At 42.5% G+C, this 144,179-nt stretch overlaps 1 protein-coding gene across 3 annotated transcripts; it reads right to left on the bottom strand.

Annotated features, from left to right (window-relative positions):
* Window positions 1-36,133: 36,133 nt before the first annotated feature.
* Window positions 36,134-127,898, bottom strand: WT1 (WT1 transcription factor). 3 transcript variants are annotated; one of them, XM_030200660.1, is made up of 9 exons: window positions 127,487-127,898; window positions 91,604-91,726; window positions 88,346-88,448; window positions 62,956-63,033; window positions 55,434-55,536; window positions 47,927-48,077; window positions 43,429-43,518; window positions 39,422-39,514; window positions 36,134-37,158 (listed from the first exon to the last, which is right to left on the bottom strand). In XM_030200660.1, the coding sequence occupies exons 1-9, from the start codon at window positions 127,857-127,859 to the stop codon at window positions 37,037-37,039; spliced, it is 1,236 nt and encodes a 411-aa protein (XP_030056520.1). In that variant the 5' UTR covers window positions 127,860-127,898; the 3' UTR covers window positions 36,134-37,036. The 3 variants fall into 3 exon arrangements, with proteins under 3 accessions (XP_030056520.1, XP_030056521.1, XP_030056522.1); XM_030200661.1 differs by having other exon boundaries at window positions 39,431-39,514; XM_030200662.1 differs by lacking the exon at window positions 62,956-63,033.
* Between the last annotated feature and the right edge of the window lie 16,281 nt (window positions 127,899-144,179).

Raw genomic sequence — 144,179 nt, 5'->3', positions numbered from 1 at the left:
TTACTAGTTCGATTTTTGGCAGACTTCCAGCCATGCTGAATCCTGTTTAAGTAGCTCGATATTTGGCAGACTTCCAACCATGCTGAACCCTGAGTTACTAGCTCGATTTTTGACAGAGTTCCAGCCATGCTGAGTCCTGCGTAACTAGCTAAATATTTGGCAGACTTCCAGCCATGCTGAATCCTGAGTAAATAGCTTGATATTTTGCATGCACACTCTCTGCTTTGTAGCCACTTTAGAGAGTTGACCTCATTCTGCAGAAACTCTGAGCATTTTTATCAGGGGATTTCTTTAGGTAATAGGCTGCATTTGTTTGACAAATATTTGACTTGGATAATTATATTATATCAGCATTTTAAAAAAGTTATTTACCATCTTCTATTTTTACTTAATAAACCTTTATCACTTGGATGCACTTTGCATTATTCCCCTCTTAACCCTTCTCTACGGTGTTCATCATTCAAGGCGCAGTTATCTATGTCTGGAGACAAATATGTTCCTCTTATGCAGGCCTAAATTCTTGAATTATATTCAAACTGATAGTAAAATTCCCTGGGGATAATTCCTGGACTTGAACACGAGTTGCTCTGATTTATTTGACTCTGGGCTTCTTTCTGCAAGATTCACGTTCCTTGCTCTGACCTGTGTTACTTCTATAGATGAACACTAGAGGGTGGGAGTTTGACTGAAGTAGTTTCTTAATCTTTGGAATGGGAAGACTTAGCTGCTAAATGTATGGTTAAAAAATATTTGAAATAGCAGGTATGTCAAATACAAAATTAACAATTATTCCATTTCCAGTATAGCAAATTTCAGTTTAAAAAAAAACAGGCAATAGAGAGGGGTGGGAATCTGGGGTGTTTTGATTTGTATTTTTCTTTCAATTAACAAAAAGACAGGATTAATTCTTTTTGTAAAATAGAGTATCTGATTGGTGCTTGTTTGCTGCAATGGATCTGTACTTAATGTTTATTGTTTGAAGTTGTCTGTTTGTTGATTTATTTAATAAAGCTTCCTGCTTAAAAAAAACAGGCAATAGATTTCAGAAAAAGAGGATGAAGTGACTTGCCCAAGGTCAGAAAGAGTATCAGTGGGGAAAAGCAGGATTTGAACCCTCATCTTTCTAATCACGAAGGTACTCCTCTATTCAACTATTTTATAATCTAATCTGTTCTTAGTGGGACCCAGTGATTCAAAACTTTAAAATACAGAACCATAGTAGTGCCTATTGCCTATATGCAGATTGCACAGTTCTCCTGGTCAGACCATCTTACAGTTCTTTTTGATGTACATTAATTCCCCTATAGGACAATCAGGACCGCCAAAACTGCAAACCCAGAGCCCCTGCCCAAATTCTTCAAAAACAGACCTTCAGTCCACGTCGAACAATTGCCGCCCTGCAACTGAGAGCTCAGAACAGGAAGATTGGAAAACTTTAACCTGTGCTGTGGTTCATACCAGAACTGAACAAAAGGAGCGCAATTTGAAGAACGTAACTGATGGAAATCAGCACTGAAGTCAGTTAAAAATGACAGCAAATGACATCAAAAATTCCTAATATCGTTAGAACGCAAAGCATAGATAATGTCACTTTATTTACTATTAAAGACCTCAGTCGTTCAACTTGATGGATCAGTTTCGTTCCATCAAGAATTAAGCACATTCATCGTCACTGGTCTTTTTTTTATTTTATTTTATTTTATTTATTGCATTTGTACCCCACATTATCCCACCTTTTTGCAGGCTCAATGTGGCTTACAGAGTAAGGTTATGATAAAGTCAGTACATGATTTAAATACAGTTGGTCATAAGCTGAGGTAAGAGAGGTGATAGATGGGCTGATGTTGGGTAGGTTGTTTGAGAAATGTTTTAGGTGTGTTTGGGTGACTTGGGGGATGAATTGTATCATTGAGGGTGATTATTGTAAGTTTTGTTAAAGAGGTGTGTTTTCAGAGCTTTGTGGAAGCTGGTTAGATTGTTCATGGTTTTCAGGGTTTTGGGTAGCGCATTCCAAAACTGTGTGCTTTTGTATGCAAAGGTTGTAGCATGAGCTTGTTTTTCCAACTAAGATGACACATATATATTTATTTATTTAATTGCATTTGTATCCCACATTTTCCCACCTATTTGCAGGCTCAGTGTGGCTTACAATACATTGTAAATAATGGAAATACAATTTGTTACAATTCAGTTATGGATTACATTGTGAGAAGTTATGCGAAGACAGAGTCAAGGTATCATTAGGGAATGGGACAAGGAAAAGAACAATGGGACAATAGGAAGAGACAATGGGCAAATAATGGGGTAATAGAACCTTGGCAAAAAGAACATTTGGTATAACATTTTCTGTGAGTGAAGGTTTAAGTGTGATAAAAATTACGGGGGATGTCTCAAAACTGTTTAATTATTAATAAATGATATAGCACTTATCTTTGTCGGCTCAGGGGCAAAATTGTCGGACATAATTCATGTTTCGCAAACTGCTGTATCAAGGACGAACCTTCTCTTTCTTAGCCAAACACATCTTGCTGACATATTTTACTCTGTCGAGCAAGAAGATCGAGTTTATCTGATTCCTTCATAGCCCAATAAGATTGACATCATCTCACAAAGTCTTGAGGCAAATACCCACATCCACAGAGAGCTATTTCAAACTGTAAATAATCTGCCCTCCCAATCCACTTCCATGCCATAAGAGGCATAATTTGATATAGAATAAAATCTATTCTTTGAAAAGATTGCACACATCCAGACAGAAATGCAGTCTGCAACTGAGATAGAAATCTTTAGTTCATTGTATCATGGTGGTGGAAAAGCAGACAGAACATAGGAATTATTTGGAAAGGGATGGTTAATAAAACAGAGTATCATAATGTCTCTGCAGTGAGCCATGGTGTAATAGCATCTTGCTTAGTTGTCAAAGTTCTGCTGACCCCATTTCAAAAAAGATATAGTGGAACTAGATAAAACTGCAGAGAAGGGAACCAATACGATTAAGGGGACTGAATAGCTTTCTATGAATAAATGCTAAGCTGGTTAGGCCTCTTTAGCCTGGAGAACAGAAAATATGAGAAGGGGGTATGAGAGAGACCTATAAAACCATCAATGGGGCAGAAGAAAGAAATAGAGGCCAGTTGTTTACTCTTTCAACTAAGACGAGTGGCACGCCATGAAAATAAAAGGTAGGACATTCAAAACAAAACAGAGAAGCATATCTTCAATCAATGTAAAATTAAACTGTGGAATTTATTGTCAGAGGATTTGGGCAAGGCAGTTTGCTTAACCGGGTTTGAGAAGGGTTTAGACGAGTTCCTGGAAGAAAGGTCCAGAAACCATTTTGAGCTATGTAGACCTGAGAAAAGCTACTTCTTATCTCTAGATGTGAGCAATAATGAATGAATGTATTATTGCTCACATCTAGAGATAAGAAGAGACAGGATGCTGGGTGTGGTGGACCCTGTATAGCACATTCCTATGAACCATCACAACCTGAAATGCTCCTCTTAGGGATAAGCCATTATCCACAACTGGTGAAAGTACCTGATTCATCACATACCAAGTGCACCGTGCAGTGTTTACCAGCACGAAACGAAAAGAAGACATGGGAGATTGACCACAGCACCCAGAGACTGCAGGGACATAAACTTGAGTAAAAAACTATTTATTAATAAAAGACTCGACACAACATTGTGTTTCGGCCACTAGACCTGCTTCAGGAGTCTAAACACAAATATACATTTGTAAGTCACAACACAAAGATATATAAAATAATACATAAAAATATATTTAAAAAGCATATAATGCAATTTATACCTTTGTAAGGCCATATAATACAAATTATACCTTTGTAAATAACATTTTAAAAAACAACAAAATTAAGTGTATATATATATACCAGTCGTAAAACATGGAAAAGATATAATTTAATAAATAATGACTGAGACAGTAAATATAACTTGAAACAAAGTATATGTAATGAAATTATACATAAAAGTTGTATAAAGAGAATCTGATGACTATTGGGCTCATTTTCGAAAGAGAAGGACGCCCATCTTTCGACACAAATCGGGAGAAGGGCGTCATTCTCCCAGAGTTGCCCAAATTGGCATAATCGAAAGCCGATTTTGGGCACCCTCAGCTGCTTTCCATCGTGGGGACGACCAAACTTCCCGGGGGCGTGTCAGAAGCATAGCGAAGGCGGGCCTGGGGCGTACTTAACACATGGGCGTCCTTGGTTGATAATGGAAAAAAGAAGGGCGTCCCTGACGAGCACTTGGCCGACTTTACTTGGTCCATTTTTTCTTGCGACCAAGCCATAAAAAGGTGCCTGAACTGACCAGATGACCAGCGGAGGGAATCGGGAATGACCTCCCCTTACTCCCCCAGTGGTCACTAACCCCCTCCCACCCTAAAAAAAAACTTTAAAAATATTCTTTGCCAAGCCTCTATGCCAGCCTCAAATGTCATACCCAGTTCCATGACAGCAGTATGCAGGTCCCTGGAGCAGTTTTAGTGGGTGCAGTGCACTTCAGGCAGGCGGACCCAGGCCCATCCACCCCACCTGTTACACTTGTGGTGGTAAATGTGAGCCCTCCAAAACCCACCTGAAACCCACTGTACCCACATGTAGGTGCCCCCCTTCACCCCTTAGGGCTATGGTAGTGTTGTACAGTTGTGGGTAGTGGGTTTTGGGGGGCTCAGCACACAAGGTAAGAGAGATATGCACCTGGGAGCAATTTGTGAAGTCTACTGCAGTGTCTCCTAGGGTGCCCGGTTGGTGTCCTGGCATGTAAGAGGGACCAGTGCACTACGAATGCTGGCTCCTCCCACGACCAAATGGCTTGGATTTAGTCATTTCTGAGATGGGTGTCCTCGGTTTCCATTATTGCTGAAAACCGGGGATGACCATCTCTAATGACAACCATCTCTAAGGTCGACCTAAATGTTGAGATTTGGGCGTCCCTGACCGTATTATCGAAACGACAGATGGACGCCCATCTTGTTTCGATAATACGGGTTTCCCCGCCCCTTCGCCGGGACGTCCTGCGAGGACGTCCTCAGGAAATCTTGGGTGCCCCGTTCGATTCTGCCTCTCCACGTATAAACAACTGAAGAAACTAACCTGTATAGAAAGATGGATGTGTGAACATCAATTATCCTGGTATGGTTGAATGCAAAACAGTCTGTAAAATTATATGGGATGAGTGTACATGCATACAGGTTAGTTTCTTCTTTCATGTTTTATGACTGGTATATATATATATACACTTAATTTCGTTGTTTTTTTAAGTGTTATTTACAAAGGTATAATTTGTATTATATGGCCTTTAAAGGTATAAATTACATTATATGTTTTTAAATATATTTTTCTTATGTATTATTTTATATATCTTTGTGTTGTTACTTACAAATATATATTTGTTTTTAGACTCCTGAAGCAGGCCTAACAGCCAAAACACAACATTGTGTCGAGTCTTTTATTAATAAACGTTTTTTTACTCAAGTTTATGTCCATCCAGTCTCTGGTTGCTGTGGTCAATCTCCCACTTCTTTTCATTTTGGACTGCTCCGTGGGACCTTTGAGTTCTCCGCGTTTGCGGATTCTCATGTTTAGTAGCACACCATGGACATATCAGGGACCACCACTCTCCCACATTCCATCTGGACAGGCTTTGTGGGGAGCAGAGTACCCAATACATGGAAACTCATTCAGCAGTGACAGAAAAGATAACTTTCAATTAAATCCAATGAACTACTGTGGTCTCTGGGTTAGTCCACTTACCTGCACAGATATATGAGCAGCAAAACAAGTTGTACATGAGATCTATCCTATCGGACTAACTCAGGGGGTTTCGAACCAGTCCTCGGGACACACCCAACCAGTCAGGCTTTCGGGATATCCACAATGAATATGCATGAGATAGATATACATGCAATGCAGGTAGTGCATGCAAATTTATCTCACGTATATTCTGGATATCCCAAATATCTAGACTATACATGAGATAAATTTGCATGCACTAATTGCATTGTATGTAGATTTATCTCATGCAAATTCATTGTGGATATCCTGAAATCCTGACTGGCTGGGTGTGTCCTGAGGACTGGGTTGAGAACCTCTGGACTAAATACATCTGAGAAGAACTACCTGGCTTGTAGAAAGCTAATCATATCTTTCTGAAGCTCATTTGTTTGTTGGTTCTTGCCTCTATGTAGTTGAAGCTAGTTTTTGAGTTGCTAAAAATGAAATGTCTCCTTAAAGTCACAGCTACAGGTTACTTTTATATTTTTGAATATGAAATATCTTATGCTGTTACTTCCTACAGTGCTTGAGTTAAATACAAGATACATTTCAGAGTCATATTTCTGATACCCGCTCAGCAAAATAATAATCATCAAACCTAAAGTCTGGCAGCTGAAAATTAAATGGAAAACGCTCAACTACTTTTCAAAGCAATATGGACAAGATAACGTCTGCCTTTAAAAAGAGAGACAGAAAAAGAAAGAAGAAGAAGAGAGAGAGAGAGACAGACAGACAGACAGACACGGAGACATGGAAAGAGTCCTTTTTATCAAACTGTCAGTACAAGAAGGATAAGTTTCAGAGAGAGGTCAGAGTGAAACATGGTTCATTAGGCACCGTGAGAGAAAGGATTCAGGGTACAGGCCTGGGTTATTATTCTTCCCCATTAATCTTAGTAGAATTGATATCTGGACTTAGTGACTGATGAAGTAAAGTTTAAGGAGACACAAACACATGCACACTCTCACTTTCTTGAGCTGAAGAAACAAGGAGAGTAATAATAATCAATCCAAAATTTAGTCTAAGAAATTTAAAAATTGCATACAATCAGTAGAAAAAGAACATATTTGTAAGAAAAAGAACGCCACTTCACTTCAGTAACAGAACTTGAAAAATGCATATGATAGGGTGGGGAGAACATGTGCTGGTAAATCAATCTTCATGTAAAAAAATGAGATCTTATTCTGATAAAAGTTAGTGTAGCCAATTATCCTAGAAATAGGAAAACTACGTCTAGAATTCAGGTTTTTAGGAATACTCAATCAACTATGGTGTGTATTGAAAAGGAAATTTAGAGTACTTCTAAATATATTATTTTTCTTTGTATTCTTCAGATATGAACCTAAATCTTTTAGAAGAGAACGATTTCTTTTAGAGGTCAAAATACCCAATTCTATCTTTAAAAGATAGAGAGTGGATAGATTCTGCCATTATTGATTTGGATATAATTGCTGTTATTTAAAAAAAAAAAGTGCCTATTTGTAAATCCCCTGGTCCTGATGGGATAACAGCCAAATTGTATAAGACATTCTTCAAATTTTTACCTCCTAAATTTAAATGTATATATCAGGAATGTATGAATGATAGTAAGCCAAAGAGTAATTTCACTGGGGTTTTAAGTGTGCTCCTAGTCAAATTTGGAAAGAACCACACCAGGGTAATAACTACAGATCAGTCTCTCCAATTTAATATAAACACTAAGATCTTTGCAAAAATACTAGAGCTTACTCTAGTAAAAGTTATTAGAACATAAGAAGATAATAACATAAGTGTTGCCATACTGAAGGAATGGATCCTCAGAAGCTTAGCCGAGATTGGGAGGCGGGGCTGGAGTTTGGGTGGTGGGGCTAGTTCTGGGCAAGACTTCTACTGTCTGTGTCCTGAAAATGGCAGATACAAATCAAGGTAAGGTATACACAAGAAGTAGACCTTACCTTGATTTGTATCTGCCATGATCAGTATTCTCAATGGAGAAGGGTAGTTAGTGGGGTTCCCCAGAGGTCTGTGCTGGGACCACTGCTTTTTAACATATTTATAAATGATCTAGAGATGGGAGTAAATAGTGAGGTAATTAAATTTGCTGATGACACAAAGTTATTCAAAGTTGTTAAATCGCAAGAGGATTTTGAAAAATTACAAGAGGACCTTATGAGACTGGGAGACTGGGCATGTAAACACGATTCGTGTCGAGTCCATTTTTTTGAATAATAAACTCTTGCTGTGAACTTTTCTTGAGTCCAGTAGAAGTTTGATTGGCATCATCTATTTTGTCGCCTTCACTGTGCCCTTCTCTACTTACAAATTTTGCCCCGAATTTATTTTATTTAGATTTTGCTCACGTCTTTTCATTGATAGTTGAAGGTGAGTTACATTCAGGTAGAGGAGGTATTTATTTATTTGGATTTAGTTTGGATTTTGCTCGCACCTTTTTCAGTAGTAGCTCAAGGTGAGTTACATTCGGGTACAGGAGGTGTTTGTTTATTTATTTGGATTTAGTTTAGGTCTTTTTTATTGAATTTAGTTTACACTTTTTTTTCATTGATAGTTCAAGATGAGATGCATTCAGGTACAATAGGTATTTCCCTGTCCCCAGAGAGCTTACAATTGAAGGTTGTACCTGAGGCCATGGAGGATTAAGTGACTTGCCCAAGGTCACAAGAAAGTGTCAGTGGTATTTGAATCCTGGTGTCTTTGGCGCTAAGCCAGCTGCTCTTCAATTCTGGCAAATCACGTCAATTAATGTATTTTCTGCCAGTTGGGATTTCATAACAGGCCATTTACGCACATATGTGGCCACAGACATACTAAAATGACTTCATAAACTTACCCCCATGGTGGTAATTCTTTAAGAAGGTATAAACACTGACATACTAATTAATGTGTATATGATTAGAATTCCAGAATATACATGTGTATATCTACAGATACTGATGTTAATGCTGAAAATCTTTTTAAGGGCTATTCTGTAGATATGTGCAGATCTTACATACAGGTTACAAGTGGGCTCAGTCTGGGTGAAGCATGGATGGGTCTCACACGTATAACATGTAGAAAACTCTAGGTTAGGGGTGTATCTCTGGCATATAGTTTTAAGGACTTTTGAGCAGTCAAGGAGTAGCTTAGTGGTTAATGCAGCGGACTTTGATCCTGGGGAACTGTGTTTGATTCCCACTGCAGCTCCTTGTGACTCTGGGCAAGTCACTCAACCAGGGGCATAGCCAGACTTTGGCGGGAGGGGGGTCCAGAGCCTGAGGTGAGGGGGCACATTTTAGCCCTACCCTGGTGCCGCTGACCCCCCCCCCCCCCCGCCATTGCTGACCCCCCACCACCCACCATTGCCAATGCCGCCACCGCCGCCACCACCAACTTTGCCCCCCACTGCCGATGACCCTCTCGACCCCCTTCCCGCCGTCAACCTGTCCTCGCCTACCTTTGCTGGCGTACAACGTGCAGGACGTCAGAAACAGAAGGAAGCCTTTTACGAGAAGAAGAGGACCTCGGCTGGCGGGGGTTGGGGTCCCCCACCAGCAAAGGCAGACGACGGCGATGGTGGGTTGGCGGCAGGAGGGGGGTCAAGAGGGTCATTGGCAGGGGGGTCCAGGGCCAAATCTGTGGGGGCCCAGGCCCCCCTGGCGCCACGTAGCTACGCCACTGCACTCAACCCTCCATTACCCCAAGTACAAAATAAGTCCCTGTATATAATATGTAAACCACTTCAGATGTAACCACAGAAAGGCAGCATATCAAGTCCCATTCCCCTTTTCTCCCCTATGATCAGCATTAGTGCTCAGGCCTAAATTATAGGTATGTATTTCACCAGTTACCCCAGTTTTCCTAAAATAGGTGCCTGGTTATAATGCTGCCCTGCACCTGCCACTGGAAAGATGATGGGATTCCTGCTGCTCAGTTCTGGGGCTATACTGTTTGTATTAGTCTATAAATATGGATGTGTTGCTGCTGAAAGTAGAATTGAGGAAAACATGGAGACTGGCCAAGGTTTATTTACACTTGTAATAACCTGAGCTTGACATGTGTTAAATACCAGGGAACACTGTTGTTTTATATGTTCTAATGCCTGTATTGTATAAACCCTAATAAAACAAGAAACAGTTTTTCAGAAGATTCAGTCACAGCTCCAGTGCATTCAGATATTACAGGTTCCTTCAGTGTCCCAACTACTATAAAAAGTTGGCTTACATTTGTCTGCCTTTTAGAAGTTACCACAACAGAAGCAGGAGCGTTCAGAGATCACATGTCCTCAGGGAAGGGCTGTGTTATCTTGTACATGTTTGTTTTTAGCTGTCAGGGTGGTTTATTGTTAGGGAAGTGTAGGGTTGCCTGCCTCTTCCTCCTCATCAAAGCTTTTCATTAAACTTGCAAGCCATCTTTTATCAAGGTAACATACAAAAATCCCATCTGCTTTCTGTTATTTTTCTAGCCATAAATGTATCAAATGGTTGCAATAACCTTCTCCATCTAAGAACCCCCCCCCCCCCCCCATTTCATTAAATCAGAGAAAGCAAGTTACAAATTCCCTGTGCCACTTCTTTTAAAGACCTTTATCTGAGACTGGTTGTACAGTGATGGGCCAAGGTCTTACAAGAACCAGGAGATTGTGAAGTATGGAAAAAAATGATTTTATGTCCCCAGAGCTACTAACAGCTGACTGTATGTCGGTACACATCTTCCTGCTGACTTGGGACCGTGTTCTTCTAATCATGAAGAAAATAAGCAGCACAAACCCAGAATCTTCCATGTGGAAATGCCGACACTTTTCCACATGGAAGGAGGCTTCCACAAATTCTGTTGTAAGTGGTATCATTTCCATATGTAGCCAGCCCATTTTACAAACCCACATGTACATGCTGCCAATTAAGTACCGAACCTGTAATGTTTATTTATTTATTTAATTTTAGAGGTCAATTAGGGATTGGGTGATTGTGGAGAGTGACTCTCTTAATACTTCATTTAAAGCCCTGCCTGAAAAAAGTACTTTTGAAAAATCTGTATGTGCCTTACAGTGGGTACAAGATCCAATGAGGAATTTTTCCCCCCATATATGTGTATTTCCACTGTAAAATGGGAACACATTTAGATTTGGTGTGGTCATGCCACACACAAATCACACCTCCACCCCATCTTACAATGTTTCCACCACACCCCACAATGCCACCACTGCCCCCACCACATCCCTCCATGCCTCCACCACATCCCCACCATGCTACCACCATACCCCACCACACCCCACCATTCCTCCGCCACACCTCACCATGCCCCCTTCACAGCTACCACACCTCCATCACACCTCACTACACCTCCTTGAAATCTCGAGGTTCAAGGTTACGTTTATTTGATTGTCCACTTAGGGTCAAACCATCAAAGCGGATTACATACAATAATATTACATAGAAAAAAAGTTACAATCTGATAGAAGTAACAGAAAATATAAAACACCAGTAAACTACTGCGTTCCAATAGATCCCTGGATCCGAAGCAATCCACTTCCCTAGTTAGTCCTTGATCATATAGTAAAAGTTGAGTGAAATAGATGGGTCTTCCACATAGCTTTAAATCTAGAAAGAATACCCTCTGTACGTAATGATATAGGAAGGGCATTCCACAATGTAGGCCCTGCTACACTGAATATCAATGTTCAATATGTACTTACAGGCACATCTCAAACTGCGGATATAGTCAATAGGTGTTGTTGGCTGGAGCGCAAGGCCCTTGGTGGGACATAGGTTAAGAGGTAAGAAAACAAAAATGAAGGAGAACTGAAATACAAGATCTATACACAATTCGATGTTCCACTGGAAGCCAATATTCAAGTTGCAACAGTGGAGTCACATGATCAAACGTTTTGGCATTATGAAGCAGTTTAACAGCAATATTTTGTATAATCTGTAGCCATCTGATCTCTCTCTGACCGACACCCTTCAGAAGCAAGTGACAATAATCTATACATGTGATGACAAATGCATGGATGAGAATGCATAATGCGACTCAGTCGAACAGAACTGACCTACTTCGTCTTAAATGAAAAAACATGTCTTAACAATAGATAAAAACACACTTTGGATATCAAATACTCTCCAAGATACCCATAAATCCAGAGAAAAAAACATATCTCAATGTGCTGGTTAATGCCCTTCAGTAATACTGCACTGTGCAGTTATAGACTTATGCATAGTCACTTATATACTCAAATCATCATCGATACAATAACCGCCACTGTCCTAAACACTTTTTTGTTATTAAATCGATGTTTTTAGAAATAAATGGCTTAATGAACTGCTTTATGTTACTTTATACTACTTAGTACTCATCTTTTAGACGTAACATTTGATACAGTCAGCTTAGGGACACTGTTCTCTGACACGGCACGTGTTTCGTTGGAATGACTTTTCAAGGATGTTCCCTACAAATCAAAGGGTAAACGATCAAAAAAACCCTTCTCTTACCCCATATTCAAAATATAAACTTTATAACTTAATGAGACCTCACCTAATATCTGCCACCGATCATCCTGCCAACACTCGCTAAACACAGTCAAGATGGCGGCAGCGTGCTCCCTATGTTCTTTTATAATGACAGCTGACAGATTTCCCACCAATCACAGGGCTACTAGGTTAAACTAATATCATCCATTCGATCTGCACATTCAGCCCACTCGGGGTCACTGCTTGTAACAAAAAAAATCCATTCCCGCTCCTTATAATTGAGTAAATGTTCGTAATTATCACCTCCCACCCGATGGTAACTTGATCGATAACCCGCCAATTAAGATGACACATGCGTTTTGAAGGAAAGATTAGAGTCCAATATGATTCCTAAGACCTTAATGGTATCACTAACCTGCAGAGTAGCATTTCTAGAATTAAAATTTAACAGTAAAGGGGACTGTTGGGCTCTACTAAATGTTTGAAGACACATCTTCTGAATGTTAAACTGCAATTTGTTTGTCTTAAGCCAGGTCTCTAACTGAAGCAATTTAGCTCCAACCACCGCCAGTGAGGAAGCATCTACAGGCTCTCTAAGGACACTAAAATCAGTATATCATTGATGTAAATGATAGGATAACTGCTCCCTTATGGAGAATTGATACTGATTTTTAGTTGAAGTGATTGTTTTAGTTTTGTTCTAAGTTGTTTTAGTTTATATTGTCTTACTCTATTTTAAATGATCATGTATGTATATGTTGTAACCTGCCAAGAAATTTAGAATGAGAGGAATGTTTTGGTGCAGTTAGATGAATACTTTTAAAATAAATAAAAGTTATCCACTTCAACTTTTCTTACATCACGTATCATTCTGCTGTTCCCTCAGTAGCACCCATTCTTTGTATCATCTACAAAGAGACAAACTTTTCCCAATGTCTTATCCTTTGTGCCAAATAAAATTGTTGTAACAGATATACAGTCAAAAAAGTATTCATTACTTATTTCCAAGACACTCAAAAAATGAAATGCAAGAAAATGATTATTTGTAAGACTGGATCTGAAAATTCTCAGCTGGCACACTAGCGTGTTATGGAGAACTTTCCAATTTTTTACTCATCTCACACTTTGAACTTAAAAGAATTAAATTCATATAATGACCATGGAATAACTTCAACACTTTCAAATAAAGGGGCACTGAACGAACAAACACTTCCTTTTCTTATCTGCATGATGGACGGACATGCCGCACTGTAACGTGCCCCACAACTGCTGCCTCTCTCTTACAACTTTTAACTTTTGCTGTTTTCAATGGCGTTGCTGGAACAGCCCCTTCTCAACATAGACTGCTTCCTCTGTACCTCCCTCCATCACAAAGCTACCTCTGGGAGCTAACAAGGGGGCCGATGCTCAAAAGTGGTCGTTAATTGAAATATGCATTTATAGCCATGGCTGAACTTACCCAATGAGGAATAGTGGTGGATCCTCAAAGGAAAATTGCATGCTAATGAGATGCATGTAAAGGCTGTGTGCAGTTCAGTAGGGAAAGCGCCTGGCACATGCTCAGAACAATTTCACAGTAAGCATTGATATTCTGCACATGCCCTGGCTTGAAAAATGGCAACAACTGCGCTTTGGACCTTGCCATAAAGGCATCTATCATAGGCGTACGTCCTGTGCACACGTTCATGGACTATTCATGTTGGCTACCTTTTTTTAAATCTTTTTTTTTATTCTTATATTTTGTGTATGGCAAGCAGAACATTTTTATTTTTTGAGGTTGCACTACTGTTTCGGTCACACACACGCATAAGATACACACTGCATGTGAAAAGTGCTACAGACCACTCCACCAAACAACTGCCCTTTCACATGCAACCCCACCTTAGACCTGCTAGAAAATTTTAAACACTTCCTTCTGTGCATTGCATGGAAACGTCTGTGCATTGCACGCAATGCTCATTTTAATACTAATGAGCTCATTTTTATACATTTGCATCAAGTTTTCAGCTGCTGCTTTCAGAACAGTAAAAGCCTTTTCTTAAATTCAGAAATCAATATTAGCTTAAAAAAACACTTGCTGACACAATGGGAAAATGCAGATTAAAATGATGAGTCCAAAGTGACCCCAAGGATTTTTAAGACGAACTGGGTGAAATATTAGTACCAGCATGTATGATGGACCCAGCTAGGGGCAGGATGTCATTCCTAGAAAAAAGTTTCTTATTGAGATTAGAAAAATCCTGAGGAATTAAAGGACTGAATATCATCAGCAAAAATGAATGGTGTTAATCCTAATGATTATATCAAGGTGGCCAAAGGAGACATAAACACATTGAAGAGAAAAGGGCCAATAGAGACCCCTGAGGGATCCACAGGTGAAGGAATAAGGATCAGAGGCTTTTTCTTCTATAAGTCCTGTTGGATAGATAGGATAGAAACCAGTCCAGGACCAAACCCGATATCTCAATCTCAGATAGCCTATGTAAAAGAAGAGAATGATCAATCAAATCAAAAGTGGCCAAGAGATCAAAGGAGAGAAGAAAAACTCTGTCACTCTGGTCTAGAGATGCAGGAATAAATGTAGTTAAGCTTATCAAGGCCATCTCAGTACTGTAAAATTTGGTTGGGATGTGACATTTGTTTGCTCCAGAAAATCACATAACTGATCAGCCGCCAAGGACTCTGTGACTTTAGATACGAAGGGCATATGGGCAACGAGATGATATTTTCATACTGTGCCATTACTAATACTGAAGTGTGCTGCCAACTTGAGCCTACTCTGGCAGCACAGGCAGGACTCGTGCAGGAGGCTTGGCATCCCCACTAGCAAAGGTTTAATATAGTGGTGGTGGTACGGGGGGGGGGGTGAGGGGAGGGAGAAAGAGGAGAGAAGACCTAGCCCCCTCAGTCCACCTTTGGGACCCTCCTAAAAATGCACACATATGCACATAAATGTCATTATTCTACATATTGTAACCAGGTGCCCCTAGGTGCAGCCAAGGATAGAACAATTTCCTCCAGCCACAGGCTCCCGGCACAATGAAGAAATAGATGTCCACCAGTAACTTCAATCTTAAGGACTTTTATTCCATGCAGGTTTCTAGTATACAGTTCCAACAGCAGCATAGCACATACCAGGATTCAATACAGGCTTACAGGCTCCAGTCTGGGCTCTTTATCCAATGCACAATAAACAGTAATTCAATTCCCAAGACAAAAAGTTCTTTCAGTTCATCATCACAGTTCAGTCACCAAGCAGCATTTTCTACCTTCTATCCTCTTTACCTTCAGGAGAGTTCAATATTTTAGGGACTCCTTCTACACAAGGGTTTTCCCCTGCATCAGCTTCACAGTGAATTCAATACTTTTGGGACATCTTCTCACCCAAGGAATTTCAGCCCGCTTCAGTACTTTAGGGACCTCCCTGCCCAAGGGTTTTCAGCCTGCAACTGCTTCTCTCCTTCTGCTTCTCTCTCCTGAACTAAACTCTACTCCTGGGACTCCTTCCCACCTGCCTAATCAATCTCTGGCTTCAGCTACCACCACCAATCATTCTCCTTACATTAGCTTCCCCACACCCTTACCAGCTGAGTTGAGCATTAAACTAATGAGACCAATGATGAGCTCCTGCACACAAGGTTTCCTAACTCTCTTTCCGCCTAGTGGCAGCCACTCTACACAACCTGCCAGCCTACACCCATGTCTTCCCCGATTGCAGCTAGGAGTCCAGTCCAGGTTCTTCATCTCACCCTCTGGCTCCTTGCCTGCACTGCCTTCTGGGACTTGTATTTCAGACTGAAACTGCCTTAACCCAACCATTCTGGAGGTGACTTTATCACAATATTTATCAGCCTAATTGGTGTTCATCAACCACTTATGGTACCAAATTGCCCCCCTCCCCACATAATGCCACTGAATATAGGAATAATTTCAAACATCTAGATTTTTCCAATTATTCCCAAGACACATTTTACTGAAAATTGACCAATATCTATATAAAAATAAGCTGGGTTAGGGGTAGAGCAGAGGAAGTACCAGAAATGATTCATTTAGGAAGGAGGTTATCAATGTGCTATCTACTAAGATGTGTTATTGTCCCACTAACTCGTGCTTTTTTATCACGTCCCATTTCATGCAATGAGACCTAATTACTAATAACTGGAGTTAACAGTAAAATAACACGTCTTTAGCCCATTTTGATAACTTCCCTCTTAATTAAAGAAAATAGAAATGCCTCTAGAAATTACAATCACTGTTATATGTAATAAAAATGAGCCAAGTATAGGACAATCAAGCCATTGTGACACCACTGATGAGGATGGCTCTTATTGGTGGAATGAGGCATTATAACATCACAATATCAGCTCTGGTTACCAGAGACTAAAACTCTTCACACTAAGGGGGGAAGTTATTAATGTGGACTAGTGTTTAGATGTGTTATTTTATCACTAACTCGTGCTATTTTAATACAGATCCCATCCTATACAATGAGACCCAATTACTAATAACCGGGTTAATACTATAATAAGGGAAAGGGGATAGTGTTGTGCGTCTGGTAGCGCTATACAAATACTACTACTAATAATAATATACTGCCTTTCTGTGGTTAAAATCAAAGCAGTTTACATATTATATACAGGTACTTATTTTGTATCTGGTTAAGTGGCTTGCCCAGACTCACAAGGAACTGCGGTGAGAATTGAACTCGGTTAATCTGGGTCCAGTGGCGATCCTTGGTCGGCTGCTACCTGGGGTGGATCGCCGTTGCACACCCCCCCTCCCCCACCAGGTGCAGCGGTGTCCGTTCCCCCGGGTGCAGCACACCACCCTCCCAGCGCATCAACACCCCCACAGCGTATCACCCCCCCAGGCGTATCACCCAAGCCCCCCCCCCCCCCGGGTGCATTCTTGCCTGCTGGTTTCCACTGGCTCCCTGCTCCCTCTGCCTCAGGACATGAAGTAACCTGTTCCAGGGCAGAGGGAGCAGGAAACCAGTGGAGCCGACAGCCGCATGGTTGCTCTCTGCACCCCTCCAGCAGCGTGCATCTGGGGCGGACCGCCCCTACCGCCCCGCCCTCGGTACGCCACTGTCTGGGATCCCAGGCTTCTCCTCCACTAATAACCTATCTTAAGAGTAGCCCATATTGATCACTTTCCCCTCTATAAAGATTGTATAAAGTTTTGTAAAAAAGCATCTATCTGGAGCCTACTTTCCTTTAGGGAATACTAGCATAGCTGGATAAATACAGTACATGTGCATGATTTAGGCACAACCAGTTACACCTGGTGCAAATGTTTGCACTCATATTGCTAAGAAACCTGTGTAAATTATAATACTCTATAACTGTGTGCCTTGCCCATTCCATGACCACAAATATGCCCACCGTCGCATTTAGACATCATCTTATAGAACAGAGCATAGCCAGAACAGCAACATTTACATGTGCACGTGACAGTTTTTTGCTCATTTACTTGTGTTCATGCCACCCTGCTTTAGAATTCTCTCCATAGAGACTGAACATTGCTGCTATATGTACCTGCTCTGACTGCTGCTACACGTGATATTCAACACCCATCCCCCACCTATCCATACAGCAGTCTGGAACATACAGATTTTTCATGATGCCATAGCTGCATTAGAAATGCTCACCTGCACCACTGAATACTGAATCATTTCTTTACAATTGCCTTTCTCTCAGCCATTGTTTTCTATCACCAGGTCTTGGCACCCAAATCTTGCAAGTTCTTTGCAGATACATAATTGGTTTAACGTACCTGCTGGAATTTGGTTTTCAGGACTCCTATAAACCCACATTCTGGCAAGGGAAATGAAAAGGGAAAGAGCAGATGCAGCGGGTCTACTAAATGCATTTCTTTTCAGTCATGTCAGAGCCTGGTACACCCTGGTGCAGAAGGAGCAGTTCAGAGGCTGGAAATAATGTAAAGAAATGTTCCCAGATTTAAAAGTCTGTTGGAAAAGGTTCTTTCTGTTTGCTGTGTTGGTTGTTTCAGGGAATGATTCACTTAAATTCCACAAACCATAAAGTTAAAAAAGTATGTGTGGCATTTTACAGTAATGAAACCGTAGAAGTTTATATTAAAGTAGAAAATATTTAATGATCCAATTAACTTTCATGCAATTTATAAAATATGACATGATATAATATTTTCTTTAAAAAAGCTAAAACAAAACCAGATTCAGTTACACTACCACATTGCACAAAATGGGACCGTCAGTAAAATCATGTTCATTAATGCTGTTAGTGCCTGTAAATCCTTTAGCTGAAATTGGAAGATTCATCTATTAAAAATATATACCATAACCAAAATAGACGCATGTGTTTCTAAAAAATGAATCAAGTCCTGGAGTAGGGATGAACCAAGTAGACGCTTTCAGCCAGATGGGTAGAATATAAATCTTTATTAAGCACCGCTTATACTCAAGACCCAACATGGGGTCATATTTCAACAGCAACCACCCATCTGCCTCAGGGGTCACATACTCAAAAGAGAATATCTTATGGAAGTTGGTGCAAAACCAACACTGTAGAATACTGGAACTTCTGAGGTCCACAGTATGCAACAAGACGCCGTCACAAGCCGCCAAGCTCAATACTAAAAAATGAGGTCATTATTCAAAGAACGTTCAGCTCCTAAATGTAAGGCAACTAAGGGGCCCTTTTACTAAAGCCCTTATCTAGAAAATGAATTTGTGGATGGTCCAGGAATGAATCAGCAATTACAGGTTAAGTGCCGATATTTAGCACTTCATCACCTAGGTTAACCGGACAAATAGGACCTCATAAACTCAGTCCTATCCTTATCCGGTTTCACTTAGGCAGTTTACTGAATAAAGGATAGTCAGCCTCATACAACCAGATATTCAATGTATAATTAGCATTGTAACTGAATATTCAATGCCAGTCTTGTATATGACCCAGCACTGAACATCTAATATTTACCCTATGTTGACAAATATAGGCCTGCCTTTCATTTGCCCTGATTAAGACCCAATTGAGGTACCTAGTGCTGAAAATTAGTGCTGAGCTCCTAGCTTTTCTTCCCCTGTCCTAAATCCACCCTATTGCCATCTATGTTTCAGGCTCCTAAATTTAGGAGCTTGGTGAATCTAGGAACATAAATTTAGGCAAATTTTCAAAGACATCAACTGATGAGTTTAGCTCTCAAAATGTTAGGAGCCTAAAGCCGTTGCTTATTGGCCCCAGTATAGTCTAAGGTGATTTATTTATTTATTTGTTGATTTATTTTTACAAATAGCAGACAGAAGTCATGCTGCATTCATAGTGGTTTTCTTGCAGTTTTGGACTTCCTCCTGCAAATAATAGAAATAAGAGAATGCAACTGCTCTAATTTCCTCTTGAGCAGGTGAGAATTCTGACCTTTCTCTCTGTCAATCCCTCAAAGAAAACTAATTTATATCAATTAATACAATGCCTCCTTCACCTCTGAAGGGTAGAAGAGAAATGAAAACACCCATGATTTGGGCTTCTGGAGATGAAAGGTGGTCTGAAAGCTTTTTTTTTTTTTTTTTACCTGAGACTGCTCTCTGCTACTGATCTTTCACTTTCCAGACGAGTTTCTTGTATGATGTCACAGTGCCTGTAAGAATTCTGTCAAGAAGAAAAGTGAATGGCCACATCTTAAACTGTCTCATACTTCATATTTTGACAAATTAACCAGCAGCTCATAATGCAAAACCTACTTTTCTATTGTTAGGCTATTTGGGGAGGGGGCATAGGTCAGGGGTTCCCAAAAGTTTTCGGTTCACGGCACCCCTCCATTCCAGCCACATGGGTCTCCGTGGCACCCCCCTGGTCACATGGGTCTCCACACCCTCCCGTCCACATGGGTCTCCCTTTCCCTGCAGCCCCTCCCTCTCACACCAGCACACCTCTGCCTCCCTGCAGCCCCCTCCTCTCATACCAGCACACCTCTGCCTTCCCTAAATCCAGCATCACTCGCTACCTTCCTTTCTGCAGGTCCAGGATCGCTGCTGCTTCCTTCTCCTTCCCCTGCCACTGCTGCAGTGCTTGCAGCTTACATTTTTGGGCTGTCCACGATTTACACAGGCACTCTGGGGCCTTCCCAGTCTGCCTCGTCCGTCTCTCTCTGATGCAACTTCCTGTTGTGAGGGCCGGACACAGCAAGCACTGCAGTGGTGGTGGTGGAAGAAGCAGGAAGCGACAAATGCCAAACCTGAGGGAGGGGAAAGTAGGGAGTGATGCGCCGCGGTATCCCTAAGAGGCCGCTGTGCTGCACCGGAGTGCCGTGGCACACAATTTGGGAACCACTGGCTTAGGTGCTATCCAGTTAATACAGATAAAATATATTCCAAACATGTTTGGTAACTCAACAATAAACTAAACACCAGCAAATCTGAAGCCTGGCAACCATTTGGCAACTTACAAAAAGCATTGATAGGCAAATCATTTTATGGTTGCCAGTAACCATGGAATTTCTAGAACAGTGCTGCTGAACTTTATTCCCCCAATTCTATATACAGTGCTCAAAACTGCATGTGTAAATTTGGGCATGCAATTTAATTACTTAACGAGCCAATTAGCACCAATAATTGGGCTTTAATTATCGGCAGTAATTGGCATTTACACATACATCTTTAGTCGCTATTCTGTAAAGATGTGGAAGTAAAGTTTTCCACGTGGATCCAAAAAGGGGGGGTGGCCATGGAAGGAGATTTGCTCACAGTGTTATAGAATTCGGGGGATCTGCGCCTAATTTAAGCTCAGGGATTTCAGTTGATGGAAATCTTCATGCCCAAAATTGAGTGCAGAACCCGGTGCTAAGCGTCATTCTAGAAATGGCATTCAAAGAGCACCACTGTTTATAGAAAGGGAAAGGGAAATGGGACTTGATATACAGTACCACCTTTCTGTAGTTTTTCCAAATACATTCAAAGTGGTTTACATAGTATATACAGGTACTATGTGGAGGAGTGGCCTAGTGGTTAGGGTGGTGGACTTGGTCCTGAGGAACTGAGTTTGATTCCCAGCACTGGCAGCTCCTTGTGACTCTGAGCAAGTCACTTAACCCTCCATTGCCCGCCGCATTAAGCCTGCCAGAGTGGGAAAGCACGGGGTACAAATGTAACAAAAATAAATAAAAATACTTATTTCCACCTGGGGCAATAGAGGGTTAAGTGACTTGCCCAGATTCACAAGGAGCTGCAGTGGGAATTGAGCCCAGTTCTCTAGGATCAAAGGCCACTGCACTAATCACTAGGCTACTCTGCTTAGTGTACATTTTTTCCATGCCCAAAAGTTTTAACTCGCTCTACCATGTCCTTTCCTAGCCCCACCACCCAACCATAGCCCCATCCAAGCCCCATCCCACTTTAGCCTCTAGCCTCCTCAAACATCTGAGTCAACCAGCACCTCTGGTCCTTCTCATCTCAACAGTTGAGTAATACAGCCATGTTGCAGCCTCTTCTCCCTCTGATTCTCAGTGTCATTGCTTCCAATTTGAAATCTCAGTCCACATCCCTGATTTCCACCTTTGTTTTGGTCTCCAAAGTCAAAGCGCCCTAAATGAAAATAAGGGATAATGAAATTATCATATCGTATGGCAACAAACCCAGCTTCACCTGATGAAAGGTGAGAGAGGATGAAATAAATGTCCACAGAGCAGCAGACATCGGATTCACAGGCAAGACAGATGTTCACTGGGCTGGTGACCAGCCGGCTAATTTGTGTCTGGCTTTACTGCAGAACTCTGAATAAGTTCAGAAACCAGGATCATTCTGGCTGAACTATAGGACGGAGGCAGGCCAAATTCTAATCAACCATATCCTCAAATATATTTCTGGGGAGAGTTTCCAATTCTGTTTATGCAGCTTTAATTATTTTTAGCATAAGGCAGGACTGTTCTCTGCATTTTCTCTTACCAGTAAATGAACATAAAGCTGAAACTATTTGCTACAATTAAATGGGTTTGAAATGGATTGCTCAGACAAAACCAAACTGATATGTAAAAGTATTTCCATGCCAAATCCTATTACAAAAATATGTAAACAAGGTTTGGCTATGAGCTGCAATTCTGGTCTCCGAGAGTTAAAAGATTCAAAGCTTTTGATTCTGGCCTGGATTCCTCCATACAGCAATATCCTGCTGGTGTATTTGGACAGAGAATTTAAAAGTATGCGCTAATCTGAAAGACCCATTGCAGCAGTGACCTACTATATCTCACAGCAAGGCAGCCCCAGTCAAAGCAGGTCTAATCCTTTAATGGCCATGGGTGTCTCCCCATCCCAAAGCAGTTCCACAGCACTCGGACACACTGTGATGCTTCTTCACCCCTCTTATCTTATCAGTTACTTAATTCCCACAAATTATCATGCAGTTCAAGTAAAAATGAAATTGCCGTTAAATTATAAATTTGTCACAGTTCTGACAGCTGTTAAATCAATATAATCTTGATGAAGTGGGGATTAGTCGCTGGATTTAACAATTAAGGCCTGTAAGCATGTTTGACCCTCTGCCAAAGAAATGTTTATTGATTTTTTTAAAAGTAGTTTATTATACAGGTTTGAAGATGTTCGTTTTTAAGTGGAGGGTAATCCTTTCTGTGGTTTATTAGGACATATCACACATTACCTCTTAGCTTAGCAGGTTAGAGCAGAAGGAGGGTAACCAGAACTAGGATGACTGTGGGTTACGAAGGCTCGATTCGCCCTGGAAGTAGGGAGTAGCTATGCACATACACTCTTTTTCTTTTGTTTCTGGGTGAATTCTCGAAGTTTGTTTTGTTTGATGTTTTACACATTTTTCTTTTAATCAAAGCCTATTTTTTATTGCACATTATTTACAAATCACACATGCATAATGTAAACAAAAAAATTGCTTTTTGTTTAGTTTTGAAACAAGGTGAGACAAAGGACGCTGAATTTTCTATTTTGTTTCAGAATAAATGCATATCCCTACCTGGCAGAGGACAGGAGTGAAACCACAGGGAAACCAATGCAGCTAGTTCTGTTTTTATAGACCATTCACTTGCTACCCACCAAAAAGCAGCTGGAAGTTGAACAGTCAAGAAGTGAAGACAATGATTCAATCTGTGATCAGGGGCTCTGTGAGAAGCCAAAGAGAGGAAAACAGACAAAAAAATAGGTATTTACTGAAACATTGCTAAATGCCATAGAATATACTACATTAGCTGCCTCATTTCCTTATTCTGTTTCAGACATGCAGTCATCAGGTGATGTCACTTCCTACAGAAAAACGGATACTATACAGAGCATGTTTGCGCTATGATGCCAATACAATCTAAACTCAAGAAACCAAAAATGACTGCCTGCACTTCAATCCCCACACAGCCTTAGTAGAAAACTAACACTTATTCACCCCAGTTCCAAAGGAATCAGTGGAGAAAAGAGCAGTACTCACATGCACAGGAAAAAAAAAACCCCAAAACACTTATTATTGTCCGAAAAATAACCATTTGGAGTAATTGCTGGCATGCAATGTGATATGTGAAATGTGAAAAAAAAACAGTAGCTACACGCCTTTCTTGTTTTATGCTATCCTAAACGCTTGCATTACTTTAATGGCCTCATTGTCTCACAGATCCCTTTTACACAATCCAACAAGGCTAGGGACACCAACTACTGGAACTTTATCTGTTCCACATAATGGTTCCCATATTGCATCACTGACTCTATATCTTCTGCATGCTTACCATAATACTTGACATGTTGCCTTCATACCATCTACATTTCTCTACAACACAGCCATCATAACTATTGGCTGGCATAATGTCTTATGGACTATAACGCCCTATCCTAATACCAATCTTGTGAACAGTGAAGATTACTAATACTCATTGGCACAACCATGCCATGTACAGCTGTTGCCACACACCCTTCTTTTCCCTTCTGTAAAAGCTGCTATTTTATAATCGCAAAGAGCAGAGGATGCCTCTCTGCAGTTCCTAGGCAGACCTGAGCCCTTTTAATGCTAGCAATACACTGCCCCAGTAATGGTATGGGACCCAGTATAAAAGTAGCAACATTACACGTTCATACACATCAAGAGTGTAGCCAGACCTGCCATTTTGGGTGGGCCCCGAATTAACCTGGATGAGCCCTTCCCACTGCCCCTGCTATCATCTTCCCCCACCCAGCATCTGCTCCTCTCTCCCCCCTCCCCCCACCACCTGCATCTGCTCCTCTCTCTCTCCTTGGTCTAACTCCAAGCTGTCGCTGGCAGCAATTCCAGTAAACAACCTGCGCAAGCCCTCTACCGTGTCCCTGACTCCTCGCCAGTAAAGAAACAGGAAGTGATGTCATCAAGGGTGGAATGTGGTAGAGGGAAGCCTGCAGGGCTGGTGCAGATTGCTTACAGGAATCATTGCTGGCAATGGCTCAAAGGTAGACAGGGGTGGGGGTAGAGAGGGTTTCAAAGAGAGACGGGCAGCTGCTGTGAGACAGAGGGAGAGAGAGGAGTGAGGCACTGCCAATGAGGTGCTTTGGGGGCCACTAGACTGGGTGGGTCTGAGGCAAGAATGGATGGGCCTGTGCCCACCCAGGCCCACCTGTAGCTGCGCCACTGATACACATTGCCTAACTCAGAAACAATAGCGTCAAAGACCAAACCCTCTGCTACCTCCAGCTGCTGCTCACCTGCATGTCAGCACTTGGCCCTCAGGACCAATACAGGGATTCATTCAATTTAACTTGAGCATTCCTTCAAAAAGGCAGTAAATAAATCCTAATAAATAAATAAATATATATATGTGCACTCTACTTTACTATATTCAGTTCAAAGATGGATTACAATAACTTGACCAATTACATTAAATCTAAGGGGCCTTTTTACTACAGCTTAGTGTGCATTAATGGAATTAGCATGCACTAAATGCTAAGAAGCCCATAGGTATAAAATGGGCTTCTTAATATTTAGCACAAGCTAATTCTGTTAGTGTGTGATAGCATTAGTGAAAGCATTAGTATGCATCCCAATCTTTATATAAGTCCAATTAATAATAGTCACTTTATTAAAAACAATTTTCAAATAACATTACCACAGGCCGGAGATTCAACAGTCAGAAAAAACATTATGGGGTCCTTTTACTAAGGTACGCCAAAAAATGGCCTGCGCTGTTGTAGATGCATGTATTAGACACGCGCGGGTTCATTTTTCAGCGCACCTACCAAAAAGGCCCCTTTTTTTGGCCGAAAATGGATGTGTGGCAAAATAAAAATTGACATGCGTCCATTTTAGACCTGAGACCTTACCGCCACCCATTAACTTAGCAGCATAGCCGCCGAGAGCGGGGGAAGGAGGGGACAAAATTCCACAGGCCAGGGCCTACAGGGGGGGGCCTGGCGCCGCAGTCCCACCCGCCCTCCGTCGTCGACCGTCTGCCACCGGGCCGGGCCCCTGCATTGAAATCACAGTGCCTCTCACCTCCATGTGAAAGCGCTGCAGGCAGCAGGGCAGCAGATCGCCTCCCTTCGGCCCTCCTTCCCTCCTTGTGTCCTGCCCTCACGCAAGTTACGTCAGACAAGGGCGGGACACAGGGAAGGAAGGAGGCCAGAAGGGAGGTGATCTGCTGCCCTGCTGCCTGCAGCGCTTTCACACGGAGGTGAGAGGCGCTGTGATTTCAATGCAGGGGGCCCGGCCCGGTGGCGGACAGAGGGGGGCAGGTGGAGGGGGGAGCGGCAGTGACCTCGGGGGGTGGAGGGGGGAGTGGCGGCGGTGGTGGCGACCTCGGGGGGGTGGAGGGTGGAGCAGCTAAAGTGGCGACCTCGGGGAGGTGGAGGGGGAGTCCCTGCTTAGCAATAAGGTCTCACGCGTTAACCAGGCGGTAATCGTCAGAGCGCATACACTGCCGATTACTGCCCAGTTAGCACCACATGGTAGAAAATAAAAAATATTTTCTGCCACATGTATCGTACATGCATAAAAAATGGAATTATGGCCAGGGGCTCGCAGTAGCTGGGCAATAGTTCCAAATTGACGTGCACTGGACATGCATAGGCGCCTACGCACCTTAGTAAATGGGCCCCTATGGCTAGAAATAGGCTTAAGCATGCGGGAAAGACCCATGTAAGGGTGCATTAAGTTCATTTACTAGCGCAGCTTAGTAAAAGCGCCGCTAAGAGTTAAGGTTGCTGTTCTCAGATGGTGTTCAGAAAACCTAAAGCATCTTTCAACTTTAGACATTCGTAAAGATAAAAAGCTGTAAAATTGGAATGGAATGAGCAGAAGTGCCAACTGAAGGGTTAAAGGAACAACCACGAAGAGACAGGGTAGCAAATGGAGTTACGATAAACAGGTGATAAAAGGGGATGAAAAAGCTATGAAAATAAAAACACTGTTCTAAAGATTTATAGGCAAGCTAAAAGAAAGCTAAATAAATGATAACGACCAACGATGGAGAAAAGAAACGAGGCCTCGGCCATGTACACATGCAGGATCTCCAGCGCCTCCGTGTTGCCATGACACAGCTTCGTTTACTCTCCGAGTGACCTTTTGCTCTCCGAGAAGTATATTAAGCATCTTGGTTTCTTTGTGTTGCTTTAGTCATCAAGAGAAACCGTGTGCTGGACGGATTCTGATGAATGGCATTTCAGAAAGCCGACTTATCCTTGACTGGATACAGATGGCCAAGTGAAAAATGAATCCTGCCAGCAGACTTTGTCTTTATCAGTTGTAAAAGTTCAACAGGGACTAAACTTCCTCATGGCTGGCTGGAGAAAGTCAGCCCTTCTGTTTCAGCACCATATCACATATTGTGCTAATGAATTCTAGTAACACACTGCAGCTCAGATAAATACACTTATATTAATGGCTTCTGGCAGAGCGGGGCATGCTACAGAACTTGCAAATGTGTTTCCGTTCTGTGTGGAGTATACAGCAGGGATGTAAGTATCTAAACATTATATTGTTCTGCTGCTGGTAGCTCAAGAGCTTTCGCACTCATTGTCACCTGCAGCTCCCAAACAGTAGTTCAGTTCGCAGAACTGAGTTTGTGTGAAGAAAGTGCAGCATATGGGGTAGATATCGGTCCTAGCAGGAAGGGGTTAACTGCCTACGTCTCAGGAATGTTAAAAGTCATGTGGCCTCACTTAGCTAAATACCAATTCACCTGGTTAAAGAAGTGAGCTATCAGAGATGGTGGTCCACTCAGATGGGTAGAAGGGACATTCCATTGGGTATGCTTAGGTTGGGGGTTGTTAAATATATGTAACCCCCTCCTCCTTTGCAAACACTCCATGAAAAGGCAAACACCCCATCTTCAAAGGGTGTAGAGCAAAGGAAATCTGTGGGCTGCAAGGTCTGAGCTCCAGTTTAGGGCTCTGGAACCCCCATTCAATGGTATCACACTAAAACAACCCAGGAAATGTTTACTGACAGAAAGGGCTTTTCTGCTGTCATCTACTATGTAAGATTCAGCAAAAACAATATAAACAAGTTGAGAAAACTACAGGGGAAGAAATCTGTACATTGCACTGCCTCCGTTTTCCTGCAGTTGCACAGTTCTAAAAGAGAAGCATCCAACTGTCCCTTCTCAAGAGTCTGGAGCACAATGGCAGCTGCCAGTGCTACTCCTCTTCTGGTGTTCTTAGGGGGGGGGAGTCCTCTGCCTCCGCTGGAACTGGTAGAAGTCCTCCTCTCCCGTTTTCAAAGGAAAAGATCACAGCCAATATACCTTGATGAACACTTCAGCAAGGACAAAGTTCCTGTCCCTGACACCTGGATAGATCCACACTCCTGGGCTCAGCTCAGTAAAGTTTCTCCTGCTCTCCTTCCAATTGCTGTGAGAAAAGCAACCCAGTCTCCTAATGCCTTGAAAAAGCCATGGATCACCCCTCCCTTGAGCACTGGAGGGCTCATTCCCCTGCTGCCTCCCACCTGCTCCTTGGTCAACAGTACCCCCACAAGGACTCACTGGGTCTCTTATGTGTGTTGCCCGTCCAAGTTTCCCAAGTTTTATTTTTATTTACTACCCCGCACTTTGGCAGCCTTTGGGGTGGGTTACAATCTAAAATACATAAATAGAAAACATTGAACAGTTCTTTGCTGGAGACAATGATAGGACATGACCACAAGGGTAGGGGAAGAAATCCATTAATGATAGTGCAGTGGGGGGGGGGGGGGGGGCAGAACAAAATGGTGGCTAATATATTCCAGTGGATGATATGCATCTTTAAACAGATGCGTTTTAACATCTGTCTTGAATTTAGTCAGTGAGGTTTCCAATCTTAATGAGGGTGGGAGATCATTCCATGAACGGGGAGCTTGGACAGAGAAGATAACGTGTCTAGAACACGATAGCTGGGAACTACTAGTTGATTTTGTTGTGCAGACCTAAATGATCTAGGAGGGCAATACAGAATTATGTGAGAAGAGAAATATAGAGGTTCTCCTGAATTTAATATTTTATAAGTAAATAGTAGGAGTTTATATGTGATGCGATGAGTGACTGGTAACCAGTGAGCCTCTTTCAGATGAGGTGTAATATGGTTGTATTTTCTTCTATGTGTTATTAGACAAATAACAGTATTTTGAATAATCTGGAGTCATTTAATGTCTTTCATTCTAAGTCCTTGATAGAGAGAATTGCAATAGTCCAATTGGGAAATAAACAGGGAGTGAACTAGGATGTTGAGAGCTGATGGGTGAATGAGTGAGCAAATAGACCGTATTAGATGGAGTTTATAAAAACAACCGCAGATGACTTTTCGCAATCTGTGCTTTAAATGAAAGTTCAGAATCCAAGAAAACACCGAGAATGCAGACAGAGTCCATTCATGTAACCGGGACATTGGAAAGACAAATAGGTATTGGTAGTGTGATCTACGCAGCAATAGAAAAAAGAACAAGCTATGATTTCTCAGGATTAAGAATAAAGTGGTTTTCTTGAAGCCAGTTGGTGATAGTAGAGAGTTTAAAGTTTAGTTTTATAATATCAACTGGTGTACAAGTATCTAAAGTGTAGAGTACCTGGATATCATTGATTGGGCTAGTTCTAGAAATCAGGGGCGTAGCCAGACAGCCAATTTTGGGTGGGCCTGAGCCCAAAATGGATGGTCATGCAATTCAGCCCCTCCTGCCCCTCTGCTCTGCTCTCTCCTCTCCACATTCTGCCTGGTAAAAGCTGAGCATGTGCAAACGGGCTGGTGTGTGGTGCCAGCTCCCGTTTGGAAGAGCACTGGCTGCCTGAGGAGAAGGAAATCATCAGCTGGTGGGATTTGGGGATACCCACCAGCCACAGCAAGAGTGCCACAATTTTGAGTGGGCCTGAGTACAAATTGGGTGGGCCACAGCCCACCCAGGCCCACCTGTAGCTATGCTACTGGAAGGGGTGCCAGGAAAATATTGAAAAGGGAAGGTGATAGAGTAGAACCTTGTGGTAGACCTGTACCTAGATGGAATTGAGCTGAGGTTGATCCATTAAAAAGAACTGCATAAGATCGGTCCGTAAGATAAGAAGTAAACCATTTTAAGACATAAGTACATAAGTACATAAGTAGTGCCATACTGGGAAAGACCAAAGGTCCATCTAGCCCAGCATCCTGTCACCGACAGTGGCCAATCCAGGTCAAGGGCACCTGGCACGCTCCCCAAACGTAAAAACATTCCAGACAAGTTATACCTAAAAATGCGGAATTTTTCCAAGTCCATTTAATAGCGGTCTATGGACTTGTCCTTTAGGAATCTATCTAACCCCTTTTTAAACTCCGTCAAGCTAACCGCCCGTACCACGTTCTCCGTGGTTGATACCAATAGATCGAAGACGAAGAAGGAGAAGAGAATGATTTACTGTGTCAAACACTGCCGAAAGATCAAGTGATAAAAGAAGGACAGATTTAGCCTGGTCAGGGATTCAGTAGATGTAGGGCGTAATACCTAATAACGTGGTTTCAGTACTATGATGTTTCCTAAATGCCATTTGATTAGAATGCAGCATACAGGTCTTAGTTATAAATTCAGTAAGTTGATTGTGAACTATGGGATGGACAGCACATCCCTTACTATCACTTCACACTCCAGGGACTCTCCCATTTCAGGAAACTTTCCTGTTAGTGACGCAGTCATTAACAATCACAGTGGAGTCCTGGGGGGGGGGGGGGTATCCTAAATACATGTCCTATTTTACCCTCCCTCCCTCCCTCTAGTCCCTCTACCTCCCTCCCAAGAATGGTGTGAAGTGTGAATTTAGGGTCAGTACTTTACACTAGTTAGTTTCATAGGATGATTACCCAGAACATTAGTGTAACATGGTGCAAGGGTGTGCATACATTCCGGTGTTTGCACCACTCAAGATCTGTCCCACAGGACTTGTACTTCATGTGGTCACTCTGCAGGGAACAAGGTCTATTGCCTCGCTTGACTATATGAAGACCTAATTCTGTAAAACATAGGCAGATACTGAGTAATTGAATTATGATCTAATGTTGATTTCAGCGACTCAAGGGAAAATTCCTAAAAGTCGATAGACCCAATTTTCAGCAGCAGAGACAGGTGTTTTAATTAAAACACAGGGTTCAGTGCCACCATACATAGATTCAGCAGCGCTAAACATACCTACAATGTGGTCACCACTCAGGAGGTCTAAACTAAATATATAGCTTATCTGAACAGCAGCTAAAGGTTCCCACTATCTAGATACATTTCCACAGCTCACCCTCACTCCACTCCCTTTCTGCCCCTTTGCTATACACATGATAGTAGGAACATAGTAATAACATAGTAGTTGATGGCAGATAATGACCTACATGACCCATCCAGTATGCACAATAAGATAAACTCATAGCATATGGTATGATGTGATACTACATATGCATACTTGGTCTTGACCTGTCCTTGCCATTTCAGGGTACAGACCAGAGAAGTCTGCCCAGCCCTGGACATTCTCCCCATGTACTGGAGTTGCTGTCAAAGTACACTCCCGCCCATCCAGATGTGTCTAGCTATAATCAGGGCACAGACTGTAGAAGTCTGCCCTTATTTCCCAATTACTGGAGTTAGCATCTAAGCACCGCTAAGGAATCCGTTGTGTTTATCGCACAAAAATTTGGAATACAAGATAAAATGATTTAACATGCATTAATTGACATAATGCACATTACTTCATAGATTAAATCAATTTAATGTGCACTAAGGGACCGTTTAATTAGAGTACAGTAAAATCTGGACTTAGCGCATTCTAACACGAGACATTCCCATGCGCTAAGCCTAGATATATCACGGCATTTTTGTCAGGTTTAAAAAAAAATCTTTTTTGCAGGTCATGTGCTAATGTTCACTTTAGTACTCAGTACCTGCAAAGAATTAATGTGGGAGCACTTACCACCTATTTGATTTACATGTTTGTAGCATTACCCCTGATGCAGCCTTTGGGCAAAATATGGCCACATTGGGTTAACTTTTAATAAATTATTGCTGTTTGACCTTCATCTCTGATCCATTCTGTCTTCTGGTTCATAATTAATTTACAGCTCCTTACCACCCCTTGGGGTATGTTTACTAGGGTGCGTTAGCATTTTTAACGCACCTTTAAAGTTAAGCCATGTTAAACGCTAACACGCCTATACATTTCTATGGGTGTGTTAGCGTTTAATGTGCGTAAACCATTAACGCACGTTAAAACCGCTAATGCACCTATAGTGCACCTTAGTAAACATAGGCGCTTGTTTTGGGCTTGAACACACACTCTTCATGACACCCCCCCCCTCCTAAAAAGATTTTTTTTTTAAAAACAGCCTTATTATTGTGAGCGACCTGTGCATTAAAGGCTTGAGGCCCTTTAGAAAAAGGGCTCCTACATTTTAAGGCTCACAAATGAAGTGAGAATCTCTAGTACTTGCCTTGGCTTTAGGATTTTGTGACTTTGCACAGCACTGGTGGCCATCACAGTAATACTTAAGGGAAAGAGAAGGGCAAGGGGATGGGATTTGGTACACTGCCTTTCTGTGGTCACAATCAAAGTGGTTTACATATTATATACAGGTACTTATTTTGTACCTTAAAGTAAGAACTGGTACTGTCACAGAGTAGATTCAGTTGTGGTCAGCGTGCATATGTTAGATGATTTTCTGTACCAAAGCTGACCTTTAGCTTGAGGGTGATTGAAAAAAAATCTCTCTCTGGAGAGTTCAAGCATTTGCTGTAAATATTTCTTGCTGCTGATCGGCTACTCCGGAGACACGAGCTTTTTTGGCAGCACAAGTACCACTGGCTTACAAATGAGGCACAGTAACCCCAGAGCAATTATCAGGAAAGGAATGTCATGTGACGCACAGGGCTTGTAAAATTGGTAATTTCTCGGTTTTCAACAAGTTCAAATTGTCCATCTACTGAACAGTTTTGATAAAAGCGGTCAGGCTTGTCTCCGTGCTATTCAGGATTTGCTTTACTTGCTAGTGAAAATTAGCAAGTCAAACCATGCAAAAGCAGCAGATCAAAAACTTCCCATGCTGGCCAACCTGCCCCCTGGATGCAAGCAAATATATAAACAGATAATATCTGAACAACACTTCAGATATTATCTGTTTATATATTTGCTTGATTCTTTAAACTTGGATTTAGCTGAAAGCAGGTTGCATTCAGATATTTTAATTTATTTCATGTAATATACCGCCCTTCAGCATAATCAGAGCGGTGTACAAGTATTCAACAATCAAGTTGAAAGAACGCCACAAAATGTTCAAAGAAAAGAAGAGAAGAAGGAATAGAGTAGAATTAAATCTTCTAGGGCAGGCATCAATGCATCAAGCCTTTTTATAAGTTCACAAAGGTAAGGGCATTTCCACAATAAGTCATTTATATTTACACGTCAATCGTGCGCCTAATGTAGAGAAGTCATTTGGGTACCTAAGTGGTTTGCAAAGGGGAGTTCAGGTGACTGGAGTATGGGCAGGCCATAGGTTGGGGTAGACATTTAGATGGGTAACTTATACAATATTGTCAGTCGCCCACATGCCTGCTCGATTTTGAACCCCCCCCCCCCCCTATTTATGCCAGGTCTATGGCAGGTGTGAAGGGGGCACCTAAATGTACACTAGTAAGGACTCTTGGATATGGACCTCATTCCGCATTTCCCAGGCACCTAAACTGAGGCTCTATGATGTAGAATTGCCCCCATAGTGGCTGAATATATATGGAATAAAAGAAATTACAGGGCTGAACCCTGAGGCACACCTTGCTTTATTGCAGGGGTTCCAAACCTGTCCTGGGAGATCCATGGCCAGTCAGGTTTTCAGGATATCCAGAAGGAATATTTCATTTTGATATCTTTGTTTCATAGTTGCATTGTGCATAGCTTGATGTACTCAGATTTTTTCCATAGACACAAAGGGGGCAATTCTCTATCTGGGAACCATGATTTAGGGGCCTGGATGCAGCCCACTGAGTGCTAATTGTATAATGCCATCTGTGCACCCAGTTTCCTTTCTAGAATACTAGCATTAGTCAGCATGTATTTACCTCCATTTAAGATGTGCCCACTTAAGCAATGTCAAGAGCAAATGTGCATGCCTAAATGTAGCTTACAGTATTCTGTCACGCCCAGCCTCATCCCCTCTGAACGCCCCTCTTGCATTTACACACTACGCGAGTTGTGTGCATGATTTATAGAATAGCGCTGAGCAGTCACCAGGATGTGCACAAGTGTAAAAAGGTATTTTAAAAGGTTTGGACAAGTTCTTGGAGGAAAAGTCCATAGCCTGTTATAGAAGCTCATATGTACTGTTTCTTTCACATCTTTGGAGGGTAGGATGGGGTCAGTGACCACTGGGGGAGTAAGGAGGTCATGCCTTAATCCATCCAGTGGTCATCTGGTCATTTTGAGCACCTTTTGTGACTTAGTTGTGATTGAAACAGGTCTAGACCAAAACATCTAACTTTTAGCCCTGGACATTTTAACTTTGTTCCATTATGGCAGAAAAACATCCATGTTTTGGGAACACCCATATCCTTCCCCCAGCATGCCCCCTTCTGATTATATATGCACTGCAGAGAAAAACATCTCAAATCCAAGTTTTGAGAATTGCGGTTTGGACGTTTTTCGGAGAAAAACATCCAAATGCCACTGTATGCCGTTTTTGAGATGTTTTTCTCATTTGAAAATAAGCCCCTTAGTCTCCTTCTGAAATGGAGAACAAATGTCCATGAACTTGCCATGTCCTTGTCCCACCCAAGGTATACCCAGACCACGCCCCCTTTCCATTTGTACGCACTCGGTTTGATACATGCATATCCCAGCTTTGTAAAATAGGGACTTAGACATTTATGCAAGACATTAAGTGCCTGGTTTATGCACATCTCAAATGTTACTAGAACTTGCAAAATGTGGCCATAGGTAGTGAGTTACTAGAGAGCGTCATCCAAAAGTTTGATTTTCTTTCAAAGGAAGTAGTTTTGAACGTCAGGAAGGTGAGCACATTTCCCCTCCCACAACCACTGAGGTAAAAAAAAAAAAGAAGTTAGCTGGGAGTTATGCGTTAATCCAAGCAGGTATAAATGTCAATGGATAAAACTTCCAAAGTGTTCATGTTTTGCTATTGTAAAATATGGTATAGCTAGACAGTACACCCAGAACATACCTCCTGTGAAACTTTAAAAGAGCCATGTATGCATGTTTGCTAAATTACAGGTATAAACGCACTTTTTTGTGTGTAAATGGTATGTAATTAACCTCTTTTTGGTGTGTATGTTAAAGCAGAAGAGAGTAAAATGCATGACCGCTACCAAGCCAATTCTGAACTGAGCTCAGCTGTCTTCTCGAGCCTTTGCTGAGAATTTATCTGTGATGGATAAATTGCGCTCAGGACCCAGGGCAGGTTAACTCCTGGTCATCAGTGGTGGTGCTGCCCTTATCTACAAAATCCTCAGGGATGTTTGATATTACTGAAGAGACAAGACAGATATTGGAATGTCATACATTTCTCTTTGAGTGTCTTTAATTGAACAGTCAGTAAAAAATGCAGGTTACGTCCTAGTGGTATCCACATTTTGCAACAGTGATGCATCTAATATTTATACACTTTCTAAGTTTATCTTCTAAAAGCAATACATCATTAGATATATACACAGTAACTCCAAGCAACTCATTGTACACAATAGGTCTTTTTCTTTTTCCCACCCACCTTCAGAACAATATAATTTCCTTACACCAATAAGGTTTTATTTTCACATATAGACAGAAAGGAGATAATTCTATAAGGAGCTGCCTGATTTAGGTGAGTAGCAAGCATCTAAATGCTGGAATTTTAGTCATTTATGTACATAAATTACTGACTATGCGCATATCTTTTGCATGGGTGGAGTCTGGGCAGATCATGGATGGGCCACACTTTCATGTGTAACTTATAGAATACTATAAGTTCCCTATGTAAGTGATCACACCTAAACACATTCACACATATACAGCCTGCTATACTAGTATTTTATAATGAAATGACTCCCAACAGGCTCTTCTAGATGCCTAAATCTAGGAGTCCTTAATAGAATCACCCTTGAAATCCTTAAGTTATCGGACTTAAGAGAAATCTGTTAACAAAGTTTACGGACCAGCCCTCAATTTTCCTTCTCTCTGTAATCTTATTATGTTTCAATTTGTACAACTTGCGAGCCACAAGACCAGTGTGGCTTCTGTACTGCGAACAAAGCCTCAGTTCATGGCAATCATTCTGTGCTACAGATTGTGAGACAGGGGAGGGGTGGGGGCTTGAATTTCTTGCTCTGAATCACCAGGGTCTGGATTCTGCAAGTTCCCAAGCTGTCCATATGATAGACTACTAAAAGATGCTACTTTTCCCTTTGGGATAGTCACAGAGATACTCACTGTTATCCCCAAAGATCCCCCCCCCCCCCCCCCACAGACAAGATGTCCCCCACCCCTCTGAATTTCAAAGAACAGAGGCCTAGCAGCACAAGGAACCTGCATCATGGAATCTCAGTTTTCAAGGGTTAATGTAATAAAACGGAAACCAAACTAACTTCCTCTCAAGATTTTCATCTGTTTGCAAAAAAGGTCATAAATAAAAATAAGATAAAACAAAACAGAGAAGATACAATGATATCTTTTTGATTGGACTAACTTAAAACATTTTGACCAGTTATTGAAGATCCAAAGAAGAAAGTATTATCTTCGAAAACTAGTCAACAAATTTATTTAGTCCAATCAAAAAGTATTATTTTAGCTTCTTTCCCTTTATTTCTACTTATTTCCTTTTAAAAGTGCACAAACACGGCTACCACACCAGTTTATCCAGGTTTACAAACGAAACCACATTCCATAAACATGACAAATCTTATGACTGGGATCATAGGTACAAAGTTTTCAAAACAGAGGTTCAACATTTCGAGTTACAGTTCATCGCGTGCCGTGATCAGATGTTTATACTTCTGGAGACAGCTGGGGACAGGTGAATGCGTCAAAACTGCAGCCCTGTGCTTCAGGAGGAAAGATGGTTTTCTTTGTAATGCACTGGGTTGAGCTGAGGAAGGGATTGTAGTCCGGGCCCCTTAGTATTAGGGAAACTCCCCTCCCCCCCAAATCACAGCTTTAAGAAGGATTTGCTGTCATCTGGCCCCACTCCTTACATATTCAGCATGAGGCTATGAAATGGATTCTCCATGCGAGCACTGAAGAGATTCTTTCTGGGACTGAACTTGTCCTGGAAATCCAGTGAAAATGTGGGAGGGGGCGGGGGAGGGGGCGGGGGAGGGGGACAGGGGGAAATAGAGACTGAGGGAGCCTGTATGTCACAGTGCAGTAGGTCCCAGTGTTCAGGATTCAGTGCTATTCAAAGAGCCAGTTGTAGCTTGCTCATATTCCTCTGGTGCATATTGTGATGACGAACTAGTTCATCAGATCGGGCAAATTTCTTTTGACAACTGGGCCATCGACAGCTGAAAGGCTTCTCACCTGTTATCATAAAAAATATATCCAATTATCTTATATGATAAGCATAATACCACATCAAAATACATTGTGCCAGAATTTTAAACTACTTATGATTTTTAAATATTCCCCCCCCCCCCCCAAAAAAAAAAAAAAATGATGTGATGTGAAGGCATGAAATTGTGAACTTTGGGGGGATTTTCATCTTTTATTGGCTTTTCCATATAACTATCCAATGTTAAAAAGTACAGAATCCAAAGTGAAAACATGAGTTTTGACTGGATTACAGAATATAATTTGGAGCCTTTTCACATAATGTTACATTTATTGAGATGCAGTGTCCTTGGAAAGAAGTTTAACGCTTCAGCTGCAGGTAGGGAATCTGAACCTCAGAGGGGGGCAATCGACAGCCTTCCTGCCTCCCATTCAGCTGGGAGGATAGAGCTTAATTACAGCCGCAGACAGAGGCGTTTAGGGGACAGAAACATTTTTAGTCACATCAAAATCACAGGGTCATTGAGATCTAAACACCTTGTGCTGAATGAAATTGGGAATTTATGTTATAAATACTACTGAAACATGTTCCTCTTGCTTCAAGCTAAACTTGGAAATTGAAACTAAATCAAATGCAGCTTTTGTCTATCCCTGCATTACAGTTGCTTTCTGGTTGGTCCTGTTTTACACACAGAGAGGTGGGGGAAAGAAAAAAATGCAGCACCTCAAATTGAAATGAAGGAGTGAATACACTGGTTAGTATCTCCCAGACACGGGAAAGGCCTCGGACAATTTAGTAAACTATCCAACACCATTCTAAAACGTCTCTTCAAATGAGTGTTTCATGTTTCCTCTTCATGATCCTAATTCTATCAAGACAATAAAAGATCACTTTCTATGTAATTATTCTAAAACTCTTTACACAGGGAATAGGGAATAGGTTGAGAGGTGAGGAAGCAGGGTAAGAGGAGAGGGAACAGGGTGAGGGAAGGAATGGGGAGGGAACAGGGTGAGTAGCGAGTCAACAAGGAGGGAACAGGGAGGGAAGGAATGGGGAGGGAACAGGGTGAGTTAACGAGGGAACAGGGAGGGAAGGAACAGAGGGAACAGGGTGAGAGAAGGAACAAGATGAGAGGGAAGGGAACAGTGAGAAAAGGAACAAGGAAGGGACATGAGAGGAGAGGGAAACAGGGGGAGTAGAAAGTTAACAAGGAGGGAGCAGGGAGAGAAGGAACAGAGGGAAGAGGGTGAGAGAAGGAACAAGATGAGAGGAGAGGGAACAGAGTGAGAGAAGGAACAAGGAAGGGACAGGAGAGAAGAGAGGGAACAGGGTGAGAGAAGGAACAGGAAGGGATCAGAGGAGAGGGAAGAGGATGAGAGAAGAGGGAAAAGGGAGTGAGAGTTTCTAATGACTGCAGCAGTTTAAACCTTTGACAATAAAAGAGATTTAGGAGTCAGAATGGTTGGAGTGCAAAGGGCTGGGTAATCGTAATTTTGTATAATATCTGCATATATTAGAAAGAGTATGTCCATCGGTTGCATGTCAGATATGTGAAGTATTATTTATTTTTGAATAAAGCAGAAGATTATCTGCATTACACTATGGTAATTATTCCCTGCTTATTCCATTTCTCTGCTGTTGTACTTATGGTGGGTTTATGGCTCTCTGAGTTGGAGCTGAGTGATGGAGACACACAGTAGAGAACCAGAGCCATTAATATTTCTGCTGTTTGAAATGCGTATATGGAGTTTTTCAGTTCCCTCCACAGGAAAGATCTGACAGTGCATCACATATAAAACCCTCGATGACTTACGATCAAAATACTTCCTTCAGCTCCAAAATTATCATGAAAACAATGTGGTGTGGCAGAGAGCTCCCCACGGATCTTGAAACATATTTCATCATTTACTTTGCCTGATGAGCACAGCAGAGGTCACCAGGGGGTCTTTTACTAAGGCATTCTAAGGGATTTAGGGAGAACTAATGATTAGCATGCGCTAAATGTTATATAGCCCAGAGGACTATAATGTGATGCATGGCATTTAGCATATGCTAAATTAGTGGTTCCCAAACGTTTTCAGTTCACAGCACCCTTCGCGGCACCCTCCCCCCCCCCCCCCCCCCCCCCCCCATGGCTACAACCGTCTCTTTTTTTTTTTCCTCTCCACACATTTGAAATCTAAGGAGTTCTTCTGGAACTCCTTAGATTTCAAATGCTCTCTAGCCCTCCTATTTCAATATATTCTGTAAATATTAAGAAAATGAAATAAATGTGAAGAAAGGTTTACGCACTTGTTTTACCTGTATGAGTCCTGGTGTGAGTTTTCAGATGATCAGAGCGGGAGAATTTTCTCTGACAGGTTTTACACTGGAATGGTTTCACACCTAAACAGACAAAAGAAGGTCTAGACATGTGCTTTGAGGCCTTTCTGGCGGGAGATTTGGAGTCAAGCAGTTGGGAAACCTTGCTTTTCATATTCAAAACCAAGCGATTTTTCTACTTAGGAAAAGTGGAACTCCAGATCCAAGGATTCCATTCACCTTACAAAATTTCTTCCCCATGAATTAAAGGGCCTGACCAATTGCTATCTTTTGCTAATTATGTTTTCTCAGGATTGAATAATATTTGCAATACTGCATTTCTGCTTTATAAAATGCCTTCCTGGGTTATTTTATTTGTATTTTGTACAAGGGAATATTTCTGTTTGACATTTTCCTCCTGATAATGGCAAACACACTAGAAGGCAAGTGATATTTGATTTAAAAATAGCATTTTAGCTTTTTAAGGAAAGCTCTTAAATCCCCACACATCAATGTGCATCGAGAGCCAGATTCTATAAATCACGCTCAAAATGGGCACCAGAAAAGATTGACTTACGCCTACTGGACCCCGGTGTAAATGCTGGTGCCCGGTATTCTGTAACAATGCACACAATTTCTCACAATGCCCCTCCCATGGCCATGCCCCCTTTTGAGTAACACACTATCCCCCCAATATTCAAATGCATTTAACAGGCCAGGAACAACACCTGGCTGGTTTTTTCATCCATTTTGATACAGAAAGTGAAAGTGCCTTGGTGCTTTGTAGCTTTTACTACATGAGACGTGGGGTAAGGAATAATATATTGTAGAGGAATATATTCGAGTTATTCCCCAAGTTTTCCACGTCATCACTGTGACCCCTGACGCAGGTGCTAGTCACCGAAACACGGCCCGTGTCGGGTCTTTTTGTCAACGCTCATTCATTAAAGAACTGTGTTCCATTTTTAAAGGCCCGTGGTGCTGTTTTTTTTTGTTTGGACTTTAGTTTGTACTTTGTTCCCTCTCTTTTGTTACATTCTTATAGTTTTCCTCATGTGCAGTCTAATTCCAGATTTAGCTCCCCTTCAAACCAAAGTTTCTTCAGTTTCCATATGGTTGTCATCTCACAGACTTGTTCTTAACCCAGAAAAAACCAGTACTTGCTAGATTACAGGAACACATTCAAAGCCTTCTTTGACACCATTCCTATTTTGTCTTCCCATTCCACCATCGACTCATTTCATTATCTGAGAGTTATTATCGATAGTGGTCTCTCCTTTGATAAACAGATCTCTCAAATGATTAGGAATGGCTTTTACTGGCTGTGATCTATTTCTCACTATGTGGATTTCTCATCCCTTCATGTTTTGCTTCATGTTTTTATCATTTTACGGTTAGACTATTGTAATATGGTTTTACAATGGTCTCCCCCATTTTCAACGGTGTCAGTTGCAAACCCTACAAAGCACTGCTGCACGACTATTTTTTAGGCTAAGAAATTCGATCACGTTATCTTCTACTTAGGCAGCTCCACTGGCTTCCTATGAAATATTGGGCACAATTTAAAATTCTTCGTCTTATCCATAAGATACTGCATATACAGATAAACCTTCTTACCTGTCTTCTGTGATCATTCCTTATACCCCATCTCGTGCTCTACGTTCCCTTGATTCTTACCGATTAGTTTTACCCTCTCCCAAATTAGCCCATTATAATGCTAGCAGGAAGGCAGCTTTTATTTTTTGGTTCCAAATCTGTGTAATAACTTACCCCCAGAGATTAGGTCAGAACTTTCTCTAACCTGGTTTAAACTTTTATTAAAAACTCATTTTTTTCAATTGGCTTTTAATGTTTTCCTGCATGGTTAATTTTAATTTTCACTCAGTGCCTGGCCTATAGCACAGATGCATAAAACTTAGTCTACTGTTATCTTACTTTGTCTTTGTCTGAATGGTTGTTGAACTTTTTTGATTGAGTTCTTTCCTTGCTGCTATGTTTTGTGATTTTAAAATGTATACAGCCTTGATCTCTAACAAAGTAAAAGCAGTATCTCAAGTCTCGATTAAACTTACTTTTTACTTTTCAGCTACCTATCAAATTTCCATCTTCTTCTCTCACCCACTAGTTCTCCCATTCCCCATCTCACTCCTTCCCCAGCCCTCCATTCCTCTTCATCTTCAATCTACTCCCCATAACCATTTTTCTACCCTTTGTAATCACTATTCTCTCATTCATTTCCTTGCCACCCCCTCCTGCCCATCCTGGCCTCTCCCACATGGTTTCACCATCCCCAGCATCTTCCTCCTTCCACCCTTCTAGCCCAGCATCTACTCCCTCTTTCTCCCCTCCCCACCCTTGTAGCCTGACATCTCCCTGTCCCTTCTCTCTTCCCTCCTGCCCTCTCCCCCATAGTCCAGTAGCTCTCCCTCTCTCTTCCCTCACTCCCATTGTCTGGCTTTTCTCCATTACCCCCTTCTGCTCCTAGATCCAACATTTCCCTCTTTCTCCTCTCTCCACCTCCTGTGCATTTCTCCCTTTCTCTCATCCACCCCATATCCAACATCTCTCCCTCTCTCCCATAGTCCACCATCTCTTTTTCTCTCCCTTCCTTATGCCCCGGGTCCAACATCTCTCTCTCCCGCCCCCATGCAGCATCTCTCCCTTTCCCTCCACTGTCATGTCTAACATTTCTCCCTCTCTTCTCCTTCTCTCCACAGGCATCATCTATCCCTTCCCTCCACCTCTATTTCCAACATTTCTTCCCTCTCTCTCCCCTCTCCCCCTCCATGCAGCATCTATCCCTTCCTCTCCTCCACCCTATGTCCAATAATTCTCCCTCTCTTGCCCCTCCCCATGTGAAGCATCTCTCCTTCCCTCCCCCACATGCATCTCTTTTCTTCCCTCCCCTCAACCCCCATGTCCAACAAGTCTCCCTCTATCTTCCCTTCCTACCTCCCATTGTCGCTCTCTTGAATGGGTCCCTGGCTGCAGCAGCGATTCCCAAATGCTGCCTGCCGCTAACCTGGAAGCATCCCTTCTGCCACATCCCACCCAGGCAGAAACAGGAAGTTGCAACAGAGGGGGCAGGGTGCAACAAAGGGGATGCTTCCGGGTTAGCAGCAGGCAGCATATGGGACTTGCTGCCACTACCCGTTAAAGAGAGAGTGATGCTTGTTAAGGGAGGGAGATGCAGGACCACCAGCGCTGTCAAGGGTGCACCACTGCTGGGTGGGCCCAGGCCCACCCTGGCCCAACCATGGCTATGCCCCTGATTAGAACATAAGAAATCATTGCTTGGTTCAAATTCTGAGCATTAAAAATTCTCTCCTTCTCTTTTTATATCTGCACAGCAGCAATAGCTGTAGCACTCATGGTGCTTACGGAAAACTGCTGATTACTGTTAATTTCTTCTGGTCCACCTACCAATATTGCAAATGTTTCTAGGGACTGTGTGAGAAATACCCCTGTTATAATTATGCCTCTATTCTTATGAAATGTAACATATTTTCAACATTAAAAGTCACTGGTTAAAGGAGCCACTGGTGCCCAGATAGCGTGGGATCAATTCAGCAAACAGCACAAGAATGTCACAGAAATTGTGAAAATAGTAGCCCAGGGAGGAGGCAACTATAGCCGGTAACTCGGAAAGTTTACAAAATGAAGTCACCAGGTAAGCGATAAACATTTCTGCCTTTCATGACTGCTTTTGTTGTGTTAAAAATAAGTACATAGATATAAGATGACACTAGCACTGGTATCTCTCTAACTTTTATTGGGTCAACCATAGGATGCTGCAGTTGAAGAGCTTTTGAGACTGTGGCGGTCCCTTCTTCAGGTGAGATCGTAAGACTGAAGCAGGTAGGACAGCAGCAGTGCAGAAAGGTAAGCCACCACCCCTGGAAAAGCTGTCCACAAACCTGGAGCTTCACTGATATTTTATCTGAGCTACAGTGGTGTCTCATTACTTGCCCTGAACTACACATTGTCATTCAACATACCTGTATGTCGCCTTTGGTGTCGTTTCAGCTGGTCTGAACGAGAGAATCTCCTCTCACAGTCCTTGAAATCACACTGGTATGGCTTCTCACCTAAGAATAGAAAGCTTGAAGATATAAAGCGGGTAAACTGGAAGCTTGTTATCACTATCCAGCTCATAATCGATAGTGATCGCCGGCCATTTCCCAACACAAATCGGGAGATGGCCGGCGATCTTGGAAAAGCGGCAAAATTGGTATAATCAAAAGCTGCTTTTTTGACAGCATCGCCGCTTTCCCGTCGCCTCGCCGGTGAAAGTTCAAAGGGGCGTGTTGGCGGTGAAGCGAAGGCAGGACATGGGCGGGTATGGGTGTGGCTACCAGATAGCCGGCTTTCGCCGATAATGGAAAAAAACGGCGTTAAGCAGTATTTCACCGGGTTTACTTGGTCCTATTATTTTCACAACCAAGCCTCAAAAAGGTGCCCCAACTCACCAGATGACCACTGGAGGGAATGGGGGATGACCTCCCCATACTCCCGCAGTGGTCACCAACCCCCTCCCATACTAAAAAAATAAAAATAAAAACCTTTTTTGCCAGCCTGCATGCCAGTCTCAAATGCCATACCCACTTCCATGACAGCAGAATGTGTTCTATCCTCTGACAGCCTTTCCCTGGTTGTGATTTGGCTCTCGAGTGAGTGTGACACCTTTTCTGTTAGGTGCACTGCAGAGTCACATCAGCAATGCATTGTGGTGGGTGTAGGGTAGTGGGCTCTACTCCCATGGTGCTTTTCCCCCTGCTAACTGGGTCAGAGTGTGCCCTGTTGTGTTTCCGGTAGTCCATGAGGTAGTGGCCATTTTTGTAAGGCAGTTTTAGTTCCCTTTCATGTGTTACCCACGTTAGAGAACTTAGTTCTTACCTTGAATGTGGCTGAAAGAGGGCATTGTACACCATTCTACCAGCTCTGACCTACTGCTAATCTCAGTACCAGGGAGACTCTTTGCCAGTGGGGCACAATCTCTGATCTGCAGTTAACTGTGAGTAAATGTGCTTATTCAAATAAAGGACTTTTTCAAAGAGATTAGTCTTCAGGTGTCAACTGGCGTGCCAAGGTTATACAGCAGCAACAAGTCCTAGAGGCCTGCGTGTATGCAGGTCCCTGGAGCACTTTTAGTGGGTACCGTAATGCACTTAAGGCAGGCGGACCCAGGCCCATCCCCCCCCCCCACACCTGTAACACTTGTGCTGGTAATGGGAGCCCTCCAAAACCCACTGTACTCACATGTAGTTGCCCCCTTCACCCCTAAGAGCTACGGTAGTGTTGTACATTTGTGGGTAGTGGGTTTTGGGGGGGTTGGGGGGGCTCAGCAACCAAAGTAAGGGAGCTATGCATGTGGGAGCAGTTTCTGAAGTCCACCGCTCTGACCTCTAGGGTGCCCAGTTGGTGTCCTGGCATGTGAGGGGGACCAGTGCACTACAAATGCTGGCTCCTCCCACGACCAAATTCCTTGGATGTCGCCGGGTTGGAGATGGCCGGCATTGTTTTCCATTATTGCTGAAAAACAAAACTGGCCATCTCAAACCCAGCGAAATCCAAGGCATTTAGCCGGGCTAAACCGTATTATCGAACAAAAGGATGGCCGGCCATTTTTTTCGATAATACGGTTCCGGCCAGTTGTAGCGCCGCCGCCAACATAGATCGCCAGCGATCTATTTGGTCGGTGACATTTGATTATGCCCCTCTATGTGAGCTTAAGCACAAAGGGGTCCAATTACCCAGCAGCCCTGAACTTGAAAAGGTGAATAGAAGCCAAATATTGGGTTTTCCTCAATATCCAGTGGTGTGAAAAGGATGATGTGAAGGATCATTTTCCACAGGTCGTTTAGATAGAAAGAGGGACTTCCAAGTTGAGATCTTAACAATTTCCAGACTGTTTTACAAAAGGCTCACAGGACTCGGAACTTTTTGAAAAATACCAATAGGATCAGGGAAAATACTTAGGCCAGTGGTTCCCAAACCTGATCCTAGAGGCACCCCAACCAGTCAGGTTTTTAGGATATCCACAATGAATATTCATGAGAGAGATTTGTGTGCAGTGGAGGTAGTGTAAGCAGATCTCTATCATAAATATTCATTATGGATATCCTGAAAACCTAATTGGCTGGGGTGCCTCCAGGACCAGGTTTGGGACCCACTGACTTAGGCAATTCTCCCTCTTCAAATCTCCTATTTTTTACCTCTCCATTATTTGTTAGGATTTATTTACTGCCTTTTTGAAGGAATTCACTCAAGGCAGTGTACAGCAAGAATATGTCAAACATAAGCAATAGACAATTATAGCAGTAAAATATTCAAACAACAGTATAAAGTATGGCATAGCATGCTACATTATAAGGCCAACACAATACACAATAAAACATTTTAATAGACAGCATACGATGTAAGCAAAGATTGAACATATAGGCAGATAAGATAGAGTAACAGGAGTAAGAAAATAAGGGACTAATTTTAAAAATGTTGCAAATACCACTACCACTGCTGCTTATCAGTTCTATAGCGCTACTAGATATATGCAGTGCTGTACACTGAAAATGTAAGAGACAGTCCCTGCTCGGCAGAGCTTACAATCTAATCAAGACAGACAAAACAGAACAAATAAGGGAATTACTTAAGGTGGGAATTATAAAACTGACATGGGTACTGAACAAGTGAACAGGAGTTAGGAGTTAAAAGTAGCCTCAAAAAGGTGGGCTTCTAGATGGCCAGAGATGGAGCTTGATGTACTGACTCAGAAAGTCTATTTCAGCCATATGATGCGGCAAGATAAAAGGAACAGAGTCTGGAGTTAGCAATGGAGGAGAAGGGTACAGATAAGAGATATTTACCCAATGAACGGTGTTCCTGGGGAGGAGCCTAGGGAGAGATAAGAGTGGAGAGTACTGAGGAGCTTCAGAGTGAATGCACTTGTAAGTCAATAAGAGGATTTTGAATTGTATGTGGAAATGGATAGGGAGCCAATGAAGTGACTTGAGGAGAGGACTAATATGAGCAAAGTGACACTGGCAGAATATAAGTCGTGCAGCAGAATTTTGAACAGATTAAAGGGGAAGGAGATGGCTTAGTGGGAAACCTGTGAGTAGCAAGTTGCAATAGTCTAAGTGAGAGGTGATATGAGTGTGGATAAGGGTTTTGGCAGGGTGCTCAGAAATGAAGAGGCAAATTTTGGTGATGTTATAGAGAAAGAAATGACAGGTTTTAGCAGTATGTTTGATATGTGCAGAGAAATAGACAGAGGAGTCAAAGATGACCCCAAGTTTACGATCTGATGAGAGAGGGAGGATGAGAGTGTTATCCACAGAGATAGAGAATGAGGGGAGAGGTGTGTTTATGGGGAAAGAACCTCAGTCTTGGCTATGTTTAGTTTCAGATGGCAGTGAGACATCCAGCCAGCAGTGTCAGACAGGCAGGCTGAGACTTGGGCCTGGATTCCTGCTGAGATTTCTGGTATGGAGAGGTAGATCTGGGAGTCATCAGCATAAAGGTGATATTGAAAACCATGGGAGGAGATCAGAACACCAAGGGAAGAAATATAGATGGGAGGAAAGAAAAGGCCCCAAGATAAAGCAAATGAGGTCAGCAAGGTGCTTGAATATTATCTTAGCTAGGGTAGGAATAGATAAACATCTCCTGCTATAGTATGTGTAGCCGGTGTCATTCCTTGTATGTGTGTGACTAGCAAGTTAGTTACTTCTCCCATTAAAGGCCTGGTTGTACAGCCAAACTTTCACCTGCTTCCTGGAGATAGTTTTGTGTTAAGCGAAGCCTTTCAGGGTGTGCATTCCAGAGTCTGGGGGCTACTTCAGAGAAGGCTCGCTTGGGGGTATCACATTGTGTGATGACCTTTGGAGAGGGTGTGGTTAGAGATACTCCTTGGGAGGATCTTAGTGACCTTGGAGGTGTATAGAGGGAGATCCTGTTCTTCAAGTACTCTGGGCCATTTTCTTTAAGGGCCTGGAAGGTCAAACATAAAGTTTTAAATTTGGCTCTGTATTGAACTGGTAGCTAGTGAGGTGTTTGAAAAAAATGATGTGATGTGGTGTGGTCACGTTGCTTACAACCATCTATTAGTCTTGCTACAGCATACTGAAACAATTGGAGCTGGTGCAGACCCTTTGTAGTCAGACCAGTGTAGAGTGCATTACAGTAATCCATAATCCTCCCTCTTTCCCTCTCCTATTCCTTCTCTTCCCCTGATCCTCCTTCTTACCCTCCTTTCCCTTCCCACTTCCTCATCCTCCCTCTACCCCTCTCCTTTCCCCTTGTACTCCATGATCCTCCCTTTCTGATCCCCTCTTTTTCCCAGATATTGTCATTTCATTTCATCCCCCGCATGTGATATAACTAGTGCTACAAAGGTAGTTAATAGAAATTGGTGCTGTAAAATCTAAGGCCATGTTTTCTGAATTTATAAGCTTCTAGAAAGATTGGGAACAATATTGTTGTTAGGGTGAGACTTACCAGTGTGCTTTCTACTGTGCATCTGCAAGTGGGACAGTTTAAAATAACGCTTGTTACAGCCGGGATATGCACACATGAAAGGTCGCTTCTCATTCGTTTCAGAGGCTGACCTAACAATGGCTGGGGTTACTCCTGGTACTCGCCGCATATCCTGCAAAAGTGAAACACATGGAAATTCTGGGTAACTGCAAAAAGACTGATCCATTCACTGTATAGGTGATCACTCAAACTGAACACTGCTTGTGCCAGATAAAGACCAAGTCAGTAACGGTGATGGAGTTTGGTCTCTGCACCTGGGTCTCAGCGAGAGACCCATAGTGACTCGTACATGCTCTTCATACTAGTGGATTAGCTCATCTTCTGCACGAAGAATGTGGGTCTTATGTTATCTTGTAAACCACATCCTCGAACTGAAGGTCAACTCAAAGCAGTTTACATCAGATAATCACATACATGATCATAATGCAGTGCATCAATAAAATACAATAACACATTAATAAATATAGTCCTAAGATACAAATACAATAATATACAGTGGTGGAAATAAGTATTTGATCCCTTGCTGATTTTGTAAGTTTGCCCACTGACAAAGACATGAGCAGCCCATAATTGAAGGGTAGGTTATTGGTAACAGTGAGAGATAGCACATCACAAATTAAATCCGGAAAATCACATTGTGGAAAGTATATGAATTTATTTGCATTCTGCAGAGGGAAATAAGTATTTGATCCCCCACCAACCAGTAAGAGATCTGGCCCCTACAGACCAGGTAGATGCTCCAAATCAACTCGTTACCTGCATGACAGACAGCTGTCGGCAATGGTCACCTGTATGAAAGACACCTGTCCACAGACTCAGTGAATCAGTCAGACTCTAACCTCTACAAAATGGCCAAGAGCAAGGAGCTGTCTAAGGATGTCAGGGACAAGATCATACACCTGCACAAGGCTGGAATGGGCTACAAAACCATCAGTAAGACGCTGGGCGAGAAGGAGACAACTGTTGGTGCCATAGTAAGAAAATGGAAGAAGTACAAAATGACTGTCAATCGACAAAGATCTGGGGCTCCACGCAAAATCTCACCTTGTGGGGTATCCTTGATCATGAGGAAGGTTAGAAATCAGCCTACAACTACAAGGGGGGAACTTGTCAATGATCTCAAGGCAGCTGGGACCACTGTCACCACGAAAACCATTGGTAACACATTACGACATAACGGATTGCAATCCTGCAGTGCCCGCAAGGTCCCCCTGCTCCGGAAGGCACATGTGACGGCCCGTCTGAAGTTTGCCAGTGAACACCTGGATGATGCCGAGAGTGATTGGGAGAAGGTGCTGTGGTCAGATGAGACAAAAATTGAGCTCTTTGGCATGAACTCAACTCGCCGTGTTTGGAGGAAGAGAAATGCTGCCTATGACCCAAAGAACACCGTCCCCACTGTCAAGCATGGAGGTGGAAATGTTATGTTTTGGGGGTGTTTCTCTGCTAAGGGCACAGGACTACTTCACCGCATCAATGGGAGAATGGATGGGGCCATGTACCGTACAATTCTGAGTGACAACCTCCTTCCCTCCGCCAGGGCCTTAAAAATGGGTCGTGGCTGGGTCTTCCAGCACGACAATGACCCAAAACATACAGCCAAGGCAACAAAGGAGTGGCTCAGGAAGAAGCACATTAGGGTCATGGAGTGGCCTAGCCAGTCACCAGACCTTAATCCCATTGAAAACTTATGGAGGGAGCTGAAGCTGCGAGTTGCCAAGCGACAGCCCAGAACTCTTAATGATTTAGAGATGATCTGCAAAGAGGAGTGGACCAAAATTCCTCCTGACATGTGTGCAAACCTCATCATCAACTACAGAAGACGTCTGACCGCTGTGCTTGCCAACAAGGGTTTTGCCACCAAGTATTAGGTCTTGTTTGCCAGAGGGATTAAATACTTATTTCCCTCTGCAGAATGCAAATAAATTCATATACTTTCCACAATGTGATTTTCCGGATTTAATTTGTGATGTGCTATCTCTCACTGTTACCAATAACCTACCCTTCAATTATGGGCTGCTCATGTCTTTGTCAGTGGGCAAACTTACAAAATCAGCAAGGGATCAAATACTTATTTCCACCACTGTATTAAGAACTTATCTTCAAAGTACATAGGATAGTGGTCTTTTCTTAGGGCGTCTTTTACTAAGGCACACTCACGTTTTTAGCGCGCACTAAAATTTTGGGCACGCTAAATGTTAGAGTCCCCCATAGGAATGCATTGGTGTCTCTAACGTTTAGCGCGCCCACAATTTTAGCTCATGCCAAAAACGTGAGTGCGCCTTAGCAAAAGTCCCTCTTAGTTTCTCCTCCCTGGCCTGAGTATTGTGTCCTCATACCTCATTTTTCTTTACAAAGATGTTACTGTCTTTTTCAATCCGGTTAAACAGTGTCCACTTTCAGGAACTGTGTTGGGTACATTGGGAGGTAATAGGAAGACAACTTTTTCTTAACCAGAATGTTGCTATAATTCATTGTTTTTTTTCCAAAATATTGTGTAAAGTGCATTCTATTTATTCTCACTGCAACTACCTCTTAGAAGCTTTGGTATATTTCAATAGAATCAGCTTTGCCTTTAACTGTATTAGCTAATTCTGCTGCTTAACACTTCCAGGAAGACGTAGGATTGTAGAATTAAATCTATAAAGTACGTGGGTAACATTTATGCTCCTATTATGTGTAGAAATGTTTAGGATAATGGCAAATGTGCATAAATGCCAAAAACTCTGCCTAGATGAATTCTATAAATACGGACATATCTTACAAGGCACCTATTTTACAGGTAAAGGGGGGAATCACGGATTTAGATATATCGCTTTTTTGTGGTACCACCAAAATGGTTTACGTTTATTATACGCAGGGCTTTATCTGTCCCAAGTGGGCTCACAATCCCAATTTTTGGAGGGTTAAGTGGCCTGCCAGGATAGACGCACATGTTAGAGCATTGGGAGGCAGTCGTACTTATGCACATAACTTATAGAATACTGTAAATTAAACTTGTACCTCCAGCATTCAGATGCGAGTCCCTGCTCTATGCTGGCATAAGTGCTTCTACCTAATGGCAAACACATGTATGCCGTTGCCTAACTTTATGGAACGGGCACCCCATAGGGGGTACAGATGGGGGATGGGATTTAATACACCACCTTTCTGTGGTTACAATATATTATAGGCAGCTTCTGTGCACCTAAATATAGACACAGGTTTCTAGAATTACCTCTGCCAATCTACACGAAGGGGTCTGTAAGCCACCCTGAAGTTCCAGGAACTTGGAAACTTGGTCTGTCACCCCCCCCCCCCCCCACTTCCCCCAAAACACAGAAAAGCAGGAGGAGAGCCAGACAGTGAAGCTGACACCAGCAGAAAGGACCAAGAAAGCAGATGACCTGGTTTTCAGAGAGAGAGAGCAGTGTTACCAATGGAATTCACGTTCTCATACTTCAGCTGCATGAGCTGACTTCCAGAAAAGCCAATGTTTCAATTTCTTACTGGAATCAATTGTTCTTTTGTGGTTTTCTGCCTGTCATTTTGCAATTTCATTACTCATATTTCCTTTATTAGTAGTGACCCACAAACAAATATATTTTCACATCATCAAATATTTCTGTTCAAGAAAATAAGATAAACCATGCTGTGTCAGACCAATGTTCAATTCTGGTGCTGTATCTCAAAAAATATATAATGTAACTGAATTAGAAAAGGTTCAAAGAAAGGTGATCAAACTGATAAAGGGGATGGAGCTCCTCTCATATGAGGAAAGCCTAAAGAGGTTAGGGCTCTTCAGTTTGCAAAGGAGACAGCTGAGGGGGGATATGATTGAGGTCTATAGGATCCTGGGTGATGTAGAAGGGGTAGAAATGAATTGATTTTTCACTCTTTCAAAAGGTACAAAGACCAGGGCACACTCAATAATTTCTCACTTAAAGAATAGTTAAGCTCTAGAACTCATTGCCAGAGGATGTGGTAACAGTGGTTAGCGTATCTGGGTTTTAAAAAGGTTTGGACAATTTCCTGTAGGAAAAGTCCATAGTCTATTGAGATAGACATGAGGGAGTCCACTGCTTGCCTCATGATTGACGGCATGGAATGTTGCTACTCTTTGGGATTCTGTCAGGTACTTGTGACCTGGATTGGCCACTGTTTGAAGCAGGATACTGGGCTAGACGGACCATTGGTCTGACCCAGCATTGCTATTCTTATGTTCTTAATGTCCATTGCACCAGCATCCTGTTTCTAACAATGGCAGATCCCAAATGTAGATCTATTTCTCATAGTTAATCTTCAGGGATAAACCATGGATTTCGTAAATGTACCTGCCTGATCATTTTCAGGGGCAGGTGGTAGAGGTAGTTGGTCTAGTAATAAGTAAGATTTTGGGTTTTTTTGTGATATGTATCCTATAATAGTATCTTATGCCAGAGCTGGTGGTTGGGAGGCAGGGATAGTGCTGGGCAGACTTATACGGTCTGTGCCAGAGCTGGTGGTTGGGAGGCGGGGTTGGTGGTTGGGAGGCGGGGATAGGGCTGGCCAGACTTATAGGGTCTGTGCACTGAAGAGGACAGTACAAATAAAAAAAGTAGCACATATGAATTTATCTTCTTGGGCAGACTGGATGGACCGTGCAGGTCTTTTTCTGCCGTCATCTACTATGTTACTATGTTATAGAAAAAGATGATGATGAAGTACTCAGCCCTGGACCCATGAAGAAAGAAGAAGAGGGTTTTTAGCCCAAGAACCCCAGAAGAGAGGTTGATCAAGGAGACCAACATAAGAGATCTGCTAGATGCTTATGTAGGGAAAGGAAAAAGCTTACCAGCGATATACCTAATAAAGGTTTTTTTTTTACAAAACGTATCCCTGGAGTGGACTTGAGGGGTTTTAAACATAGTTTTGGAGTTTCCTTGAGTGTTAAATGCTCCTGCATTAATTTTGTGCAGATACCACACACTAATAGGAACATTAGTGCACAACTTGCAATTAAAATGACAGAAAAAGGTCTAAAATATGCCACGTTCATTCTGAGATTAGTGCACGGGAAAGTCCTGCGGTAAACCACAATAAGCCTAGATTTTACCATGGCTTAGTACACCAGCCCCTAGGTCTCATTGCATGAAATGGAGCCTGTGCTAAAAGAGCATGAGTTAGTTGTAAAATAACACATCTTAACGGTAGCCCATGTTGATAACTTCCCTCCTTTCTGTGAAGAGTTTCAGTCTCTGGTAACCAGAACTGATATTGTGATGTCATAATGCTTCATTCCACCAATAAGAGTCAACCTCATCAGTGATGTCACAATGGCTTGATTGTCTTATACTTGGCTCACTTTTATTACATATAGCAGTGATTTCCATTTCTAAAGACATTTCTTTTTTTTTTTCTTATTCCTTATCTATATGGGCTACCATTAAGACATATTACTTTATTGTTAACCCCAATTATTAGTAAGTAGGTCTCTTTGAATAAAATGGGATCTATGCTAAAATAGCATGTTAGTAGTAAAATAATAGTAGCCCATGTTGATAATTCTCCTCAACATGTCTTAATGGTAAACCACATTGATAACTACACCTCTAATATGATAGACTTTCTGAAAATCATTGAACTATAATTTGGATTTGATTACTAACTTTTTCCAAAACTGAGTTCAAGGTAAATTACAACCAAATAATTTGGGTTGTACCTGAGGTAATAGATGGTGAAATGGCTTATCCAAGATCACAAGGAGTATCAATGAGAAACACAGCATTTGAACCCATAATCACAACCTACTTCTTTAACTATTAGGCTACTCTGCCAATAAATGTGATGCTTTATTAAGATGTAAACAACAATTACACACTTTACAATAATATAGCCTCGCAATATTTAGGAGTCGAAATTCAATCCGCAGCAGTAAGTGACTGGCAAGCTGCTTCCATCCGCATCCCCAGATATTCACTGCCGGGGCATGCCTGGCTCCAGGCATTGAATATCCAGGTATGACCGCCGACCTAGAAGTTAACCAGGCACTGGCCAATATTCAGACTAGTGAAGTTAGGACAGCTGAATATTGGGTGACAGCTCACTCAGCGAGGTCTGATTGGGCAGAAGCCTCTCCTGCCCAATTAAACCTTTTGAATATTGACCCCTTAGTGTTTAATTCCATCTAGTGATTCCTTTAGTATTCTTAAAATAGAGCTTCATCTCTGCACTATATTCTAAGAAGCAAGTTTGGATTCAAGTCTAAGGACAAGGTATGATACAGGTCATTTGCTGTGGGGTTAGTTCTCCTGCCCCAAAGGGCTTACAATCTAAGGGTAAAGGCAGGGCTTTTTTGAGGGGGTACTTGGGGGTACTGAGTACCAGCACCTTTTCCATTGCCTGCTAAAATTGACCCATGGATCCCAAGTTTTAATGAGAGCTCAGGCTCTACATACCAATTCTGCCTTGTCATAGATTCTGTGACTGGTTGCAGGGGGTCTAGCTATTGTGGGATGGGTCCCTCAGTGATCACCCCAACCCTGAAGGGTGTCCTGCATTTGAGTACCGGCACCTTTTTCGCTAGAAAAAATGCACTGGGTAAAGGTGACTTACCCAAGGTCACAAGGAGCATCTCTGGGAGAAGCAGGAATTGAGCCCTGGCTTCTCTGCTTCTCAGTCTGCTGCTCCTCCTGACTGAAAATTGCAGGCTGACATAAACTGTTTAGTTAGTTACACCATTCCTGTGATCACTGTTACAGCACCAAGCATAATACATAAATAATTCAACCCCTCAGAATTAATCTTCTCCATTGGGCCCTCATTTGAGATGCTCTGTTTGTGATGATCCCAAATTCCTTCCTGGTTCTGAAAATTTTCAGAACAAATTTCTAAATCCAGGACTGTCAATAAGAAGTTCACCGGAAATCTTTTGTCTGGTGGGAAATCAAGTGAGTGGTGTCAGCTCCTGCAAGAGGAAATTCCAGCCAAGGTGCCCTGAAACACTGACTTCATAGGGCCCCTTACAATTTAAGAATCTGCTTTTACGATAGGTATTTCAGCACCTCACACATATCGTTCTATGATAATAGTATAAGTACTGTGTTAGTACAACATTAGCTCCTTCAACAGAGAACAAAAAAACAGCAGCTGACCCTTCAGTTTGACATGTCACACCTACCTCCTCATGGCTTCTTCATTTCCAGCTCTAAACCCAGATTTTGAGGAGATGAGATCTAGGTCCTTCCACTAGATGGCACTAGGAGTGACCACTGGCTGATGCTTTTCTCCCCTTCAATCCAATCACCTCTCCAGACAGCATGCCCAGACCACCCAGTGAACACCTATTGGCCTAAGAACTGGAGAAGCATCCTCTCTTGAGGCACATCTCCAGTCCTATTCAGCCAGCAGACACTGTAACTTCAATCATCTTCCATCCTGCCCCCACCACCAGTTTCAATGCATAATCCCCAAGGCACACTCAACCTTCTCTGCACTTTGAGTTACTCACTTGTATTCCTCGAAAAACCCCATGGGTGTGTATTCTATACTGTGCGCCACAGCTGTATAGCATCGGAGTGCTGTGGTTGTCATTCTCATACGTTGTCCCGTGACTGCAAACAAAAAAGACAGGTTCATAATGTAAATTAAGTAGGAGTGAAGCTTAGCTTTTATCTATGGGAGAGAATAACATGGTCTTCAGGTATCATTGAACCTAAACGGGCATTATCTTTCCCAATCCTCATATGTTTGTATCAACAAAGTGTTAGAAAACTTGCAACAGTGTTTTCAGATTTGCTGTTGTTGGGTGGGGAAAACCAGATGCAAGTGAGAGTCTTGGAGATTACAGAGAGAGAGGACAGAGGGGATTCTACAACTTCTGTGGCAGAACTTCTCCTGACTCACAAATCAATGGAGGAAGGGGAACAATGGAGTGCCCCAAACTCTGTACTGGGACCAGTGCTTTTTAACAAATTTTAAATGATCTAGAAATGGGAAGTGAGATCATCCAATTTGCAGATGACAAAAAAATTATTCAAATTTGTTAAATCACATGCAGAATGTGAGAAATTGCAGGAGGAAACTGGGAGAGCAAATGTCCAGATGACAGATAAAATTTAGGTTGGCCTTTTACTGCAGATTAGTAACAACACCCTAAATTTCAAGCTCCATTATTTCTACTGCCTGGAAGCATTGAGCCTCTAATACATGGTCTAATGCTCTCAGCTAGCATCTAAAATGGGCCAGTATATGAAAATAAAATCTTCTCCCCCTTCCCCCCAAAGACACCCTACTCCCCAACACTCCCCTAATGTCCTGAAGGCATAGCCCAGAACATAACTCCTCCTCAAAGTGCCCACCCTTCTCCCAAAAGCCCTCACTCTCCCATAGTTCTCTCTCCAGGACTACCTTTCCTAATCCCTGATGTCTAGGGCTTTCAGGGGCAGAAATAATCCCTAGCTGCTATTGTCTCTGCCAACGCAAGGTTCAAAATGATCCCAGAAACCACTAATGCTTGTCTTGCAGTACTACCGCTAGGATTCAAGTAAGGTAATACCACGAGTCAACTGCTAGGGGTCACCAGCACCATTTTGAACCTGCGCCACCAAGGGCAAGAGAAACTAGGGATCACGCCTGTCCCTGAAACCCTGTAGACGCCAGGGTTTGGAGACATAGGCCCGAAGGGGAGGGGCTATGGGAGAGTGTGGGTGTTTGAGGGCAGGGATCTCTTCTGGGGAGGGGGATGTCAGACTGTTTCCTTCATAGTGGGTTGTGTTTGGAGGTGTCTTCAGGAAGGGGGAGCAAATTCTTTCTTTATACGCTGGCTTCTTTAAGATGACACCCAGGAGCACCGGGTGTCGATTATTGGTTCAGTGCTCCTAAGCAGGAAATATAATGCCAGTTTTTGAGATGGCATCATTTTTCCAACAGTAACATAGCTTGCGGTGTTCACTACAAGCTGCACAATTTGATTTATATAAAAATGAGATGTTTTCCATGTATTTGCGTGCTTTACATCTCATTATTATGTATCCTGCATAACTTAAACTAGCTTATATTATGGTAATTAATAAATGTTGTTGCAATTTAACGAATGTTATTCTGTAATGCACCTTAATAACTATCTTCCCTCCCCCTTAATGTAGACCAGTGCGAAGAAATGCACATGGGAAACATAACCCACACTGTAGTTACATGACACTGGGTTCCACATTAGAGATCACTACCTTGGGAAAAGAGCTAGAAGTCGTCGCAGCCAACACATTGAAATCCTCTGCTCAGGGTGTGGCAGCAGCCAAAAAAGCAAGCAGAGTGTTAGAAATGATTAGAAAAGAGATGGAGAGCAAAACAAGAAGACTCATTTTTCCTCTATATTGCTCCGTAGTGTGACTGTACCTTGAGCACTGGGTGCCGTTCTAGTCACTGTATCTCAAAAAGGACATAGTGGAATTAGAAAAGGTTTAGAGAGGGGTGAGGAAAAGGATTCAGGAGATAGAACAAGTCCTCTGTGAGGATGGAAAAGAGACAACAGAAGGGAGATCCGATAGGGGGTCTATAAAAACATGAGTGGAGAGGAACTGTTACTCTTTCAAAAAGCACAAAGACTAGGGGACATGCATGAAGTTACTCAATAGTATATTTAAAACAAATCAAGGAAATATTGTTTGACTCGGTGGATTTGTTGCTGGGGTGCATTTCCAGTAGAGTGCGGCACACTCTTCCAATTATAAGTGCTTTTATGCCTGAGGTTTGTGGAAATTTGTGTCTGCAGATACCACAATGCCCTGCCTGTTGCCTGCAAGCTGTTGCTGGTGCCCAGTGCCCTTTATGCTGCTACTAAAGCTGTCCTAAATTAAGCAGTTGATCGATGTGGGTGCTGGCACTGAATACCAGGCCAGCAAATGCATAACTTCATGTAGTACTGCAAACTGCCACGACAGATCACGGCAGCCATTTTGGAAGGGCAGCACAGGGGGCAGGAGTGAGGGGGCTGTGCTTCTGTCCTCAATGACCACCACTGGACTACCAAGGATACATGTAGGTCTTGGGGGCCTACCTGGATGGCTGGGGGCAGGGGGAGTTCTGGGGGACTAGTTTCTTTACACAAGCTGGGTCAGGGAAGGAATGGGCTTTGTTGAGGGCGGAAGGAGGCTCGGGGGGGACCACATATTTTTTTTAAAGTTATGTGAGTGCTGGCTTGATATTCAGCCAGAGCCTGCATAACTGTCTTAAGTGGGCCCCAGCTAAATATTTACCAGGTTCGCATAAGCTCCAGGTGGCCAGTCTGCCCAAAATTAGCTCCCAATATTCAGTGCCAGTGCCCGGACATGGCCTAGCTATGAATATTGGGGACTAATTTAGCCGATGACGATTAGCATTTAAAAAAAAATGCTGCCTGCCATTGACTGCATATGTGTGTGTGGGAGGGGGGGAGTTGTAATTTGGGGCTAGCCAAGGGAGCAGCTACTTAAACCACAAAATTTCTCCACAACCTAATGGGGCTGGTCATCTAAAGCAATCATGTCACCTACGTACCATGTAACCTCTTTGGATGCAGCCTGCCTCTTGGCATGGGACATGGCATTAGGACACCATCCCATGTTCTCCATTGTAGCTTGCCTCTGAGGTAGGGTCTGCATTTGGCAGGAGTATGGGGAAGTGGGATAAGAACGGAGTCACTGCTACTAGACCCTCCCATTTTCTCCTGTTCCTTTCCCGCTACTACCTCTTTATTCCTCTGACTTGAAGGACTTTCAGCCTCCCCTAAAAGCAGCACAGCCTTATGTTGTATTTCGAAGTGGTACTTCATAGACATGTTGGAAAGATGGCCAGTTATTTTTCCCTGGCTCACCTGCTTTTTACAGTGCAAAAATTCTGCAAAGTGTTATCTTCAAAGGCATGAAAGTGCCTCCAAACATCTGATTTGATCTTGAATCCCTAATCCCTGGATACCTGGCCACTTGTATGAAATCCTTTGATGTCACTGAGGTACTGGTGGTTAGTGTGGCAAAAGATACTGATGCACTGGTAGTAACACGAACAAGTCTATGGCTACCATTTATCTGCAGTAGGAGTCTCCTCCTCATCAGACACTGGGCTGCTCAGAATTTCCTCAGCTAAAATAAATGATATGTCACCAGAACTTTCTATTTCTAATTCTTCCATACCAAAAATTTTCTCTAACACAGGCTGGGTATCTAAGAGATTGTTGCATTTGCTTTGGCTGCTGCTCTTTGTGTATTCCTCAGCAGATCTCTCCCTTTCCTCTTCCATCTCCTCTGAGTGTACTACGTGTACTATGCCTGTTGCCTTTTATATCTGGCTCTGTCTGGGATGGCATAAACCACTGGGCAGAGCACCGGCACTGCCTGGAGCAGAACTAGAAATAGGCAAGTCCCACCGAGAGTAATCTGCCTTCCTCTTGCGTCTATGTTTGTCAAGCTCTGGTTTTCAAAAGAAAAATTTCTCTCTCACTATCTGTCTCCAGATGTTCTTCCTTCCCCCAACGTCAAGCGTCTGCCAGAGCTCCCTGCTCTTATGTGGTGTTAGGTCAGCTTACAAAAAAGAAAACATACACACTGATTGGCAGATTCAGTTTGGAACCACTTGCACTGTGAAACTAAACTTTTCCCTTAGAAACAAACAGCTCAGCAAACAGAATTTGTAGTATGTGCTACTTTAGAGAATACTTTTGATAAAAATTTCTTGTTGTATGGCTAAAAATCAGAGTTGGGCAAATACTAATTTACTCAAATTAAATTTTATTATTACATTTGTACCCCGCACTTTCCCACTCATGGCAGGCTCAATGCAGGGTTAAGTGACTTGCCCAGAGTCACAAGGAGCTGCCTGTGCAGGGAATCAAACTCAGTTCCTCAGGACCAAAGTCCACCACCCTAACCACTAGGCCACTCCTCCAAAGTTCTCTGGTTTAGGAATCCTTCCATTCCGATCCATTCTGAAATTACACTATCCCAGGGTAAAATATTACATGTTGATGACTGCTCAAAAGTTCTTGGTGTTGTCTTGAATTCTTTTCTCACTTTGGAACTACAAGTTGTTAACTTATGAAAGAAAACTATTTTTCGGTTAAGACAATTACATATAATAAGATCGTACTTCAATGAGCATCATTTCCCCCTATTGGTCCACCTGTTGGTTTTGTCCCATTTGGATTACTGCAACTCATTGTATATGGGATTAAATTCTATGCGTTTAAGAAAACTCCAGCTGATACAAAATACAGCAGTTCGATTGATTTTCCAGATCAAGAAATATGATAGCATTTCTGGGCCTCTTCGCAGGCTTCCCTTAAAATCTCAAATTATTTTCAAAATTGCATGTACTGTTTTTCATATATTATAACTTTTGTCTCATTCATTTTTTTCTTCATCTTGGGTGTTTAATACATTTTTACTAAGGTATCCTATTGTTAAAGGCTTACAATATAAATGTCAATTCAATCTAATGTTTTCTTTCCATGCTATCTCTATATGGAATGATTTACTACAGTGTATCAGAACTGAATCTAATTATCTTCAGTTTCGAAGGAAATTGAAAACTTTTTTTTATTGATAAGGCCTGAGAGTTTTATGTTGTTAATTTGAAGCAATTCTATTCGTTTTTATTCTTTAGCTTATGTATTGTTGTTTATTGTACAAGGTGGTGGCCATGGCCAGAAGCATACAAGGTTGCATAGAGAGAGGTATAACCCGCAGAAGAAAGGAGGTGTTGATGCCCCTGTACAAGTCGTTAGAGGACAGATAAGAAGGGGTAGTGCCAAAGAGAATTTTGTAGGTCAAAATGAGGATCTTCAACTGTGTTTGAAACTGGATTGGAAGAGAAACCAGAGAAACAGGAAGCCTATATTGTGAATGATGTAATTCCCATACGCTGTTTTCTGGGTCTCTTATGTTGTAAGCCGCCTAGAACCACTAGTTTGGATTTCTGTGGTGAACAAGTTCCGCATTAGATTAGATCAGATTAGGTCTTTGGAAGAAAACCCTCTCTACAGAATTTTAAAAAATGCTAATATTCACAAAATAACATTTCAAGAAAGAATCTGAAAGGGAAAGCACTCAGGTATCCCTTATTCAGAGTTACATATGTTTTAAAGACGTAAATCTTTTGGCTAAGTAGTTTATGTCATGGCAAGTTCTCTGAGAGGTTCAGTTCTGCACAATATAAGTCGGCTGGAAAAGACAGATCCATATTTTTGGCTCTGGCTCCTAGTGATGAGGAGATGTCTAGGACTGATTTTCCACAGATTTTACAGTCTTGGCCTACCAAAACTTCCAACTTTTTCTCTTATTGAAAAAAAAAACCACCATAGATCATTCATTTTGATGTCTTTCCTCTCTCTTTTTAAGCTTACAGTCTGTGAACTGTTGCACTTGTATAAATACATTTATTTTCTTCTCCTTTCATGTTTTCTTTCGTCTCCAATTTCTTCCTCCTGCCCTGAAAGACAGCCTATTCTTTGCTTTAATATTTGGAACCTCGGTCAAGGTTGATGCAGTTGCAGAGATTCTTCTGCCAACAAGAAAAAACAGAGTGTAACAGTGCAAAGCAGGGTTCGGAGAAACACACGTGTGGAGAGGAAACCAAGCAAACACTCATGCAACGAAGTATGTCAAAATTTTGAATAGCGTCAATTGGCCAACATCTGTGATCTCTCCAATAATAGCAACGGGAATGATTCAGAGCGTTTGTTCTAACCTGCCTTCATTGTCGCTTCAGTGTTGTCTTGAAACGGCGTGTGCAGCATGCAGCTGCTCAGAGGTCGGCTTGTGTTGGTGGTGCGGGGGATTTGCATTGTAGTTACAGGTTTGAAAATAAGAGACACTGAGTCAGATCTGTCAGACGCTTTCTCCTCATCTGTGTCTACGCAAACATCTTCCATGAAACAGAACCAGCAGCTTCCAGCGTAACTTTCTTTTTTATAATAACGTATTGTTATAGATTAATAACTCATCCTATCCGCAGATAGATTAGTGCTGGATATTCAGTGAGAAGCCATGTGCAGCCCTGGCCACCGGAGCTTATGTGGGTCCCAACTGAATATAGGCCTGGCAACCACATAACTATTTTTAGTTTTTAAAACCCTCCCGATCCCCCTTGCAGCTGCTTAAACACATCCCTCTCCCTCCTACCCCCCCCCCACAAGCTGCAATGCTCCAAGCCACTCCCTCCCCCAAATGTTCCCCCCTTGTGTCTAGGTAGGTCCCCCAGGGCCTACTTGTCTCCCTGGTGGTCCAGTGGGGGGTCACTAGGGGCAGGAGTGTAGCTCCCTCGCGCCTGTTCCTTCTGGCTCCACATTTTCCCCTTGTTGCTCCACTTATAGTACCTTTAGCTGCCACAAGAGGTTGTGGCAGCCATTTTAAAGTGGAGCCGCAAGAGACAGGAGTGAGGGGGCTGTGCTTCTGTCCCAATAACTCCCCAATGAACCACCAAAGAGACAGGGGGGGCCTACCTAGACATCGGGAGGGTCGGAAAGGGCTCATTCTGGGGGGGGGGGGAATGAGAGGGGCTTGGAGCATTGCAGCCTGGAGGGTAGGGGAGAGAAGAGAGGGGGATCTATTTGAGAGGCAGGGAGGGAAATCGGGAGGATTTTAAAAACTAAAAATATTGCAGGTTGCCGCCACCTGCATAACCCCAAGCTTCTCCCCAGTGCCATCTCTGACCTGCCCACTTTTTGGTCAGGTTAAGTGCTGCTTAATATACCCACTTAGGTGGCAGGAAGCAATTTAAGCGGGCAAGAGAGGTCCCTGCCTGCTTAAATCGCTTTTAATATCAGCTGGAATATTCTTTGACAGGCATTTTCTTCATAGATATAGTGAACTAAACTGAAAAACCTGAAAGGCAGAGACAATTTATAGGACAGGTAGAGTGAAGAAAGTTAGTAGTAGAAAAAGATTAGAGAAAAAGAAGATATTCAGATGGCATATCTGAAAGAATGAGATGGATAATGTCCAGTTTATCCTCCAGAACCACATTAGATACAATTACAAAATCATAATAACCAACCTTACCCCTTAAGTGGTGATCCCAAGTTCATTTGATTCCATGTCATGCACTCAAGCTGTGAGGTCATTTGATAAACATTGTCACTGTTACAAAAATATTTAAAATTAGAACTATGATTGACCCAATCCAACCGTCATCTCTCAAGAAGCAATAAACTCACTTTTAAAAAAAAAAAAAAGACAAAGCCTTTGTGAAATACTACATCATCCCTTGAGCGCTTTGTCTACATATCTTGGGGAAAAGAGAAGATTAAGGACGTGGTAATTCAGCATCAGCATACACAGCATGGGGAGGGGTGGAGTTGCTCCCCCCCCCCACCATGCCAACCCCAAAACATGCCTATGCATATCTCAATTACCATATCTTACATTATCTTATGCCAGCTCAGTGGCAATGTATCCAACATGAGTCATGTGTTGGATACATTGCTGTTAGCCATCCTGACAATTGCCTCTGAGCTGACATAAGAAAAGTGCATTTATGTAGATGTAAAATTGGTAAAAGTTTATATATAAAAAAGGAGTTTTGAAAAAAAAAAACGTGTAGACAAAAAGAAATATCTCAAAAAGACCGATAATGACGATGGTGCTTGAATCTCTACTGCTCACCTGTATCCAGTGAGTTGCACTGCTGAGGTGTTGGATAGAGAATGACACGGGGACAAAGTTTGTCCCCATCCCCACCCCATCCCCGTGGGTTCTGTCTCCGTCCCCACCCCATCCCCTCAGGCCCTGTCTCTGTCCCCACCCCATTCCCACAGGTTCTGTCCCCGTCCCCATGGGCTCTGTCCTCATCTGCAGAAGCCTCAAACAATTATGATTTTATATTTATATCTTTTTATTAAAGTATAAAAAGGAACAATATGCTGTGCAACTATTGTGTATAAATTACAAATAGAAAACAATAATAACAGTGAGCTGCTATAATAACCCTCCTCGCCGCCACCTTCTACCCTTCCAACCCCAACAATAGCTGATTTCTATTACCCCCAGGAATCCTAATCCACCCTGTTAAAATGTCCAGGGGTACAAAATACAACCCGTTCTGTATGCCCTAGAGAGGAGAAATATGTCCTGTGAAGCACTGTTATAGTTTTTTAATTTGTGGATGAATAAGAAGTCATCAACAACCTCAGGATTCAGTCTAGCTCTCCTGTCTTCCACAGTCCTTCCTGCAACAGAAGATGTCTTCTTAGAAGATGTGCTGGTAGCAGGATGTACAGGATCCCCCATGCAAATTTTGCTAGTTGTGGCCAGCATGTTTGCTTGTTTTTCCAAGAAATCAAAATATCATTGTCTGCATCACTTAAACATAAATAACAGTCCAGTTCATTAACAGGCTTCAAAGTAGAAAACGAGACGGGGACAAAGTTTGACCCCGACCCTGTAGGCTCTGTCCCCATCCCCGCCCCGTCCCCACAAGCTCTGTCCCTGTCCCCATCCCCGCAGTTACTGCGGGTCCCCATCCCCGTGTCATTCTCTAGTGTTGGAGAAATCTTTTGAGTTTATTTATATGCATTGCGACAACTCCAGCATTCTGACTGAAGCAAGATTGATGGGTTGGTATTTGAAAAGTAGCCATTAGTTGTAATATATGATTGTCATTAATTGGCAACGTTGTGTTGTACAGCAGCCAACAGAAATGACTGGATTTGATGTTAACTTTAAGGGATGTTTTATGTTATGCTGTTTTATGTTACCTTGTATATTTTAGCTGATCATCACTTGATTTTAATTGATTATATAAGTATGTTGAAACCCACATAGGGGCCTTTTATTAAGATACGGTAAGCACTAACGCTTGCTTACCTCTTTTTAAAAACCCACTACTACAGGGTGCACTTTGGCATCTTGCGGTAGTTTTGGCATCTGCGTGCGCTTCCCATGCGCTATAAAATACTATTTATTTTTTAGCCCTCGGGTGTGTTTGAGGGTGAAGAGTATGGTGTACAGTACAGCGCTGCGTATGCCTTGTAGCACTATAGAAATGATAAATAGTAGTAGAGTAGGCAGGGCCGCCAAGAAGGGGGGCAGGGGAGACAAAATTCCCTGGGCCCGGACCTCCAAGGGGAGCCCGGCGCCGTAGTCTCTCTCCTTCTCCTGCTCCCAGGCCACCGGCGCTGCAGTCCCCGGTCTCACCTGTCCGCCCTAGGCTCCGTCGATAGCCCCCTCCATCCGCCACCATGACTGGGCCCCCCTGCATTCAAATCAGCAGTGCCTCACCTCCGGGGCCGGCTCAGTCTCTTGGCAGCCCTGAGAGTAGGCATGTTCTACGCTAATCGGTTATCACAGCTACATTGCCGCATGCCAACTGATAAGCACATGATTAGCACGGGAGCCTTTACCGCCTAGAAAGTAGGTGTCATAAGAGCTAATGGCCATACACTAATGGGGAAATTAGCACGTGACCCGTAATTGAGGAAATGTGTCCATTTTACAGCTGCGCTAAATGTGGCCTCAATACGCAGGAAAGTCCCTCACTAGTGATAGCACTGGTCACTGTTTAGCACAGCTTAGTAAAAGGACCCCTTAGATTTGTTTAGAGAATGTAGGCTATGTATTTATTTATTTATTTATTTATTTATAAATAAACAACTGTATGAAATTAATATGCTTAATTAAAGATTTTTTACTACAGATTACAGACAGGTATAATAGGCAGTGTGTTAAAAGTGAGACAGTTTACAGATGTGCTTCTATCCATCAACAGATAATTACATTGTGCTGAATACTTATCTGAGAAACACTGATTAGATTGGGTTTACAAGAATTGGTCTTGTTTTATTTCTCTTTCTTTCTTCATTTTTCTCCCCCAACTTGAGTCCTTCTGGATCACCCAGTTCTTCCATTTGGCCTGGGGGCTTGTTGGAGCCTGATTTTCAACATTCAGGGTCAACAGGTGTCCCTGTGCCATGATTACACAGCACCAGCTCCATGATTCCACCCTGAAGCCCCACTGGACCTGTGTCTCCTGTGCTGTAGTACCAGCCATAAGACTACACATGGCACAAGAAGCAATGATCCAGGCTGACACTAATCCAGGTTATATTGGACCAGTTTTGTGATGATCTATTGAGTATGTTCAGTTCAGGACTAAATACAATAAGAAAGACATTTGATTCCAAAAGAGCAAAAAACGAAGACCAAACAGCTTTCATTGCTGCCCAAGTTGCACTTTTTCTCAAGTTCAGAAATGAATTCCCATCGGAGGAACATTTTATAAATCAGCAGAGTGGTAGAACCTAAGAACATTTATTAATTACCGATATATGCAACCTATCCTTTATGATGTACCAAATCTGTGGCTGCCAAATGAGAACAATAAAAGCACTGAGGATTTAATATCAGGATAGTAACACGTTAGTCTCGAAGCCTTCTTCCTAATCGTCTCTCCAATCTGAATTCTGTTCCAGGAGCTGTGTGTGTAATTTGATGGTAAATCAGGAGATGAATGGGGACAGTTTCAAGCAGGCGTTAGTTCATTGACAAGACACTAGAGGTTGCCAATTTTTCTGGGCTTAAGTGAAAGGTTAGATATGGAATTATATTGTTTCCCAACATAGAAAGCCACTACATTTCTTCAGGGAAAGTCTATCAGCTTTGTCTTTATGATGGCAGTTTCCTGGAAATTATCATTCTGATCTTCCTGGAGGAAGAGGTCACTTTTTTCTCTTCTTCCTGCCCTTCAAGGCCTTTCCCCTTCCTCCTTCCCATCTGGAGCCATTATCCACATCCTCCGCAGTTTTTCCTATCACCCTCCCACATCCCCTCCTGAGATAAAGCAAATGGCGTAGCATCCTCCTTGCCTGAAGAACAAGGTGTAGCCCCAATAAGAGATCCTTCCAAAGCACTTCCAACCCTGAGCCAGGTATGAGACCCAATTGACCCCATGCAACCTCCTCTACAGGGCCAGACCTTAGAAAGAAAAATAATCTTCTCATTCCAGTCATTTAACACTGAGCCCAATGTGAGACAGATCTCAAATGTTTAATTAATTCGATTAACCATCTTTTGACATTTACGGTAAGGCAGTGTAAAATTTCAAATACGTACAGAAAACTATGCTGTAGTGTATTAAGATTTACTTTCTGATTGGTATTTTTACCAGTACATATAAACAGTCTAACTCTGCATTTAGGGCTTGTTTTTAATACAGAAAAGTCTAGGGTGGAAATGTAAAAATACATTCAGTTTAAATCTATTTTATAAAGGAAAGAAAGGCACCTACCAGCCCCCAGAACCAGCTAACACCTGAATCTGGTATAAATGGGTGCATGTACTCTATGGCCCTTATTTCAAAGGCATCTCCATGTGTAAATAGCTTTTCACAATAGGTGCCATTTACACATGGGGAAGCTAATTATATTCGAATGTCAATGGGGTGTAGGTAGAGCAGGACGGGAACTTTCCTGGGCGGGCCAACAATACAGACATATAGATTCCCACCACTCAGGATTTTGTAGACCTCTATCATATCTCCCTTCAGCCATCTCTTTTCCAAGCTGAAGCGCCCTACCCTCTTTAACCTTTCCTCACATGAGAGGAGTTCCATCCCCTTTATCATTTTGATTGCTCTTCATTGAACCTTTTCTAATTCTGCTATATCTTTTTTAACATATGGCGACCAGAACTGAATGCAATACTCAAGGTGAGGTCACACCATGGAGCGATACAGAGGCATTATAGAAATTTTGGTCTTATTCATTTTCCCTCTCCTAATAATTCCTAGCATCCTGATTGCTTTCTTGGCCACCCTCGCACACTGGCCAGAAGATTTCAGCGTATTGTCTATGATGGCATCTAGATATTTTTCTTGGGTGCTGACTCCTAAGGTGGACCCCAGCATAAGGTACCATGCTTCGGATTATTCTTCCCAATGTGCATCACCTTACATTTGTCCACATTAAATTTCATCTGTCATTTGGATGCCCAGTCTTCCAACTTCATAAGCAAGATAGGGGGGCTGCATAGGCGTAGTTTGACTGTTTCATTTGGGGGGGCAAAGAATGGGTGGGGCATTTTAGCATATCATTTGCATATATACATATGCAAATGAATATGCTAATATGGAGGAAGGAAATGAAATTTACAGGCAAAATATCACAGATGCACATTTCAAAAAGCTGACACATTTCAATTAATAAATTATGAATAAAATACTTTTATTTACCTTTGTTGTCTGATCATTTAGTTTTTCTATTCGCTTTGATCCCAGTGTCTTCTGTTTTATGCAGTGTCTTCTTTCCAGTAGGCTTCCCTCTGCTCCCCACCCTCCCAGTCCCATCCATCTCTTGCTCCTTCCCTCTGCTCCCCACCCCTCCCAGTCCCATCCATCTTCTGTTCCTTCCCTCTGCTCACCATCCCTCCGTCCCATCCATCTTCTGCTCCTTCCCTCTGCTGTGCCTGACCTCTCCCAATCCCATCCATCTCCTGGTCCATCCCTCTGCTCCCCACCTCTCGCAGTCCCATCCATCTCTTGCTCCTTCCCTCTGCTCCCCACCCCTCCCAGTCCCATCCATCTTCTGTTCCTTTCCTCTGCTCACCATCCCTCCGTCCCATCCATCTTTCCTCTGCTCCCCCCCCCCGCGAGGTCCAAGATGGTGACTCCGTTTACCCCCTCTCTTCCTCCCTCCCTCCGGCGCAGGCAGCAGTCTTTTCCAGCATTCCTGGCAGCGGTAGCGATATACACGCTGCCTTCGGTCTGCCCCGGAAGCCTTCTCTTCAAGTTCTTGTTCCCACCTATGCGGGAACAGGAACTTGAAGAGAAGGCTTCGGGGCAGAGCCAAAGGCAGCGTGTACAACGCTACCGCTGCCAGGAACGCTGGAAAAGACTGCTGCCTGCGCCGGAGGGAGGAAGAGAGAGGGGTAGACGGACACGCTCCTCTCCGTCCGCTTGGCTTCCCTGCCCTCTCTGTCTGCGTCCCGCCCGAAAGGAAATGACGTCAGAGGAAGGCGGGATGCAGATAGAGAGGTCAGGGAAGCCAAGCGGATGGAGAGGAGCGCGTGCCTGCATGTGTGTTGTTTTTTTTTTAAGTAATGGCGCGGCGGCGCCTCGCGTCGTTTGGAGGGGCATTGCCCCCCCTCGCCCCCCCCAGTCTACGCCTATGGGGGGCTGACCAACCCATAGTGCAGTTTGTAGATGATATGACTATAAACTGGGAGCCAGTGATAACAGATAAAGAATTTATGAGAACAGGAATTGCAAACATAGAGCAGTGTTTTCAAGAGACTGTGGGAGACCAGCATAAACAACGCTACAATAATTGATTTGAGAAACAAGAAGAGAATGAATTAACATGTGCAAAGCCTGTTTGTTACTGCTAGCTGGAGGGGGTGTCTGCTAAGGGCTGGGATGCCCTCAGGGATGTTAGGGGTTGTGATGCTACATGGGGTTTGTCTGGCCATGGCTAAGGATTGCATGATTTGTGCTGGGATTGGGGCCCTGTACAATGGGAGCAGCAATTTTAAAAAGCTGCTCTCATACATATGTGTGTGGGAGGGGGCGATTTCTATATTTGTTCTCCACGTGTGCTTCGTAAAATCGCTGTTCTCTCTATACATGGATAAACTTACACTGCGGCCCTTCATGTATTCAGCAAGAGGCTTCATGTCTTGACCTGGACCTATGAATCCCCTTCTCACCTATGTGAACTGTGCCTTTATATGTATATAAATTATATGAATACATTGCACATCCATCCCTTCCTGGGTAACACCTACACATGGCAACATGGCATGTATAGAATTACAAATATTTCAAAAGAATTTATGAACCTAGTCAATATCTTCCCATATTTTTTTCAATGAATTTATATATTGTCTCGGACAGTCCTTCAACAAATTCATAAAGATAAATATAAAGCATTCATACGTTCTTTTATCAAAGTGACCTCAGTGATGTTCACCGCCCACCACCCTTACAGGCTTTACGTGGCGATATATATCAACATCAGCCTCTTCATCGGTACACTATTGCTTTCTTATAAATTTTAAAAGATTTTAAACAAATCACTTATCTTGCTTAGGTCTGTCGGACTCGGGGGTATTAATGTCTGACATGCATGTTTCGCTCGCCCAGGCGAGCTGTCTCAAGGACCTACCCCCCCCCCCCCCCATAGTCTTATTAGCGCCATCTCTACCAAATGTTTGGTAGAACTGGCGCTAATAAGACTACAGGGGGTGTAGGTCCTTGAGACAGCTCGCCTGTGCGAGCGAAACATGCATGTCGGACATTAATACCCCCGAGTCCGACAGACCTAAGCAAGATAAGTGATTTGTTTAAAATCTTTTAAAATTTATAAGAAAGCAATAGTGTACCGATGAAGAGGCTGATGTTGATATATATCGCCACGTAAAGCCTGTAAGGGTGGTGGGCGGTGAACATCACTGAGGTCACTTTGATAAAAGAACGTATGAATGCTTTATATTTATCTTTATGAATTTGTTGAAGGACTGTCCGAGACAATATATAAATTCATTGAAAAAAATATGGGAAGATATTGACTAGGTTCATAAATTCTTTTGAAATATTTGATATTGGACCAGTCTAAATTTAAGAATTTTTGCCGAACATTGAGTGTTGTGCTAGAATTACAAATATACACAGCTTCTACCACACCATTTCATAAAGTAGGCTTTCCACATGGAAAATGTTTTATAAACTTGCGCCTCAATGCTCTTCAATTGTTATGCACAACTGTGATTGATTATGAAGGCATAACCTACTGCTAGCAACCACTGTCCAGCTTTTACCATTAGAGACAATTCAAAAGCGCATAGAAGAATACGAAAAGCAGAACTGGCCAAATACTGCCATGCAGAAGGACCCAAATCTGATTCCTGGTTCAGGGTCAGCCAGGGCTGGGGATTCTGTGGAGGCTTTTGAGGGGTAGGGGTGTCACCTACTGGACCCATGAATGCAGGACTCATAAGAACATAAGAATAGCCATAGTATCAAGCTCATTTTCAAAGCACTTAGCCTCCCAAAGTTCCATAGAAACCTATGGAACTTAGCCTCCCAAAGTGCTTTGAAAATATGCCTCATAGTGAGTCAGACCAATGGTCCATCTTGCCCAGTATCCTGTTTCCAACAGTGGCCAATCCAGGTCACAAGTACCTCGCAAAACCCCAATTAATATCAATATTCTATGCTACCAATCCCAGGGCAAGCAGTGGCTCTTCCCCCATGTCCATCTCTATAACAAACTATGGACTTTTCCTCCAGGAACTTGTCCAAACCTTTTTTTTTAAATTCAGATACACTAATCACTGTTACTACATCCGCCAGCAAAGAGTTCCAGAACTTAACTATTCGTTGAGTGAAAAACATTTCCTCCTATTTCTTTTACAAGTATTTCCATGTAACTTCATTGAGTGTACCCTGGTCTTTGTACTTTTTGAAAGAGTAAAAGATTGATTCACTTCTACTCGCTCTACATCAGTCAGGTTTTTATAGACCTCAATCATATCCTTCCCCTTTATCAGTTTGGTCACAAGATGCAACGGTGCATGGACCCTGACTGAACGCTGTTGCTAAAATGGCATTACTAAAGTAGAAGAAACAAGCTTGGGCAGTTGTGGATGCAGGTTGCACGATGTCACAATCTCAGTCCAGCTGCAACCGAGCTGGAATAAACTGCCACATCAAAAACAACTATGAAAAGCAGCGAGACAGAGCATAACTTGGACCTATTTCAAAACCTTTTGAGTAAGCAAGACTTCAATATTAGCTGTGACATGATTGAGGACAGCAATAATAGAAAATCATATTTAATCCTGTCATCACTTGCTGAGACAGCTACAGCTCGGTGTAAAAGTTAATCAGGAATCCAAAGTTCTTCAGCAGTGCAAAATAAATCAATCAGAGTGACTGGTAGGGATATGCAGAAATCAAAAATTCCACTGAGACGTTTTGCATACTAGAAGCTAAATGCCTTCTAGCTTAAAATGTGCATCTTCTCATTTGTCAGTATTGTGGGACAGTTTTCCTCATTATGGTTTCTAATCTGCTATTATGTGGCATCTGCGCTCAGAGAGCAGGAGACTGTCCTGCGGAGCAGCTTGTGCTGGTCTGTGCCACCGAGTAGTGCAATTCCAGAAATTCTTCCCGTAGTGCTGTATAATGAATTCCTGCAGGACCTGGATTGTATTTGCATTTACAGCAGGAGAGTTCCTTGAGTGGTTCATTTCTCAGAGCCTCCTCCACACTCACACTTTGTGCTCCCTTTCGCCTTTTCATCAACTGTTTCCTTCATTTATTTTGATCATTTATGTACATTAACACACAGTCCTGCTCGCTGGTGTCACAAAGATACTGTAAAGTATTCTAGTATTAGGGACAGTTATACTTCTAGGTTATTTATGCAGTTTGTATTTTTATGATAAGTACAGAAGTAGTGCCACACTGGGACAGACCAAAGGCCCATCAAGCCCAGCATCCTGTTTCCAACAGTGGCCAATCCAGGTCACAAATACCTGGCAAGATCCAAAAACATTTCAATACATTTGATGCTGCTTATCCCAGAAATAAGCTGTGGATTTTCCCCAAGTCATTTTAACAATGGTCTATGGACTTTTCCTTTAGGAAGCCGTCCAGACCTTTTTTAAACCCCGCTAAGTTAACCGCCTTTACCGCACTCTCTGGCAACAAATTCCAGAGTTTAATTACATGTTGAGTGAAGAAACATTTTCTCCAATTCATTTTAAATTTACTACTTTGTAGCTTCATCGCATGCCCCCTAGTCCTAGTATTTTTGGAAAGAGTAAACAAGCGATTCACGTTTACCCATTGATGGGGTAGTATGGTACAATTGATGTAGTATGGTACAATTTTTCACAGGGGTAGTCATCTAAGTCTGTTGTAACAAGAATTAAAGGTGTCACCTTACAGACGACTCGGTCTAATGAGGTCTGAGCATTCAAGGACCAGAGTCTATAAGGCACCACTTCTTCTTCCATTTCATTATAATAGTTTTATTTACTGCATTACATTTGGTGTAAACCACTTTGCACTGAACTTTGTTAAAGGAAGACAATATACAAAGTAACATAGATATAACATCTTTTCGAGCCCTGGGAGTTTGTGCAATGAAACAGCACATTTTGCTGAGCTGCACTGTTTCTGCTGTTTTCATGCTGAAAAGTCATGAGGTGGAATGTACCCACAATGCAACATGAAAAATTCCAGATATAGGAAGATGACCACATGCAATGAACTTGTGGACAGATTTACAGCACACTACATTAAGAGGAACTGAAACATGAATTCTACGATTTTGTTTCAAAGGTTCCCTGGGAATTTCAGATGGTTTGTGGCTTGCTAAAGTTCACGATCACCAGCTTCTTCAGACTCAACCTTGTAGCTTTGCCATAGGTAGAGAATGGCAGGAAGTTCCTTTGAAAAGTAGGGACTGGGAGTTCCTGTAGTATAAACGAGATTTCATTTTCTTGGGGGTGGTAAAACTTTGCCATTCAAGCGATTTTCAATCTCTCAGTACTTTTTCTAGACTTGCAGTCTGCAACCACCATAGGTGCAGTTTGCCTGCTTAGGGGGAAGGATGTCAAATTGATGGGACAAGGGTGGTAAGGATGGATTATTTAAATCAATAAAACAAATAAATACACCTAAATCTAGACAGCTCTATAAATGAATCTTTCAGCACCTTTGTGAAAAAACAATTCAATTGAAGACAGAACAGTTTCATTAAGAGATGTTTCTTCTTTCTAATTTTATTTAATTCCAGGGAAGTTTCTGAAAATTCTTCTTTCCTCATTTCCCAGTACTCTAGAAATAGTAAGAGTGAATATCTATCAATCACCACTGGATATTTCTCCCAGATGTCTAACGTGTGAACACAGCACAAAACAACAAGAAATGCATAAAGGTGCATTCACTGAATGAGTGGGTGAGCTGATCTGTTAGGATGCTGCTGAGTGGATGCAAATGTGGGGCTGGGGGGTGGAGAGTGAGTGCTAGGGAGGGTGTAGGAGATAAGTATAGAAGGGAGAATGTGAGACATATGAGTGTAGGGGACGTGAAGAGGGGTGTGCATGCAAGGGGCTGCGAGATGAGTGCAAGGTATGCTGGGGGGGGGGGGGGGGACCAACATGATTAAGGGGATGCAATGACTCAGATGAGGAAGGCTGAAGAGGTTAAGGGTCTTCAGCTTGAAGAACAGATAACTCAGAGGAGATATGACAGAAGTTTCAAAATCCTAAGTGGAGGGAAATGGGTAAAACTAGGGGACACACAATGAAATTACAGAGTACTACATTTAAAATGAATTGGAGAAAATATTTTTTCACTCAGTGCATAGTTAAACTCTGGAATTCATTGCTTGAGGATGTGGTAAGAGCAGTTAACATAGCTGTGTTTTAAAAAAAAAAGGTTTGGACAAGTTCCTGGAGGAAAAGTCCATAAACTGCTATTGAGATAGAACTGGGGGAAAGTCACGGAGGTAGGTAGCATGGAATCTATCTATCTTTTGGGATCCTGTCATGTACTTGTGGCCTGGATTGGCCACTGTTGGGCTTGATGGACCTTTGGTTTCACCTAGTAAGGCAATGCTTATGTACTTAAAGTATGTAACCTTCCAGCAACCTCCAGTTACTGTACCATAGTTATGATCACCAATTCTTTGCCACCACAGGCAAGCTTTCAGCTAGCACCAGTTTCAGCAAGACTAGGAGATACTGTATGAAGTTACGTAGTAAGCACATTTAAAACAAACAGGAGAAAGACTTGGTAGACCTGGGGAAAGCCCGGGCTTATCCCTGAGGTCAAGTAACTTGGAATCTTACTACTTTTTAGACGCTACCAGGTACTTGTGACCTAGATTGGCTACTGTTGGAAACAGGATACTGGCCTAGATGGCCTTTGGTCTGACCCAGTAGGGCAACTCTTAAGTTGCCTTGAACAAGCACAGAGGCTGTTTGAGGGAGAAGAAGGGTTTTAGTCCTCACAGTGTCTGGATAGGCAGTATGGTCTTCAGCTGCCATCATTTCTCTTCCTCTTCTTCCTTAAGAATATTAGAACTCTTAAGTTCTAATATTCTTAAGGAAGAAGAGGAAGAGAAATGATGGCAGCTGAAGACCATACTGCCTATCCAGACACTGTGAGGACTAAAACCCTTCTTCTCCCTCAAACAGCCTCTGTGCTTGTTCAAGGCTTCCTGCTAAGTGGACCATCATTCTTGTCCACTTCCTTTTCACAGATGATTCTGATTAATTAGATTGTCACTTAGCTGGACAGTATGTTGTGGAGAAGATGGACATAATGAAAAACAACAAAGAGAGTCCAAATCTCCCGCAAAAACACACAGGGAACCAACAAGTCAAGTGGAAGATATCCAGAAGGACCAGACTGAAGTCACAGATGTTAAAAGCCAAAATAATTTATTGGGACCCTTTTTTTTTACACGGTCCATGTTTCGGCCAAAAAGGCCTTCCTCAGGGGTCTTCAAATTGGCACATACAGATGATCCTTCCAAAAGTACTTATGGAATAAAACGATCTGGACAAAACTCAGGATAGAGAACGCTAAGACTGTCCGAATACAACATAGGCTTCCAAGTCTGCCAATTTGAAGACCCCTGAGGACCTTTTTGGCTAAAACACGGACCGTGTAAAAAAAAAAGGGTCCCAATAAATTATTTTGGCTTTTAACATCTGTGACTTCAGTCTGGTCCTTCTGGATATCTTCCGCTTGACTTGTTGGTTCCCCGAAGATGGACATAACTTCATGAGCCTCCCCACCCATCAGGAGTAATGGAGATCCTCTGAACCTTATTTCTGCTTTTCTCATTTTTGAGCTCCTCTCAGTCTCCTTCTAAGCAGCAAACGCAGGGTCCACCTGTTCCGTGCAGCCTTCAATTGCTGATTTTGGCTCACTCGAGTGCAATCAGCTAATCTAGTCGGAGCCTGTTAAACTACAGCAGAATTTTCTGTTTTGTGTTGCTCATAAATTCTTGGTTTGTGTTGTTTTTTTTGCTTTATTTTACTAATATGCTCCTTTTGATTATTGTACACCGCTTTGTTGGACTGACCCTAAGCGGGATATCAAATAAACCTAACCTTGAACCTTATCTTCAGACCCACAGCCATAGGGTTTCCAGGATACCCACAATGAATATACATAAAATAAGTTTACACTTACTGAGTCTCTAATATATACAAATTTATCTTATTTATATTTATCTTGGAGATGCTGAAAATCCAGTTAGCAAGGTGTGTCAACAGAACAGGTATGGGAAGCCCCAATTTAATGTAACATGCATTTGACTCCATTTTTCAATTACTGTCACAAACCTATTTGCACGTGCAATATATCCTGAAATATTAGCCAATTTTCCCTTCATCTGCTGTCTGTGCCTTCAGTTTATACAGAACGCTGCAGGAAAACTTGACTTTCAGTCTCACTGGTTTCCTGATATTATATCTTTCTTTCAACAGTTGCACCGGGGTTCATTCTTTAACAAACTGAAAACAATGGGTCTAATATGTGTCTGAACAGATGAGCTAACTCTGCCTTATCACAGCTCTCAAATCTCAGTGAACTCTCTCCCTCCTCATGCTTAACTGTCCAAACTCATCTGCTCATTGCACTGTCCAGCAATGTGCCACCACCAGTTCTGCTCCAAGAAGTGAGATAAATTATCTCATGAAAACAAGGAGTAATGAACATGCTGTAAAGAGCCTGCAGGAGCCCCTACTGCCCCCCCCCCCCCCCCCCCCCCCGGTTACTAACAGCCACAATCTTCCTAAAGGTACCGCTGTCAATAACTTCTCTGCTGCATGTCTCCTCTCACAGTGACATCACTACTAATGATTTGGGACTTTACGTTTGGAAAAAGGCACAAAACAAATGAACTAACAATAAAAATCAGCTCCATGGTACATTTTGCAGGGTAACTAATGCACAATTGAATAAAATATTATTGAGTTGTAATGGTTGCCTATGTGCTTGCTTTGTGATGTTTGCTTTGAATTGGAGTGTAGTCTCTTGTGGGATGTTAATTGAACACAGGGTAGATACAGAAAATAAATATTAAACAGTATTTTCTCAGTGATAGTTCTTCGACTCTTACTATTCAGATCACTATTTCACTCAGCTTGGAATAAGGCTTCTCCTTTCTAAGCACCCACCATTGTTTCAAATTAAGGGGCCCTTTTACAAAGGCGCGCTGAAAAATGGCCTGCGGTAGTGCAGGTGCGTGTTTTGGGCGCGTGCAGAATCATTTTCCAGAGCACCTGTAAAAAAAATGCCTTTTTAAAATTTTTGCGGAAAATAGATATGCGGCAAAATGAAAATTGCCACGCGTCCATTTTGGGTCTGAGACCTTACCGCCAGCCATTGACCTAGCAGTAAGGTCTCACATGGTAACTTGGCGGTAATGGTTCTACACGCATAAAATGCCGATTACTGCCCGATTACAGCTCACGCACCAGAAAATAAAAATATTTTCCTGCGCGCGTAACGGATACATGAGTGGAGGAGTGGCCTAGTGGTTAGAGCACCAGTCTTGCAATCCAGAGGTGGCTGGCTCAAATCCCGCTGCTGCTCCTTGTGATCTTGGGCAAGTCACTTAACCCTCCATTGCCTCAGGTACAAACTTAGATTGTGAGCCCTCCTGGGACAGAAAAATATCCAGTGTGCCTGAATGTAACTCACCTTGAGCTACTACTGAAAAAGGTGTGAGCAAAATCTAAAATAATAATAAGAAGAAGATTCTGAAATACCAGCATGCACACTGATAATTGCAGACTGGGTGCTGTCACAAGTAGTGGCACATTTGTGTCTGTTCCTGCAGGTGTTTAGAAAAGGCTACACAGCGACAGATCCTTCTCTGTAATACTAGCAGATATTGGCATTCCCGACCTGGACATCTCAGTTCTGATGTGGAATCTTTCTGTATGTGTAATTGTTAATATTTATCTGCCTGGATATTACCTCATGACAACAACCTGAGAGAGAAGACCAACTTCGGCTTTTGTAAGGCACTGCTACCTTAAGGTCCCAAGATCCTTAGCAGGAAGTAAAGACGAAAGGCTCTGTCCAAAAAGGATTAAAGCAAATTGGATGAAAATGAAAGGAAATCAACGCTGAGCGAAAGGAACTGAAAAGGAATGAAGTAGTAGATCAGGGCCGTTTGTTTTGGCTTGGAGTCTAGCGCTGCTGAGTTCCTGACCTCTGCACAGACTGAGCTGTAATCTCTCTTCGAACTCCCCCTCTTCTAAACTCACTCTAAGTGTGAGTCATAGTAAATGTGCTTATTACAGATCCATGAGCAGTTCATATCTCCCTTTCTAATGGCCCCGGTGTGGTTGTCGTTTTACCCCTGCTTCTGAGCTGCAGTGGGTTGTCAGCAATGTGACCAAATCTGAGAATATTCTAATCGCAAAAAAAAAAAATTGATGTGAAAACTGCTAAGATTGTAAAGATGCTACTGCTGCATGCATTATAAGAGTCAAAATATTGCTCCACAATGTAAGCACAATGGCCTGATATCAGTCGGTGGTAGGCAGCGCGTTTGCTGTCTGCTGCTGGCATTAAACCTGGATATTCAATGCCAGGCTGGATACGGCCCGCCATTGACTATCCAGGTTTATTTTGGCTGCTATAAATTTAACCGGCTATGCTGACATTCATTGCTAACCAGTTAACTTTTTAGCGGTCAAAGATAGTATTTATTTATTTATTGCACTTGTATCCCACATTTTCCCACCTATTTGCAGGCTCAGTGTGGCTTACAGAGACCTGTTATGGTATCGCCATTCCAGGGTAGATGATACAATTGGTGTTACAAAGTAATCAAGGATGACAAAAAAGAACTAAGCAGACAGTTATAGAAAGAGGATATTCAGAATAAGGGTGGAGTGGTGATGTATTATAGTTAAGCTATGGATTCTCGTGGTAGGCCTTGTTGAAGAGATAGGTTTTCAGAGATTTATTATTATTATTATTATTATTATTTATTGCATTTGTATCCCACATTCCCCCACCTATTTGCAGGCTCAATGTGGCTTACATAGATTTGGTAACATTTTCATGACAGGATATCGGATACAGTTAGTAATGTGTAGTGATTAAGGAAGGGAGAGGGAAGAAGGAAGAGAGTTGTTAGGGTAGTTATAGAAGGTTTGCGTTCATAATTGAGTGGACTTAGTGAGGTTATAGGTTCTCATTGTAAGCCTTGTTGAAGAAGAATGTTTTCAGAGATATTCGAAAGATAGATGTTTCTTTGATTGCTTTCAGGTCTGTAGGTAGTGCATTCCATATCTGCGTGCTCTTGTAAGAGAAGGTAGCGGCGTGCGAAAGTTAGTTATTTCGTTTATTGTTTTCAAGTTCGTTGGTAGTGCATTCCACAGCTGCGTGCTCATGTAGGAAAATCTGGTCGCATGTGTTAGTCTGTATTTTAATCCTTTACAGCTTGGGAAGTGTAGATTAAGAAATGTGCGGGCAGATCTTTTAGCAGATTCTTAGCAGGCCTACTATTTAAGCGTCTATTTTCACCGCTCATCATAGCCGGTTTGGCATTAAATATTCACTCCTAACCGGCTAACTGGGATATTCAGCGGGAGATAACCAGTTTCTCTCGCTGAATATCCATGGTTATGCACTTGAACACTATTTAACAAACCAGGAGCCATTCCAGGCTAGTTAAATAGTCTTGAATATCGGAGGGAATATATTTCTCTCCAAATTTTGTTGTTTCATGCATCATGAAGACAAAGAGCAGTGATCTGTCTGTAGTTAATGGAAACTTGTAACACCAATGACCATGACAACAGCTTCCTGTACTGATTCTAGTCACCGGGCTCACCTCTTCTTGAAGTCACGTAGAATGAATCTTCTCAGATTTCTCTACAGATTTATTTATTAGGATTTATTTATATACTGATACGAGCATTTCTGACTGTCCTGTGGAAGTTTCCCAGTCCTGTTTGAGGTGAAGACCTGAGCTGAGAATTGAGCCAGTTCTACTAATGTAGTTCACAGAAGGGAAGAATAATTTCGCCCGTCCCCCAACTTTCCACATCCTTGTCTTTTACTGCCCATCAATTCAATGTATCACCAGTGTAGATACCTCAGAAGCTAAGGCAGATGTGAGTCTGACTTGTTAGTTAAGGTGGCTTTTTTTGTGGCCCTCTAGTTTTTGACCTTAGGCTGACCCTGCCTGACCACCAATCCTCTCATCTGAACCAGCATGCATTAGAAGCTTTGAAAGCATTTTGGGAGGACAAATTAAATATCAAAATTAATGAAATGAAATAGTTGTTCAAATTTATGGATATAGCTGGGATCCCAGCTCTCTTCCTTTGCAGGGGGGGGGGTTGGTTTAGTGGTTTAAATCGTCATCAGGATGCCAGAGTTTGAATCCTCTATCTCCTAAGACAGCTAGTTATCTTGCTCAAGTCTCAGTAATGGGAGTGGATGAGTTAGCACAGAGGGCTGAGGACTTGAGGAATTGGTTTCAATGCTCACTCTAGGTAACTCCCAGATATAAAACTTAGGGGTTCTTTTACTAAGCGATGGTAAAAATGGCCTGTTTCTATTTCTTGTATTAATAGCTATGTGCTAAAGTTGTCATTAGCACATGGTCATTAAAAACTTAGCACATCTGCCACCCGTTGTGTAGGCAGTGAGGGTTCATGCACTATCCTGTGCTAATTGGTTAGCATGCAGTCATGTAGCTGCGCTTACCGATTAGTGCAGGAACACTCTCTCTACTACTCCCAGATATGCCCCCTCAAAAAATGTTTAAAAATGTTTAGCTCATGCAGATTTGCCACTTACCAAAGGATGCCCAAGCACGTCCTGTGCTGGCACCATTTTAAGCTGAATTAGGCGCCTGATAACGCCTAACACAACTTTGTAAAAGGGCCTCTTAGATTGTGAGCCCAGTAGGGACAGAGAAAGTACCTGCATATAATGTGTACAGTGCTGCATATATCTAGTAGCGCTATAGAAATGATTTTAAAAAACTTGTAGTCATAAAGCAGCAATGAAGAACACCTAATGAATGTACAACCCACAGTTATAGGTGCCGTCTCTTTGAGTGCAGTGAGTGCTTGAGAACCCCCAGAACGCGTAACTTATACTGTTTTTGACCCAGAAAGTTGCTTCCTGAGCTCACAGTGTTTTGGGGTTTACTAATAAAAACCTGGAGCCACAGCAGTGATCTATTTTTTCTAATTACTGCCAAAATTATTTAGTAAATACATTAGCAGTAGTTTTGCCTGTACAATATATACTACATATATTTCACAAAGAGGAAAGTGCAGACATTGAAGTGTCTTTATATCCAGAATCCTGCTCAGAACCTTTCTGGATGGCGTCATGTTTCCTGCCCAGTTTTCACAGAGGTCTCACCACAAATCATCTTTACATGGCTTTGGTGGGATGAACTGAAAGACAGGATGAAGATTTTTCCTTCTCTACCTAATCTGTCTTCCAAGGGTTTTTCCTTCCTTCATTACCTTGTTACTTCTTTCCCTTGACGTCACCTCAGCTCATCAGCAGCATGAGCTGGGGAAGTTATACAAGAATTCGTTTATCTCCTTCCCTCTCATTAATTATAAAATGATGTCAAAAGTAGCCAATTAAGAGCTTGAGCAGTGCTCACGTGCTCCTTCTTGTATTACAATGTTGTGTGCTCACTAGTCACTAAGCAACTTTATCAAAGGAATATGGGACTGGCTCCAAGGTCACAGAGAGTTGAAAAATAATTTTGGATAACTTCTCCACTCCCTCTCAAATACGCTACAGAAGAAATCACCAGAGTTTGTGTACTGCAACATACTACAAATGACACCAGTTCACAATATATGAATCTTCAGCACTGAAAGGACATTGTCATAACATCATGTTACTATAGAAAACAACTTGTTCTGCTTATGGGATCAGTATTCAAAAGCTCTTATCCGGATAACAGCACCTGCTATCCAGATATGTGCTGCTGACTGGATAATGCCTCTGAATATCCTCACAGACCTCTCTGTACTATCCGGATAGTGCCTCTGAATATCCTTACAGACCTCCTCTGTACTATCCGGATAGTATCTCTGAATATCCTCACAGACCTCTCTGTACTATCCGGATAGTGCCTCTGAATATCCTTACAGACCTCCTCTGTACTATCCAGATAGTATCTCTGAATATCCTCACAGACCTCTGTGTACTATCCGGATAGTGCCTCTGAATATTCTTACAGACCTCCTCTGTACTATCTGGATAGTATCTCTGAATATCCTCACAGACCTCTCTGTACTATCCGGATAGTGCCTCTGAATATCCTTACAGACCTCCTCTGTACTATCCGGATAGTGCTACTACTACTACTATTTAGCATTTCTATAGCGCTACAAGGCGTACGCAGCGCTGAATATCCTCTGAATATCCTCACAGACCTCCTCTGTACTATCCAGATAGTGTCTCTGAATATCCTCACTATCCAATGAGTTACAAAATCAACATGACCAAATCTGATTGATTTCTTTGTCTAGTGACAAAAGAACTGGATCAAGGCCGTGGGCTGAATGTGATCTGCTTATATTTCAGGGAAGCCTTTGATACTGTTTCTCATAGGAGGCTCATGAATAAACTGAGTAGATTGAGGATGGGATGCAAGGTGGTAAACTGAATCTGAAATTGACTGACTGAGAGGCAACAGAGGGTGGTGCTAAATAAAATTCGCTCAAAAGAAAGAAAGGTGAGTAGTGGAGTGCCTCAGGGCTCTGTCCCTGTGGCCAATTCTGTATTTATAACCAAAGGGTTAGAAAGAAATGAGTGCCTTTTTGTAGATCACACAAAGATTGGTGTCAGAATGGACACATAGAGGGAATGGAAAGCATGAGAAGCAATCTACAAAAATTAAAAGCTTGGGCTAATGCTTGGCAGTTACGTTTTAACATAGGGTAATGCATTTGGGGTGCAGAAATACAAAAGAGAGACTGATATATGCAAGCAGTGGTGTGCTGGAGCCGGAGCAAGAGCCGCTTGTTAAATTTTGACAGCTCTTGCGAGCCGGTTATTCTTGGGGGCAAGCTGGCTCCATTACGGGAGGTAAGCATGGCAGGAGGGCGCCATCACAGGCCATGCTTACCTCCCCTCCCGCTCCCAAACATGTCCAATGATGTCCTTCGCCCCCACCCTCCCCTCCCGCTCCCATCCGTCTTTTTGTATTACCTCCGTCGAAGCGCCCTGTTATTGAAAGCCCTGCTGCCCGTCTCCAGCCTTCCCTGCTTGCTTCTGATGAGTTCGTGCCCTTAGTCCTGCCTTCTGACGTCATTCTGATGTCATTTCCTTTTTCTGCGAAGGCGGGACTGAGAGAACAAACATCATCACAAAGCAAGCAGGGGAAGGCTGGAGACCGGCAGCAGGGCTTTAAATAACGCGGCGCTTCAACGGAGGTAATACAAAAAGATGGATGGGAGCGGGAGGGGAGGGGAGGGTGGGGGCGACAGAGAATAGCTGGATATGGATGGGAGCGGGAGGGCAGGGGAGGGAGGAGAATCGCTGGGTATGGATGGGTAGAGGGGGGCAGGGAAGAGAATTGCTGGACATGGATGGGTAGAGGGGGGGGCAGGGAAGAGAATTGCTGGACATGGATGGGTAGAGGGGGACAGGGGAGAGAATTGCTGGGCATGGATGGGTAAAGGGGGGCAGGGGAGAGAATTGTTGGGCATGGATGGGTAGAGGGGAGCAGGGAAGAGAATTACTGGGCATGGATGGGTAGAGGGGGCAGGGGAGAGAATTGATGGGCATGGATGGGTAGTGGGGGGCAGGGGAGAGAATTGCTGGGCATGGATGGGTAGTGGGGGGCAGGGGAGAGAATTGCTGGGTATGGATGGAGGGGAGGGAAGGGAGAGAGAAGAAATGCTGGACATGGAGGGAAGATAGAGGAAGGAGATTAGATGAGGGAAAAGGAAGTGAGGAGAGAAACTGCACATGGATGGAGAAAATAGGCAGAAGCTGGATCCACTGTACAGTCAAGTCTGCGGAGGACCAGAAATGAAGAAGAAAGGAGGAAAGAAAAGAAATAAATGGAAAGGAAGCCCTGGAAATGGAGTCAAGGGAACAGATAGAGAGCAGCAGAATCAGATACTGGGCCAGCATGATCAGAGAAACAAAGTCACCAGACAACAAAGGTAGAAAAAAATAATTTTATTTTCATTATAGTGTTTGGAATATGTCCACTTTGAGAATCAGGTGCTGAACGTTAAAAGTTTATATTTATTTACTTTTATGGCATTTTACCCCATATTAAACATGAATTAGATTGGAACCTGGGATCATTTAATTTTTTTTTCCCTGGAGAGAGTAATGCATTGCGCCCCCCCCCCCCCCCCGGCTATAGCCAGCTCTGCAATTTGGAGGGGGGCGCAGAGGTGGACGGGGGGGGGGGGGCGCCGAGGTGGACAGAGGGGGGGGCGCCGAGGTGGACCAGGGAAAGAGCCTGTTGTTAAAAATTTACCAGCACACCACTGTATGCATGGACCAGAAAAGTGATCTTGGGGTGATTGTGTCTGAGGATATCAAGGTGGCAAAACAATGTGACAAAGAAATGACCAGGTGATTACTACTGATTCATCACTATCCTTCACCATCCAAATTTCCCATGTCCTCAAGACTGGGTTCTACTTTCTGCGGTGGCTTAGGTCTTTCCACAACATGCTTGACTCTGAATCACTTCACTCCCTATTCTATGCCTATATAAACACCTGTTATGATTATTGTAATGTCATTTAAGCTGGTATCAGTGGCGTACCGAGGGCGGGGCGGTCCACTGCAGGTGCATGTTGCAGGGAGGTAGAGGGAACAGCTGTGTGGCTGTCGGCTCCACCGGTGTCCTGCTCCCTCTGATGATTACTTCCTGTTCCTTGAGAAGGGGACTGGTGAAGCCGACAGCTGCGCAGCTGCTCCCAGCACCCCCCAGGAGGTAACAGCAATGCAGCCGGGGGGAGGGGGGTTGGAGGTGATGCAACAGGGGTGCGCTGCATCAGGGGGGTGAGCAGCAGCGATCCACCCTGGGCGGCAGCTGACCAAGGAACACCATTGGCTGGGATTACCAAATCCAATTTGAATCGCCTTCAGATACTCCAAAATACAGCCGCTCATATCATTTGTCAAGCATCCTGCTATGATCGGGTCACACCACTCCTTCAATTCCTCCATTGGCTTCCGATAGAATATAGGATTAATGCTCTATAGCACCACTCCCTCCTATCTGGCTTCTCTGATCATACTGTATTCCCTGCCTCGAATTCTTCGATTCCTAACTGATAGCAGTTTACTTTTGCCACTGCCCTTTAAAGCAAGGTGGGAATCCACCTGTTCTTCTGCATTCTACTTTCTATCACCTGCACTATGGAATTCACTCCCTCAGCATCTCTGGTTGGAGAGATATTATACATATTTCTGGTCCTCCCTTTGGACTTATCTTTTCCAATTTGCATTCAATAATAATAATAATAATAAATTTATTTGTAGCCCAAATTATCATAAAATTCTAAGCAAGGAACAGAATAACATATATAATAGGATAACATGTTACAGACAATGTGCCATGAAACATTTCATAAAAAAAATAATAATCAGCAGTGTAAACAAATAGCAGGATAGACAGAAGATAGTTCTCAGCGCATGACAAAAATGTCCTAATTGCTCAAATAATCCATACCTGGATTTTAAAAATGATTTTTCAGTTCTGTATTAAATTGAGTAATACTCTGGAGTGAAGCTGAACAGGCAGGCAGTGTGGTCCATAATTTCGGGCCAATTATGTAAAAAATAGAGGATCTAGACTCTTCCAAATACACTTGCCAAAAAGATGGAACATCAAGCAAATTCTTTTCAGAAGATCTCGGGGAATGTAATGGTTGGTAAAGTCTCAAAGCAGAGCATAAGAGTGGAGAAATGCAATTATTTTAAACTTTAAAAATTAATAACAAAAACTTAAATTCCATACAACATTTCACGGGGACCCAATGTAAAGACCTTAGAATAGGAGCGATGTGATCAAAACCTGATGTACCTGTAATTACCATAGTTATAAAATTTTGAATCACTTGAAGAGCCTTCAAATGAACTTTTTATAATGCCAATAAGACCATTACAATAGTACATTAATGGTCAAACTACAATTTGAGCTATCTTTCAAAAGTTTTGATCTGTGACATAGGGCTTCTTACGTCTAACTATTCTAAGCTTACAAAAAACCTTTATGGGTCACATTCTGTACCTGCTTCTTTATTGTAAATGCAGAATCAAGTTGGACTCCCAAATCCCTAATCTCTTTTAAAATTGGGATTTCTATTGAATCGATTTTAAATGCATTAGGAGCATCAAACATCAGTAGAACCTGAAAGTAGAAGAATTTGAGTCTTTGAAAGATTTAATTTTAAATGATTCCCTTCCATCCACTGAGTAATACATTTGAGCTACAACCATAATGTTTGCAAAACCGTCATCAAAGGAAAACTCAGATGGGATCAGAAATTGTATGTCGTCAGCGTAAAGTTTATACTGCACTCCAAGACATCTAAGCAATGAGCAGAGCAGTATAAGAAAAAAGATTGAAAAGGACTGCAGAGCCTTGAGGGACTCCCGCTTTACAAGATACCACATTAGATCAGTATCACCAAATACTAATTACTAGAACAATTCCTAGAGATGCACTGACCTGGTTGCTGTAAGGAGAAGAGAATTTATTTATGACTTTTAATTAATTACTTACCCCACCCCACCCCTATTTACTAGGGGGTGTGGGGTAAGCATGGCTTAGTAAACAGGGGGGTTAGTGATGTAAAGTTTTATTTTGTAATTTTAGCTTACGATGTTTACGTTATCTCTAGACTGTAATGCTAGACTGTATGGCTGGCTTTTCTCTATGTATGTGGATGTGTATGCTCCTTTTTTTTTCTATCAATTTTTGGAGTTCCTTTCTATGCCATCTAGCACTGTTGTATTGTAAACCGTTTTGACTTGCTTGGCAAATAGAGGCGATATATTAAACAAATAAAAGATAAACGTTGAGAGAAGCATGGGCAGCAGAAAAAGAGAAGTGATTATACCCATGGACAAGTCATTAGTGAGGCCACATTTGGCATACCGTATTCAGTTTTGGAGACTGTATCTTGCCAAGGATGTAAAAAGACTTGAAGCCATTCAGAGGAAAGTGACCAAAATGGTATGGGGTCTGCACTGGAAGACACATGGGAAGAGGCTTGAAGACTCGACTATAGGTACCCTGGAGAAGACGAGAGACATGGGAGATACGATAGTAAAGAACAAAACAATCTTTTCTAAAAACGGAGAGGCTACAGAACTAGAGGACATGAAAAGAAGTTTCAAGGAGGGAAATTTAAAAGCAAAACCAGGAAATACTTTTTCATGTAGAAGGTGGTGGATGCCCGGATTGCTTTTCCACAGGAAGTGGTGGGGGTCAAAAACAGTGACAGGATTCAAAAAACGGCGGGAGAAACATCGAGGCGAAGAGTGGGGTAGACTGAATCGGGAATCAGTTGCATCCCTAAAAACAAGAAGGGTAATCCGAATGGAGTTGGAGGTACAACCTTGATGCCAATGAGGTCAGTCATCCATTAAACAAGATGGGAAAATATGCGCATAAAACATTTATGGAAATGCAGATGGTAACACAAAGCTTTTTGTGTTAATGCCTCTGCATTCCAATTTGTGTATTTTAACAGATTTCTTTTTCCCTGCTAACAGGTAAAGAGGTAATTAGCATACTCTGCATCTCATTAGCACAGATTTCTTGCTGTTTTACACAGTTCAGTGCATTGACCCCCAATGTGCGAAAGATTGCTCCAAAGCCGCCTCACTTGTGTCCTGAAGTGTCCGTCTCCCTTATTTCTACTTTACACAGTAGGGGGGGGGGGGTTGTTTTCCAGTACAAAGGGATTTAAAGATTTTACTTGAGACAAATCAGAAGCTTTATATTTTCGGCGAGAAAAGTCATCTACTTCCTGCTTTGCATGTAGTGTATAATCGCTAACTTTTCAGGTGGTAAAGCCAAAGTGTTTGTACTTTTTGCTCTGTATACAGATAGGTGAGAAATGCAAAACATGAAGAAAGCAATTAGTAACCTTTGTAGGAAAGCAACCGGTGACAAACTGCAACATAAAGAGAAAGTTTATATACTGCAAATGTGTCCTAATCAGATGTGGACTGCAGCTGGAGCAGGTTAACCCGAGACCAGTTAATCCAGAGCTCTATGTACAATCTCCACATAATTCCCTTACATACATGTACCAATCTGTGCGGTGTCTGAATTTGTTTACTGCACACTGCCTGTGAATGTTAAACTGGGTCTGAAGCGAAATAACTGGTCTTTAGTAGAGCACACATTTGAACAGAGAAGGCAGCTGCTGATACCTGTTATATGGTGTTCTAAGTAGCAGAGCTTGGCTGCCTGTGCAGCTATCTGTGGGGGTGTGACAGCCATATACAGGCGGAGGTACGGAATACTGCTGATCTCCTGCAAAGACACAACAACCAGTTAGAATATAAGCATTAAGCTCACTATATTCTGTAAAACTTATATATATATATATATACACACACACACACACACACACACACACACACACAAATATATCACAGGCAGAAGTCTGAAAGCAGAAAAATACAGAATGTTCTGAGGAACTATATTTCACTTTCAACCCCAGACCTGGATGCCTGCTGGTAAATCTGAATATTGGTAGGTTTCTTCCATCTAAGTAAGAAGTAATTTTATAAAAGGCCTCATATGAAGTGCCTCTTATGGTGCAGACAGGGCTGGTGTTAGACATGCAGGGGACCAGGGCCCAAAACCTGCCTGCAGGCTATGACTTCTTCAGCTCCAGGCAGGCTGTAGTATAGGGGTCCAGGACAATTGTCCCTTTTGCCACCCCTCAATGCCAGCCCTGGATGTAGATGGTGCGTATGAAAGTGAACGTGGTACAGATGGTGTGTAGTAAAGTGAACCTGGTGCAGATGGTGCGTATTAAACTGAATGTGGTCCAGATGATGTGTTTTGAAGCGAATGTGGTCCAGAAGGTGCATATTAAAGTGAACGTGGTACAGATGATGCATATTAAAGTGAACATGGTGCAGATGGTACATACTAAAGTGAATGTGGTGCAGATGATGCCTAATAAAGTGGACGTGGCATGGATGGTGCATATTAAAGTGAATGTGGTGCAGACGGTGTGTATAAAAGTGAACGTGGTGCAGATGGTGTGTATTAAAGTGAATATGGTGCAGATGGTGTATGTGAGAGTGAATGTGTTGCAGATGATGCATATTAAAGTGGATATGGCATGGATGGTGCATATTAAAGTGAACGTGGTGCAGATGGTGTGTATTAAAGTGAACGTGGTACAGATGATGCATATTAAAGTGAACATGGTGCAGATGGTGCATACTAAAGTGAATGTGGTGCAGATGATGCCTAATAAAGTGGACGTGGCATGGATGGTGCATATTAAAGTGAATGTGGTGCAGACGGTGTGTATAAAAGTGAACGTGGTGCAGATGGTGTGTATTAAAGTGAATATGGTGCAGATGATGTATGTGAGAGTGAATGTGGTACAGATGATGCATATTAAAGTGGATATGGCATGGATGGTGCATATTAAAGTGAACGTGGTGCAGATGGTGTGTATAAAAGTGAACGTGGTGCAGATGGTGTGTATTAAAGTGAATATGGTGCAGATGGTGTATGTGAGAGTGAATGTGGTACAGATGATGCATATTAAAGTGAACGTGGTACAGATGGTGTAAATTAAACTGAATGTGTTACAGATGATGCTTTTTAAAGTGAATGTGGTATAGATGGTACATATTAAAGTGAACATGGTGCAGACATTGTGGATTAAAGTGAACATGGTACAGATGGTGCATATTAAAGTGAATGTGGTGCAGATAGGGGCGTATTTGTACAAACACACTCAGGAGAGGCATTTGAGTGCAGCACAGGTACACATATGTTACATGTTAAGGTTCAGGCCTACTTATGAGTATGTGTAAATGTCAGCTCCAATAATCTAGTGCTATTTCACCAGAATTTGTGCTAGCATTTACAAAGGCGCATAAGGGTCACTTTACTAAACCTCAGTAAAATCTGGGCATAATGTAGGTTTCAGCAAGACACAGTAAGCTCAGAGTGAATGTGGCTTTTCCAGGGCTTTTGCAGGTCATGCACTAATGTTTCCAATAACGTGATACCTGCAAAGAATTAACATGGGAGCATTTGTTGCCTCCTATTTAGAAGACACTAAGTGCCGGATTCTATATAAAGTACCCAGATTTGTGTAAGTGCCCAAGATGCACATGCAAATTAATTCCTTAATGAGCTCAATGACATTAATAATTGGGTCCTAACAACCAACTATTAATGCTGATTGGCACTCATTAATATTTGCTCTTGCATCATGCTGTGCACTATTCTACAAGATAGTGTGCCTAACTCCCATAGTGTGTATCTCAAAAGGGGGCATGGCCATGGGAGGAGAATGGGTGTGTCAGGGGTATTCTGAAAATATGCACACGTAGTTACAGAATACTGTGCCAGTGCATCTAACGTGCATCAGCATTTACAGCAGGCTTCAACAGGTGTAAGTCTTGCACCCAAAATTAGGCATGAGATCCATATGTAAGCATTTTCTATAAAGGATGTGCACCCTTTACAGAATAGCAACTTAGCACTGTTTTTTTTCAGCACCATTTATAGAATCCAGCCGTAAGTGCTCCGGTGATAACTCTGCACTATCCTGTTAATGCAAGCTAATCAGAATGTGCTAACCAGAAAACATGAGAATGCCCACTTTCCACCCGTGACACCCCCTCTTAAAAATATTTTTTTTTAAATTGGTAACATGCAGGTTAGTGCATGCAAACAAGCAGATTACCACAAAACGCTTTATTGTATTCTGTGGTAGCCTATTAGCATGTGCTAACTGCGCATTAAGGGCTTAACACCCTTTAGTAAAATGACCCCCATAGATGCTTGTATGTCTTTACAAATATATAGTAGGTAAAACTTAGCCACCTTCCTGCCCCTATTAACCCAGATCAGTGATTCCCAAACTGAGTTCCTCAAACTCTCTTCAGGGGTTCAAGAAATTAGATTGTAGAATCTGTTGGTATGAACATATATATGTTTACATAAAGGGGGGGAGGGGGTCCTGAGACGAGAGGGGGGAGGGGGTCCTGAGACGAGAGAGGGGGTGGGGGTCCTGAGATGAGACTGGGGGGAGGAGGGGGAGGAGGGCGGAGGGGGAGGGGCAGGTCCTGGAACTCGAAGGGGAGGGGTGCCTGGAACTGAGGTAAGGGAGGGAGGCAGGTAGGGGGGGCCTGGAACTCAGAGGGAGGGAGGCAGGTAGGGGGCATGGAAATCAGAGGGGAGGGGGCCTGGAACTCAGAGGACGGAGGGAGGGAGGTAGGGAGGGGGCCCTGAAACCTTGCTAGCGCCCATTTCCTTTCTGTTGGAAATGGGCCTCTTTTACTAGTGTTTACATAAATTGAGGGCTCCTCAGTGTATGAAAAAATATTTTAGGGGCTCTGCCTTCATAAAACGTTTGGGAATCACTGACCTAGATCCTGTTATGAAATTAACCCTCATTATGTGGTTAGTTGAAATGTCGCTGTTACCTAGAGAAGTCGGTTGACTGATTGGATCCTCATGCTTGAAAGAATGGTTTGTAAATTGTGCTGTATGGTGAGAAGGTGTGTGACCATAACTTGGCGTCCCATCAAATGTCACTGTACTGTAACCTTTCAAAAGAAAGACAAAATCTGAGTTAAAAGATTAGCCTTGAACTTCTTCAGGAGGTGACATCCTTCCAAATATTCCCCAGAGGACATGCAAAGCTATGGTATTTTTCCTCCAAACATCTTCCCATCCAATAAGATATTCAACTGCTGTAGATACAAGTAAAAATCTGTCTTAAATCTCGATAATCTATCAACACTGCTGACAAACAACAGATTCTGTAATGCTTACTTATTAATTTATGACATTTGTTCCTCTAGTAAGAAAGTTCTCAAGGTTAAATGCAACCCACAAAAATTCACAATTTTTATAAAAATACAAAATCTAATCAGACAATAAAAAGGAAGCTTGCAGAAGCCAGAACACAGCTCCAAATCCAATTTTAGAACAATGAAAGCCCACCCACACATCAGATAAAAACAGTGTATCCGAATGTGAAGCCCCCACCCTGTGCATGTCACAGTGTTTGTGGACTAGAAAAATGCAATGACTTTCATACTGGAAGTTGCATTTTAAATATTTCAGGGAAGGTTATGAATAAACTCTAAATATTACTGGGATCCTTCTACTAAGCTGCAGTAGAAAGTGGCCTTAGCACACCCTTACGCGGGTTTTTCCCACGCACTAAGGCCATTTTTAAAACAGCTGGAAAATGGCCAATTTTCTATTTTCTCTATAAATGGCCATGTGCTAATGTTACCTTTAGCATGTGTAACTAGAAAACCAGTCTCCGGGTAAGCAAAAGAAAAAAGGAAGAGCTACTGTATGTAGATGCATCCGTCAGCAGAAAGAACGGAAAGTAAGCTTTTGCCTGCGCAAGCTGCGAGTTGAGCACAAGCAGCACATCTACATAGCTCTTCCTTTTTTTGACAGGACGTGACTGGTGGTTCTGAAGCAGCAGAGGCGAAACAGGGGTCAACGTTGACCATGGTCAGAGTAACATTGGAAGACAGAAGGAAAGCATACACCTTCAAGCTAAGTACTTTTACATAAAGTTAATGTAATTTAAGACGGAAGAGTTGAGCGCTTTTCTATGCAAAAAGAATATAAGCAAGCGATACAGACTAGGAGGTTTTTTGCCCATGATGAAGAAGTCCTAGCCCTCCTTCTGCAGAACAGCGGAAGAGGTGCTTCTTGAGGCGTTTTCCTCCTAAGAATTAATTTTCTTTCGCTTACCTGGAGACCGGTTTTCTAGTCATATATGAAATAATATTGATGAGAGAGGAGACCTATGCCCCTTTAGAAGTATAGTTCATCTCTGCATACCATTAGCACGTGGCCATTAAAATAATTAGTGGTTGAGCACTTACGATGACTATTTGGTAGGTGGTAAAGGCTCACATGCTAAAGAATTAGTACACAGTACTGTAGCTACACTAATTAGCACAGAAATGCCCACTCTCCATTCTCCCAGACATACTCCTTCCATGCAAAAATTATTATTATTATTTTCCACACAACACCCACCATTCTCAAACTAACTGTAGGACGCCTGAGCGCGTCCTGCGGTAAGTCCTTTTAAGCTGCAGTAAGCGCATGTTAACGCTTTCTTCAGCTTAGCAAATGGACCCCACTGTTTTTTAAACATATATTTCTTAGTAGAGGAAAGGGCAATCTTAATATCTCAGCTGTCATGATATCTCTGAACTCTCATTGGAAATACAGCATCTTGAATTGTACTATTCTGCATTGATGTTACTGTATATTGAATTTATTTATTTATTTTAGATTTAACTCACACCTTTTTCAGTAGTAGCTCAGGGTGAGTTATATTCAGGTACACTGGATATTTCTCTGTCCCAGGGGGGCTCACAATCTAAGTTTGTACCTGAGGCAATGGAGGGTTAAGTTACTTGCCCAAGATCACAAGGAGCAGCAGTGGGATTTGAACAGACCATCTCTGGATTACAAGACCTGTGCTCTAACCACTTGGCCATTCCTCCACTCCACTCCAGTAGCTGTATTGCTGTCTATGTGGGTTGTAAAATGTTTAGACTCTCCATATTTGCAGTACATAAATAGGAATAAATGAAATGCAATGCAAAGAGTATTCAATGGGTTTTTCCTAACACTTCGGTGCAGCAAATTCCTCTTATTCCCAATATCATTGTATAAGGCACTTTTTTTCCTGGTATTTCTGGCACAAATGAATATAATTGTCATGTCAGTGTGAGAGTCACAAATATTCTATAGGTAGGGCAGTACTTATCAAGTGTCACAATATATGAGGAAAGCAAAAAAAAAAAAAACAACAACAATGGATACCTAATATCAATAAAACATCAACCATAATAATCCATATCAAAATGCATTAAGGAGCCCTTGTATTAAAGAGGTTAAGCACTTAACAAGCAGTTAATTCTCAGAGACAGGCTCCCATGCAACTGCATTTTAATAATAATAAGAAGAAGAAGATGTATATACCATTTCTATGGTTTACAATGATGTGAGAAAAAAGTACATTTAGAAAGAACTGAGAAACCCAGCGAATAATTACAATTATAAAGTAACATAAAATAATTCTAAAAACCTAATGTACATATTTGGGAAATAGCCAGGATTTCAAAATGTTTCAAACCCTTAAATAATTAGTTTCCCATCTTGTTGACACAGGTAGTAAATTCCAGAACATGGGGAATGCATAACAGAACAACTTCTTGATTTGTTGAATTTAAACGAGCTGCTGAAGCCGATGGAATCTCAAGTTTGTTGGTATATATTGACCACATGGGTATTAAACAGGATCTAACTACTTTTAAAAGCCTCAGAAATAAGATGGACAATTTCCATATAGAAAATTTAAAACAAAGTATAAAATCTTAAAAGCAATTCTCACCGCAACTTGCAACCAGTGAAGCTCTTTTAATAGAGGAGACACTCTCGTCACATCAAGTTTCACGTTTATTTATAACTTTCTATCCCGCCTACAGGAAGAACCATCGAGGTGGCTTACAATCTAAGGGGCCCTTTTACTAAGGCGCTTAGGCAAGTACGCACGTCCATCGCTTGTCAAACTGGAACTACCGCCTGGCTACCACGGATGGTAATTCCATTTTTCGCGTGCGTCCAAAACACTTAGTAGAAACTATTTTCTATTTTCTACCGCGTGGCACTTACCCGGCGGTAATCAGCAGTTTACGCACACTGATGCTTAACGCCCAGTTAGCATGTGAGACCTTACTGCTAAGTCAATGGGTGGTGGTAATAAGATCTCAGGCCAAAAATAGAGACAGGCTGGTTTTAATTTTACCGCACATCCATTTTTGGCCACAAAAAAGGCCCTTTTTCCCAGACTCGTTGAAAAATGGATCTGCACGCATCCAAAACATGTGCCTACACCAGGGCAGGCCACTTTTCGGTGTGTCTTAGTAAAAGGGCCCCTAAATAAACAAAGGTAACAAGAAAAAACAAATTTTATGCAGACAAGACCTGAGACAACTGGACAATTGGAAAGGGGGGGGGGGGTCAAACTACAATTTTAAATAGTAAAGATGGGATGGTTAAGACAAAAGGTATGTCCTATTTTGTACACAGTCACAGCAGAGTCCACAGAATTCCAAAGGCAGAGCTTAAAGATAGAAAATGCATCCTTGAAAAGAAAAGTTTTTAAGTTCAGTTTTAAATGTGTTCAAGGATTGACATTGCCTTAGATGAATTGGTAATGAATTCCATAATTCTGGTGCTTGAATTGAAAAGATGCTTGTCTAATCCTAATCGGGGTAGCATAATTGTTTCTGCATGTTAAACCATGTGCTACTGAATTTTTTAGTCAGGGATGTGGCATGAATAGAGAGTGAGTGTGGAAGCAATAGACAGCTATCATGTGACACAGAGTTAATGTAGAACCACAGTGGGAGAGGGTACCATGCGCTAACCAATGTTAATAGATGACTTGGGAACACTCTTTTTGATGCAGCTCATAGGAAACGGGTGGGGACAGAGGCAAACTTTGTCCTCCTATCATTCTGTACTGGAAGACACTGGGACAATCACCAGCGGGAAGAGGAGGAAGATAGGAAAGCTTCTCTCTGGGATGGAGAGTATAAGGTCAGCCCTTCCCAGGAATTCAAGAACTGCAGATGCTCTTTTCTCACCGCTAAACCCTGAGCAGCAGAGCTGACTTTTCCCTTGTGGGGCAATGACCCCCAGATTCTATACATGATGCCCAAAACTGGGCGCCGCCAAGAAGTGTGCAAAATGAATGCCAGTAACTGAGTGCTAATTGACACCAATTTGGATATGTGCACACCTTACTGCATGGTGTTCTATAACAGTGTGCACTCAAATCCCATCGTGCACAACCCAAAAGGGGGCGTGGCCGTGGGAGTTGCATGGTAGGATCAGGGACGTTTCTACAGTTTGTGCAGTGCAGGGGTGTAGCCAGACTTCGGCGGAAGGGGGGGCCAGAGACCGAGTTGAGGGGGCACATTTAGCCCCCCCAGCACTGCCGACTCCCCTGTCATTGCCGACCCTCCTCCCGCCATTGCCGACTGCCGCCGCCGCCGCCACCACCAACAACAACTTTGACCCCCCCCCCCCGTGCTGACCCTCTCGACCCCCCCCCTCGCCACCAACCCTCCCCTGCCACCACTGTTGCCTACCTTTGCTGGCGGGGGACCCCAACCCCCACCAGCTGAAGTCCTCTTCTTCTGGCGCAAGGCTTCGTTCTGTTTCTGAGACTGACATCGTGCATGAAGCCTTGCACCGGAAGAAAAGGACATCGGCTGGCAGGGGTTGCGGTCCACCGCCAGAAAAGGTAGGTGATGGCGGGTTGGCGGCGGGAGGGGGGTCAAGAGGGTCATCGGCAGGGGGGTCCAGGGCCAAATCTACAGGGGCCCAGGCCCCTGTGGCCCCACGTAGATACGCCACTGGTGCAGTGTTATAGAATACTGGTACCCAAATTAGGCACCAGGAATTATACCTGGTTTTCAGCAGGCATAAGTGCTGTTGCCCAAAATTGGCACTCGATGCTATTCTATAATGGCTGCTCATCTTTGAGGACCCATTATAAAAAAGCATTGGGTGCCAATTTTTTTCAGTACTGATTTTAAAGTGCCATTTACTGAACTTAGCCCTAAGACCAAAATCCTATATATGGAATGTGACAAGGCAAGCCCCAGAGATTCCCCAGTGAAGCAGTTGAGCCCAGAACTACGGGTCCCAGAAGTCCTTGCAAAAATGAGAGAAGAGAGTAATCCTAAAAAAATGGAATGGATTCCCAGCCCCAGCAGGGGGAGCAATGGCTCGAGGCAGGGTGAACCTGTTACTCCCTTCCCCACTAGAGGGAGAGGGAAGGATGAAGCTCAGTTTCCCTGACTTCGCCATCAGTATATAATTCCCCCCAGCTTTGAGAAGGGGAGAGCAGATTTCCTGGAGGCTCCCAGTCACCAGGAGAGGGGGAGACGAATGGAGAGAGAGATTCCATGGAGTATATGGAGGAAGGAAGTAACCTGCCGCTAGAGCTGCCTAAGGGAGAGAAGCCAGCTACCATGGAGTGGGAGAATTCAAAGGTTGCCCTGCCCAGCACTTGAAGGCAGTGGAGGAGGCCACACCGGGCATGGTGCTGAGAGGTGGGAGAAACTGCCAACCCTGCTCTTTACAGGGTTCCCTCTGTGCTGTGAAAAGGCAGGTGATTTGTGGTATTGGTTTGATGTGCAAAGACTGTCCATGAAGATTTGTTCTGAACTGTTGTGCTATATTGGAAGTGTGCTGAACTCTTACTAAACCCTTCTGAAGGAGGGGGAAGGGAAAGCTAATGCCCTAATAGAAGACCTGAGCGTTTGCTGAGAGATTTTGGGACCTGGACTGTACCTTTTTTTTCTTTTAAAGATTATCTTATGACTGACTGTACCTTTTTCTTTTGAAGACTATATTAAGAGGGCTGTACCTTTTGTTTTGAAGAATACATTATGATTTTTGGTATGAAATTGCCTTGATAATAAAATACTTTGGCCCTAAGTCCCAGTATCAGCAACATTCTGTCCTGGAACCCTGGGAGCCCCGCAGGCTGGCTCCACCCAAGAGGAGGAAGCGGACCCCCCCCCCCCCCCCTTTACAGGAAGATAAAACAACAAGGCAGACTTTGGCAAAAAAAAACAGTTTTTTATTAATATATTATCAATAGAAATCAAACAAAATAAAACATGGAAAAAGAAAATAAGATGATACCTTTTTTTATTGGACATAACTTAATACATTTCTTGATTAGCTTTCGAAGGTTGCCCTTCTTCGTCAGATCAGAAAAAGGGCAACCTTCGAAAGCTAATCAAGAAATGTATTAAGTTATGTCCAATAAAAAAGGTATCATCTTATTTTCTTTTCCATGTTTTATTTGTTTGATTTCTATTGATAACCTTTAAGAGTGGACTAACACAGCTACCACACCTCTCTACTTATTAATAGATTAAAAGTTCCCAGAAATTTAACATAAAATGTCTGACATGGCCATGTGTCGCCAGTATAAAATGGCTGCGTCAGGGCCAGTGGGTCACCAGCTGATATTAAATTCCAGAAAGAGCTTGACTGGTGTAACTGTTAAAACATATGCAAGCTAGATTCTGGGATCAGTCTCTCATAAAAACGCTGTGATTGTAGTGAAAGAAAACTGTGTTTTATCTTCCATATTGGATTTGGTGGACCATCTGCCTTGCTGCTTTTTTACTCAAAATCCTATATATGGAGCTGGAAAAAAAAGCACTAACCCCCCCCCCCCCCATCTCCCCCCCCCCCCCCCACCCCACCTCCGCCCGATTCATACAAATTTAGGCACTGTTCTGATTTGTGTGCACAATTTAATTGAATAACAAGCCTAATATTGGCTTTTTACAAGCTTTAATTGGCACTAATTAGATTTAATTGGGTGTTACGCCCCGAAAAAGGGTGCACAGAAAGAGGACAGTCATGGGCATTTGGGGGTGGAACAGGGCATGGTTTTGAGTTATGCATTTCATTGCAGAATAAGGGAGCTCTACGCATAAATGTAGGCATTGGCATTTGCATCACATTTTCACTTAAGCGCTATTCTGTAAACCGCACTGAACGTTAGGCGCAGCTTATAAATATAGCTTAAATGGGGGGTTTTAAGCTTCATGTACTGAATCTAGCCCTAAGTACTAGTCTAAAATGGTGTGCTCAGTTGGGGGTTGTTTATAGAATAGCGCTTACAGTTGGAATCCGTGCCTAACTATTAGGCGTGAGGATTTACAACAACTGAACCCTGGCGCAAATCCCCATACTTAAAGTAGGCATAGATTCCCCCAAATTCTACAACACTGTGCACAAACCCTAGAAACACCCCTGACCTGCCCATGCCCCTTCCACGGCCACACCCCTTTTCAGATCTGTGCACTAGAATTTATACACGCATCTTTACAGAATATGCCTAGCACGATGCGTGTGTAAATTCTAATTGTTACCAATTAGCATCAAGAATTGATTCTTGGTGCTCAGTTACCGGCACTAATTGGTTCATTATTCAATTAAATTGCATGCGGAAATTGGAATACGCACTCAAATTTCGGCAAGCAATTTTGAGCACCATATATAGAATCCAGAGGTAAATGCTTAGCCCAGGATTTAATGAAAATGATAAATGCAAGTGTGACAAACCTTTTTGTCCTACTTTAAATATTAAAATCAGGAAAAGCAATGAGGAATTATTTGCTAATCGCTTAAACTGGATACTACTGGTACAAAGTGGGCTGAGTAGCTCTTCCAAACTCCAGTTAAATATTTCTGATTTTAATAAACTGGAAAACAGCCTTTAAAAATCTGATTTTCTCATTACCTGAATGTTTTAAGTACAGTGTAGGCCTTCCATGAACGCTGCAAACTCCACATTTCGTTAGCCTGGGGACGAGGGATTAAGGGCACGTCAGAAGACACCGCCAACAGCTGCCAAAATATTCCTCTTACTTCTTATTAGAATGTTTTTGTTTAATTTGATGAAAACCTTACATGCTACAACTTAAAACTCTTAAGAGTATTCAAACAAATTTGAAACAATTTACAATTACAGTGTATATTTTACAAAGCATAAACTTTGTTCTGTTAGTAACAAATAGTTACTAGCTTTGATTTATGTGGAATTTCTTTAAATAGCTGTATTGTTTATGTCACAGATTTATTTGTCTCCAAGAGGTGACTGGCTTGTCCAAAGCCTGACCTTAATAGGGGGATGAGCCACTCCCCGACCTGAATGGTGCATTGGCGGTTATGGTGGGCTCATCCCATGAGCCTAGCTGGCCAGGGAACCATGCAGAGGGGGTTGAGGGGACAAGGAGAACCTGAAGGTACTAGAAAGTGCTAGAGGAAGGGAATAGCTGTTAACCCAATTGGGCAATTTGCTTTTAAAAGTTTATCGATAGGAAATCCTCTGCTAGTGGGGAGCCTTCACTGCTATCTTAGGGAGGGATTTTGACAGCGATATTTAATTGAGCGCCTCTGAGCTTTTTCGGTCTACTGCTTGGTGGAAGTTGGGGCTTGCAATAACTCACCAGCAGAGCTGTGACTTTTATCCAGGGGCATAGCCAGACTTCGACAAGAGGGGGGTCCAGAGCCCGAGGTGAGGGGGCACATTTTAGCCCCCCCAGGCGCCGCCGACCCCCCCCCCCCCCCCGCCCGCCCACCTGACACCAACTTTCATCCCCCCCGCCACCGCTGCCGCCGCCGCTGCAACCCTCTCAACCCCCCTTCTCGCCGCCAACCCTCTCCTACTGCGTACCTTTGCTGGCAGGGGACCCCAACCCCCGCCACCCGATGTCCTCTTCTCGGCTGCGTGGCATTGCCGAATGATCTGATCAAGTTTGAATCTGTTTCTGTGCGTGCATCTGACATCCTGCATGTACAACGTGCAGGACATCAGACGCACGCACAGAAACTTGATCAGATCATTCAGCAAGCAACGCCGCGCAGCCGAGAAGAGGACTTTGGCTGGCGGGGGAGGGTTGGCAGCGAGAAGGGGGGGGGTCGAGAGGGTCGCGGCAGGGGGGTCCAGGGCCAAATCTACGGGGCCCAGGCCCCCGTGGCCCCATGATAGCTATGCCCCTGCTTTTATCCAGGCATTCTTTCAATGAAGACGCATCTGACCATGGATACTTAAGCTAAGAGCATGCTGAAAAGGAAGTCCTTTAGAACAAATCCTAAATATTCACCAGATGCTGAATTTTAGGCCCAAGCTCTGGAACTCAGGTATGGAGGGTCCCAGAAAGCAACAAGGCAAACGATCTGCAAAATCCAACGTGGAGAACAAACCAGCAGATCAGTATAATATCCAAAATACTTTATTGAAGATATCGTATGTTAGACAAATGCCCAACACAGGCCGTGTTTCGTCCAACAAAAGGGCTGCGTCAGGGGCTAATTAGTATCTTTCTTAAATAAGAACAGTCGCAAATTGCATATCAGGACAAGGATAAAAGGAATTTCTTTAAAAAACCAGCATAAGCAGCACAAAACAGCGTCTCCTGTTGTGTCGCCAAGTGATCGGTAAAAAGACTAGCCCCTGATGCAGCCCCTTTGTTGGGCGAAACACAGCCTGTGTCGGGCATTTGTCTAACATACGGTATCTTCAATAAAGTATTTTGGATATTATACTAATCTGCTGGTTTGTTCTCCACTCAGGTATGGAGGTCCATGCCCGTCACTAGTGCTAGCTGCTATGACAGGGTATTGTTTAGATAAGTTTCTGCTACTGTGACACATTGAAGCTCATTTTCAAACTGCTTAGTCTTACAAAGTTCCAAAGGTTACTATGGAACTTTGTAAGTCTAAGTGCTTTGAAAATACAACTTTTGGACTCCTCACTGCTGAGTGCAGGTACTCTGGTTTTTTATTTTGATTGTGATATAAAAATCTTGCCTTATTTTGGCTTAGGTAAATGTTTACCAATAAACGAAGCTGGGGCCTGTGTTACTCCAGCCACTTGTCCGGTCTGGTGATTTGTTATATGTGCATTTTCAATATTTAAAGTGCTAAATGTTAATTGTTATTTGTATTTATTATTGTGGGTAAGAAAAGGTGGGGGGGGGGGGTGAATTGTCTCATATCCCCTGTTAATGGAAATGCAGAAAACCTGTTTCTAATTCTGGGAATGGCAGGATAAAAGAATTGGGGGATTCATCGGATTAACCCATCATACCCCAGACATAATTTCAGCAAAGCAATGTCTTCTTTCAGAATGGCAACTGTCTGCATTTTTGTGGGATTCAAGATGGTTACTAAGAAGGTTTTCCATCACTCTGCAGCATTCATTTCCATCTGTGGTCCATACATTCATATGCATCCAGTTCCACAGATGCTGGGGAGAGATGCACAATTAAATGGATATTGACGGAGACTGGATCTTTGCAGCATTATTTATTATTTTTTCATACATGTATATGTGTATGTATGTATTTACCACTTTTGTTTTAAGAAATGTATCCAAGGCACTGTACAAAACAGTTTATTATTATTCAATTCAAATCAATTATTGTGTACCGCTAATATCCCCTTTCCAGGGTTCAGTGCGGTTTACATTCTAGGTGAGACAAAAGCAGATGGTGTTAGTGTGAGGTATGAGAAACATTAGAGAAATAATACATGAGACTAAAGACATTAAAGGAAAGGATAATGGATGATACTAGGAGAAAGAAGTCAATGATGGATTATTATAAAGCAGTCTTTGGGAAGAGAAAGGTTTTTAGCCTCTTCGTGAACTTTTTTTAGCCTCTTCCTGAAGTTGAGGTAGCTGTTTTCTGTTCTGATGGGAATAGATAGAGAGTTCCATATTTTAACTCAAGTACAGGGAACATAGAGCTGAAAATCTTCTGATTTCAAATTGTCTTTTGAAATGGTGACGCTAGCATTAGTTGTTCTTTCACTCTGTTAGACTGGACCAAACATAGTGAAGCAGTCTTAGCAGTTCAGAGGTGAAGCCCTATAGGATTTGAAACACTAAACAAGCAGCTTTGAACCTGAGTCTTTCTGCTATGGGAAGCCAGTGCAGTTTGTTTAGATGAGTTGAAACACTAGTATCATCTATTCAATCTGTACATTAGTCTTGTATTTTTTTCTGATATTGACACTTAATACCAAGAAATAGAGCATTACAGTAATCCAAGTGAGGTAGAGCTAACTAGTAGTGCGAAGGCTTTTTGGTCAAAGAAAGTTCTGACTAGACGTAGCCGTCTCATTATGAATAGTTTTTTCTTCCATAGCTGATTATGATTTGAGCCTGCCATGAGTGGGAAAGTGTGGGGTACAAATGTAATAAAAAAAATTTAATATGGGAAGAGAAGGTGAGTAAAGAATCAAGAAAGACCCCTAATACTGTGGTTTCATATTAGACTGTAAAGCTTTGACCATTGGACAAAGATATTGATGATGGGACCTAAACTCCCTGATTTCGGAACCACAGGACCTTGGTTTTTTGCGCATTCAGTTTCAGTTTATTGGCCAGGGCCCAGGTGCTAACAGCAGTCAATCTATTCACTACAAACTAAGTTGCATCTTTGTTTGATGCTGTTAACGGTAAGAGAAGCAGGGTGTCATCCATGTAGGATAACAGTATTGAGGTGTATTGAGGCAAGGGATGACATAAAGAGATTGAACAGGATAGGTGAGAAGGGAGATCCCTGCGGAGGAGACCAATAGTTGGGTGTTTTGCTTGACAGAATAGCTTCGATTTGAAAGGAATTCACTGAACCATTTGAACACAGTCCCTGTTATTCCTATCTGATCCAGGAACTTGAGTAGCAATGTGTGGTCAACTGCATTGAACTTTGCCGATATATCGAATTGGAGACAAATTACTTGGTCACCTTTGCATAGGTGTTGGTTGACATCTGTAGTTAGAACTAGCAGCAATGTTTCCATACTGTGTGACGATCTGAAGCAAAATTGTGACCAGTGTAAATCAGTGGCGTTCCTAGGGGGGGCGGTAGGTGCAGTCCGCCCCGGGTGCACGCCGCTGGGGGGGTGCCATGCGCGCCTGTCCTCCATTGTTCCATGCTTCTTCTCTGCCCTGGAACAGGTTACTTCCTGTTCCGGGGCAGAGAAGAAGCATGGAACAATGGAGGACAGGCGTGTGCGGCACCCCCCCAGCGGCGTGCACCCAGGGGGGTTCCTTCACGGGGGGTGTCCTTTCACTGGGGGGGTCCGCGCTGCGTCCGGGGGGGGGCGCTGCACCCGGGGGGCGAGGTGCATCGGCGATCCGCCCCGGGTGTCAGCCCCCCTAGGAATGCCACTGGTGTAAATTAGAAACTTTTTCCAGACAAAAAGAGAGTTGTTTACTAATGTAGGTTTCTAATGCTTTAATAAAAAGGGGTATGCTTGCCACTTATAATGACAATATGGCCACAATAAAATGCTCAAATGCCAGCATAGTGCGCAATTAGAACAGCAAGGTAAACTTGGGAATAAGACAATAATAATAATATCATATACATTTATAAAAATATAGCAAGCCATTCATATTACAATAAGATGGAGGCACTGCCCTCAACTGTACAAATAAAACACTGAAACACATTCATATAATTAGAGGCTTCAGAATATACATGAAAATATCTTAATAAAGAGTGAGGAGTTCATGTGGGGATGGACAATATATAGTATAATAATAATAATAAAACTTTATTTATAACCCGCTATATCTTTAAAAGTCTAAGCGGGGAAAAAATCATATACAAAATATATAAAAAAACAAAACAATAAAAATGATTTCTTTACACAACAAACTTTACAAAAATCTCTACAATTCTAACATACAGCAGATTAAAATTTGCATGGTATTAAAATAATTTATACATCAGATGAACCAAAAGCCTGAAGAAATAAATGAGTTTTCAAGAAAGGAGATGAGAGAATAAAAAGCAGGTGATTCACTTGAAGGAAAAATTGCAGGTGCAGTGGGATAAGATGTGAGCAACTGATGTCAGGAAGTGGGTAAGTGCTGGGAGCTCTTTCTATTTGTATTCCCTTTCCCAGAACCTGGACAGCCTGAACTCTTTCTTCAGGTCTTTGGTGTCCTCTCACTTTTGGTCATTAATTTTCTATAAGACCAATCTTTAGATTGGAATTCCATCTGAACCGCCTAACAATCGTGCTGGGTTGCCCACTGATGGCTTGGTCGCGACAATGTTGGACCATGTTTTGGTCCTGTGCAGCTGTCTAGCGGTTTTGGGCTGGGCTGATGACCGTGTTCCATCACCTGTGGTCTCTCACACTGCAGCAGTCGACCCTCCTTTTGTTTGATGCATATTTATTTGATGGGCCTGACTCGAAGGAATGTAGGGGTTACTTGCAGATAGTAATTTTGATGGCTCTTAAAATGACTTTGTTTTCTTGCATGTTCCCAACAGCACCCTCACCATAACACTGGCTCATGTATATGCTTTACCAGATGAGAATGGATTGGCTTCAGATCCGTGATTTTGCAACTGCTACGGGTTCCCGTTTTTGTGCAATGTGGGAACGCTTTTGGCAGACTCTCTCCTCCCAGGCTCGGAGTTGATTGCTGAACATGTGAATGTTGCTCTCTTTGTTCTATAGGCTTTTGCACAAGGCTCTTTAGGTGCATGGCTCCCGTAGGTAAGGGATGAGGGGGGGTGGGGAGGGAGTATGGGTTTCATTTGTACCTGGTTCTTTTGGGTATTGGGTATTTTCACACTTTCAAGAGTGGTTTTTCTGTATTAGCATGTGATAGATTCCACATTTTTATGTATTGGTTCAATAATTTCAATAAAAATGATTTAAACATAATTAGGATTTTAAACAGTGATAGGTTTTAGAAACTATAATACCATTGCCCAGCTAATGTTAATGAAAGAGGAAGTGTGGACTAGATTAACTATAGGAGACAGTAAGACAGGAATTATAGAAATAAATGTTCTTCAGAAATTAAGGACTAAATTCTATATTTGGCACCAAAGAAATCGATGCCGATGGAAAAGCGCCTATGGGTATTCTATAAACCACGCCCAAAGTTAGGCCTGGTTTATAGAATACGCGTAGTACGTCCATGCGACTTAAATTTAGGCACAGCCAATGAAAAGCTGGTGTAAATGCCCACACCTAACTATAGCCATGGAATGGGCTGTTCTATAACACTGCGTATTAATTGTAGGAATGCCCACAACCCACCCATGCTCCTCCCATGGCCATACCCACTTTTGAGATCCACGTGGTAAAATTTACTTGGACTACTTTACAGAATATGCTTAGCAAGTAGTGCGCATACATTCTAATTAGTGCCAATTAGTGCTGGTAATTACTTGTTAACATCCAATTATCAGCACTAATTGGCTTGTTAACCAATTGTGTTGCATAAGCAAATCAAAATATGGCCAGATTTGCGCACACAACAACTATAGTCACACTATATAGAATTGGGGATAAGAACATAAAAATGCTGGGCTGGGGGAGAGCAAAAGTCAATCGAGCTCAGCATCCTCTCTCCAACTGTGGCCAATCAGGGTCCCCAGAAAATACCTGGCAGAATAGATCCACTCCGTACACTATTCTCCCTTCCAAGGTCTACAGTACTTGGATAACAATTGTTTATGGACTTTTCCTCTGGGAATCTGTCCAAACTTCTATTAAACTTCACCACATCCCCTGACAATGAAGCCCACAGTCTGTTGAGTGAATAAATACTTTTTCCTATTTGTGTCATAGAGTGTTTGAAGATATAAATTCCTCATTTATCTGTTCCTACCCACTCATGATTTTATAAACCTTTATCATATTGTGTCTCCATTGTTTCAGCAAAAAAACAAAAAAAAAACCAAACAAACACCACCAGGAGAAGGGTGATGCAAAACAGGATGAAGCTTTTCCTCAGCATTTCAATGTAAGGACTGTAAGATTCGATTTTATTTGGGGTTTTCTATTCCGCCTTTAAACCAGATGGTGCAAAGCGAATTACAATATCCAGAGACTTCCATTCAGAAGGAATTTACAACAATAATCTCAAAAACAGCAACAATCAATAATAAACTTTCAATTTCAAATAAAACAGAATTATTGACTTTTCAAAAAGTATGTCTTATGTGCCTTGCGGAAAGAAAAATAAGGTGTGATAGTTCGTATTTATACATATAACCCCTAATATTCAAAGCTATTTAACCCACCAGACATAGCCACTGACTGGTTACATAGCATATCGGTGCCTAACCATGAACATTCAGCGAGTGATAACCGGTTATCTCCTGCTAAATATCCACGGTTAGCAGCTAACCAGCTATATCACACGACATAGCTAGTTAGGGGTGGATATTCAGCATTTAACTGGCTATGTTCAGCACTTAAAATAGGCCTATCTTTAACTGCTAAAAAGTTAATGGGCTAGCACTGGATATCGGCTTAACTGGTTCATTTTTTTTTTCAAATTCTTTATATCAGTTTGAAAATAGAAACAAAGCATTTTCAAAGAAATAGCATGAAAAAGGAGTAAGGTAGCCATGTTAGTCCACTCTTGTTATCAATAGAAATCAAACAAAATAAAACATGGAAAAGAAAATAAGATGATACCTTTTTTATTGGACATAACTTAATACATTAATACAAATGTATTAAGTTATGTCCAATAAAAAGGTATCATCTTATTTTCTTTTCCATGTTTTATTTTGTTTGATTTCTATTGATAACATGGAAAAGGAGAAATGAATGTCCTCACTAATTAAACAAATACATTTTCCAAGCCCACATCGAGGGAGCTACATCAGATATATAAAAAAAGAAAAAAGAGAAAATAACATCATAGTGTATCATAACTGCTTTTTAGCAATTAACCCCCCCCCCCCCCTCAGATATTCAACGCTGGTTTCCGGAAATGGCCTGGCATTGAATATCCAGGTTTAACACCAGCAGCAGACAGCAAAAATGCTGCTCGCTGCCGCTGGTATAAGAACACTTGCATCATCGCAGCGAAGAAATGCTTGTGATGACCATTGTTCCCTCTAAGTTGAGCGGGAGTCCTCCACCTACAGTCCTATCAGTGGGCAGCACTGTTTCACTATCACATTTTCAATAGTGAGGGACAGGCAAGCTCTGCAAGACTCCAGGGAATCTGCTTGTCCCTAGTGATTGAAAACCCAATATTGAAGCACTGCCCCCCACTGGCAGCAATGTCGTTGGAGAACTGCCACTGAGCTTAGAGGGAACAATGATGATGATGATGTGTCTTCACTGGGATTGGGAGAAGGGATCTTCAGGAAGGTTACTTAAACCAGCCATACGCATGACTGAGAATGCACATTCTGTTTTATTATCCTGTTACTACATTACTTTGATTGTTATCTGTGCTAATCTTCTTCTCTTTTCTGTTGGTCATACTTGCAACATTTGGTATGGTTCAATAAAATCTACTAAAAGAACTCACCTGAGCTGGTATCAATAAGAAAAGTGAATTTTTATTGTTCTGATGCTATGCTTAAATCAGCCCTTGTTTATCGGTTCTTTTCTCTTCCTCTATTTCTCTCTCTCTCTCTCTCTGCACACACACACAGACTCACACACACACACACACACACACATATAGACTCACTCACATTTGCACACACATACATATACACTCACTCACTCACTCACACACACACACACATATACACTCATTGACACACACACACATACATACATGCACACACACATATACGCTGACTCACACATATGCATACACACACGTGCACAGACACACACACATGTACACACATACATACACTCACTCACAGAAACACACATGCGCGCGCGCACACACACACACATATATATATATATATATATATATATATATATATATATATATATATATATATATATATATATATAAATCTTACAGCCTTTAAATTTAAATGCACAGACACTCACTGCATGGTCCTTCTGCCTGATGGCATATTTTTATTTTTGTATTTACTGATAATGGCCTGAGGTTATATGTGTTCAGGGTGATTTTATAAACCATTTTTTGTGGGTAAAACACTAATTTACATACATAACTAGGTTCTTATGAAATACCATCCAGGGTCAAAGTATACACCATGACATGATGGCACATACTTGCCAGTAGGGCTGTTCAGGAGCAGAGTTTGCAAGTAGACACAGAGATCATAAAATACAACAACCTCCAGTTGTACTTGCACAATCCAGGCACCGACATTTACATCATTCAAGAACAGGAGCCACTTCCCCTACACACATAGAGGGGCTCATTTTTGAAAGAGAAAAAAATGTCCAAAAAGTGTCATACAGCAGCATTTGGACGTCCATATCAGTATTTTCAAAACCTATTTTGCAGATGTCTATCTATGTAATTAATCTGCAATACGTCCAAATCAGAAGGGGATGTGTTGGGGGCGTTTCAGGGTCAAGCTTAGGACATATGTGTGTATTTTTGGTGTTTTTGTGCATGAAACTCCATTAGCAACAGATCTATAATTAGTATAATTCCGCATGTAGTTTATTGCATGCAAATTTTATTCCAAATCCAAATCAAAGCTACTGCACTGCAAGATCAGAGCAAGTAGCTCAAAATTTATTTATTTATTTATTTATTGCATTTGTACCCCACATTATCCCACCTTTTTGCAGGCTCAATGTGGCTTACAGAGTGTTGTTATGATATAGTCATTACGTGATTTTAAATAGTTGGTAATAAGCTGAAGGTACTGTAGATGAGGATTTAAATGGAAAGGTGATAGGTAAGGTCGTGTGAGAGGTTTTTGAAGCACTTGGGTAGTTTAGGAGTGGTTAGTTTCATTAGGATTTCTTTTGTAGGCTTTGTTGAAGAGATATGTCTTCAAAGATTTGCGAAAGCTGGTTAAGTTGTCCATGGTTTTAGCATATGCCTGTTTGTATTTAATTCCTTTACAGCTGGGAAAGTTCAAATGGAAGAATTTGCGGGCTGATCTTTTGGCGTTTCTGGGCGGCAGGCCCACTAGATTTAACATGTAGAGTTGGGCGTCTGCGTGAATGATTTTGTGTACAGTCGTGCAGATCTTGAACTCAATTCGTTCCTTGAGCGGTAATCCAAATTTCACAAGATCCAGCACACAGAAATGTCTTTACAGGCTAGGTTTGCAAAAAAGATAACTACACCTGACTGAGATATTCTTATCCTTTTTTTCTAGATGGCATAGCAAAATGTTGGCACAGGTTTGCTACTTGGCTCATTTGCATAGATAGAAATCTATAGAGTGAAATTCTGTGGGTTAGAACATTGCTCTCACATGACACTCTGTTACCCACAAAGACAGATACAGATCTATACACAGAAAAGCAAATTGTAAACAGGAGATACTCCATAGCAGTGCATCCCTTCTTTATCCTCCTTGCCTTCCCAAATTTCTGTGATCTGGTAGCCTTGTATTTTTGTACCACTGTGTTTCTGTATCCCTGTTCTCCCCATTTTATACACTGCTAAACATACTTTCATGGAGGCTATGAGACCGCTTGAGTTGATTTCTAAACTGATTTATTCCAGTTCTGATACCAATAGCAATGCACAGGATAAATCGGGGTTGTGTGATTTTTGGTAAACAGTTTGCTAAACTCTGTTTTAATTAAGAATATGCACAATTGCTCTTTGCAGCCCAAATAAACCCATAAGAACGTAAGAATTGTCAAATTCAGTCAGACCAATGGTCCATCTAGCCCAGTATTCTTTCTCTAACAGTGGCCACTTGGCCAGTTCAGGTCACTAGTACCTGGCAGGATCCCAAAGGTAGATAGATTCCATTCTACAGACCCCAGGGGTTGAGGTCTGTGGAAAACTTAGAGGTCGAAAAAGCCCAATGGTTTCTGGACTTTTTCTCCAGGAATTTGTCCTAATCTTTTTCAAACCCAACTACACCAACAGCTTTTATCACATCTTGTGTAAACAAATTCCAGAATTTAAATATGTGTTAATTGAAGCAAATATTTTGCCCAGTTTATTTTAAATGTACAGTTTGGTACTTTGTGGCTTTTGCTCCCTATCCTTTTATTTTTTGATAGACTAAACAACTGATTTACATTTACCAATTCCATTCCACTCAGAATTTTGTATCATATCTCCCTCAGCTTCTCCAAACTGAAAAGCCCTCATCTCTTTAGCTTTTCTTCACTGGGAAGTTGTTCCATCCCTTTTATCATGTTGGTCACATGTCTCAGTACCTTTTCTAATTTTGCTATATTTTTTTTTCAGATGTGACGACCAGAACTGCACAGCATTAAAGATATGGTTACACCATGTAGTGATACAGCAGAATTACGAGTAGAGGATTTCAGCATACTGTCTATGATGAGGCCTAGATATTTTTCCTGATGTGGAATCTAAATGTGTTTATAGTTTGGGTTATACAGTACTTCCCTAAATGCTTCAGTTTACATTTGTCCACATTAAATCTCATCTGCCAACTGGATGGTCAGTGTCCTACAATTTCTCACAGTCCACTTGTAATTTAACAACTCTGAACAATTTTGTGTCATCTGCAAATTTTATCACCTCACATTTGCTCCCATTTACAGATCATTTGTACATATGATAAATCAGTAGTCCCAATACAGATCCCTGAGGCACTCCACTAGTCACCTTTCTCCACTGAGGAAATTGATCACTTAGTCCTTCTCTCTTTTAACCAATTCCCAATCCAGAAGAGGACATTGCCTCTTATCCATAACTTTAAATTTCCTCATAGGCTTCTCATAGTGGACTTTATGAAATGCCTTTTGGAGGAGTGGCCTAGTGGTTAGGGTGGTGGACTTTAGTCCTGGGGAACTGAGGAACTGAGTTTAATTCCCGGCACAGGCAGCTCCTTGTGACTATGGGCAAGTCACTTAACCCTCCATTGCCCGCCGCATTGAGCCTGCCATGAGTGGGAAAGTGCGGGGTACAAATGTAACAAAAAATAAAATAAAATCCAGATACACTATAACCCCATTTTGCACAGGGAATCAATGTGGGAAATGCGAAGTTCAAATTTCTTTGGTACTTTACAAGAGGCTTTGAGCAATTTAAAGCATTTTGTAAAATGCACATAAGCATGACAGTAAACAAATGTGTATTTCCTGGCACATACAGCAGGAACAGTAAAATACCACAAGTGATCCCTGAGGTGATTCTCAGGCTCATTTTCAAAAGAGAAGGACACCCATCTTTTGACACAAATCGGAAGATGGACGTCCTTCTCCCACAGTCATCCAGATCAGTATAATCGAAAGCCGATTTTGGATGTCCCCAACTGCTTTCCATCGCAGGGATGGCCAAAGTTCAAGGGGGCGTATCGGAGGCGGGACTTGGGCGTGCCTAACACATGGACGTCCTCAACCCATAATGGAAAAAAAAGGGCGTCCCTGACGAGCACTTGGACGACTTTACCTGGTCATGCTTTTCTTACAACCAAGGCACAAAAAGGTGCCCAAAATGACCAGATGACCACCGAAGAGAATCGGAGATGAGCTCCCCTTACTCCCCCAGTGGTCACTAACCCCCTCCCACCCTCAAAAAATATCTTAAAAAATATTTTTTGCCAGCCTCAGATGTCATACTCAGGTCCATGACAGCAGTATGCAGGTCCCTGGAGCAGTTTTAGTGGGTGCAGTGCACTTCAGACAGACGGACCAGGCCCATCCCCCCTTACCTGTTACGCTTGTGGAGGAAACAGCGAGCCCTCCAAAATCCACCAGAAACCCACTGTACCCACATCTAGGTGTCCCCCTTCACCTGTAAGGGCTATGGTAGTGATGTACTTGTGGGTAGTGGGTTTTAGGGGGGTTTGGGGGGCTCAGCAGACACGGTAAGGGAGCTATGGTCCTGGGGGCAATTTCTGAAGTCCACTGCAGTGCCCCCTAGGGTGCATGGTTGGCATCCTGGCATGTCAGGGGAACCAGTGCACTAGAAATGCTGGTTCCTCCCACGACCAAAGGGCTTGCATTTGGTCGTTTCTGAGATGGACGTCCTTGGTTTCCATTATCACCGAAAATCAGAAACTACCAAGTCTAGGGACGACCATCTTTAAGTATGACCAAAATTTCAAGATTTGGACATCCCCGACCATATTATCAAAACAAAAGATGGACATCCATTTGGTTTCAATAATACGGGTTTCCCCGCCCCTCCATCGGGACGTTTTGCGAGGACGTCCTCAACAAAACTTGGACGTTCCTTTCAATTATGCCCCTCTATGTGGTTTACAATTTCTATTACAGGTAATTTCCAATCTCCCTAATGGGCTAGCCCAGTATCCTGTTTCCAACAGTTGCCAATCCAGGTCACAAGTACCTGGTATAAACCCAAATAGTAGCAACATTCCATGCTACCAACCCTAGGGCAAGCAGTTGCATACCCTATGTTTTTCTCAATAACAGACTACGGACTTTTCCTCCAGGAACTCTTCAAACCTTTTTTAAACCCACAAAAGCTAACCGCTGTTACCACATCCTCTGGCAATGAGTTCCAGAGCTTAACTATTCTTTGAGTGAAAAAATATTCCCTCCTATTTGTTTTAAAAGTATTTCTATGTAACTTCATTGAGTATTCCCTAGTCTTTGTACTTTTTGAAAGAGTAAAAATCGATTCACTTTTATCCGTTCTACACCACTCAGGATTTTATAGACCTCAATCATATCCACCCTTAGCTGTCTCTTTTCCAAGCTGCAGAGACCTAATCTCTTTAGCCTTTCCTCACATGGGAGAAGTTCCATCCCCTTTATCATTTTGGTCACTCTTCTTTGAAACATTTCTAATTCCGCTATATCTTTTTTGAGATACGGCAACCAGAATTGAACGCAATACTGCAGGTGAGGTCGTACCATGGAGTGATACAGAGGCATTATAGTATTCTTGGTCTTATTTACTATTCTTTTCCTAATAATTCCTAGCATCCTGTTTGCTTTTTTGACTGCCACCACACACTGGGCAAATGATTTCAGCATTTTGTCTTTAATGACACCTTTTTAAAAACTGGTGTTTGGAGGGGCCATCTTCCAATCTGCAGCTAACATAGGTAGAGACACCCTGGATTCTTTAACCAAACAAATAATGGATCTGTACAGGGCTGCAGCTCTATTAATTACAGAACAAAACATCCCTACTAGATAAGTGAGGAACCCTCAGATAATTAGCAATGCCAGAATGAACTAGCAAAACTGGTTCCATACTGATCTTACAACCTCATCAGTCCCAACATTTTACATTTCATCTTTTATATCTGCATGGAATTCATAAATGTCCATTAAAATCAACAAAAATATGTTTTGTGTAGCATAAACAAGATCCCTTTATTCACTATGGGGTCCTTTTACAAACATGTTAAACATTAGAGATGCCCATGTATTTCTATGGGAGTCTCTAGCATTTAGCATGTGCTAATTATTAGCGTGCACTAAAAACGCTAGCGCACCTTTGTAAAAGAAGCCCTATGTCATAATCACTCATCTAAGATAAAGGCACAAACCTTTATAAATAATTATATGTAGGTTGCCCACTCTCCCCAATATTTTAGTGGAGTGGAACAGGTGGACGTCAATCGTTTGTTTACTCTTTCCAAAAATACTAGGACTAGGGGGCATGTGATGAAGCTACAAAGTAGTAGATTTAATACGAATCAGAGACAATTTTTCTTCACTCAATGTGTAATTAAACTCTGGAATTCATTGCCAGAGAATGTGGTAAAGGCGGTTAGCTTAGCGGGGTTTAAAAAAGGTCTGGACGGCTTCCTAAAGGAAACGTCCATAGACCATTATTAAATTGACTTGGGGAAAATCCACTGCTTATTTCTGGGATAAGCAGCATAAAATGTATTGAACTTTTTTGGAATCTTGCCAGGTATTTGTGACCTAGATTGGCTACTGTTGGAAGCAGGATGTTGGGCTTGATGGACCTTTGGTCTGTCCCAGTGTGGCAATACTTATGTATTTATGTACTAAGTAGTGAAAGCATGACACGGATGTGTTTCCTTATGGAAGATCTGAGTATACAAATGAGGAGTGGGTGTGGATGGGATGCATGGGTGGAAGGTGGTTGGAGAGGGGACCATGATAGAAGGTGAAGATAGAACTGAGGGGGGGCAGAGTGTGTGTGGCACTGCTTGCATAGCATGTGGCTGGATTCAGTGTGTTTCAGTGGATGGGGTGTTTGTGTGACAGTGACGTGGAGGGGCATTTTCGATATGATGTCTAAGTCCAACTTTGAACATTTTGCAAAAACCGTCCAAAATCCAAATAGGAAAGAAGGTCATTTTCAAAAAAGAAAAAAGTCTATTTTTTGTTTTCAAAAATACTGTTTCAAACAACGTTTTGTGATTTGGACATTTTGTTTTTTGGTCCATTTTCAAAAAAAAAAAAAAAAACATCCAAGTGCAAAACGCACAAAATCAAGCCATTGGGACGTAGGAGGAGCCAGCATTTTTAGTAGACTGCTCCTTCTGACATCCCAGGACAGCAATAGGGCACCCTAGGGGGCACTTCAGTGGACTTCATAAAATGCTCCCAGATACACATCTCACCATTGCTCCCTTGCCTTGTGTGCTGAGCCCCACAACTCCCCCTCCAAAACCCACTACCCCCAACTGTACACCACTACCATAGCCCTTACAGGTGAAGGGTCACCTATATGTGGGTACAGTGAGTTTCTGGTGAGTTTTGGAGGACTCAATTTCCTCCACAAGTGTAATAGGTATGGGGAGGTGCACTGCGTCTAACACTAGACTCCTCCAGGGACCTGCATGCTGTTCTAATGGACCTGAGTATAACATCAGAGGCTGGCATAGATGTTGGTAAGTAATGTTTTTCATCACATTTTTGGGGGGTGGAAGGGTTAGTGACCACTGGGGGAATAAGGTGAGGTCATTCCTGATTCCCTCCAGTGGTCGCGTGGTTATTTAGGGCACCTTTTTGTGCCTTATTCATAAAAGCAGGTCTAGCTCAAAACGTTCAAGTTTTAGTCCTGGCCGGTTTTGTTTTGTTCCATTATGGCTGGAAAACGTCTAAGTCTTAGGAACGCCCAAGTTCCGCCCTGAACACACCCCTGGAACTCCCTCTTGAGATTTGGATGCACTTCTGGTGGACTTCAGAGAAAAATAGGTTTTGAAAATGCTGATTTCGATGTTTTTGTGAGAATAACGTCCAAATGCAGACATATGCCACTTTTTGGATGTTTTGCTCTTTTGAAAATGAGCCTGAATGTCACTATGTAGGCAGAGTGTGATCAAAGCCAGTATGTTTGAGTGGGTGGAGGTTGGAGATGTCTCGAACTTTGTACTTAGGACAGAATGCAAAGATGGAGGGTGGGGAGTGTCTCCAAATAAGTAATTAGGATTTATTTAAACAAGGGTGCATGGGTGAATGGGTGAGGTAAGTGTCACTGAGTGGATTTGAGGGGAGTAAGAGAGAGGCTGTGTGGCTAGTGACTGACTTGGTTCAATGCATTTGAGTGGATGTAATTGGAGTCACCCTCATCCTTTCCTCACCTTTGTCCCTTCAATCTGCTTTTCAAGCTCCATCCCAAAGGAAAAGAGAGACAGACAGCGCGACTAGCTCAAACAAACTCAGCCAAACACACAGAGCAGGCCCCAGATGCCAGCGGTTTCCCTAGTGGACGTGGCCCAGGAGCCACCAGCACTGCAAATGGGGAAAAGGACCTCAGCACCCAGGCTTCCATGTTAGCTATGCCCAGCACAGTATCAGCCTCAGGCCTGCGTCTGAGGGCCCACATGATCTTCTCTCCTGGCTGGAAGAAAAAGGACCTGGGAGCAATGGTAAAGCTCAAATAGAGCTGGAGGAGTGGCCTAGTGGTTAGGGTGGTGGACTTTGGTCCTGGGGAGCTGAGGAAGTGAGTTCAATTCCCACTTCAGGCACAGGCAGCTCCTTGTGACTCTGGGCAAGTCACTTAACCCTCCATTGCCCCATGTAAGCTGCATTGAGCCTGCCATGAGTGGGAAAGTGCGGGGTACAAATATAACAAAAAAAAAAACAGAGGTGAACTCAAGCAGCAGCAGCTGAGTTAGCAAGAGGAAAAGAACTGCTGGAGGCAGCTGACACAGTCCTAGTCCCACGCTCTGATCATTGTTCCATCCTGGAAGCGTGTAGGCAGATCTCTTCTTGTGCCAGCAGAGGCCGGGGATCCTATTGGAACCAGGTGATTCCACTTCTGCAAGGGCCTCTTCTATTGCTTCGATAGCTGAAGTTTTAGTTTTAGAAGAACATTCCCATCTTACTTACTAAGCAACAGACCAGGTGCTATTAGAGGAGAGAGTTCCTCCTAATAAAAGGAATACTGTATAGTGCTGAACAAAGAAAAGAAGCTAAAGGATTTCATTTCTCATTTCAGTGAAAGATTTAAGTACATAAGTATTAGATAAACTGAATAGAAAAGCAGGGAAATGCAAACTGAAATAATACTATAAATCCAAAGGTTTGCACACTTAGTTTGCGGGTGTCTCCACAAAGTATATTTTAACTATCAAATGAGGTTTGGAGACACCCACAAACTAAGTGTGCAAATTTTTTGGATTTAGAGTACATAAGTATTGCCATACTGGGACAGACCAAAGGTCCGTCAAGCCCAGCATCCTGCTTCCAACAGTGGCCAATCCAGGTCACAAATACCTGGCAAAATCCCAAAAAAGCTCAATATATTTTATGCGGCTTATGCCAGAAATAAGCAGTGGATTTTCCCCAAGTCAATTTAATAATGGTCTGGCGACTTATTTGGGCAAAAATGTGTCTTGTTTTTCATCTGCCAATGACCACAGCAATCTCTTATGAAATAGTGATTTTAAGAGCCTCATCTCCTTCTATCACTATTTTGGAATCGGATAAGAAATTGTTCAACATCCTATTAGCTGTTGCCTTGCATTTAATTGTCTCCAATTGGAAAAATAATGTACATTTAAATTACAATGAATGGTGGAGCTATGTATGTGTGATCAGAAAGTATGAAATGATTTTGGCTTGCAAACAACATAGAGTTAAGTCAGTTTTAAAGACCTGGGCCCGCTTGGATTTATTTTGTCAAGATTCTCCTGTCACTACCTAATCTTGTATATTTCTGCTGGTATCTAGAGTTGGAACGCTGATAATGCTCTGATCTTTTATTGTATATGCCATGGATTGTTGTTATTGTTTGTTTTATTGTCTGTTTTATGTTTGACACAAAACTTCTAATAAAAATATGAAGCAAATTAATAATGGTCTGTGGACTTTTCCTTTAGGAAGATGTCCAAACCTTTTTTAAACCCCGCTAAGCTAACCGCCTTTACCACATTCTCTGGCAACAAATTCCAGAGTTTAATTACACATTGAATGAAGAAAAATTTTCTCTGATTTGTTTTAAATTTACTACTTTGTAGCTTCATTGAATGCCCCCTAGTCCTAGTATTTTTGGAAAGAGTAAACGTCTACCCTTTCCACTCCACTCATTATTTTATAGACCTCTATCATATCTCCCCTCAGTCATATCATATTTAGCTATAGATTAGATTGTAGTAATCTGTAAACTGACAGATGCAGATTTACAATGAGACACACATGTCCAAATCTTGTACCATGTACCCTGAAGCCAACAAGAAGAGGCCAAGATGTGATCGGACCTGCAGTTCATAAACCTGAAGAAAGTCACAAACTGAAATAAGCTCTTATTGCTACTGAACTATCCCCAGAGCTTCCACAGTGATTGCAGAGCCCCTGGCTTAAAAAGCACCCTCCAGTGGAAGACTGCCCAAGCTGTGCGTCTTCATTCATTTAACACTCGAGGACAAGTTTCTCCAGGGAGAAATTATTCATGCTGCTGCAGCCTGGACTGTTTTGCCTGGCATTGGCTATTTTAACACTGGTATAATATATCAGGCTTCCAGGGGGTTCAGCCAGTGTTATTCCATATTAATTCTATGTTAATGCTAAATCCAGGATTTCCTCTATTACCCAGGCAAAATACTGAGGAGGGCACAGAAATGTGTAAGTTACAAAACTGTTCTCATTCCTACACATAAAGGCAGATTCATGGAGGAACATTGGTAACTTGGTGGCAAGGTGAAATCTGTACTAATAAAATGTTTCCTTCAGTATTTACAACTGCTTAGATCTGGCTAAAGAACTTTATTTAGAATCTGGGGCCAACCCTATAAGCAGCAGGAATAAAAGTCTCTTTACAAGAAGTCACAATACTGTTCCTTACTGATGTACCATTCAAATCAAAGGTGCGTCAGGGAGACATCTCCTATATAATAATTTGTCAATCTGCGTCCCTGGATGGCTGGCTGGCTGGGTTCATAACTGTATGTAAATGAGCTACTACATAATCAGCTCGCCTCCAGCCTTCCCTTCCCTCTCAGTGTCCCGCCCTCGTGGAAAGAGGAAATTATGTCAGAGGAAGGCGGGACACTGAGAGAGAAGGAAAGGGAAGGCTGGAGGCGAGCCGAGCCTGCTGCTTTCACTGCCACCGCTGCGACTTGATGTAAAATAAAAGTTTTAAAGGCAGGGCAGCAGGAAGGAAAGGAGGGCTGTTGTGGGAAAAGAGGGCAGGCAGGTAGGTGAGGGCTGGGGTTGAACTGGAACTTGGGTGCATAAAACGGGGGCAGGTGGGGACTGGGGCGAGTCACTGGACATGGATGGGATAGGATAGGAGGGGAGGGCAGAGAAGAATCGCTAGACATGGAGGGGAGGGGAGAATCACTGGAGATGGAGGGAAGGGCAGGGGAGAGAGGAGACATCGCCTTCCTAGGGCCCGTTTCATTTTTCGCGAAATGGGTTTTGTTGCTTGTTTACAAATAATTACTAGGGCCTGTCTAGTTTCTTAGTAGTCTAAATTCAGGGCTGCTGAGAAATGGACAACTTTTGCCCCAAAGGTCTGGAGCAGGGGTCCAGGGGATCTGCCTGGAGTTTGAGGGGGTAGTGGAGTCTGCCTCAGAGTTTGTTGAACATCTTCCCGGGCGTAGGGAGCCTGGGATGTTGAACACTGTTACTGCCTTTGCAGGCTACGTACAGTGAGCTAGACAGAGAAGGTCCGCAGGTTGCATCAGGCTGATGGACGATGATTTCAGGCCTCCACTATAAACAATTTCCTACAAAGACAGTTTTCCAGGCTACCTACCTTTTCCAGAAATTGGTGGAGGAGGGACCCTAATTTCCCAGTTTTCTCTCAGGTGAACAATTGCAGGGGGAAATTCTATATATGGTGTTTAAAATATCTGCACTGTAAAACCATGTGCTTAGTGTGATTTCTAGAAACTATGCCTAAAGTTAAGCATAGTTTATAGAATATGCCCATGCGTCATTCTTGCATCTAAAATTTAGGTTCACCCATTTAGGCCACCTAAAGCCAGACCTAAATACCTGTGCTTCACTTAGGCACAGATCGGGTGTATTCTAGAAGAATGCTCATAGTTTTTTTTTTTTTTAAATGCCCACAACCCGCCCGTTCCACACCCATGGTATGCCCCCTTTTTGACTGTGAGCATTAGAATTTACGCCCACCACGTTATAGAATACAACTAGAAAGTTGTGCGTGTCAATTCTAATTAAAGCCAATTAGTGCCGCTAATTGATTAAGTATCAATTATCTGCACTGATTGGCTTGTTAATCAATTACGTTGTATGCACAATTTTGGCTATGTGGCCAAATTAGTGCGCACAATTTAAGGCACCATATACAGAATTTGGGGGAATGTGCATTTGAATATTGACTACCACTTCTGCAAATTTTGTGCGTAGGCCACAATAGCTATGTTGCTATCTTTTAAACATTTTGGTTTTCGGTTTGTCCTATAGATTCTGAAAGAAAGAAAAGGTTTGCACACAGTTTTAATTTACTAAAGCTTTTCTGCGTAGAGAGTGTGAAAGAAAAGGTTTTATAAATTAGGATGGAATGAGGTTCAAAGTGTGTGGATCCCAAGGTACTAGTGTATCTCTGCCACCCCGGTTTGTATGTCTCTGGAGAATGTACCGCCTTGTCCCCTCTGCAAACCTCCAGGACTTACAAAGTTGACAGCTGCAAGTTCGTAAATGAGCCCTTAAATAAGATATTCTCCATCTGTTGTTTGAACCAAACTGGAGTTTCTAATTTACTTCGAAAAAAAAAAAATCTGCTCAAGCACTTTCTGAAGCATTTGCAATTACCAGAGAATGTCAAATTAAAAATAACCTCCTACTTCAGCTGAAATTTGCTCTCCATAAAGTAAACAAGTTATATTTTCCCCAGCAAATTCTCATTGAAATGAATCACCTCTGTTCCTGACCCCAGAGTGACACCAAACCGTAAATCAGGCACTCAGACACCATCCTTCATTAATTACACAGACTCACAAACAACTCGAGCAGGGGAAAAAAAGTAATTACAAGGTGATATTTTCTTTTTGGGGCTTCTTAACCCATCAGCAGTTCTGCAAAGGCTTCCTTGCGATACTCTGGGCGCTGTACACAGCTCACTTTATAGTTGCATGATCAGGTAGGATGTAGTTATGAATGACTTAGCAAAGGAAACTTACTCAGAACTTAGAATGATCTAGTTACATGCAACACATGATTTTGATAATTAGGTGGTAATTTTATAAGGAGGAATAGCCTAGTGGTTAGAGCACCAGACTTGCAATCCAGAGGTGGCTGGTTCAAATCCCACTGCTGCTCCTTGTGATCTTGGGCAAGTCACTTAAACTCCATTGCCTCAGGTACAAACTTAGATTGTGAGCCCTCCTGGGACAGAGAAATATCCAGTGTAACTAAATGTAACTCACCTTGAGCTACTACTGAAAAAAGTGTGAGCAAAATCTAAATAAATAAACCTTAAGCACCAAGTATGTGGGTAAATATCCAGAATGTGTGCATATATGGTCATCAATGCCAGTATTCCTACTAGGTATTATTCTGCATAGTTCAAAGGTGGGTGAACAGATGGCCAGAATCCAGGTAGGTCTGAATTCAAGCATACTTGGCACAAGTACAGATCTCAAAGGAGAGGAAGGAAGAGTAGATGGTATGGATGGGCAGACTGGATAGGCCATATGGTCTTTATCTGCCTTCATTTTTCTCTGTTTCTATGGGTAGGGTGCACAGTTACATGAGTAAATTGTAGAATGCTATGATTTATGCATGTTTTGTAGAAATCTAAGTGTGTGCATTTACTTCGGCTCCATGGCTGCACCTAAATTATTTTTCTAGGTAGTAGGAAACTAAGAATGGGTAGAATGTGCATAATCTGATGAAATGAATCCCCAACAGGCTGGGCCTCTCGTAATACATTCCCCGCAATAGGCTTTTTCGGGCAATGTCTGCATCTAAATTATTCTTCTGCACCACTATTCTAGGAGGGAAAGTAGGTGCCAACTTTTATTAATAGTGTAAGCTCCAAACAGACGTCGCTATATACAATTCCCCTCCTCTTCCTTGAATGCAGGCCTCTTCCAGCACATAACTCATCTTAATCTGTTTCTTGTTGCCTAAAAACAACTCAGACAATTTGATCTGAAAATTAAGAACACTGCCCAAAGAAGCCCACTGAGGATTTCCATTAGGGCTGTGTATCTTCAGAGGCAATGCATTAATACCTAGTGCAAAAGAGAGAAAGTGATCACTATGGGGAGCACATTAGGAGAGGTCAGGCCTGTTGGAGATCCATCTCATCAGATTATGAACACTATACCTATTCTTAGGGACCCTTTTACTAAGCCAGGTACTACTACTACTACTTACCATTTCTATAGCGCTACTAGACGTACGCAGCGCTGTACACTTGAACATGAAGAGACAGTCCCTGCTCGATAGAGCTTACAATCTAATTAGGACAGACAAACAGGACAAACAAGAGATAAGGGAATATTAAAGTGAGGATGATAAAGGGTTTTGAACAAGTGAATAATGGTTAGGAGTTAAAAGCAGCATCAAAAAGGTGGGCTTTTAGCTTAGATTTGAAGACGGCCAGAGATGGAGCTTGACGTACCGGCTCAGGAAGTCTATTCCAGGCATATGGTGCAGCAAGATAAAAGGAACGGAGTCTGGAGTTAGCAGTGGAGGCACCTACGTCTGCCCAACCTGCGCCAAATTGGAGTTACCACCTGGTTACCGCATGGCTCTTGCAGTAGTTTCAATTGTGGCACATGTCTGCTACACGCATCTGAAAAATATTTTTTAGACGTTGCTTAGCGGACGCGCACTAAGTGGCATCTGATGTGCGTAGGTCATTACCACCCAAATTCTTTACCGTTAGGTCTATGGCTGGCAGTAAGGTCTCAGACCCAAAATGGACGCGCAACAATTTTGTTTTTGCCACACATCCATTTTCGGCAAAAAAGAGGCCTTATTTACAGGCGCGCTGAAAAATGATTCTGTGCATGCCCAGAACCCACGCCTACACTACCACAGGCCATTTTTCAGCGCGCCTTTGTAAAAGGAGCCCTTAGTTTCCAAACAGAGACTTGCACAACCTGTATCTTCCGGGAACATATAAGGAAGCAAGTTTGGGTTTGCTTCCAGCCACATCGGAGGGATCTAGTGCCCATGGGCATTTTTTTCAAGGACCCAATAGACGGGGAGATGCAAGAAGCTCAGAATAAACTACTATGTCTGAATTCAGTTCATATGCTTGATCCTGCTCCTCTCTCTGCAGGAGGAAATATTTTTCTCATGTTTTAGAACTTCAGTTCTAGTTTACTGTTGTAAAGAAAGATCCATGTTTTTAATCTCAGATAAAGTCGCCTGTAACAAGATGTGAAGTTCCTTTCAGCAGTCTGTAACTCTGAAGGACTCTGGAGCTCATGTTGTTGCTGTCTCTGGCTTCTCCTTCCTAAAGCCATAAAAGAAAGGTTTCTTTCTTCTTCTTTTTTTCTTTTTCTTCTTTTTTTTTTAGGTTAACACTAAGACTTCCTTAGATACTTTCAGCCTGATGCAGATTTGTAGTGACCTTGAAGGCTGCTGAAAGCAGAATGATGTTTTGGAGCATTTTCCGGAGTTGCCCGACCCAAAGCTTTTGGAATGTGATAAGAACTGTAGTTGTGAACCAATCTGTTGATAGCAAGGTCTCTTTAATTAGGACTTATCAGAGGCAGAGCCGATTAAAATGTGCTGAAAAATAATTAAAAGTTGTACATCTGCTCCATACTCTGATCTTCTGAAGCAACTCAATTGTTGGAGAGGACCAGCTGGACAAAGGCACAGAAAATGGGCACAGCTAGGTTCCAAGACTTGGCAAGAAGACATTGTTGAGCCCAAGGTAACGTCTTTTCCCACAGTCTGAAAAACTTCTGAAATAATGTGTAACCTTGATTCATTCAGCAGCAGCAGCAAGACCGTGCAGTTTCATACTCAAACCCAAGAAATCTTTGCCTACTGCAGGAACATATGGTGTGAGATACCGAGATAGACCAAAGTCCATGGAGCTCAGTATCCCGTTTCCACTGTGGCCAGTCCAAGTGGCAAGTACCCAGCAAATCCCAAAACGTTGATCTATTTCCCATAGCTCCTGTTTCTGTCATTGCTAATAATTGTTACGGACTTTTCCTCCAGCAACTTCTCCGAACCTCTTTTGAAGCCAGTCACCTTGACCTTTCACTGGATTGACTCAGAAATAAACACTTAAAAATGGTGGTTATTCTTGTGTGTTTACTTTTATTTCTGCATTACTAATTCTGCAGCACAGATATGAAGGAAGCTTCCTAGCTTGTGTGTCTCTCTCTATAGGTTTTATTTTCATTTCGTTTCATTTGTTATCCCTCCATTTCCAGCCCATCCAAACAGATACGTATTTTCTGATGCTGTCTCTCCCTCTCTGACCTTTCCTTTCTCACTTATCTTTTACCTGAGCGTGGAAAGTGTGTATAATCTGCTCACCTGTCTAGTTAGTAAATTAACAAATTATCTACCTGCTGAAAAAGTATTGTACTAGAATAGAGAATTGCATTTTCTAGGCGGAAAGGGGGTGAATTTTGGAAAACACTGTGTACATTTAACTCCCCCCCCCCCCCCCCCCCCCCCACCCACCGTCTTCTCCTGTGCAGGTAGTTATCAGACTGAAGTCTGCAACAGAAGGACCTTCAGCTGAGTCTAAAGGCAAACCGAACCAGCTAATGTTTGTAAACACGATTGGGGAATAAATACAGAATCACTAATTGGGCGATATAAATTGACGGGGAAAGCAGCTGCTTGCATGAGAAAAGGAAAAGGAACCGTTACGCCAAGCACAGTTTAACAAAAGCTACAGTCTTGCAGGTTATAGTAATCAATTAAAACATATACATTTCAGAATAAAATCTAGGGGATTGACTATGTTAATTATCGGAGCTATATTTACAGTGTCAGAATGCACGTTGTCAGTTACTTTACAGATCCTGAACTGGCTGCGGCGCTTAAGGGCTTAAAGTTAGATTCCATTTATTTCAAACTATTTATAGTTTTTACGGCAACGCATTTATTAGTTTTATAGGTCACCATTTCCCCTCTTTTCTCGTTCAAAAAGTTATTTTGCTGCTGAGCAAAAAGAGTTTATTTCATCGGCATTACTGAAAAAAAACCCGTGAAACGCTTTATAATAATATTTAATTTCTACTTGTGAAATGGAAACTGATATAAGTTCTGAAAATGTTGCTGTGGCTTTTTTGGCATCTGAATATAGAAAAAACATAGTAAATGACGGCAGCGGGGAAAATGTCCATCTAGTCCGCCAAGCAATCAAAATGTTTCAGTTCCCTCAATGGCTGCCAATCAAAAAAACAGAATTTATTTAACTAGCACCTTATGCCCTTAAACACAAGCAGATCTATCCACATTCAGTCTAATCAAATATATTTTTAACTACAATGACATGAAAAGACAAGTTGTGTGTTCGTTTGCAATATAAGTGCACTACATTCACTAAAATGTACAGGAAACAGATTATTTGATTAATAGTTTTTTTAATCAAAATTATTTCAGGTAAAAATAAATAAATAGGTTAATTTATTTCCCAACAAAAACATATGAAATATTTTGGACTTTCTGATATATAATAGGATGTTGGTACCTGCTGAGGTTCTCTACATATTCAGTTTACGTTTTACCATACTCTGTACCTCGTCATCAGCATTGGAAAACATATTTAAAGACTCACTTTATAGTCATTTGCAAAATGAGAATATACGTCCAAATTGTGCAAGAAATTAACAAAAGAATTATTAAAGATCAAGTTACTTCAGATGTGTCCCCCCAAAAAGGTTTACCTAGATTAGCGATAATAAATTTTTACGAATAATAATAATAATAATATACTCTCTTCAAGGTTGTACTATTTTGTATAATAATAACATGCAATAAATAAGAATTTGAGCTGTTATAAATGACGTCTTAAAAGACATCTGTTTTCTCATGTAATAAACATAGCCTTTAGTTAAATGAGAAAAAAAAAGTATTTTCCCATACAGGTGGAATCCAATTAATTAAATCTAGCCTTTGCCCTACAAACAGGATTTTTGCCATAGCGAAAAGTCATTCAACAGTTAAATACTTTTGGATGCGCAGGTCATATTTCTGTACCAGACTTAGGAATAGATGCAAAATTCACAATTCACAATTATGCCAACAGCAAGAAAAAATCATAACTGGGTTTGTGCGTTTATGCTGCCTCCCACTCCCCACCCCACCCCCACCCCCACGGATAGAGTATTTGAAAAAATGATCTTATGGTGAAACTCTTGGAATTGCGTTTTTCAAGAAAAAATGAGACTTTCCATTGCAATTTATTTTAACTTTTCGCACGATCAGTAAAGGTATCTATTACTTATTGTAAGGTACTGTAAAACCTAGCATGTTGGTACTTGGGAATATTCATATATTTTAAAACTCGCTCAAGTGAATTGTACTTTATTTTCACCATGTAGCATTTTCAAAAATCTCTTTTTAACATTCATTCAAGAGCAGATGAAAACGGAGCTTGAATTACTGGGGAAAAGGAAAGACTTTGCAGTGTACAGTCTACAAAGAAATACTTTTACAAAGGATTTCTTATAATGACTTGTTAATTAGTAGTCAGGTATTATTAAATAGAATATTAAAACGTGAATAAGAGGTTGCAGGTTATAAAGTAAATATTTTGTACTGAAAGTCATGAACGTTTAAAATAAAGTGTTTTTTCTTCATAACTTTTCAGCGTTCAAATTATTTCCAATTGCAGTAAAAAAAAATATTTGCAGAACTGTTTTTATTTTTCACAGCACATTGAACCCTCTTTATATCTATTATCGTGTGTCCAACATAAGCGCACAGGGTTTTTTTTTTTTTTAGTACACATGAAAAGGTCTGTTGGGGACGGAGCACCTTAAACGATTATACTCCCCCCACCCCCCACCCCCACCCCCATCACCACCACTGTCACAGGGAAGAGGCTTTGGAAAACTGATGCCCTGTGTAGATAAATACCGGGCAAGCAAGGAGGAAAGCTAGTCTCAAATACTGCTTTTGTAAACATTGGGACTCGGCACATGCACGAATTATCTTGAAAGAAATGAAATACGAAAAGTCCTCTGAAAGGGCCGAGGGAGCCAGGGGCACAGTGCTGATAACCTAGTTGAAAGAAACCCCAAGACATGGATGAAATTAGGGCAAATAGAAATGCAATCCTTATGTTACCAGCAGACTAAGCTGGAACTGTTGAGGGGGGACATTGTGGGGTAACACCGTGTGTACGGGGTAATCTTACTGTAGATGAGTGTATTTCTCTGACATCCTGGCACTGCTCCCGATTACAACCCTCTTTCACCACAGCCTCCCTCTCCGTACCTGGCACTCTAACCTCAAGTTCAGAACAGGCACTGTAAACAACCCCCCACCCCTCCCCATCCAAGTCTTACCCTGGTTCCGGATCGCTTGTTGGCTCTCCAGGCAGCTGGGCAGGTAGGGGCCATTGGTGAACATCCTGGGCTGGCTGGGGGGTGGCTGGCTGGGCGGAGGAGCCCCGAAAGGTCCGTACCTGCAAGCCCCGGCCGTGCCGGTGAACTGACCCGAGAAATGCACGGTGAAGGCGCTCAGGCACTGGTCGTCGTGGGCATCGGAAGGGGTCCAGCTCGGCTCCTGTTTAATAAAGGGGTGAGAAGCCAGGGGGCCGTAGGAAGCCCCCGGGGGGAAGTCGAGCACCGGAGCCCACTGGCTGCCGCTGGCCATTTGCATGCTGCAGCTGCTGTTGGCCGGCAGCAAGGCGTTCAGATCCCTGACCTCCGAGCCCATGGTACCCGGCAGCTGCCAGACCACACTGTCCTGGCTCCCTGGCTCTTGCAGGCGTAGTCTTGCCTCTGCCTTGTCCAAAGCTCAAATAGAGGCGATTTGGCCGGAGGAGGAGTCAGGGCGGTGCTGCCCGGCCGCCTCGCTCCATTCACGTTTCGAGGCGAGGCAGCAGAGCTCGGGTGCTTCTAACATCACTCGCATCACACACTGCTGGAGCCCCCTACCTTAACATTTCTGATTCAGCGGGGCACAGAGGCTGGCGAGAACGGGTACGTATTTCTGATATCTAGAAATCAATTTCAGTTGTCAGGATTTCTCTGTTGCACAAGAAGATGCATTTCACGCTCAGGAGGAAAGAGAAAGTCCCCCGTGCCAGGTGGGCCAGTGCAATGCTATACAGAAAGATATTACTCAGTCACCACCACTGCAATATGTTATCACGGGTCGTTAGAAATAGAATATTGTATACCAAGATCTAAATCACACGGGAAGTCTATGGGATTTGTTAAAAAAAAAAAAAAAAAGCACAAGTCAACAAATTGAAATGCACAAGTTGTAAGGAAATGTTTCCTGCAAAAAATCTCTTTTCTGGTTTTGGTAGGCACGTTTGCCAGTAACACTGTATTATTTACACTGAATTCCTTGTCAGGGTCTAGAGTTTTCTCTGTTCAGAGATGGCGCAGGACAGCCGCAGATGGGCAACTCCCAGACAAGGGCACTGACATTAAATATTGTTTTCCTTCTGATCGGTTGAATTTTCAAACGGTTCAGATTGGAGGGGAGGGTGAGTTGCGGCTGTACCTGGCGGCTCCCAATACTGCGGTTTTAAGCAGTGAGCTTCATTGCTGTCCTGATATGGGCCAAACTAACCCGTTTGGAAACCCTGCCCCCCCCCCCCCGAAAATTAATTCCGCAAAAAACTAACTCCCTAACTCAAAAACAGGTCCTTCATCTGAGATATTTACAGTTGAAACTGCTAAGAAACCGACAGAGTCTCTAGCAGGGAAACATTTCTACAAGTCCCATGTTACTGATCTCACCTAAACCATACAACCTTCAAGACCGCAAATGGATTTTACTGTCATCTCTCCGAAACCACTAACCTTCCAATCCCGAAATGAAAATATTAGTTTATAAATTGCTCCATGACTGTAATTGAAAGTTAACATTCAAGCAAAAAGAATCAACGCCGAACTCATTGTTAGAGATTTTGAAATTGGATTTTTTTTTTTAAACCCTAATTCCGTTACGGTTTCTCAAACAGCAAACGGATCTGATAATTACTGCCTGGACGAATGGACAGACAGATAAATACCTCAATAAATGAAATCATATATAAAGAAAAACCTGACGCTCACGCAAACTGTCATGTGTAGATTCTTTAAATAATTGGAAAGCATTCTGGGGCCGTGCATAGGTTTGTTTTTCGAAAGTTTCGTTTTAAAATAAAACATTAGTTTGCATTCACCAATGGATAAATGCAGACATCAATATATAAGTTAACTCACAAATGAAGTTTAATCTTTTAAACAGATTGGTAGGTAAAAGAATTCAACGGAACCTCCTGTTATTTTGACAGGTACAGTTTAGGCTTTTAAACTATAATTTATTCGTAGACATATATATATAAAATAATCCTGTTGCAAAAAAAAAAAACAACAACACACACTTCAGGACTCTGGCTATAATTTAGGCATTTTGTACAAATGTAGTGCAAAATCCAACAATAGAAAGTTTCGCTTTAATGACAGGTGCTTTTTCTAGCGATTTGCTTCTGTCTTCCAGACTGTATTGCTCTCAATAATAACACGAGAAAATAACATTCTTCGTGTAAAAGCTAAGGGTAGGTGTATTATCAATAAATTTTCCGATGGGGGTTTTCATCTTTTGCAGCAAGAACCGATCACAGATCAGGACAACATTTGGATTTAACTATCGAAAAAAAAACGTAAAATGAGATGCTGCGATATTGCAGTTTTAAACATATCCAACGAACTCAATAATTTTCAGAACAGGCTTTCTTTAGCCCATCATTAATTTAATCATCATTAAAGAAAACTGATGTTGCATTTATCAGATTCAGGACCCTGTATTCCTCATGTCATATGTTCCAAATATAGCTGAATATATGAATATGAGCTAGATTGCCTTGAAACTATCAAAACATTGTTCCAGATAATTATAATTTTTGTTATTCTTAACACAAACTTCAGATCAGAGTTTTTTTTAATTGGCTACACATCTTATCTTTATTTCCTTGTAGTTACATTGTCTTATCGGGCTAAAAGTACTGTGCTGTTTATTAGGACCAAACCAATGGGCCACAAGTGGAAGTAAAATTTACAGAAGATTTTCTGCTACGACCGAAAAGGAAGAGACTCCTTCAGCACCTGGAAGAGTAAATATTTCAATTATCTGTAACAAAGAACAACAAAGTTTATTTCTAGATATTTTAAAACTAGCGACAGTTTGATGTTTTAAATAACTAGTGATTATTATTATTATTATTATTATTATTATTATTAACAACATGTTGTTAATAACAACAATTTCATTAATGGACCAAATAATATTTAAAGAGTTTTGGTAGGTTTGGGTGGGGAAAGGGGGGGATCCCTCCAAGAACTAACAATTAGATGTTTTGGAGGTATTAGAATGGAAGGCAGCAACCAATGGTTTTAATCAGAGGCTGCCTAGGAGTCTATTAGCATTGCTTTGCCAATGGGAAGAACTCCGAAAGGAAAGGCAAGCGGGGGACACTTGGCTATGTCTACCTTTCCTTTCCATTTCCTCACATTCAGGGTGGCCACAAGGTTAAAACTCCAAAAATAGAGACGACTTTTATTGTTCAAACTGTTTAAGTACAGACTTAAACTCCAAGGTCAAGCACATCAGATCTCAGCAAGAGGAAATTAAGACAAACCTGCTGAGCTGTAGTGAAGACTTTGCACCGTCTTGTGTGGTTTCAAAAGCAGAGCCGCTCGTCCTGAGGCCCCCATGCTCAAAAGTACACACGGGCGCTAGAGGCCATTAGTGCCATAATAGCATCCGCATTTACTTGCGCAGAACGTTCAGAGGCCCAGAGCACAGGAACAAAGAAGCATCGCAGATGAACAATGCAAGTAGCATGCTAATGTAGTCAAGCTCATCTTAATGAGGTCATTTTGTATTCCTCCCCAATGCTCAGAAAAGAGCGTCTGAACCAAAACTGACTTACTGCTGTAAAAAAAATAACACCAGGTCAGACCAGGCATTAGGCTGTAGGAAGAGAGGATTTCTCATGCTTCTCTCATGTTTCTTTCTGCAAAATCTGCCAGTTTTGATTGCTTTTGGAAGCTTATGGAAAGCCTGTGCAATCCCCTAAATGCTGGTAGTGAGAAACAGCAGACCCAAGCGAAAGCACACATCTAAATATAAGGGCAGACTGGATAGGTCATATGGCCTTTATCTGCCGTCATGTTTTTAAAAAATAATTAATTAATTAATTTAAAACTCTTATATTTAGGCCAATGTGTGCTTCATGTTCGGGTTTTTACCGGGCACATGTGCACAGCAACTAAGTTTACTGCCAAACTCCCTAATGCTTAATGCTATGAGCGTGCCGGCATGCCCGCACTGTTCCAACGATATTCTTACAGTGCTATTCAGAACAGAGCTGGAGTTTTGAGCATCAGGGCCCGGATGATAAGGATGTATCAAACTGTCTGCTGGGCTGTCGTATTTACTTCTTACATTTTCAACCTCACCCCTTCCCCCCCCCCCCCCCCCCAGCAATTACTTGAAAAGGATTTACATTTTTGAACCTCAAAACGCCACATGGTCAATATTTTCTGAAAATGAGCATTATATAAAGACAGGTATCATGATTGGTAGGAGTTCCTATGGAAAGTCATAGACAGCATTCCAGTACTAATCATTTCTAACAAACTTACACCTGTGTTTACAAAGGCACGCTATAGGCACATTAGAATTTTTAATGCACGTTAAACGCTAATGTACGCCAAACACATGCCTATAGCAGGGGCGTAGCTACATGGGGCCACGGGGGCCTGGGCCCCCATAGATTTGGCCCTGGACCCCCTGCCAATGACCCTCTCGACCTCCCCTCCCGCTGCCAACCCACCGTCGCCTACCTATGCTAGCGGGGGACCCCAACCCCCGTCAGCCGAGGTCCTCTTCTTCCTTCATTCTGTTTCTGAGTCTGACGTCCTGCACGTTGCACCAGAAGAAGAGGACCTCGACTGGCGGGGGTTGGGGTCCCCCGCCAGCAAAGGTAGGCGACGGCAATGGCGGGGGAAGGTTGGCGGCGGGAGGGGGTCGAGAGGGTCGTCGGCAGGGGGGTTCAAAGTTGGTGGTGGTGGCGGCTGAGGGGTCGGCAATGGCGGGGGGGTCAGCGGCGCCGGGGAGGGCTAAAATGTGCCCCCTCACCTCGGGCTCTGGACCCCCCTCCCGCCAAAGTCTGGCTACGCCCCTGGCCTATAGGACTGAATTTGTGTCTTAACGTTTAACGTGCCTTAACTTTAGAGGCTTGTTAAAAACGCTAATGCACCTTAGTAAACATACCCCTTAATATGCTCTGGAGAATGATCTGTTAATTCCTTCATTAATTAGAAACACAGTTTACATAAGAATACATTTCCTGCACTCTTCCTACAAGGTTTGCACTCTGGGTCTGCGCTGACCAAGGTTTGCTTTTCTAAGTGACAAAGTATGATCTGTCTCTAGGATGGGCGGGGTGTGGATGTGTAAAGGAAATGACATCATTTCCTTGTGTTCTTATAAAGAGTGCAAATAGATGTAGGGTTGGATGGAAAGTGAATCCCAACGCTGCAGTATTGGACAGTATTGTTAGAGTCCCATTCTTCTGCTTGGCTCCTACTTCACCCCCAACACCTTCAAGCCCTCCTGTCTGCAGAAAGTAATGTGATTGAGCACTTCTGCACTCATTGACCGGTATTGGGAATGGTTTTCTCCAGAAGATGGGAGGGAGGAGGGGTTTACTCAAGGAGAACATTGCCAAAATCTACCAGCATCAGTATAAAAAATAAAAATGTAGGTAGATAGCGATTACTCATTTACTCAGGCCAATTTGCGACCTCCTTCCAGAGAGGCAGGACATCAGAAATTGAAACTCAGGTGTGGAATCGGAAACCCCCGGTGTTAAAAAAAATGTTTATTTACATTAAATTCCATCAAAAAGTTGTAGTATTAGGAAGAAGGGGTTGGATCTGTCCCCATAAGTGCCAACTATTCAAAATGATTGGGGATGCTAAATACAATACTCCCTGAACACAAGTTTCAAAATGATTAGGGGTGCTCAATGCGGTACAAATTATCCCTCGCCGGACACATTTCAAAATGCAATATAAATGACCATGTTTCATAATTATTGGGGGTGCTGAATGCAGTACAAATTACCCCTCCCTGGCCACAAAGTTCACTTGTACTGGAGGTGCTCAGCACGCACTGCACCCCCAGATTTGGCTCCAATATCTGTAGCAGGCTCGACTCTAGATTGACACAGTTGGTACGATGTGGAGCTACATTTCATTTATTAATGGTTCAGCCAGTTTTGTGCCATTGTTTCCCAATTGAAATAATACAAATTTTTCTCTGAGAAATCTGATACAAGTTTTGACCAGGCACAAATCTTTAATAAATGTACCTGTAATTTAAAAATTTTCCTAAATAATAATGGTATCACTATTCTGCCATAATTCATGAAAGGTGCGATTGAATGATAGCTCGAGTGGATTAAGGTTGTATTTTAGGGTTCCTTTTACTAAACCGTGGTAATGATCCCAGCATGGCAAATGCAGTAAAGTCCATTCAATTCCTATGAGCTTCAACACATTTGCCACACAGGAATCACTACTCCAGATTAGTAAAAGGAGACCTTAGTCTTAATCACTGGCCTCTTCAGATTAGAGTTGAAGGTGAGTTACAATTCGGGTACTGATGTTATTTCTCTGCCCTGGAGAGCTTACAATCCGATGAAAAGTAGCAAGGTGGAGTGGCCCCGAGTGCACATAGCCAACATTAACATGGCACCCTGCACCCGATGAGCCTATGCCCAAGAAAATTCTGCAGGGTTTGTGGTGGGGATGGAGAGAATTTTCCTGCCGTTACCAGGCAAGGGGTTTGCAAGGGAGGGTTTAAAACCCCCTGAGGGTTCCAGGATGCTATTTTCAGTTGGCGCTCAGGGAGAAAAGCACATTTCCCCTCTCTCCTACAATTTTATCCAGATGCCCTTCCTCTTGTTTTCAAAGTCGCAGCTTTTGATGGGTGGGTGTACCGGATCCGGATTGCTAATGTAGCTCTAACTATCAAGCAGAGGTACATGCAGCTGAGATAGTTGCACCTCAATTTGAACATCCCTTGCTGCATGGTCGGTCTTGCTTATGGCAGCGGACTGGAACATTTTTATATTAGCTACTAGTAAAAAAGGCCCATTTCTGACACAAATGAAACGGGCACTAGCAAGGTTTTCCTCGGAGTGTGTACGTTTGAAAGAGTGTATGTGAGAGTGACTGTGTGTGAGAGAGAGAGCAAATGTGCAAGTGTGTGTGTGTGAGAGAGAGAGAGTGAGTCTGGGTGCGAGTGTGTCTGTGTGAGAGAGAGTGTGTATGTGTGTGAGAATGAGAGTGTGTGCAAGTGCGTATGTGAGACACAGTGTGAGAGAGTGTGTTTCACACAGATACAGTGTGTGCGAGAGAGAGTGTGTGTGAGACACAGACTTTCTGTGAGACTGAGTGTATGAGACCAAGAGAGTGTGTGAGTGACTGTGTGACACATAGAGTGAATGTGATACAGTGTGAGACATAGAGTGTGTGAGAGACAGTGTGTGAGAGTGAGAGAGAGAAAGACATTGACTGTGAAAGAGAGAGAGTGTGTGTGTGTGTGACAGAGATAGCTCCCCCCTTCTGGTGTCAGGCCCCCCCTCTCTCTCTCTGGTGTCTGAGTGTTACTGTGCAGGACACTGAGCTCTGGCTGAGCTTCAAGAAACTGACCAATCCTATTTAATAGAATGCACCTCCAACATTCTGAAGCCGAGAAACCTCGTGTGGTTGGTCACTTCTGCTTGTGACGAACCCGGAAGTACGTGATGTCAATTCAGGAGATGGATACAGAGAACAGGAATGCCTCAGCCACACAGTCAGCTTCAGAATGTTGGAGGTGCATTTTATTGTATAGGATGTGGAGCTTGTGGTTGACTCAGATACACAGTTTTTTTCATGAATATTTATATTTGTTTATAATAAAAGCTGCGGCCTAGTTGTTGCCATGTTAATTACAAGTGTCTGTGTGATTATTTATTATATTGAGGTGTGATACACTAGGGCGGGGTCACGATGTCCCGGTTGCCTATGTTATCAAAAAGTAAAAGATTTTCCCAGCGATGTTTCAGAGGCGCAGAATAGAAGAAGGCTGTTGGCAAACATTCTGCTTTTAACCTTCCTCTATGTCTGAGAGAGAAGAGAACAAGAAAAACTCCCAAAAGTGCATTTCCGAGGGCAGGAAACAACAGTGTAAAGAGTGTTGTTTGTTAAAACGAATCTATATATTATTTTGAGATGAAAAGGAGTGTACTCAGAGGGAAAGGGATTCCCGCTGCCCCCAAACTCCTACTAAAAACTTTGGCATGTTGTCCGTAACATCTAAAGAAAACATGGCTGGATTGTGTTAGCTCCTCTGCACCAGGGAATTAGGAGCACTTCCAGGCAGCCTGTCTGTCCCCTGCTTCCTCTGCAGCTCAGGAGAGCAGTGGGGGGAGAGCAGCTAGCTGTCAGGATCACTGCCCTCCTTAGTGAGGGAATTTTACAAAGTTATAGGGGGGGGGGGGGGTGCTGACCTCCGTGTGTCAAACTGTGCAGTACTGGGTCCAAGAGAAAGGAAAAGGGCTTAATTCGGCAACCCACGAGTTCCAGGGTGTTGCCCAGTAATGTCAAGTCTATACCTGGGCCTCACAGTATTGATGCTCACTGCTCTGAGATCAGAGAGCTCTCACTTTTTTCAGTGTTCTTTGTTATGGAAGAAGGAAAACTGGGTTCATAGTCAAACCTCTGTCCAACTGGTTTTAAAAAGAAACTGACTGAGTATACAGAAAAGAGCAAAGACCACCCCCACCCCCATGAAAGAAATGGGTGGGTGAAATTTAGTTGCCATCACTAATCAAAGCAATGAATTAAAGGATCCCAACAAAGCATTATACAATGTGTTTTATTTTATGGAAAGTGCAAATTGAAGACAGAAAGTGCAAGAATATTTGGGATCTTTATTAGAATATTCAAAACATGGTACAGAAAGGTCATAATGAAAGGGCAAAAGGCAGACTGTGCAAACTGCCCCCAAGGGAGGGAAAACAGAGTGACAAGAAGGTAGTGCCCCCCCCCCCCCAACATTTATTTTAAAATTATTCACCCGCTTAAACAATGACTCCCTGTCTTTCTTTTTAGATTCTAGCACCATCATTTAAACCGCTACAGCAAACAAACCCAAATGACAAAGCCATTTATCCATATTTTCTATTAGTAATGAAAACCATGTAAATGGAGGGCTCTAAGCACACTTTGAGAAGCTTCAGTTAAGAATGAAAGTGATGTATTACATCTCTGGCACATTGATAGGCTATGGATTGCATATACATAGCCTGAAGGGCTGTACCTAGAAAACTCATGCCTCAATAAATTGATTAGTCTGAGAAGTGACAGCCTGCTCTTTGTATAATTAATTACACAGAACACCACCCAGCAAACCTTAAGTTGTAAATGAAATGTTCCGGTGAAATAGAGATGTAATAAATATTTTCCCCATCGACACAACATGGGAAAATGATTTGGTACATTGGGTCCTTAAATGAGAAGCAACTTCATAGGCCTTACGTGTATTAATTTATTTGTGCACTTTTCTAGTAATTTAAGGTGAAGCTTCCCAAACCTGTCATGCTTGCAGGATATCCACAATTAATATTCATGAGGCAAATTTGCATAACATAGGCATTCACTGTGTGCAAATATATCATATGCCTATCATTGTAGACAGGCTGAAAATCCAACTGCTTCTAGGGTCATCAGGACAAATATAAAAGCCCTGATTTAAGGGGGGGTTTATACCATTTCCAACAGACTCTGCTATAATACACTGAAACCTTCTGCTTAGTGTGCTGCTGCGGCTCGGAAAGCGAATAGAATGTTGGGTATTATTAGCAAAGGTATGCAAAACAGGTGTGAGGATGTTATAATGCCGTTGTATCGCTCCATGGTGCGACCGCACCTTGAGTATTGTGTTCAATTCTGGTTGCCGCATCTCAAGAAAAATATAGTAGAATTGGAAATAGTGCAGCGAAGGGCGACTAAAATGATAGCGGGGATGGGACGACTTCCCTATGAAGAAAGACTAAGGAGGCTAGGGCTTTTCAGCTTGGCGAAGAGACGGCTGAGGGGAGACATGATAGAGGTATATAAAATAATGAGTGGAGTGGAACAGGTGGATGTGAAGCGTCTGTTCACGCTTTCCAAAAATACTAGGACTAGGGGGCTTGAGATGAAACTACAGTGTAGTAAATTTAAAACAAATCGGAGAAAATCTTTCTTCACCCAATGCGTAATTAAACTCTGGAATTCGTTGCTGGAGAACATGGTGAAGGCAGTTAGCTTGGCAGAGTTTAAAAAGGAGTTAGACGGTTTCCTAAAGGCCAAGTCCATAAACCACTACTAAATGGACTTGGGAAAAATCCACAATTCCAGGAATAACATGTATAGAATGTTTGTACATTTGGGAAGCTTGCCAGGTGCCCTTGGCCTGGATTGGCTGCTGTCGTGGACAGGATGCTGGGTTCGATGGACCCTTGGTCTTTTCCCAGTGTGGCATTACTTATGTACTTATATATGTACTTATTGAGACAGAATGGGAGCAAACGTTTTTTGGGGGGGAAGGACTTGTGATATTATCTAATGCATCGATATTCAACTACTGCAATCAGTGTTTATATTCCATTCAATTCAAATTAGGTCTTCTATACCACTAATATCCCCATTTTAGGGTTCAGTGCGGTTTACAACAATTAGAATATTTCAATTGGAGCATGACATGAAGAAACTAGATAGAAGGCTGAAAGGACAGAGAGAAACATGAACAGGAGGGAGATAAAAACAGGTAGGAAGACTCATAAGTACCATGTGGTGATGGGGGTCTATGAGTTTTTGGGAACAGAAATGTTTTTAGCTTCCTCCTAAAGCTAAGGCAGACTGTCTGTTCTGGTAGCGATTGGCAGGAGGTTCCATAGAGAAGTCCCAGGTTTTCTGAAATCTAGTTCTCTCGTGAGACCTAAAGGATAAGAACAGCTGGTCTTTCAGTCGCTTGGATTGTGCCAGGTATAGTGATGATATTCTGATCAGTAAGCCGGATGTGATGCCATGTAGAATTTGAAAAATGATACAGGCAGCTTTGAACCTAATTCTATCAGCTACAGGGATCCAGTGTAGTTTTGTCAGATATAATGAAACACTGTTCACCACTAATATCTAGATAGTGACTGGTACTGAATATCCAGATAAAGGGTCAGCCCTGGAACTTATTTGAATATGTTATCCGGAAAGCAGACTGAATACAGCCACTATCCAGAGAAGTTCTGGAACCACCTTGACTATGCCCATGCTCTACCCTAGCACAATCCACACAGGGCAGAAGTGATCTGTATTAATTTTCAGAGACACTATCCGGATAGTTGAGAGCAGGTCTGTAAGGATATTTAGAGGCATTATCCGGATAGTACAGAGGGGGTCTGTAAGGATATTCAGATGTACTTTCCAGACAGTACGGACGAGGGGCTGCCTCCTGCGGTCGGTGACGAACCTGGAAATTCAATGCCGGACCATCTCCAGTATTCGGCATTGAATTTCCAAAGGGTTTTTTGGGGGCGCTCTGCACATAACTGGTTAAGTCGATATTCATTGTAGCAGCCAAAGATAGATCTGCTATTTATACAGGCCTATCTGGGTACTAAGCCGGTCATCCAATGAATATCGGTGCTAACTGCCTATGTCGCGTGACATAGTCAGTGGCCAAGCTAGCCGCTAAGTGCTAAAATTCAACTGAGAAAGCCGCCTAGCTCTAAGTAAATAAAACTTGCGCTGAATATCAGGCCAATCCTGGTTAGTTAAATAGCACTGAATATCAGGCAACATGTTATCGCAGATTCAGTATCCAGGCTGGGCTGCAGGGCAAGAAGTGGACCACAGCTAAGGATTCACAGGTTCTCCTTATGCCAAAAAAATAAAACAATTTTCTAGAGTTCACCCTATTATTTTACCATAAATCTTTTAAATTCTGGAACTAATTATACAGAGGATATGTCTCAATTTGTTCTGCATTAATGCCACATTGGGACTGGAGGCAGGGCTGTAACCAGAGCAGATTTGCGAAGCACATGAAATTGATGAACTGAGACTGTAAGTCCTGAATCACCATCTGGAATTCCAGTTTGAGGTTACAAGGAGAGCTTCTGACCCCAGATTCAACTTTCCGAAGCACAGCCACCAAAAGCTGCTATTCTGCACCTGTAGAAAAGTCCCAAAATAGTAAATTAAAATCAAAGATACTTAGTCTATCTCACTGATGTTCTTGCAGACATGTCTCTTTATGTTAATTATGCTGAGGGAGGTGGGAATTAGTTAATAGAGTTTAAATGTTATGTTTGGGTCCCTGCATCTCCTCATGACTTTCTCCCTAGAAGTGCATTTGAATTTACTGATTTGCTGGGGATCTCTTATTATTACATTATGGAATTCTAAAAATTTCAGTTGAAACAGTTGAAGATATCCTTGTTTTTGAATATATCAGAAGGCAAGTCTGAAATATAATAGAGATCTTACTTACCATGTTTGAACATACATTTTCAAATAAAATGCAGCTTACAAAAATGATCAGCATAAAACTGGAGAAAGGGGGTGAGACTTGATATACCACCGTTCTGTGGTTACAATCAAAGCGGTTTATCTGTTATATACAGGTGCTTATTTTGTACCTGGGGCAATGGAAAATTAACCACCCTATTTACTAAGCTTTTTGGCAAAATGCCAATGGCCTATGTTGGCATTTGTACATGGCAGCTGCTAATGCAACTTAGTAAATGGAGGGGGGAGGGGTAAGTGATTTGCCCAGAGTCACAAGGAGCTGCAGTAGGACTTGAAGCCAGGTCCCCTGGTTCTCTGGCCACTGCACTAACCATAAAGCTACTCCTCTGAAAGATCTGTGATCTAGTCCATGTATATGTACACCTGACAGTTTGTAACATTCCATATAAAAAGGCAACATTTCCAAGGTCACTTTTTCACTAAAGCTTAGACTAAGTGCCACTCGGCCCAGAGGTATGAAATAGGAATTGTAGCATTTAGCATGTGCTAATTTCCATTACTGCACATTAAGCTTTAGCAAAAGAGCCCTTTAATGATTAAGGGATCTTTTACAAACACGCACTAATGACAGCGGCGATCCTAGGTCGGCTGCCACCCGGGGCAGATCGCCAATGTGCACCCCACCCCCCGGGTGCAGCACGACACCCCCCCCCCCCCGGGCACAACGACCCCCCCCCCCCCTCCGGTGCATTCTTGGCTGCTGGGAGCAGCCGCGCGGCTCTCGGCTCCGCTGGCTCCCTGCTCCCTCTGCCCCAGAACAGGAAGTAACCTGTTCCGGGGCAGAGGGAGCAGGGAAACAGCGGAGCCGACAGGCGTGCGGCTGCTCTCTGCACCCCTCCAGTGGCATGCACCTGGGGCGGACCGCCCTCACCGCCCCGCCCTTCCTATGCCACTGACTAATGATTAGCACACGCTAAATGCTAGAGACGCCCATAATAATGTATGGGTGTCTCTAGTATTTAGCGCACGCTCGTTTTTAGCGTGCACTAAAAATGCTACTGTGCCTTTGGGGTCCTTTTACTAAGGTGTGCCGAAAAATGGCCTGCTCTGTTATAGGTGTGTGTATCGGATGTGCGCAGGTCCATTTTTCAGCGCGCCTGCAAAAAAAGCCTTTTTTTGTTTGTCCGAAAATGGATGTGCGGCAAAATAAAAATTGGCGCGCATCCATTTTGGGCCCGAGACCTTACCACCACCCATTGACTTAGCGGTAAGGTCTCACACATTAACCGAGCGGTAATCGTCAGAGCGCGTACACTGCCGATTACTGCCCAGTTAGTGGCACACGGTAGAAAATAAAAAATATTTTCAGATATGTATAAAAAATGAAATTACTGCCTGGGGCCATGGCCGCCAAGGGGGGGGCAGGGGGACAAAATTCCCTGGGCCCGGGCCTTCAAGGGGGGCCTGGCGCCGCAGTCCCCCTCGCCCTCCATCGTCGACCGTCTGCCACTGGGCTGGGCCCCCTGCATTGAAATCACAGTGCCTCTCACCTCCATGTGAAGGCGCTGCAGGCAGCAGGGCAGCAGATCGCCTCCCTTCGGGTCTCCTTCCCTCCCTGTGTCCCGCCCTCGTCTGACGTAACTTCTGCAAGTGCGGGACACAAGGAGGGAAGGAGGGCCGAAGTGAGGCGATCTGCTGCCCTGCTGCCTGCAGCGCTTTCACATGGAGGTGAGAGGCACTTTGATTTCAATGCAGGGGGCCTGGCCCGGTGGCAGACGGTCGACGGTGGCGGACGGGGTGGGTAGAGGGGGGAGCGGTGGCGGCGACCTTGGGGGTGGTGGGGATGGGGCAGCGGGGATGGGGCCCCAGGGGCGGCCTTGCCCTGGGCCCAGCCCATTCTCTCAGCGGCCCTGCCTGGGGCTCACAGTAGCCAGGCGGTAGTTTCAAATTGACACGCGTTTAACGCACATAGGCACCTCCGCACTTTAGTAAAAGGGCACCTAAAAGCACTGTCTTCCTTCCCCCATCCCCACCCCCACCCCCGCCCTCTTATTTGTTTCATCTCACTGGGGAAAATTTCAGAAAAGTGTATCTGCTAATTATCCAGATATTTGCCCTCCTAAATTCAGTAACCTTTGCTGCCCACTTTCATTTCATCTGGCACCTCTTAAGGAGAAAATAAATGAACAAATGTAGTATAAGGTACAAGCCATACCTAGATCTGTTAAATTTATTAGGAAACTGCTTTAGTGAAATGGACTGTAAATCATAGAGACTGTAAGGTTGTAAAATATCCCAAAATGGAGAGTCTTAGCCAAGAATTTAGTGTATAAAAGTTCAGTATCAGTGTGTTTCACATATAATATATGTGACATTTAAAAAGACTAAGACATATTTAATATATCAAACAGTGATAAAACTCATGGGTAAAATGCAATTTAGGTTTTTCTGCTCATTAAAAATAAGAATCAGGAATGAAAAAAAAAAATAAACATTCTCCCCTGTAATTTGAGTAGAAGTTTAAAGGGCCATTTTAGATAGAATGCAGAAATTGGAATTGATACTTCCAGGTTAGGATGTATACAATTCCGCTAGTATTTTTTTTAAAAAAGGATCTGCCAACACAGAGCCTGTTGTAAAATACCTGTGCTGTTTGTTGTGGCTACCTGTGGTGGGAGCGACCATTTTACAATTGTCAACATGGAAAACATCAGCAAAGGGAAATTGGCAACTTGCACAGGTAAGTGCTGATCCTTCATGGGTTAAACTCTACTCATATGAACACTGAGAATAAGACCATTTGACTGTTACTAGCAAGCCACTTCAAAAATGCTGAAATTTGGAGAGATTGACAACAAAGAAAAGCACAGACTACTAATCATTTCTATAGTGCTATTCAGGGGCGTAGCTAGGTGAGGCCACGGGGGCGTGAGGCCACGGGGGCATGGGCCCCCACAGATTTAGCCCTGGCCCCTTCTACTTTTGACCTCCCCCCCCCCCCGGCGCTGCTGACCCTCCCCCATCACTTTTGACCCCCCCTTCCTCCGCCGCCAGGTAGCTTTGCTGGCGGGGGTCACCAACCCCCGCCAGCAGGTCCTCTACAGTGCCGGTCTCCGGCGTGTTCACTGATCTGTTTCTGTGAGTTCTGGCTCCTGACATCCTATGGACATCAGGACTCACAGAAACAGATCAATGAACTCACCGGAGACCGGTGCTGAAGAGGACTTCAGCTGGCGGGGGTTGGGGACCCCCACCAGCAAAGGTACCTGGCGGCGGCAGGGAATGGTCAGCGGAGGTGGGGGGGTCAAAGGTTGCGGGGGGGTCAGCAGCGCCGGAGGGGGGCTAAAATGTGCCCCCTCACCTCGGGTTCTAGACCCCCGAGGTGTGGCTACACTCCTGGTGCTACTAGACATATGCAGTGCTGTACGCATCATATGCAGGTACTTTCTTTGTCCCTAGGGGGCTCACAATCTTAAATTTTTATACCTGGGGCAATGGAGGGTTAAGGGGCCCTTTTACTAAGCTGCTTAGGCACCTATGCGCACCCAACGCGTGTCAATTTTGAGTTACCGCCTGGCTACCACGTGGCCCTTCTGGTAATTTCATTTTTGATGTGCATCCGCTACACAAACCGGAAATAATTTTTATTTTCTGGCATGCGGCAAACACCAGGCGGTAATCGTCATTCTACACGCGTAGATGATTACCGCACAGTTACCACGTGAGACCTTACCGCTAAGTCCACGGCTGGCGGTAAGGTCTCAGACCCGAAATGGATGCGCGGCAATTTTCATTTTGCCGCACGTCCATTTTGGCAAAAATTTAAAAAAGGCATTTTTTACAGGTGAGCTGAAAAATGATTGTGTGCGTGCCCAAAATGTGCGTCTACAGGTCATTTTTCAGCACTCCTTAGCAAAAGGGTCCCTAATTGACTTGCCCAAGTTCACAAGGGGCTGTAGTGGGAATTGAGCCCAGGTTGTCAGGCTCAAAGCCTGCTGCACTAACCATAAGGCTACTCTTCCACTGCAGAACTTAACTTGTATAGCTTTTTTCACATCCTTTGCAGCGCTGCGCAAGAAGGCCTGGACTTCAGCCATTAAAAGTGCTCTGCCGCTTCCTCTAGGCTACAAAGGAAGCTGAAATGTTGCAGAGATAGATAACAAAGCAAAGCACAGAGGAAGATGGTGTAGTTTTAAAAGGCATATGCAAATTAAATTATTCAGCTTCATTTCCTGGACCCAGTTCCAGAGGTTGAAGTGCCAGACCTGCTCTGAAGGAGATCCAGGCAGCACCAGTGACACTAACTGCTGTCCAGAATCTCAAGGCCGCCTGGAATGTGACATAAGATGGGGAATTATATGGGCCCTTACACAAAGCAGTGGTAAGCCCACTGAAGGCTTACCACACACCAATCTGAAGCTACCACCGGCCCAAAGGTTCCACCCCAGTGTGCGGCATTTCCAGTGCT

This window comes from Microcaecilia unicolor, chromosome 4 (assembly GCF_901765095.1).
Source record: "Microcaecilia unicolor chromosome 4, aMicUni1.1, whole genome shotgun sequence".
NCBI lineage: Eukaryota > Metazoa > Chordata > Amphibia > Gymnophiona > Siphonopidae > Microcaecilia > Microcaecilia unicolor.
The sequence above is the reverse complement of the archived record's forward strand: the minus strand, read 5'-3'. Positions and strand labels throughout refer to the sequence as shown.

Coding starts and splice junctions, on each gene's coding strand:
- WT1 (XM_030200660.1), bottom strand. CDS start 127,859: ATGGGCTCGGAGGTCAGGGATCTGAACGCCTTGCTGCCGGCCAACAGC. Junction 55,537..62,955: donor TTGGGATCACCACTTAAGGG/GTAAGGTTGGTT, acceptor TTTTGTTTGCAG/TCACGGGACAACGTATGAGA. Junction 43,519..47,926: donor GCACAGTAGAAAGCACACTG/GTAAGTCTCACC, acceptor TTCTATTCTTAG/GTGAGAAGCCATACCAGTGT.